A 144,179-nucleotide genomic window follows, 5' to 3' on the forward strand; every position below is an offset into this window, starting at 1 on the left:
ATAAGTCCTTCCAATGAACACCCAGGATCGATCTCCTTTAGAATGGACTAGTTGGATCTCCTTGCAGTCCATGGGACTCTCAAGAGTCTTCTCCAGCACCACAGTTCAAAAGCCTCAATTCTCTGGCGATCAGCTTTCTTCACAGTCCAACTCTCACATCCATACATGATCACTGGAAAAACCATAGCCTTGACTAGATGGACTTTGTTGGCAAAGTAATGTCTCTGCTTTTTAATATGCTATCTATGTTGGTCATAACTTTCCTTACAAGGAAGCTGTTGTTATCTAAACATGTTCTGTCTTTTTAGGTTACTCCTTCCCTGGTCCTTTGCCTAGAGAGAGCAGGCTTTTGTTGAAGCTAATTTTCGTTTCTGACCACTGGGTAATTCTAAGTTGTCATATTATTAATATTAGGCTGTGCTGCACATGTGAGTATCTTAGTTCCCTGACCAGGGATTGAACCCGTGCCCCTGCAGTGGAAATGTGGAGTCTTACCTACTGGACCACCAGGGAAGTCTCAGATTGTTGTATCATTTAATTCCAAGTCTGACATGTATGAAACAGAAAGTAAACCCAGGAATTCACCATTGTCTGTCCTAGGGTCCCTAGCTGGTCTGCCACCTTCTCTCTGACTTTCAGAGTTTTCTTCTTTTTTTAAATATTTGTTTATTTGGCTGCATCAGGTTTTCATTGTGGTGCGTGGGCTTAGGTGCTCTCTAGCATGTGGGATCTTAGTTCTCTGACCAGGAATCGAACCTGTGTCCCCTGCATTGAACAGTAAATTTTTACTCACTGGACTACCAGGGAAGTCCCCGGAGTAGTCTTGTTTTTATTTTATATATAATGTTCAGAGTTTTAGTTGTACTTAGTAGGTAGAATACGAAAATGTACCTCTGCTCTCTCTTTCTAGAAGTTGAAATCACCAGGGGCTATATTTTTTAATTATTCCTTTGGTATCTCTACTGTACCAAATGTGTATACAAGGCACCAAGCACTTCTTTTTTTGTTTGTTTGTTTTTAATTATTTAATTTATTATTGAAGGATAATTGCTTTAAAGAATTTTACTGTTTTCTATCAAACCTCAACCTATGAATCAGCCATAGGTATACATGTATCCCTTCCTTTTTGAAACCCCCTCCCGTCTCCCTCCCCATCCCACCCCTCTAGGTTGATACAGAGACCCTGTTTGAGTTTCCTGAGACGTACAGCAAATTCCCATTGGCTATCTAGTTTACATATGGTAATATAGGTTTCCATGTTACTCTTTTGATACATCTCACCCTTTCCTCCCATCTTCTAATCTCCATAAGTCTATTCTCTATGTCTGTTTCTTCACTGCTGCCCTATAAATAAATTCTTCAGTACCATTTTTCTAGATTCCGTATGTATGTGTTCAGTTCAGTCGCTTGTTGTATCCGACTCTTTGCGACCCCATGAACCACAGCACACCAGGCCTTCCTGTCCATCACCAACTCCCTGAGTTCACTCAAACTCATGTCCATCGAGTCGGTGATGCCATCCAGTCATCTCATTCTCTGTCGTCCCTGTCTCCTCCTACCGCCAATCCTTCCCAGCATCAGACTCTTTTCCAGTGAGTCAACTCGTCACATGAAGTGGCCAAAGTACTGGAGTTTCAGCTTTAGCGTAAGTCCTTCCAATGAACACCCAGTACTGATCTCCTTTAGAATGGACTGGTTGGATTTCCTTGCACTCCAAGGGACTCTCAAGAGTCTTCTCCAGCACCACAGTTCAAAAGCATCAATTCTTCGGCGATCAGCTTTCTTCACAGTCCAACTCTCACATCCATACATGATCACTGGAAAAACCATAGCCTTGACTAGATGGACCTTTGTTGGCAAAGTAATGTCTCTGCTTTTTAATATGCTATCTAGGTTGGTCATAACTTTCCTTCCAAAGAGTAAGCGTCTTTTAATTTCATGGCTGCAATCAGCATCTGCAGTGATTTTGGAGCCCAAAAAAATAAAGTCTGATACTGTTTCCACTGTTTCCCCATCTATTTCCCATGAAGTGATGGGACCAGATGCCGTGATCTTCGTTTTCTGAATGTTGAGCTTCAAGACAACCTTTTCACTCTCCTCTTTCACTTTCATCAAGAGGCTTTTGAGTTCCTCTTCACTTTCTGCCATAAGGGTGGTGTCATCTGCATATCTGAGGTTATTGATATTTCTTCTGGCAATCTTGATTCCAGCTTGTGCTTCTTCCAGCCCAGTGTTTCTCATGATGTACTCTGCATATAAGTTAAATAAGCAGGGTGACAATATACAACCTTGACATACTCCTTCTCCTATTTGGAACCAGTCTGTTGTTCCATGTCCAGTTCTAACTGTTGCTTCCTGACCTGCATACAGGTTTCTCAAGAGGCAGGTCAGGTGGTCTGGTATTCCCATCTCTTGAAGAATGTTCCACAGTTTATTGTGATCCACACAGTCAAAGGCTTTGGCATATTCAGTGAAGCAGAAATAGATGTTTTTCTGGAACTCTCTTGCTTTCTCCATGATCCAGTGGATGTTGGCAATTTGATCTCTGGTGCCTCTGCCTTTTCTAAAACCTTCTTGAACATCTGGAAGTTCATGATACACATATTGCTGAAGCCTGGCTTGGAGAAGTTTGAGCATGACTTTACTAGCGTGTGAGATGAGTGCAATTGTGAGGTAGTTTGAGCATTCTTTGGCATTGCCTTTCATTGGGATTGGAATGAAGACTGACCTTTTCCAGAACATGGTATTTATCTTTCTCTTTCTGACTCATTTCACTCTGTATAATAGGTTCTAGTTTTATCCACATCATTAGAACGGACTCAAATGTGTCCCTTTTTATGGCCGAGTAATATTCCATCATGTATATGTATATCACACTTTCTTTATCCATTCATCTGTCAATGGGCATCTAGGTTGCTTCCATGTTCCAGCTATTGTAAATAGTGCTGCAATGAACAATGGGATACATATGTCTCAATTTTGGTTTCCTCAGGGTATACCTAGGATTGGGATTATGGGGTCATATGGTGGTTTTATTCCTGGTTATTTAAGGAATCTCCATACCTTTTTCCATAGTGGCTGTATCAACTTACATTCCCACCAACAGTGCAAGAGCATTCCCTTTTCTCCACACATTCTCCAACATTTATTGTTTGAAGACGTTTTGATGAGGGCCATTCTGATTGGTGTGAGGTGATATCTTATTATTGTTTTGATTTGTCATGATGACTGTAGATTTGTAATGTAATTTGAAGTCAGGAAGGTTGATTCCTCCAACTCCATTCTTCTTTCTCAAGACTGCTTTGGCTATTTGAGGTCTTTTGTGTTTCCATATGAGTTGTGACATTTTTGTTCTAGTTCTGTGAAAAACGTCATTGGTAATTTGATAGGGATCACATTAAATCTGTAGATTGCATATGGTAGTATAGTCATTTTCACAATATTGATGCTTCCTATTCAAAACATGGACTATCTTCCCATCTGTTTATACCATATTTGATTTCTTTCATTAGTGTCTTATAATTTTCTGTGTACAGTTTTTTTGTCTCCTTAGGTAAGTTTATTCCTAGATAATTAATTTGTTTTGCTGTAATGGTGAATGGGATTGATTCCTTAATTTCCCTTTCTGATTTTTCATTGTTAGTATATAGAAATGCAAGTGATTTCTGTGTATTGATTTTGTATCCTGCAACTCTGCTAAATTCACTGATTAGCTCTAGTAATTTTCTGATAATACCTTTAGGGTTTTTATGTACAGTATCATGTCACCTGCAAACAGTGAGAGCTTTACTTCTTCTTTTCTGACATGGATTCCTTTTATTTCTTTTCCTTCTCTGATTGCTGTAGCTAGGACTTCCAGAACTATGTTGACTAATAGTGGCAAAAGTGGACATCCTTGTCTTGTTCCTGATCTTAGGGGGAATGCTTTCTGCTTTTCACTTTTGAGAATAATGTTTGCTGTAGGCTTATCAATATGGCCTTTACTATGTTGAGGTAGGTTCCTTCCACGCCCATTTTTTTAAGAGTTTTAATCATAAATGTGAGCTGAATTTTGTCAAAGGCTTTTTCTGCATCTACTGAGATGATCATATGGTTTTTATCTTTCAATTTATTAATATGGTGTATCACATTGATTTATTTGCATATATTGAAGAATCCTTGCGTACCTGGAATAAACCCAACTTGATCATGGTGTGTGAGCTTTGTGATGTGTTGCTGAATTCTGTTTGCTAAAATTTTGTTGAGGATTTTTGCATCCATGTTCATCAGTGATACTGACCTGTAGTTTTCTTTTTTTGTGTTGTCTTTGTCTGGTTTTGGTATCAGGGTGATGGTGGCATCATAGAATGAGTTTGGAAGTGTTCCTTCCTCTGCAATTTTTTGAGAGTTTTAGAAGGACAGGCATTAGCTCTTCTCTAAATGTTTGATAGAATTCTCCAGTGAAGCCATCTGGTCCTGGGATTTTGTTTTTTGGGAGACCTTTGCTCACAGCTTCAATTTCAGTGCTTATAATCCGGTTGTTCATAATTTCTATTTCTTCCTGGTTCATTCTTGGAAGATTGAACTTTTCTAAGGATCTGTCCATTTCTTCCAGGTTATCCATTCTATTGCCATATAGTTGTTCATAATAGTCTCCCATAATCCTTTGTATTTCTGCTTTGTCTGCTGTAACCTCTCCTTTTACATTTCTAATTTTATTGATTTGATTCTTCTCTTTTTTTCTTCATGAGTCTGGCTAAAGGTTTGTCGATTTTGTTTATCTTCTCAAAGAACCAGCTTTTAGTTTTAGTAATCTTTACTATTGTTTCTTTCATTTCTTTTTTATTTCTTTCTGCTCGGATCTTTATGATATCCTTCCTTCTACTCATTTTGGTGTTTTATTTTGTTGTTCTTCTTTTCCAGTTGTTTAAGGTGTAAAGTTAGGTTTTGTCTATTTGATGTTTTTCTTGTTTCTTGAGGTAGGATTGTATTGCTATAAACTTCCCTCTTAGAACTGCTTTTGCTGCATCCCATAGGTTTTGAGTTGTTGTGTTTTCATTGTCATCTGATTTCCCTTTTGATTTCTTCAGTAACCTGTTGGTTATTTAGAAACTTGTTGTTTAATCTCCATGTGTTTGTGTTTCTTACAGGATTTTTCTTGTAATTGATATCTAGTCTCATAGCATTGTGGTGGGAGAAGATGCTTGATATGATTTCAATTTTCTTAAATTTACTGAGGTTTGATTTGTGACCCAAGATGCGGTCTATTCTGGAGAATGTTCCATGTGCATATTCTTCTGCATTGGATGGAATGTCCTGAAGATATCAATGAGAGCCATCTCATCTAATGTATCATTGAAGACTTCTGTTTCCTTATTAATTTTCTGTTTTGATGATCTGTCCATTGGTGTGAGTGCGGTGTTAAGAGCTCCCTTTTTTTTTAAGTCAGAAAAAAAGATGCTCAGAGGAATTAGATGATTTCTTAAGGTCACAGCCTTATCTGGTGGCAGAGTCAGAGCTCGGCTCAGAATTCCAGTGCTTTTCACACTGGAGGTTTTTTTTTTCTTACTTGAATTATTCATTGTCAACACTCAGGCTTCATTCTGAATTGTGGTGGGAAAATCACTGGAGCATTTTAGGGAGAAAAGTTCATGATTGCTTTACTTTTATAAAGGCTCATTCTGGCCACCATATGGAGAATTAACACCAGGGAGGGCACAGGTAGACACAGAGAGACCAGTTAGGAAGCCACGGCAGTGTCTTCCACACTTAGCAAAATACCTCTTAAGTTAACAGATGCATGCAGATAAATGCTTCATAAGAGATCAAATATCATTTATTTAAGAAGTGCTTGGTGGATAAGAAGAACAAGATGCAGAGGAGTAGGTGTACATGGAGTACATCTCTCTCCACAGATACATCAGGAATACACATTCAGACACAGAAGTACATGCAGAACACCAGCTGAGAGTGGACAGGAGTACCTGACCAGGGGAAAAGATTATATAGAGCCTTGCATAACTCAGTAAGCCGAAGGAACCAGGGGGAAATACAGGAGTGTTAGTAGGACTGGACGTGCCCCAGTGGGTGGGGGAACTGAGGCAGGGGTCTGATTCCCACAGTGGGCCAATTGTCTGAGTCAGAGGAGGAACATTTAAGGCTGAGAGTGAAATAGCTGATTTGTGGCAGCCTAAATGGAATGAGAATCAGACAGTCCTTGCTGCAGCCGAACATACCCTGGATAGGAACGCTGGTCACATGGAAGGTGCAGCAGATGGGAGATGGAGTTTAGGGATTGTGGAGCAATCAAAGGGTGAGGGCTGCTATTGATTGTGTAGAGACAGGTTGAGGGGATATGAGGGAAGAAATCATGGTGGAAAATGCCAGTGGAGGAAAGCCAGGCAGCCATGGAAGCAAGGCAATACTCCTGAGTCACCCATACAGGGTAGAGCCATCACCATAGCCTCTCTTTCCCCACATGCCAGCATTGGCAGCTAAGCAATAGAGAGGCTGGCCCATCAAACACCTGACGCACTGAACTACAGAGTAGGGCCCCACCCAAGGTGCCCCTTTAAGAGCCTGATGCGCCAATCTACAGACTAGAACCCTATCCTGGGGTGGGGGTGGGGAGGTGCCTCTATGTGGCTGACACACTGCGAACAACAGAGAAGGACCCCAGGCAAGGGAGCCCTCTAAGTGCCTGAATGAACAGAACTACAGAGAAAGACTGGCTGAAGTGGCCTTCTTATCACCAGCTACCAGAGACTTGAAAAAAGACTCAGAGGGCCATAACTCCTGTGGTGGAGGCAGTCCATGTCCCTGCACACTTGGTGCTGCCAGGGTCCCCACAAGCCAAGCAGCTATGCCACCTTTATGCACAACTCTCACTGGGGCAGAGCTGCCACAGGCAAAAAAAAAGCCATCTGTTTATGTGCGCAGGGTCACTTTGGTCATGTCCAACTCTTTGCAAATCTGTAGACTGTGGCCTGCCAGGCTTCTCTGTCAGGGAGGGGGTTCTCCAGGAAAGAATACTGGAGCATATTGGCCAATTCTGGTTGCCATACCCCTCTAGAGCACTATATTTCCTGCTGCCCTAGCTGCCAAACCCCCTGAGTACCTGGTGCTGCCAGAATCCCTGTGACCCAAGCAGCTGCACCACCTCCACACCTGGCCCTCATAGGGGCAGACCTAAATCCTCCAGGGCAGTCTCAGGTGGACGTCCCCAGTGGATGACCCACATGTAAAGGTGGAAATAAAACCACAATTGAAACCCAGGGGCAGTGTGGCTGAGGAAGAAGACCCAAAACCTTTCCACCAGGTGCACAAACAACTAAACAGACTTTGTGTCTATGGAATATACAAAGGGCCATTGAGAGCTCCCACAAAAGAAAACAAATTAGCTCTGATAGCTGTGGCCATTGGAGGCAAGAACACACAGGAGTAGGACCAGATTAGAATCTGAGCTGCCCCCACAGCAGGTCCAGAGATCAAAACAGTGTTGGAGGGCATCCTAGGAAGGTAAGGTGGACTGTGACTCCCAGCAAGGAAAAGGACTCTGACAGCAGTGACTCAAGAGAAACACTTATTATTCTTATTTTCTGACTTGTTCTGTAGATTCTTTTACCCCATTTTACCCCTCTATTGCAGCTGTTGATTTTATTGGCACTAGGAAATCCAGTTATGCTTTTGAGCTTTTTTTCCCCTCAGTCACATTTTATATTCTTGTCATAAACCTCTGCCTCTACATTGGGCTTTGGCAGTTCGGTGGAGTTATCCTCTCTCTTTTTTTCTCTCTCTCTCTTTTTTAAATTTTCTATAATTATATTTTCTGCACTTATTCTTTTGTTTACTTTTCCTACTGTTCTTTTCCCTTTGCAGTTAATCTTTAACGAATATAAATCTTCTTTATCTACCTCTATTTAACTTTGCCTATCTAATCTTTCTTTCTTTACTTTCCTCTTACCATATTTGTCAGTTTTGTTTTCACTGCTTTATTCCCCACTGGGCACCTTGCTTCAGTTTTGCTTTCCAGTTTGTGCTTAAGTTAATTTTGTTCTTAACTGGTAGATATAATTTTTATTTCCTTTGTTTGCTGAGTCAATCTACTATGCTTTATTTTTCTTGGACTGTTTTCACTTTGCTCATTGGTATATGTATATGTGTATATATCATTATTTTAATTTTGTAGCTGTCATTTGTCTGGGGTTCATTTTTGGTTTCTTATTTTTGGATATTTGTTTTAATGTCACTTAGTTCAGTTCAGTTCAGTCGCTCAGTCATGTCCGACTCTTTGCAAACCCCATGGACTGCAGCACCCCAGGCCACCCTGTCTATCACCAACTCATGGAGTTTACTCAAACTCATATCCATTGAGTTGGTATACCATCCAACCATCTCATCCTCTGTCATCCCCTTCTCCTCCTGCCTTCAATCTTTCCCAGCATCAGGGTCTTTTCCAATGACACAGCTCTTCGCATCAGGTGGCCAGAGTATTGGAGTTTCAGCTTCAACATCAGTCCTTCCAATGAACACCCAGGACTGATCTCCTTTAGGATGGACTGGTTGGACATCCTTGCAGTCCAAGGGACTCTCAAGAGTCTTCTCCAACACCACAGTTCAAAAGCACCAGTTCTTCAGCACTCAGCTTTCTTTGTAGTCCAACTCTCACATCCATACATAACTACTGGAAAAACCATAGCTTTGATTAGACGGACCTTTGTTGGCAAAGTAATGTCTCTGCTTTTTAATATGCTTTTGAGCTTGGTCATAACTTTTCTTCCAAGGAGCAAGTGCCTTTTAATTTCATGGCTGCAGTCACCATCTACAGTGATTTTGAGTCTCAAAAAATAATGTCTGTCACTGTTTCCATTGTTTCCCCATCTATTTGCCATGAAGTGATGGGACTACATGCCATGATCTTAGTTTTCTGACTGTTGAGCTTTAAGCCAACTTTTTCACTCTCCTCTTTCAATTTCATCAAGAGGCTCTTTATTCTTCTTCTTCGATTTATTTATTCTTCTTCTCTTTCTGCCATAAGGGTGGTGTCATCTGCATATCTGAGGTTATTGATATTTCTTCTGGCAATCTTGATTCCAGCTTGTGCTTCATCCAGTCTGGCATTTCGCATGAGGTACTCCGAATATAAGTTAAATAAGCAGATGACAATAGATAGCCTTGACATACTCCTTTCTTGATTTGGAACTAGTCTGTTGTTCCATGTCCAGTTCTAACTGTTACTTCCTGACCTACATACAGATTTCTCAGGAGGCAGGTCAGGTGGTCTGGTATTCCCATCTCTTTCAGAATTTTTCACAGTTTGTTGTGATCCACACAATCAAAGGCTTTGGCATAGTCAATAAAGCAGAAGTAGATGTTTTTCTGGAACTCTCTTGCTTTTTCAATGATCCAATGGATGTTGGCAATTTGATCTCTGGTTCCTCTGCCTTTTTTGAAACCAGCTTGAACATCTGGAAGTTCATGGTTCACATACTGTTGAAATCTGGCTTGGAGAATTTTGAGCATTTGCTGACGTGTGAGATGAGTGCAATTGTGTGGCAGTTTGAGCATTCTTTGACATTGCCTTTCTCACTTAATGCCATAACAAACCACTTGTGGCATCTTTGTTCCTGACCAGAAGTCAAGCCCTGAGCCTTTGGAGTGGGAGCACTGGCCCCAAGAACCTAGATGACCTGAGAATTAACCGTAGGGAATATCAAATAGTGAGTACTCACACAAAGGAAACCACTTGAATACAAGACCTGGCATCACCCAACCACCAGTAGCACCCTGTGCAGGACACCTCATTTAAACAACAAACAAAAGAAAAATACAAACCAAATCATCAGCAGCTAGGATCACCACCTCACTCAGCCTTGTCCATCAGAGGAAAAACAAACAAAAACTCAGCACAAACCTCACCCTGTACAAAGCCCACATAAACCACTGGACAAACCTTAAGAGGGCAGAAACCAAAAGAAAGAAATAATTCAACCTTCTTCAAGGAAAGAATTCAACCTTTCTTGAAGCCTAGGAAAAAGAGACCTCAAACACATAAGTTAAAAAAATAATGAAAATGCAGAGAAATACTGTACAAATAAAGGAACAAACTAGAAACACAGAAGCCCCCCCCCAAAAAAAAGAGGAAATAGGCGATCTACCTGAAAAATAATTCAGAATAACGATAGTAAAGATCAAAAACCTTGAAAACAAAATGGAGAACATGCAAGAATCAGTTAACAAAGACTTAGAAGAATTAAAGAATAAACATACAGAGACAAACAACACAATTACTAAAATTAAAAATACTCTAGAAGGAATCAATAGCAAGAGTATCTGAAGCAGAAGAACGAATCAGTTAGCTGGAAGATAAAATTGTGAAAAAAACTTCTGAAGAGCAGAATAAAGTAAAAAGAATGAAAAAAGCTGAGGACAGTCTCAGAGACCTCTGGGACCATATCAAACGCACCAACATTAGAGTTATAGAAGTCCCAGAAAAAGAAAAGAAAAAGAAAGCATAAGAGAAAAATTTTTAAGAGATTATAGGTGAAAATTTCCCCAACGTGGAAATAGTCAAGTCCAAGAGGCACAAAGAGTCCCATACAGGAAAAACCCAAGGAGAAACTCACCAAGACCCACACTAATCAAACTAACAAAGACTAAACACAAAGAAAGAATAGTAAAAGCAGCAAAGGAGAAGCAACAAGTAACATACAAGGGAAACTTCATACACTTAACTGCTGATCTTTCAGCAGAAACTCTGCAGGCCAGTAGGGAATGGCAGGATAGATTGAAAGTAATGGAAGCGAAAAAGTTACAACCAAGATTACTGTACCTGGCAAGGATCTCATTCAAAATTGATGGAGAAATAAAAAAGCTTTTCACACAAGTAAAAGTTAAGAGAATTCAGTACCACCAAACCAGCTTTAAAACAAATGTTAAAAGGACTTATATAATAAAGAAATAACACAGAAGTAAAACGACCTGCAAAATCAGCCCCAAACAATTAAGAAAATGGCAATAGGAACATATATATCAATAATTACTTTAAATGTAAATGGATTAAATGCTCCAACCAAAAGACACAGACTGGCTGAATGGATACAAAAACAAGACTCATATACATGCTGTCTACAAGAAACCCACTTCAGATCTAAAGATACAAATAGACTGAAAGTGAGAGGATGGAAAAATATATTCCATGCAAATGGGATGCAAAAAAGCTGGAGTAGCAATCCTCATATCAGACAAAATAGACCTTAAAAAAAAGAAGATTACAAGAGATAAGGAAGAACACTACATAACAATCAAGGGATAAAACCAAAAAGACAAAACAATTTTAAATATATATGCACCAAACATAATAGCAACACAGTACACAAGCCAAACACTAACAGACATAAAAGGAAAAATTGACAGTAACATAATAACAGTAGAAGAATTTAACACCACACTCACACCAATGGACAGATCATCAAACAGAAAATTAATAAGGAAACAGAAGTCTTCAATGATACATTAGATGAGATAGCTCTCATTGATATCTTCAGGACATTCCATCCAATGCAGAAGAATATGCACATGGAACATTCTCCAGAATAGACCGCATCTTGGGTCACAAATCAAACCTCAGTAAATTTAAGAAAATTGAAATCATATCAAGCATCTTCTCCCACCACAATGCTATGAGACTAGATATCAATTACAAGAAAAATCCTGTAAGAAACACAAACACATGGAGATTAAACAACAAGTTTCTAAATAACCAACAGGTTACTGAAGAAATCAAAAGGGAAATCAGATGACAATGAAAACACTACAACTCAAAACCTATGGGATGCAGCAAAAGCAGTTCTAAGAGGGAAGTTTATAGCAATACAATCCTACCTCAAGAAACAAGAAAAACATCAAATAGACAAAACCTAACTTTACACCTTAAACAACTGGAAAAGAAGAACAACAAAATAAAACACCAAAATGAGTAGAAGGAAGGATATCATAAAGATCCGAGCAGAAAGAAATAAAAAAGAAATGAAAGAAACAATAGTAAAGATTACTAAAACTAAAAGCTGGTTCTTTGAGAAGATAAACAAAATCGACAAACCTTTAGCCAGACTCATGAAGAAAAAAAGAGAAGAATCAAATCAATAAAATTAGAAATGTAAAAGGAGAGGTTACAGCAGACAAAGCAGAAACACAAAGGATTATGAGAGACTATTATGAACAACTATATGGCAATAGAATGGATAACCTGGAAGAAATGGACAGATCCTTAGAAAAGTTCAATCTTCCAAGAATGAACCAGGAAGAAATAGAAATTATGAACAACCGGATTATAAGCACTGAAATTGAAGCTGTGAGCAAAGGTCTCCCAAAAAACAAAATCCCAGGACCAGATGGCTTCACTGGAGAATTCTATCAAACATTTAGAGAAGAGCTAATGCCTGTCCTTCTAAAACTCTCAAAAAATTGCAGAGGAAGGAACACTTCCAAACTCATTCTATGATGCCACCATCACCCTGATACCAAAACCAGACAAAGACAACACAAAAAAAGAAAACTACAGGTCAGTATCACTGATGAACATGGATGCAAAAATCCTCAACAAAATTTTAGCAAACAGAATTCAGCAACACATCACAAAGCTCATACACCATGATCAAGTTGGGTTTATTCCAGGTACGCAAGGATTCTTCAATATATGCAAATCAATCAATGTGATACACCATATTAATAAATTGAAAGATAAAAACCATATGATCATCTCAGTAGATGCAGAAAAAGCCTTTGACAAAATTCAGCACACATTTATGATTAAAACTCTTAAAAAAATGGGCGTGGAAGGAACCTACCTCAACATAGTAAAGGCCATATTGATAAGCCTACAGCAAACATTATTCTCAAAAGTGAAAAGCAGAAAGCATTCCCCCTAAGATCAGGAACAAGACAAGGATGTCCACTTTTGCCACTATTAGTCAACATAGTTCTGGAAGTCCTAGCTACAGCAATCAGAGAAGGAAAAGAAATAAAAGGAATCCATGTCAGAAAAGAAGAAGTAAAGCTCTCACTGTTTGCAGGTGACATGATACTGTACATAAAAACCCTAAAGGTATTATCAGAAAATTACTAGAGCTAATCAGTGAATTTAGCAGAGTTGCAGGATACAAAATCAATACACAGAAATCACTTGCATTTCTATATACTAACAATGAAAAATCAGAAAGGGAAATTAAGGAATCAATCCCATTCACCATTACAGCAAAACAAATTAATTATCTAGGAATAAACTTACCTAAGGAGACAAAAAAACTGTACACAGAAAATTATAAGACACTAATGAAAGAAATCAAATATGGTATAAACAGATGGGAAGATAGTCCATGTTTTGAATAGGAAGCATCAATATTGTGAAAATGACTATACTACCATATGCAATCTACAGATTTAATGTGATCCCTATCAAATTACCAATGACGTTTTTCACAGAACTAGAACAAAAATGTCACAACTCATATGGAAACACAAAAGACCTCGAATAGCCAAAGCAGTCTTGAGAAAGAAGAATGGAGTTGGAGGAATCAACCTTCCTGACTTCAGATTATACTACAAAGCTACAGTCATCAAGACAGTATGGTACTTGCACAAAGACAGAAATATAGACCAATGGAACACGATAGAACACCCATAAATAAACCAATGCACCTATGGGTACCTTATTTTTGACAAAGGAGGAAAGAATATACAATGGGGCAAAGGCAGCCTCTTCAATGAATGGCTTGCAAAATTGGACAGCTACATGTAAAAGAATGAAATTAGAACACCTCCTAACTCCATACACAAAGATAAAGTCAAAATGGATTAAAGATCTAAATGTAAGACCAGAAACTATAAAACTCTTAGAGGAAAACATAGGCAGAGCAGTCAGTGACTTGAATCAAAACAAGATCATCTATAACCCACCTCCTAGAGTAATGGAAATAAAAACAAAAGTAATCAAGTGGGACCTGATTAAACTTAAGAGCTTTTGCACAGCAAAGAAAACTATAAGGTGAAAAGACAACCCTCAGAATGGGAGAAAATAATAGCAAATGAAACAACTGACAAAGGATTAATTTCCAAAATATACAAGCAGCTCATACAACTCTATACAAGAAAAACAAACAACCCAATCAAAAAGTGGGAAAATGACCTAAACTGACGTTTCTCCAAAGAAGACATACAGATGGCCAACAAACGCATGAAAAGATGCTCAACATCGCTCATTTTTAGAGAAATGCAAATCAAAACTACAATGAGTTATAACTTCACACTGGTCAGAATGACCATTATCAAAAAGTATACAAACAATAAATGCTGGAGAGGGTATGGTGAAAACACAACCCTCTCGCACTGTTGATGGAAATGTAAATTGGTACAGCCACTATGGAAGACAGAATGGAGATTCCTTAAAAAACTAGGAATAAAAATCACCATATGACACAGCAATCTCACTCCTAGGCATATACCCTATAGAAACCAAAATTAAAAGAGACACATGTATCCCATTGTTCACTGTAGCACTATTTACAATAGCTGGAACATGGAAGCATCCTACATGTCCGTCGACCGATGAATGGATACAGAAGTTGTGACACATATGCATAATGGAATATTACTCAGCCATAAAAAGGAACCCATTTGAGTCAGTTCTAATGAGGTGGATGAACAAAGAAACTATCATGTAGAGTTAAGTAAGTCAGAAAGAAAGAGATAAATATCATAGTCTAATGCATATATATGGAATATAGAAAAATGGTACTGAAAGTTTATTTGCAGAGCAGCAGTGGAGAAACAGACATAGAGAATAGATTTACGGACATGGGGAGAGGGGAGCAGAGAGTGAGATGTATGGAAAAAGAGTAACATAGAAACTTACATTACCATATATAAAATAGATGGCCAATGGGAATTTGCTGTACGTCTCAGGAAACTCAAACAGGGTCTCTGTATCAACCTAGAGGGGTGTAATGGGGAGGGAGATGGGAGGCTGGTTCAAAAGGGAGGGGATACATATATACCTATGGCTGATTCATGTTGAGGTTTGATAGAAACCAACAAAATTCTGTGATGCAATTATCCTTCATTAAAAAAATTAATAAAAAAACGGGAGCTTGGTGAGCCTCCCAAATTCACTGATGTTGCTAGTATTCTATGAAAATAAGAGACATACAAACTTATGTCGTGTCCATCAGTCAGTTCAGTTGCTCAGTCATGTTCAACTCTTTGTGACCCTGTGGACTGCAGCATGCAAGACTTCCCTGTCCATCACCAACTCCCAGAGCTTGCTGAAACTCATCCCATAGAGTCAGTGACGCCATATAACCATCTCATCGTCGCTCGTTCCCTTCTCCTGCCTTCAATCTTTCCCAGCATCAGGGTCTTTTCAAAGGAGTCAGTTCTTTGCATCAGGAGGTCAAAGTATTGTAGCTTTAGCTAACATCATTCCTTGTAATGAACATTCAGGATTGATATCCTTTAGGATTGACTGGTCTGATCTTGAAGTCCAAGGGACTTTCAAGAATCTTCCCCAACACCACAGTTCAAAAGCCTCCTCAGCACTCATCTTTCTTTATGGTCCAACTCTCACATTGATACATGACTACTGGAAAAACCATAGTTTTGACTAGATGAACCTGTTTTGGCAAAGTAGTGTCTCTGCTTTTTAATATGCTGTCTAGGTTGGTCATAGCTTTTCTTCAGGGAGCAAGTGTCTTTTAATTTCATGGCTGCAGTCACCATCTGCAGTGATTTTGGAGCCCCCCAAAATAATGTCTCTCACTGCTTCTATTGTTTCCCCATCTATTTGCCATGAAGTGATGGGACTGGATGTCATGATCTTAGTTTTTTGAATGTTGAGTTTTAAACCAACTTTTTCACTCTCCTCTTTCACTTTCCTCAAGAGGCTCTTTAGTTCCTCTTCATTTTCTGTCATAAGGGTGGTGTCATCTGCTTATCTTAGGTTATTGATATTTCTCCCGGTAATCTTGATTCCAGCCTGTGCTTCATCTAGCCCAGCATTTCACATGATGTACTCTGCATATAAATTAAATAACTGGGGTGACAATATACGGCCTTGATATACTCCTTTCCCAATTTGGAACCAGTCCGTTGTTCCATGTCCATTTCTAAGTTTGGTACTGCTTATGGGATTTTTCATACTTGTGTGTAAGCATAAATCTTGTCTTTGAATCCAGACAAGTGGAAATCTTGTCTCTGAGTCAGTTTCCTTAGCATATTCAGGAGGTCAGTTTTATGTGTTCACAAGCTGTTCATCTCATTCATTATGTTAAAAAGTCTTGCATGCTAAGTGGCTTCGGTTTCGTTCGGCTCTTTGAGACCCTATGGACTGTAGCCTGTCAGGCTCCTCTGTCCATGGGGCTCTCCAGGCAAGAATAGTCGAGTGGATTACCATGCCCTCCTCCAGGGGATCTTCCTGACTCAGGGATGTGTCTCTTATGTCACCTGCATTGGCAGGTGTTCTTTACCACTAGTGCCACCAGTGAAACCCAACGAAGTCTTACAACAACCTACTGCAGAGTCTGAAATTCCTCCCCACCTTGTGTTGCCATATTCTCTGCTTGTAATGCTTTTCTCCTAGATATTACTGTGGTTGACTTCTCATTAACCTGTTGAAGGTCACCATCACAACAAGTTCTTCTCTGATTTTACCCTGTTTTCAACTGAATTCCTGTCCCCTTCTCTAAACCTGAAAATCATTGTCCTTTCCCCCATTTTATTTTTCTCTTACACACTCACTTACCATCTTTATTTTCTATGTATTTTATTTCACTTAACTATCCCATTCATTACATTTTTCCTTCTTCTAGAATGTAATTTCTATAACTGCAGAGGTTAATTTTTTTAGCATTTCTTAACTGCTATATATCCAAAAATTTTAAGAGTGCCAAGCTGCTCAAAAATATTTGTCAAATGAATCTTAAATTTGTGTCTAGTTGTGAATCTAACTTCACTTTTCATTGACATTAACAAAGAGAGAGGAATGGTTAAAGTCCTTTAGATCCTTCTTTTCATCAGCCTTGAGCTTCATTTGTATATATCAGTCACCCAGCACATTGAACTAGGCTTCTGAAGGTGTTTTTATTGTTTTTAACTTCAGTATCAAATTAACATGAAGAATCAGATTGCAGTAGCACTTGGAACACAGGAGAACAATATTTAGGCTAACAAAATGCACAAATTCACAATATTAGAAATATCTACAGAACTTACCAAGATTTTATATGTTGGAGTATGACGTCATGCAAAATGAAAGCACTGATTCACACACCACCCAGTTTTGTTATCAAGAGCAACTCATCTTCATGACTTTTTCAGTCCTAGACTACTTTGCTAAGTGTTGATGCTGAGCTATGGCTGGAGATGCAGGTGGCTATGCAAAGTTTTTGTCAGCATGTATTTCACACATGCATTTTTATGGAATCAGACACCTTAACTGGTGTCCTATCTGCTTATTTGCATCTTCCCTTAGAAATGAATTGCTGATCTGTGAGCCAGAAATGACTCAGAGGGAGAGCTGGAACTATTATCTTCTTAATTTGCTTCAAAGAGGGATTAGTCCTATTGTTAATAATAATTCTGAAACATGAACTAGAAAGGAACATTTTGTTTGAAGACATAAATGTTCAAAATTTCAGTCTTGCCACCAACTTTGAGTCCAGTGAACATCTGGCTTAAAAGTATAAGAAAAAAGACAACTTTAAAAAATAATTAATCTTCATTTCTTTTATGCCAATTTTTCTCATGAACGCGTCTTACTTAGCAGTGCCAAGTCAAATCCTAGGTCTTACTCTGAGACATAAGTAGAAAAGATAAAGAAGCAGAAACTTGAAAGTGAATCTTTAGTTTATGTTGCCTGTGCCTTTGGCTTCCCTCCAATTAGTTGGGGTTTTTGTAGGTTTCTGCTGAATTTTCTGTAATAAGTGGGGCCTGACATTTCCTTAGCCTATCCAGGAGGTCAGTTTTATTTCTTGCACAGACTATTTATCTCATTTATTACATTAACAAACCATCGGGATGAGAAACAAACTGATCTGGACAGAGGCAGCTTTCCTAATTCATGTTAGCATATGAGGCAAGATTGCAACATCAACCCTCTTTACAAAAAACAAAAAGCAAAACACGGAAGGTCCAAACCAACCACCCAAGCAAACAAAAAGTCCACTTTTATGAATTTTGCAGACTCTCCAGGTTGTCAGAAGGATTTTTGCTCATCATGCCTTATAGACATTCAAGTTTCAGTAGGATTTACCTTGTTCTTTTATTTTATGGAGAACCAGATCTTGTAGAAATGGCTGTACATTATTTGAAAGAAAACAAATTAGAATAGAAGCCACCTCTGAGCCCTGAAACATGAAATCCTGAGCCTGAATGGTGACTTAAAAATTCATCCTCTCTTAGGTAACCTTACTTGATAAAGCTAGGCTGGTGAGGATTTCATGTATTATATGCCATGTTTCTAATATTAAAGGTCTTTTCCTTTACTTTCCTAAACATGTTTTTCAAATTGGTTTCAAGTTGATTCAGCTGCCTCAAGTAGAGTACAGCAAAAACATAACTGCCCTGAATATGACAGATAGCTAGCAGCTGTTGTTGAAAAACTGACACTGCATTGGAACTGTCTCAACAGCAAAGCTGTGCTTTGCAAAGGCAACGTGCTCTGAAATATTTGTGTCTCTGATAAGCTTTTGCATGACATCTCTCCTGATGGTAACCCTGAGAAGGTGCATTTGTCATCTTCAGTTTTTGAATCATGAATCTTTCCAAGAAAGCAAAGTAAACCAAGAGATGTTATGTTAGTTTATCAATTCAGGCTCAACATTTTCTACAGTAATTTCATAAATATTTTTGTTTCCTATACTGTATATCACAACAGACTCTATCTATATATGTTTGAATTCACTTTATGATATTTGGCCTGATGAATGTGTTATTTTCATGTAGGTAGATAATATCGCAATATGTAATGTTAAGTGGGTCTTTGGGAAGAAAATGGAATTTATAAAAATAATCTAATCCATTTAGATATTTTCTAGCTTATCTTGGTGATCTTTTAATCCAAGCTTTTTCTTAAATACTGTATTTGCAATTTAAGCACTGCCACATGCTGCCACTGCTGCTACAAAGATACATTAGATTGATAGAATGATGCTGCATTCTTTATGACTGGAGAAAATAATGACTTCCTCTGTTCTCTCTAATCATGTTTTTATGGTTTGTTTTCCAAAATACTGCATACTTGACCTTAAAAGGGGATAAAGACTGCACATTTCATTTAACTAGTAATAAAAAGTTGGGTTCTCATTTTGCATTTAAACCTATGGGGAATACATTTTACTATAAGATATTTTCATTATGATCCCCAGGTCTCAGACAATTCTGGCTGACTCTGGCTGCTTAAGGACTGTGTATCTCAATAATTGAAAATAGATGCAGTGGACTTTGACCTATTTTACTTTCTGTGTCTCAAAGTTGAAAACTACTTTTTAGTCTTCCATGAGATTTTAAGAAGCCACTATTTCAAGTAAAAGGAAAAAACAAAAGAAAACTCATGCTTCATTTTTTTTTCCAGTTCTTCACTGTTACCTTTTCATGGCCTTACCATTATAAATCCTAGAATGGAAGGTGAAAATGTTACTGTCTGTTGCACCTTGTTTAAAAGGCAGAGCATTTCGAATGTACTCTCTAAGAAAATTATATTATTTGAACAGTTTTTTTGCTTTAAAATTTAGATTTAAGAAAACTGGTTTTCTTCAGATCTTCAAATCTTACATGAGGTAATTTGTATGTCCAACATTATTCATGTAAATGGGAACAGCCTCAAACAGAACACTAACAATAGTTAAAATAAAACTGTTTTGAACATAATAAAAAGCTGAAATACTCCATTCCTTTGGAAATGAAATTACATTGTAGATAAGAGAAAGAATAGCTTGAAACTTTTCCTTTATTTGGTTAGGAACCTGACCTCCCCCTATTTTGGCTACCTTAGATTTTCAGAATTTCCACCTGTCAATTTGGGCCAGAGATTTTTAATAAAAGTGCATTATTATTTGTGTACTGAAATGTCTAAATCACTTCAGTAATGTCCATTTACTCAATAAACTGCAAAATTTATATGGTGGTGGTGGTAGTTTAGTTACTAAGCTGTGTCTGACTCCAGGGACTGTGGCCCCTAGGGCTCCTCTGTCCATGGCATTTCTCAGGCAAGAATACTTGAGTGGGTTGTCATTTCCTTCTCCAGGGATCCTCCCAACCCAGAGATCAAGCCTGGGTCTCCTGCAATGCAAGTGGTTTCTTTACCAACTAAGCCACCAGGGAAACCCAGTTATATACAGCTATGATAACCCATATGGACTTCCCAGATGGTTCAGTGGTAAAGAATCTGCCTGCCACTGCAGGAGGCGGAGGAGACACTGGTTTGGTACCTAGTTCAGGAAGATCCCCTGGAGGAGGAAATGGCAACCCACTCTAGTATTCCTGCCTGGATAATCTCATGGACAGAGGAGCCTGGCAGGCTATAGTCCATAGGGTTGTAAAGAGTTGGACACAACTGAGTGTACTGAGCCACACACACTTGAAAACCCATACAATTTTGGCCTTAGTTATTGAAGATGGTACAATATTCATCTTTAAGAAGTTTTTGGAAATTTCAAGTAATATATTTTAGAAAACGTATCAGGGAATCTGTGTGCTTTATTTTATTCTGACTAGCAACAAATGAGAAGTAATTTGATAAGTATATTTATTTTCTTCCTGGACTGATTGTAGAAAGATGCTGAGAGTTTCTGTTATTCTCATTATGCTTCTCTTAGCTTTAGTAGAGTATTGAATCCATGCTCTGTTGCCTCTTTTCAGAATAAATTATTAGCTTTAATGAAACAAAATATTCATAATTCACCTAATTCATTTAATGATCATTCACAAATTTGATGTTCCTATTGCTTTCTAACACAGTGTAGAAGAAATGCTTCATTTATCATTGATTTGATGAATGTCAACTTATTTTCAAAATATCTAAGTGGATCAGCCTTAAAAATTTAATCAGAAATTAGTGACTAAATTATGACTCAGCCTATACATAATCCTGGAGAAGGAAATGGCAACCCACTTCAGTACTCTTGCCTGGAAAATCCCATGGACAGAGCAGCCTGCTGGGCTACAGTCCATGGGGTCACAGTCGGACAAGACTGAGCGACTTCACTCACTTATACAAAATCCAGGCAATATACTGCCACTTTCTAAGAAAGTTTTCGGATTTGTTTTTTTCAGTCTTCACAATTGACACTCATTACTTCCCAGGTGGTTCAGTAGTTAAATTTCAGCACTTCCACTTGAAGGGGCACAAGTTAGATCCTTGGTTAGGGAACTATGATCCCACATGCAGCACAGGGCGGTACTCCCCAGGAAAGCTCACAGAAGCCTCAGAATCACAGAAGCCTCATGCCATAAAGGAGGGCAAGCCACAAAGTCTGTCTAGATGTTTGTGTGTGTATAGGAGGGGCAGCATTGGTGGTTGGGGAGTTGTTGCACTCCACTATGCGCCGAGCATACTGTGGGTTGCTGTTTCCTTCTCCAGGACATCTTCCCAACCCAGGGATTCAACCCAGGTCTCCCGCATTGCGGGCAGACTCTTTACCATCTGAGCCACCAGGGAAGCTCAAGTAATTGCACAAGTCTCATTTTTGTGATGTGAACTTGTATGTTGGGAAAGTACGTCACACCTTGACTAAGGTAGCTCACGCCTTGTTTCTCAGCTCTGACTGTTGGTTTCCTTATTGTTGCTCGTAGTGAAATGACAGAGTAGGAAAGCCACGGGGACGTTCTTATAGATCAGCAGATTTAGTTATAGGGTCTTAGAGATGATAGGGATTTTAGAGCTCATATAATCCAATTCCCTAATTTCATGGAGAAGGAAACTGGGACTCAGGAAGGTTAAGCAACTTTCTCAAAATACCACAGTCGCCAAGTTATGGGCTTGTCAGTCTTCTGGACCATTTTCATGCATTCCAAGTGTTATTTGGGTGGCATGTGGATAGACTTTCTTAGGCTGAGGCTCTCTGGATTAGATGGAGTCCCTTATTTTATTTTTAGACATCCATCTTTGCTTTCTTTGCCATCTTGTTCCATTTCCTCTGGTGACGTGTAGATCTTAGCAAGTATCCTGCTGTAGCTTTGTTGGGATTGGGGATTCTGAGAAACCAAACCAGAAATTTGACACTATGGGGCTCGAGTGAAAGTAAATCATGACTTACCATGTATCCCAGGGAGCTCAGTCACAAAATTGATGCAAAAATAGCCTAAACCTGCACTTCTTCCCATGTGTTTCAAAATGCATTCTTTTGTGCCTTCATTACCTATTAAACTTTTATCAACATTTTTTTTTGTTCAAGCCAGAGCTTCAAGAATGAAAAGCGTAGGAAAGGATCAAAGCACTTGTTCCTCAATTTCCTTGAGCTGTGGTGTGAATCCCTTGACATTGGTGAATCTATTCATAGAAACATGTAACCTTCTGAGAAAAAGAAATCACCCAGTATCCAATCCAGTCAGTGAAACACTCATTCCTTGTGTGTGTGTGATAAGATATTTCCATAAGCCCACACTTTCTTTGTACTGGCATTGGGATACTATTACTCAACAAGCCGCCTTGAATTCATTGTGAAAATAATCTCCCCTGGACAATTTAACAACTATTTTGTAATTCTTTACTTAATAGCTATAAATATTGAAATATCTTAAGATAGAACCATGCTGCTGCTGCTGCTGCTAAGTCGCTTCAGTCGTGTCCGAATCTGTGCGACCCCATAGACGGCAGCCCACCAGACTCCGCCATCCCTGGGATTTTCCAGGCAAGAACACTGTAGTGGGTTGCCATTCCAACCATATTTATTATAATAAATGAAAACACCTTCCTGACTCCCAACTTTATCTTCATGAAGTTCTTTTCTCAGTGATTGTTTCTGGCATGTCTGTGCCATTATGGGTTAATGTGTTTCCACCTTTATATCACATAAGAAGAGGGCTGCTCTTTAAAGTGTGTATGGGTATACTCAGAGCTGGTTTTGGTTGACACAACTTAATTAGAAGTATAAATTATTATTACATGACTCTTCTTTTCTTCACTGGGAGCTACAGTTAGAATGCTGGCACTGGCTAATTAATAGGTTCGATCCTGCCTTGTCAGTGAGGCCAGTCCATAAAGGATTTGATGCTTTCTTTCCTGAAACAAACAAAAACAGCTTTGGAACTGTCAGGAAATAACAGCAGCTCTTGAAGGCTAATCATTACCAGCTTTTGTCATGTGGTTGTAATTGTTGCATGAATTCTGCTTCAATCAGGAAAAAATATGCTTAAGTGCCAGTAAAAGTTTTTATGTTGCTATGAAATTTTGCAATTTATGGCTTTGTACAGATCAGTTTGGGTTACTAGGCAACACCGAATGTGTCGTTCACTCAAATTATTCCTTAACCCCCTGCATTGCTGCAAACTTAGCAAAAAAAAAAAAAAAAACCAAACAAAACTGTAATAAACTATGATAATATAGGGTTAAATATGATGACAAAAGTGAAATGGAAGTTGTGATACTAAAAAAAAAAAGCAGTATTTAAAAACTACACTGGATGGAAAGCAATATGAACATTTAGAACTGTTTACCTCAGGAAAGAAAAAAGTAGTTCCAAATGAATTTAATGATCATGTAGTTCTCTGATTGGCCATTAAGCAGGCCAGGTTTTTGGCACTTAAGCAATCATATTTGTGATGCTGGTTTTAATTAAGAAGTACACTGTAGGATATTCAATGACCAGGGAAGTGTGGTATTGCTGCCTGCTTGCTGTGCACCCATATGCATTTGAGAGAATATAAAACCCCGAGATATAATGACTGTTTCTCCATCTTTAAATAGATAGTCTGCCTGAGATTGTGCACTGCTTCACAGACTGAGTCCTAGAATCTACATGAAGTCTGAGCATTGTCATTTAATAGGCAAGAAATTGCAACTTATTCCTCAAAGCAGTACCAAACTAAGTGGCAGGGACAGAGCCATAGACACTTCTGGGGTATCTGATGGCTCAGAAGGATATTAGGGAAACCCTAAAGGACAGAAATGGTATGGACCTAACAGAAGCAAAAGATATTAAGAAGAGGTGGCAAGAATATACAGAAGAACTGTACAAAAAAGATATTCATGACCAAGATAATCATGATGGTGTGATCACTCACCTAGAGCCAGACGTCCTGGAATGTGAAGTCAAGTGGGCCTTAGAAAGCATCACTACAAACAAAGCTAGTGGAGGTGATGGAATTCCAGTTGAGCTCTTTCAAATCCTGAAAGATGATGCTGTGAAAGTGTTGCACTCAATATGCCAGCAAATTTGGAAAACTCAGCAGTGCCTACAGGACTGGAAAAGGTCAGTTTTCATTCCAATCCCAAGGAAAGGCAATGCCAAAGAATGCTCAAACTATCACACAATTTCACTCATCTCACATGCTAGTAAAGTCATGCTCAAAATTCTCCAAGCCAGGCTTCAGTAATACGTGAACTGTGAACTTCCACATTCAAGCTGGTTTTAGAAAAGGCAGAGGAACCAGAGATCAAATTGCCAGCAGCCGCTGGATTATCAAAAAAGCAAGAGAGTTCCAGAAAAACATCTATTTCTGCTTCATTGACTATGCCAAAGCCTTTGACTGTGTGGATCACAATAAACTGTGGAAAATTCTTCAAGAGATGGGAATAACAGACCACCTGACCTGCCTCTTGAGAAACCTATGTGCAGGTTCCAAATAGGAAACAGCAGACTGGTTCCAAATAGGAAAAGGAGTACGTCAAGGTTGTATATTGTCACCCTGCTTATTTAACTTATATGCAGAGTACATCATGAGGAACGCTGGGCTGGAAGAAGCACAAGCTAGAATCAAGATTGCCGGGAGAAATATCAATAACCTCAGATATGCAGATGACACCACCCTTATGGCAGAGAGTGAAGAGGAACTAAAAAGCCTTTGATGAAAGTGAAAGAGGAGAGTGAAAAGGTTGGCTTGAAGCTCAACATTCAGAAAACAAAGATCATGGCATCTTGTCCCATCACATGGGAAATAGATGGGAAAACAGTGGAAACAGTGTCAGACTTTTATTTTTTGGGGCTTCAAAATCACTGCAGATGGTGACTGCAGCCATGAAATTAAAAGACGCTTCTGCAGTACTTTGGCCACCTCATGCGATGAGTTGACTCACTGGAAAAGACTCTGATGCTGGGAAAGGTTGGGGGCGGGAGGAGAAGGGGACGACAGAGAATGAGATGGCTGGATGGCATCACCGACTCTGTGGACATGAGTTTGAGTGAACTCCGGGAGTTGGTGATGGACAGGGAGGCCTGGCGTGCTATGATTCATGGGGTCGCGGAGAGTCGGACACGACTGAGCGACTGAACTGAACTGAACTCCTTGGAAGGAAAGTTATGACCACCTAGATAGTATATTAAAAAGCAGAGACATTACTTTACCAACAAAGGTCCGTCTAGTCAAGGCAATGATTTTTCCAGTGGTGATGTATGGATATGAGAGTTGGACTGTAAAGAAAGCTGATCGCCGAAGAATTGATGCTTTTGAACTGTGTGTTGGAGAAGACTCTTGAGAGTCCCTTGGAGTGCAAGGAGATCCAACCAGTCTATTCTAAAGAAGATCGATCCTGGGTGTTCATTGGAAGGATTGATGCTAAAGCTGAAACTCCAATACTTTGGCCACCTCATGCGAAGAGTTGACTCATTGGAAAAGACTCTGATGCTGGGAGGGATTGGGGGCAGGAGGAGAAGTGGACGACAGAGGATGAGATGGCTGGATGGCATCACCGACTCGATGGAGGTGAGTTTGAGTGAACCCCGGGAGTTGGTGATGGACAGGGAGGCCTGGCATGCTGCGATTCATGGGGTCACAAAGAGTTGGACACGACTGAGTGACTGAACTGAACTAAATTGAGAATCAGTGTGGGAGCGGCTGTAGTAACCTTGGTTTGTGGTTTGGAAGTGCTTTTTGTTTGAGTGCTTTTAGTTTTTTAAGTTTCTGTTATGATTATTCTCAAGCAGCCAAAATTATATCTCAGTCATCATGTCAAAAGTAACAAAAAATGAGTTTCGAGCAGAAACTCCCCAAATCTCATTTTATCCCAATGTTTGTATGTAGGAAATTCTTCTGGGGTGACAGCATGTGGGTTACATACATCGGAAGTAGAAGACTGGAATTCTAACTCTGACTGAACTCTGACTTCTGTGCTGGATTGTCACTTTAAAATTTGAGGAGCACTGCTTCAGATTCCTCCCTGCTGGGAGGGGAGCCCTTTGCTTTGCTGGTTCAGTGTCTCAGTTGCTGGGAGTCATGACCCTGGGGGCATGTGGAAGTTGTCGCTATGAAGAACTAACCAGGACAAGCTGCTCCTGAGCTGAGTTTGGCTTATGAGAGCTGCTTCCACATGGAACTCGGTTTCTCTTTCCAGGGTGCATGCTAAGTCACTTCAGTCATATCCAACTCTTTGTGATCCCATGGACTGTAGCCTGCTGGCTCCTCTGTCCACGGGATTCTCCAGGCAAGAACGCTGGAGTGGGTTGCCATGCCGTCCTCCAGGGGATCTTCTCCACCCAGGCATCAACCCAAGTCTCCTATGTCTTCTGCCTTGCAAATGAATTCTTTACTGCTGAGCTACTAGGAAGCCCTTCTTTTTCCTAATTACCTGCAAACCAACCTTCCCTTGTCTCTGTTCCCAGATCCCCTGGGGTTGACATGTCATTTCCTTTAATTACCTTTTTCTATTATCAGAGCTGATCAATGGTACAACTTTACGAGTCCTAGAAACATCTGCTCCAAAGTTCTCTTTCCTCGGATGATATTTAAGAGTTGGCATTCTGCTTCTGAAATTCCATTCCTTGTAAGGCATTGTCCTGTGTAAAAGGAAAAAGCCTCTGGAAGGCTAGGTTCACCTTACAGGGCTCTGGTGTCATTAATGAGGAGGTTACAGAAAATCCCTTCCAATAACTTCTCCTTTCTTATAATTGATAACAAAAGAAACTTTATTACAGACTTTCTGATAGAACTGACTCTTGATAAGGGGCAAAGGAAGAAAAATGTATAAAAAGTAAGGTTTTTTCAGTAAGAGGATAACCAAGAAGGTTATGAAAAGAATGTATAGTTCAAGGGAACAAAAATTAATTTTTAACCTCAGTGAATTAATACACCCCTCTAGTATCTTTAAAAAATGTAAGGTTATATTGACAACATCACTAATTTTTATGTTTGCATGTAGTAAGCAGAGAAAATTATTACTTAGAATGTGTACTTCTAGTTATTAGTTACATAGTAATTTATATTTTAAAATAAAGATGATGTTTAAAAATTTTCAAATAACTGTGGAATATGGGAACTTCTTAAAAACTAATCCCAATGATATATTAAATGGAGATAAGGAGAAAAAGTGTTGAAAAGGCGGTACCACTTAAAAATTCATTGGAAGAACTCCATGAGTGTATCTTCATGAGGGGATGTCCACATAGATCATGGGGACTCTTCCATACAAAAAGAAGTGGATACTCCCTGGCACATAGGAACAGCAGGAAGTGACATATCAGATTGTCAGAAAAGCATGAAGATTGATGGAGCATGAATCCTGAGTAAATCAATTATGGGATCCTGAATTCCATGAGAAATTTTTCTGCTTTCTACCATCAGGACTGACGCTACTACTATTTGAGGACCATTGGACTGTCAGTAACCAGGTAAACAATTCTTTATCTTAGTGGTGTGTGCTGAAATTCCTCTAAGGAAATATTCTGAGCGTCTACTTTGGGGAGAAGATGAGTCTCTGCCCCAGGCATGGCTTATATTCTGCACTGGGGAGCTTGTGATATGAATGACTGGTTGTTTTCTGTCAGAAAATAAGAGAAACTGGATTTGCTTCTTCCAAGGGAATTGGTGATGAAAGAGGAAAGAGTGCAGAGAAGGAAGGGGATGATGTGTGAGATAGGATGAAGATGGGGACTGCATGGGGTCTAGGGTTAAATGTCCATAGTGATGGGGGGCTTTTTTGATTAGTTCTTATAGGTGTGTGTGTGTGTGTGTGTGTGTGTGAGTAATTGAAGCTGTTTCACCTTTGTGTCCCATAGAACAGGGATGTTCTGGTTTGGAATAGCGAGATGTTGTCTAATGTGAACTAGGGGAAGCAGATGGCTATAATTAGACCACGGAAATGAAAATTTCTTAGACTTCTGCAGAAAATTCTAGACATCTTGGACTTTCTCAGGGAATCTGAGTTGATCTCATTTAAGATTTTAATGGACCTACAGGTCCTACTGACATCACAACTATATCATTATGCTATTGTATGACTCACATCATAGTACTGGATACCCTCACGTCACCACTTCTGTTGAATTGTCATGCTCTCCGCTTTTGTAGAACATTACAAGAACAAGGTAAGAATCACACCTAAATGAAAAATGTTGCTTAGAAATGATCTGTGAGGTTGCTCTACATCTCCATCCACCAATTATTTGTGAGAAATTCCTTTAGGAATTCAGCATCAAGAAGACTCTGCTTCATTTCAGCGCCTTGTCTCTTGTTACTTCAATGAAAATTGCTGGAGTTGTTGTGATGTTTGTCCCCAGAAGGTCAGAACTCAATATTTTTCTCAGTCACAGCTACTCTGTTAAGCCTACATTATCAGTGGGTTTTGCTTCTTCCTTTTTACCGTCTTTGTTTCTGATTTCTAGTTTTGTCCTGTTTTAAAGTCTTCATTAGAAGCTGCTCAAATCCTCTAAGGAAATATTTAGACTAAAAATAATTCACCCTGATTTTGTTCAATAAAAATTTTGTTAGAATCACATCAAATGCTAGAAATACTACAGAGTGTCTTGGTGGAGCCACCAACTGCACTGCCATGCCCTGTTGCTTCATTTCTGCTTTTAGTGTCTTCTCTGTGGATTAACTGCTCAGTAGAACCCACACCTTCATTTTGTTTTCCATGGCAGTGAGGATGTAACCATTTGGCTTTACATCATGCTACAAGCTGGCCTTTGGTCCTAATATTCATGAGTGAATTTAAAATATACAGCTTGGGGACTTCCCTGGTGGTACAATGAAGAAGAAACCGTCTGCCAGTGCAGGGGACATGGGTTCAGTTCCTGGCCCAGGAAGATTTCATATGCCTCGGAGTAACTAAGCCTGGGTAGTAACTAAGCCACAGTTACTGAGCCTTCACTCTAAAGCCCGTGAACTGCAACTACTGAAGCCCATGAACCTAGAGCCTGCTGCCCAACAGAAGACACCAAAGCCCATGCACTGCAACGAAGAGTAGCCCCCTGGTCACTGCAACTAGAGAAAACCTGCCTGCAGCAAAAGACTCAGTGCATCCAATAAAATAAATAAATTTAAAAAATAAAATATACAACTTGTTCCACAAGCCTTAATAGATTTGCCTGTTTATCCCCCACCAAACGACACTGCTGTTTTTCATACAATTTTCCATGAAATATATTGTTTGGATGACATTCACATGCAGTGACATTTGATAAGGTGAGTAGGAGCACAGAAAAGGGGTGGGGTTATATTTCATGGATAATAAAAATCCGGAGACCAATACTTTCAGATGGATACCATGCACAGCAGGTAATTAATTCACACTGCTGAAATGGTGCTCTTCCCTTCCTTCTGGACCCCAGGGATTCTCAGCTTTGACCCTAGTGACGTTTTGAGCTAGATAATTGTTTTTGTTTGTTTGTTTTTGCTATATGGGACTATCTTGTGCATTAAAGAATGGTTAGCAGCTTCCTTGGTCTCTAAAGAGTGTATGGCAGTAGCACTTTCCTCCCCTAAGTTGTGACATTCAAAACTGTCCCTGGACGTTGCCATGTTTCTCTGGGGAGTGTATCATTCCCAGTTGAGAGTCACTGATCTACCTCTTGGCTCAACTTTTCTATCATGATATGCTATATTAATACTTTCTTCATTGCTACATTTTTTGGATATTTGCAAATTCTCTTTATTTATTGAAGCATGGTTGATTTAAAATATTAGTTTCAGATGCACAGTGACTCAGTGGTTTTATAGATTATACACTATTAAAAGCTATTTCAACATAATGGCTGTAATTCCCTGTGTGTTACATGCTGTCACTCACTCGTGTCTGATTCTTTGTAACCCCATGGACTGTAGCCCGCCAGGTACCTTTGTCCATGGGATTCTCCAGGCAAGGATACTGGAATAGGTTGCCATTTCCTACTCTAAGGGTTCTTCCTGACCAGGGATTGAACCTGAGTCTCCTGCATTGGCAGGCAGCTTCTTTATCACTGAGCCACCTGGGAAGCCCGTGTGTGTGTATACACACACAATATCTTCTTTATCCATTCCACTGTTGATGGACACTTAGGTTGCTTCCATCGTAAATGTTGCTGCTATGAACGTTGGAGTGCCTGTATCTTTTTGAATTACTGTTTTCACTTTTTTCCAGATACATACCCAGGTGTGGAATTGCTGGGTCACATGGTAGTTCTATTTTCAGGTTTTTGAGGAACTTGCATACTATTTTTGTGTAGCGACTGCATCAATTTACATTCCCACCAATAGTGTACAAAGGTTTCCTTTTCTTTACATCACCAACGTTTGTTTTTTGTAGACTTTTTGATGGTAACCATTCTGACAAATGTGAGGTGATATCTCACTGTGGTTTTGCTGTAAATTTGTCTAATAATTAGTGATATTGAGCATATTTTAATGTTTCTGTTAGCCGACTGTATGTCTTCTTTGGAAAAATGACTAGGTCGTCTGCCCACTTTTGATTGTTTTCTAGGAGTTTATTGGTTTCAGGTCTCACATTTAGGTCATTCATCCATATTGAGCTTATTTTTGTATGTAGTGTGAGGACATGTTCTAATCTCATTATTCTACATGTAGCTGTCCAGTTTTCACAGCACCACTTATTGAGGAGACTGTCGTTTTTCCATCATATATTCTTGCTTCCTTTGTCATAGATTAATGACTATAAGTTAGTGGATTTATTCTTAGACTCTATTCGTTTCACTGATCTAAGTGTCTGTTTTTGTGCCAGTACACTTCTATTTGATTACTGTAGCTTTGTAGTATAGTTTGAAGATAGGGAGTGTGATACTTCCAGCTTTGTTTGTTTTTCTTTTTCTCAAGATTTCTTTGGCAATTAAGTGTCTTTTGAAGGTGCATGGAAATTTTAGGATTAGTTATATTAGTTCTGTGAAAAATGTTGTGGTATTTTGATAAGGATTACATTAAGTCTATAGATTGCCTTGAGTAGTATGGTCATTTTATTTTTATTTTTTTTTACTTTTTATTTTATTTTATTGGAGGCAAATTACCTTACATTAATATATTGGTTGGTTTTGCCATACATTGACATGAATCTGCCCTGGGTGTACATGTGTTCCCCATCTTGAACCCCGCTCCCACCTCCCTCTTCCCCATATCCTCCCTCCAGTTCATCCCTGTGCACCAGCCCCAAGCATCCTGTATCATGCGTCGAACCTGGACTGGTGATTCATTTCACATATGATATTAACTCTTACAATTTGAGAGCCTGGGATATCTTTCCATTTCTTTGAATTGTCTTCAGTTTCCTTTATCAGTGTTTTATAGTTCTCAGATAATAGGTCTTTCACCTTCTTGGTTAGGTTTATTCCTAAGTATTTTAATTTTTTGATGTGATTTTAAATAAGATTGTTTTTACCCTATTTTTATGATGTTTCATTGTTAGTGTAAAGAGAGGCAAAAAATTTCTATATGCTAGTCTTGTATCCTGTTACCTTCCTGAATTCATTTACTAGTTCTAATTGTTTTTGTGTGTAGTATTTAGGGTTTTCTATGTAAAATATCATGTCTGCATATAAAGACAGTTTTGCCTCTTTCCTTTCAATTTGGATATCTTGTATTTATTTTTCTTGTCTGATTGTTGTGTGTAGGACTTTGATACTATTTTGAATAGAAGTCATGAGAGTGAGTATTCTTGTCTTGTTCCTGAATAAAGCGAGAAGCCTTTTAGCTTTTCACTATTCAGTATTATGTTGGTTATGTAGAGTGGGTTACCATTTCCTTCTCCAGGGGATCTTCCCGACCCAGGATACGAACCCAGATCTTCTGCATTAGAGGCAGACGCTTTAACCTCTGAGCCACCAGGGAAGCCCCTTCACTTCACTTCACTTCACTTCTATGGGTTTGTCTACAATGACCTTAATTGTGTTGAAATATGTTCTCTATGCTTTGATAAGAGTTGTTTATCATGAATGGATGTTGAATTTCATCAAGTGTTTCTCCTACAGCAATAAAGATGACCATATGGGTTTTGTCTTTCCTTTTGTTAATATAATATATCACATTGATTGATTTGCATATATTGTACAATCCTGTGACCCTGGAATGAATCCAACTTGATCATGGTCTATGATCTTTTTTGTGTATTGTTCTATTTAGTTTGCTAATGTTTTATTGAGGATTTTTGCATCTTATATTCATCAAAGATATTGGCCCTTGATTTTCTTTTACTTTTTTTTTGGTTTGGTCTGGTTTTGGTATGTGGGTAATGGTGGCCATGTAGAATGAATCTGGGAGTGTTTCAACATCTTCAGTTTTTTTTGAATAGCTGAGAAGGGTAGGTATTAACTCTTCTTTATATGTTTAGTGGAATTTCCCTGTGAAGCCATCCAGTCCTGGACTTCCATTTGCTAGGGTTTTTCTTTTTTTTTTCAAATCGCAAATTCAGTTTCACTACCAATGATCAATCTATTCAGATTGTCTGTTTCCTTTTGATTCAGTCTTGGCAAGTTATATGATTTTAGAAATAAGTATGTTTCTTTTAGGTTGTTATAATATTCTCTTATAATTTTTTGTGTCTCTGTGGGTTATTTCTCCTCTTTCATTACTTATTTAAACATTTTTTAAATTTAAAAAATTAAACTTTTTGCTTTATATTGGGGTGTAGTTGATTAAAAATGTTGTGTTAGTTTCAGGTGTATAACAGAGTGATTCATTAATACATATATATGTATATATTTTTTTCAAATTCTTTTCCCAGTTAAGTTGTTACAGAATATTGAGCAGAGTTCCCTGTGCTGTTCAGTTTCAGTTAGTTTTCAGTGAGAATTATTTCACGTGTAGATTTATATTTGATATGTTCACGGGTGGAGATGAGTTTGATGTTTTACTCTGCCCATCTTGATTCATCTCCTCTGTTACTACTTTCTGATTCACATTGGCCATTGGAATTTTCATCATGTCATGGCCATCCTCTCAGCCTATGGCTGAATCACCTTGTTTTTAAGTGTTTTCTGTGTAAACACTGCTTTATACCTGTTCTGCATCTCGAAGCAAAGGTGAAGGAGTGAGTATCCTTTTGCTCTCTTCCTAGCTTTCACTGTTCTAAGTAGTATCCACTGTGAGGTGATTTTCAGTGGTACTGATAGAACTGTCCTCAAGACTCATGGCTGTGATCTTACTGCCTTCTGGTCTCTGGACACAGTTGAGATAAATTACACTTCTGTTTTCATTATTGCAGGTATATTTGTCATCTAAATTTATTGCCAAATCTAAACAGTATAACTTAAAAGGAAATCTCTTAGAATATAATTTCTCTAGAATGTTTTCTCAAAAGAACATCTTTCCATTAAGTTGTAAGAAGATAAAATTTGACATTAAAAATTAATTTAGGAATTTCCTTCCCCCTTCCATTTAGTAAATGCTGTCTAAATTCTTGGCTGCAACAAGGACCAGAGCATTGAACTAATTACTGTGGCAATTAGCAATCATAGCCTGTTTATTTGCTATACTCAATATAAACTCATCTAAAATCAAATTACAATAAATGTAAAATCTAGTATTATGCTGTATAAGGTCAATTAGTGCTTTCCATTAATGAACCAAAATTTCAAGGACAAACATTACTGAAATTCTAACTTAAGACCTAGTAAGTATGTTTAAAGCAAAGCAAAATAATATGCGTGTTGCTTTTGTATAAACAGACTTGGGCAATATTTTGGAAGGTACCCACATGATTCATATTTTGTGATGCTATTTTCTTGGGAAGGGGCAACATAGTTTAACAAATATGAACACAGATTTTGGAGTCAAAGTGTCTGGGTTCAGATTTCAGCTCTGACATTTGCTAGTCATGTTACCTTGGATCAATTATCAAAAATCTCTTAGCCTGTTTTGTCTCATTGGATGATAATAGAACTGATAAGACTGGTTGTTGTGAGGATTACATAATATAATTCAGATAAGCAGAGAACTATGTCTTATATTAAGAATTTGATAAATGGTGGCTATAATGATTTCGCTGAAGATTGGATTTTAGTGGATTATTTTGACAGGAAGCTCATCCCCAACAAACTTGAGAAAAAAGGGAAGTCTGGAGGCTAGTGCTGGCTTCTGGCACAGAAAGTCAGTTCTTAAATATCGTAAAGGCTTGGTTCCTCTCCAGTTCTTGGTCCCTTCTTTCATTATTTTGGTCTCATACATTGCCTTTGTTCTTATGTTCCCTGTGAAAATATCAGAAAGTTTCTGCCTTGCCTTTTTAGTGACCAGATGCTACACCTGCTTCTCACATCTACCTAATAAATTCTGTATGATGAGAAGTCTCAATAACCTCAGATATGCAGATGACACCACCCTTACGGCAGAAAGTGAAGAAGAACTAAAGTGCCTCTTGATGAAAGTGAAAAAGGAGAGTGAAAAAGTTGGCTTAAAACTCAACATTCAGAAAACTAAGATCATGGCATCTGGTCCCATCACTTCGTGGCAAATAGATGGGGAAACAATGAAAACAATCAATTCAATTCAGTTCAGTCACTCAGTCGTGTCGAGACTCTTTGCGACCCCAAGGAATGAAGCTCATCTGGCCTCCTATCCATCGCCAGCTCCTGGAGTTTACTCAAACTCATGTCCATTGAGTCGGTGATACCATCCAGTCACCTCATCCTCTGTCATCCCCTTCTCCTCCTGCCTTCAACCAATCCCAGCATCAGGGTCTTTTCAAATCAGTCAGTTCTTCGCATAAAGTGGCCAGAGTATTGGAGTTTCACCTTCAGCAGCAGTCCTTCCAATGAATATTCAGGACTGATTTCCTTTAGGATGGACCGGTTGGATCTCCTTGAAGTCCAAGGGACTCTCAAGAGTCTTTTCTAACACCACAGTTCAAAAGCATTGGTGCTTCACTTTGGTGCTCAGCTTTCTTTATAGTACAACTCTCACATCCATACATGATTACTCAAAAAACCATAGTTTTGACTAGATGGACCTTTGTTGGCAAAGCAATGTCTCTGCTTTTTAATATGCTGTCTAGCTTGGTCATAGCTTTTCTTCCAAGGAGCAAGTGTCTCTTAATTTCATGGCTTCAGTCACCATCTGCAGTGATTTTTGAACCCCCCAAAATAAAGTCTGCCACTGTTTGCCCATTTATTTTCCATGAAGTGATGGAACTGGATGCCGTGATCCTAGTTTTCTGAATGCTGAGCTTTAAGCCAACTTTTTCACTCTCCTCTTTCACTTTCATCAAGAGTCTCTTTAGTTCTTCTTCGCTTTCTGCCATAAGTGTGGTGTCATCTGCATATCTGAGGTTATTGATATTTCTCCTGGTAATCTTGATACCAGCTTGTGCTTCATCCAGCCCAGCATTTCTCATGATAAACTCTGCATATAGGTTAAATAAGCAGGGTGACAATATAGAGCCTTAACGTACTCCTTTCCCTATTTGGAACCAGTCTATTGTTCCATGTTCAAAACTGGAACTGGACATTGAAACAATGACAGACTTTATTTTTTGGGGCTCCAAAATCACTGCAGATGGTGACTGAAGCCATGAAATTAAAAGACACTTGCTCCTTGGAAGAAAAGTTACGATCAACTTAGACAGCATATTAAAAAGCAGATACATTAATTTGCCAACAAAGGTCCGTCTAGTCAAGGCTATGGTGTTTCCAGTAGTCATGTATGGATGTGAGAGTTGGACTATAAAGAAAGCTGAGCACTGAAGAATTGATGCTTTTGAACTGTGGTGTTGGAGAAGACTCTTGAGAGTCCCTTGGACTGCAAGGAGATCCAACCGGTCCATCCTAAAGGAAATCAGTCCTGAATATTCATTGGAAGGACTGATGATGAAGCTGAAACTCCAATACTTTGGCTGCCTGATATGAAGTGACTTGTTTGAAAAGACCCTGATGCTGGGAATGGTTGAAGGCAGGACGAGAAGGGGACGATAGAGGATGAGATGGTTGGATGGCATCACCGAGTCAATGGATATGAGTTTGAGCAAGTTCTGGGTGTTGCTGATGGACAGGGAAGCCTGGCATGCTACAGTCCATGGGGTCGCAAACAGTCAGACATGACCGTGATTGAACTGAGCTGAACTGAACTGTGGTGTTCAGCCAGGATTCCTATTTCTTCTATTGTTCAGTTTTTCGAAAAAGCTTTGTAAGACATGAAAAGAATCAAGAAATGGGCCCAGGGGCGTATATGGCTCATCATCATTTTGATATTTGAAGAAAAACAATCATATCAGCAAACTGGCTTTTAATAGTTTCAAAATTAACATAATTTATCTATCAAATTTAACTCTTAGGCACATAGATAAATATTTTCCTATCATGCTGTTTGAAGGGCAAATCTCAGGGTGTTTAAACCCTTAGAGAGTTATTATGCGAAGTTTCTGTATATGAATGACAGAATTAAATATTAATAAACCTAAATTCTCTCATTCTAAGGTTTTTTTTTTTTTTTTTGGTGGTGGGGGAAAGACAGTAATCTAATTCTGCCTCTTTCTCATAGTGAAAATTCAGTTATCTTATTTCTCAAGTAAGGTGGGTGGACTTGTTGAATGAAGGCCTTTTCTGTTTTATTTGGACAGGGTAGGATGCAGTGTTCACAAGGTCTGTGAGATCTTGAGAACATCCAGATCATGGAGAGAAGGCAGGGTCCAGGTAGCACGTACACCATATATTTGAGCAAGAGGTTCAGGGTGCTCATTTCCTCTCTTTACTTCTATCTAATGGTTCGCTTAATACTTATGATTTCTTGAGCAAGAGAAGAGTGTTTTACCAGTGTGACCCCTCGGGGAAGATCTCCGTTTATAATAATTTACACTAGTAGGTACTGTAGTACCCTTCAGTTCAGTTCAGTTCAGTTCAGTCGCTCAGTCGTGTCCGACTCTTTGCAACCCCATGAATCACAGCACCCCAGGCCTCCCTGTCTATCACCAACTCCTGGAGGTCACTCAAACTCAGGTCCATCGTGTTGGTGATGCTATCCAGCCATCTCATTCTCTGTCGTCCCTGTCTCCTCCCACCCCTAATCCCTCCCAGCATCAGACTCTTTTCCATTGAGTCAACTCATCGCATGAAGTGGCCAAAGGATTGGAGTTTCAGCTTTAGCATCAGTCCTTCCAATGAACACCCAGGATTGATCTCCTTTAGAATGGCCTGGTTGGCTCTCCTTGCAGTCCCAGCTAAATTTGGGTCCTCCATCAGCACACCTCTTCCCCTCTAACACACTAGTGGGTGTCCTGGTCCTCACTCTTTCATAAGGACACTTGTGAAAAAAGGACAATCCACATGATCCCTTATTAAAGATGGAGATCAAGATATTTGGGGCCTAGACTGGTATTTATTTTTGGATGGTCAGTGGGTGATGTATTGACCGTAACAGAAAGGAGATTTGTATTGGTAAAGTAGGAAGGAACACATGCAGATCTCAGCTCCAGAATATTATATTCTGTCCTAATTAGAGACATGAATGCTGGTTCGAAGTATAAGGTGGGCAGAAATAGATCTGGGCATATAGCACAGATAGAATCAGGGACTCAGGTATCTCTAGAACTTTTTTGCTCTGTTAACTTCACTTTCAGTAGAGACTAGATTTATCCCGAGTGGCAACATGGTTGCTATTAGATCCCAAGCTTACATCACACAACTTCTCTCTCAGTAACTTTCAACACGAGTTGGACCAACTCTTCATCAGTATCTTTTTAAAAAAGTCCTTAGGGAAAAGGCGGTGAATAGCTCATTTCAAGCCTTATTGATGAACTATGGCCAGGGGATAGAGTTAGGTAGGAAAATGGACATATTCTTGGGTGAGTTGGGAAATTCCCATGGTAAGGGGAGAAGGACATTGTACAGATAGTTCCACAGTGTCCTCTACACAAATCCATCAACAAGAATGGCTGTAGTTATGGATGTCATATTTTAACTGACTTAGTCACATTGTTAAATTTGGAGAGTCTGGCTCTCTGATCATCAGCTCCAATATTTCACCTCTTCCATTTCCCTTTACATTCATTTTCAGTCTCATCAAAACCAACAGTGGATAATTCAGAGGACTTTTACCTTCCCCAAATGCAGCCTGCAATATATAAAATTTGTTGAATTTTGCCCTATACCATTATCTGCTGTTTATCACTTGCTTCCCTTCCTGATATTTAGATTCTTTCTTCCTCTGGTTGGTTTGGATCCAGTGGATTCACCATGGTTCTAGTGACTTAAGCATCTGTATGCAGCTCTCCTGGAGGTGTGCACCCTGACTTTTGAGGCAGTTTGTGGCTGTACCCAGGCCTCCGCTGCTTCTCAATTTTTTCATATCTCATCTGCTCTTGATTTATTTTCTTCACTGCTCTCAGGGAAATCATCCTTTATATCAGTGTTCAAAATCCCCTGGGACTCCATTTCTTCACTCATTTCACTTCACTTTTATGACCTGTCTGAATCTATTTTCCCTTTTTTGGAGCTTTTCTGTGGATTGGCAGTCAAGCTACTTCTCACTTGGCTTCCTTTCATACTCCCCATAACAGCTGGTTGAAATGTTGACTGTGCATTTTAAGTTGTATGTTACGTAACTCAAGTCCCCTAGCATAGAATAGGTAATCATACAAAATTTATTGAATCCATGAGTTAATCAATTATTGGCTGAAAAAATGAATTTATCATGGGGGAAACTAGGATTGAAATGTAAATAAGAATATACAAATGCAAAAATTGCACTTAAGTTCCATTGAGCACCTAGATCCTCAGAGTGAATATCCCTTTCTTATTAATTTATAAAATATTCCAAGAAATAATGAATCCACCTAACCTCTAAATATGTTAATATATAATAAACCACGGCATACTATCTTAAGATTTAGGTAAGTAGTTTCAACTTCAGTATTAAGTTGGTCTCACTGAAAAAGCAAGATTAAACATGAAGTTATCAATATCTATTTCACAAAATGGGGTGGGGAAAATCACTGTATAATTTGATGAAGTAAAAGTGAAAACAAGGCTTTAAACTTATTTATACCAGTTAATCAATACACGAGATAGAGGGTATCTGAATACAATTATTAATATCTACCAGAAATCTTATCAGCTATGACTTATAAAATGTTCTAGCAAGTTTGAAGTACTGGTAATCTTTGGCTTAACTAACTATTGAATACAAAATTAACTGTTACATAGCGGACGTGGAGGGAGCTCAAACAGAGAAGGGGATGACAGAGAATGAGATGGCTGGATGGCATCACCAACTCGATGGACATGAGTTTGAGTGAACTCTGGGAGTTGGTGATGGACAGGGAGGCCTGGCATGCTGTGATTCATGGGGTCGCAAAGAGTCGGACCAACTGAGCAACTGAACTGAACTGATACTATAATTTGGAGAAGACAATGGCAATCCCCTCCAGTGCTCTTGCCTGGAAAATCCCATGGACAGAGGAGCCTGGTAGGCTGCAGTTCATGGAGTCATGAAGAGTCGGACATGACCGAGCGACTTCGCTTTTACTTTTCACTTTCATGCATTGAAGAAGGAAATGGCAACCCACTCCATATTCTTGCTTGGAGAATCCCAGAGACAGGGGAGCCTGGTGGGCTGCTGTCTATGGGGTCGCACAGAGTCGGACACGACTGAAGTGACTTAGCAGCAGAATTTATTTTTTAGAAGTGGTTCTTTGTGAAAATGGTAAAGGATGTTTGGAGGTAGTGGCTGGTATTATATATCCGTGAAATTTAAAAAATCATATAAAAGGAAAACGAGGCACATGTAACCACATTTATTCACTAAATAACTGTATCCTTGGGAATATGAACATAATATGATGCTTCATGAACTCTGCCCAACCCCTAAGGCCTTTCTAAATGCTCCCCACACCACAGCTCCCATCAGCTCCTTTATTTATCACACTAGTCTTTGGCCACTGTTAATGGGGTCAGATGAATACCTCCACCTGCTCTGTGAGGATTCTCCAGAACAATGGCCTCTAGGATGAGGCAGCTGCCAAGGGCAGGAGAAACATTACAGCACTTTCTTCAAGGCAGTTGCATCCCTGCTTTTGCACATGGCACTTGAATCCTTCCAGTAAATTTTCCTTTTCTGCTGAAATCTATTAAACATTCCTTGCTGCTGAGGCTATGGTGAGATATGGTAGCATTGAAAACAGTTACGTTTTCTGGAAAATATTTGGCAAAAGGTATGTTAAGAATATTAAGAATGTTCACATCTGTATAGTCATTTATACCACTTCAAGGAGTGTATCAGAAAGGATTTATCAGATTCATGTACTTGAACATTTATGTACAATACAATTTATGATACTGAAAAATCAGAAACAGTTAAATGCTCAAAAATTTGAGTACTAGCAAACTGATGTGTCTGTACTTTGTAATGTTGCACAGTTACTCATTTATTTTTACATTTGTTTGGCAGTGCCCAGGCTTAGATGTGGCACACAGGATCTTCAGTTGCAGCTTGTGGGATCTAGTTCCCTGACCAGGGGTCAAACCTGGGTCCCCTACATTGGGAGCATGGAGTCTTAGCCACTGGACCACCAGGGAAGTCCCCTACAATAAAGACCCGATAACTATTTTTCTAAAACAAGTATTACGTTGTTTTAGAAAAAAAAAAATTAATGGTGTAGCAAACTACTATGCTATGTCATTAAATGGAAAATTTGCATGCAAAATACATTATGATTTCAGTATCATAATTTAAACATGTATGTGTGTATAATGAATACAAGAAAGGTAGAACAAGGTACCCAAATGTTAAAATGGTAATTTTTGAGCAGGAGAACTAAATACAACTTTTTTTTTTTTACTGATTTTTTATATATTCAACATTTATTACAATTATCATGTATGTGAATAGAAAAACCCTATTAAAATTTTGTGTAAAATAATGTGTTATTTTAGTGTTATAAGGAATGAGTTTTTTTGTTGTTGTTGCATGACAAACTTTGGAAAACTCAAAATGGTATATTTATTCCATGTCGTACAGTGGAAGAAAGTGTGTTCTTTGTATTTTCAATAGCAGGATACTAAATATAAAACCAACAGTATTAAACTAGTTGTATCAAGATTTAAATGGAAATACATTTGTACTTATTCACAGTTGGTCCTGTTTTAAAAATAAATGAACATCTATTTTAAGTAATGAAGATTAAATATATTGCAATAATATTATTTTAATGTGAATATAACTTTGCCAAATTTTAATAAGATAGCAGCAGTTTAGAGAGATACATGCACAGGTTGATACATACATACTTTTTAAAACAGTAAGGCATATTTTATGATATATAATCTTTTCACCACAAAATATATATACTTCTCAGATCTGAAATAAAACTAACATGACTACCTGGGACTGGAATAACACCTTTACAAGTAATTTAATTTTTATACATGACAATAGTAACATCATTATACAAATAAGCCACTCAGCTGGCATATTTTGGCAGTGTGAATCTATCAGACACAGATTGGATTTCACAAAAGCTTCTGAAACCTGACAACTACTGCTTAGTGAGTCTTTGAATGAAATGCAGTAGCAGGTACAAGTGGGCTGCAGTTGCTAATAGCTAAATAGGCACAAAAGCTTTGCTGCCCTTCGTTTGCTTTGTTGAGTTGTAAAGGAAAAGAACTTTTGTTCAGAGCTGTAGACAAGTCAGTTCAGTCCACATAATCTATTTTCTCCTTTAATTCTGAAATGTAGCCCATGCTCATTTGGTAGTGAGGTGTTGTACAAGAATGTTTTTCTTGCTCCTTCTTTAAGGTGACTTCACAGACAGGTTTCAAGTGTGTCACTCAACCTCAATGCATGGGGCAGGCTTCTTGGTAGAGGAGTTTCCATTTTCTGAGGGGCGGTAGGAGAGTGTGCTCATTTTTGTTGACAGGTTTGAGTGGGATTTGGCCTTTGGGGGAATGTATTTCAGAAGCTGTAGAAAATATTTTTTAAATTTTTTCCCTAGAAAGCCATAAAAGAGAGGATTCAGGCAATTGTTAAAATAGGCCAAGCAAATAGTGATGGGCATGGCAGTGTCAACAATATCTTCAATTTTACAGTCACGGATGAGGCCCAACTGAATTAACACATCCATAAAAGTGAATATCTGGTGGGGAACCCAGGAAAAGAAAAAGAAAAGCACGATTGCCAAAATTATCTTGAAAATATCATCTTTTCTTGGTTTGTTCTTTTGAATTTCATAAGCCTTCTTGAGGGTCTTCCAAATAAGAGTGTAGCTTGTAAGAATGATCAGAAAAGGAAATAAGAATCCCAGTATATTCTTGGTGAGGCCCAGCCCTACCGGGAGGGTAGAATTTTGAGATTCATAATGGAAAGCACAAACTGTGATATTGGTATTCTCGATGAAAAATACATTGCGGTGGATTATAGTTGGCAAACTGGCCAAACCTGCCAGCAGCCAAATAATAATGCAGGTGACTTTGGCCACAAGCATTGTGCGCCGGAGGCGGGACTTCATTGGGTGAACAATAGCCAGGTAGCGGTCAATGCTTAGACAAGTGAGTAGAAACACACTGGCGTAGAGGTTGAAACTGACACTGGCTGAAGCGATCTTACATAGGTAATTGCCGAAGGGCCAGCGGTATTCCATAGCAGTGTAGACAGCCCACAGTGGCAAAGTCAGTAAAAAGCATAAGTCAGCCAGAGCTAAATTCAAAAGAAAAACACTGGCCACAGTCTTCAGTTTCATGTAAAAGTAAATGACAATCACCACCAAGCTGTTTCCAAATATCCCCACCACAAAGATAATGCTGTATAAAGTAGGGATCATGATAAATATGTAATTGTGTCTTCCAGCTTTGGGACAATCATCTTGGATTCTTTTAATACCATCTTCGGTGGAAGAGTTGAGGATCATTTTGGTCTCTTGGGTTAGTCAGTCTCAGACACTATGCCAAATGCACCTAGAAAAAATAAAAATGAAAAAGATGGAAAAAAAAGAAATTTCATAGTTTCATTTCTTATTCATAAATACAGTACTTCAACTTTAGTTTTAGGAAAAAAAAATCAGATCATATTTTCTGGAGAAAAGCTGTGAGCAGATAAAAATCTAAGATTGCACATTTAAATTAAGTTTCAGAACAGATTGCTTTTCTAGGGAATGATTAATATCCCCCAGATCAGTGGAAGTGGGTTCCTAGGTGAATATTCACATAGGTCCTTTTTTTCTAAGAGTAAATCCTAGGCTAAAAAACATAATAGAAATCTCAGAAAATGCTACTGAATTAAATTAATTATTCAGAAAGACCTGAGCTTTTCCTTAGGTAAGCAAGGCTAATTGTCTTAAACCTCAAAAATGTGACATATCTGTACCTTATTCTTTGAACTATTTTTTTCATCTCACAATCTTAGGTATAAAATTATTAGCATCCTCTCTTAAGTGGTTGGAATTGCTGTCTCTAGGTTACAGAGGAATTGATTTAAGAGGGGATAAAAGGGAAGGCTGAAGGTTTTGGGGAACAGCATTCTTTGTATGGTTTTCCAGGTCATTACATGCAGTCACCACTTATTCTTTAACTTCCAACTCAGTGCAGCAAAAGGCCTGAATCTCCTGACTTTTGTGCCCACAAGCCATTTCTCGAGTTTAACATCAATTAACCATTTGTTTAATAAAGGATGTAAAATGAATAGATTAGGTCAGGATCACCAGTAAAATGTGTTTTGTCAGGGTTCAAGAAAGCAGCAGCAGTTCTTTAGGATTTTAGGAAGAATCAGATGCTCTGAAATAAGCTCCATAAAGCCCTCTGCAAATATTTGCTCCAATATTTTACATAATCAACAATCAAGCTTTTCATTGACATGATTTAGAGAAGCATTATATTCTGTCCTTGACAAGAGTTTAGCTAAAAACCATTGGAGGGAAGCTGAAGGTGCTGTGAGGGTCACATGGCAGGATGGGGCACAGGCACGCTCTGTGGTGAAAGGCAGCCCTGGGCATCGGCAAGGCTGGCCAGGCAGGGGAGGGGTGTTGGGTAAAGACCCCATTGCTCCACCAGGAGTGGGTCCCTAGATGAGCATGGGTCCCTAGATTTGCTTCCCCTTGTAGCAGAGTGTTCGGGGTAAGAAGAGGAACGGGAATAAGACACGTCTAGACTGCCCGGGAGAGGGCACGTAGTGTCTGGGAGAGCCGGCTGAACACATGCACCTGAGGTGGTAGTGAAGTGGTGCTATGAGAAGGATGAGTCTCAGTTAGCCAGATTATAAAATATAACCCTGGGAAAGGAGGTTCTTAAGTGGTCTCTTTGCCTCCCCCAGGTGGGCAGTTATACTCCCTTCCTGAGGTTTTCGGCTCTACACCCTCTTTGTCTTCTTTTGTAGTCAGAACTGTATGAACTAAATCCCTTTCTTATCCTTTCACTCACGGAGGTCTCAGCATCCACCAACAAGCAAATGGCACATGCTCTGTGGGCCTTCCTAACTTGCCTGGGCAATTGGCTGTTCCACTGTTTTGTACTCTTTTGGCACTTTGGATGTAGGTTTTGACCTATGTATTATAACGGTATGTTGACTTATCTGTCTTCTCCACCAGTTTGTCAGCGATTTGAGGATAAGGCCTATTTGGAATCATTTTGTTCACTAGTGTAAACCCTCACACCTTCCAGAAGGCAAATGATAAATGTCTGATGAATAAGAAAACAAGTGGACACATGAATGGGTGAATATTATATAACTTAAAGGTGTAAGTGGACAGTATTGAGACTAATTTCTAGGGGGCTAATGAAATCAATTTACATTCTGCTCCCAAAGAATCTGATAGAAAATGCTCAGTGTCAACCTGAGCCTCACCTTTGATAATAAGCTAAAACCTAAACCGAACACAATTTAAATTGACAAAATAAACCCTTGGCACTTTTAGAAATCTGTAGTTTACAAAACAAAAGAAGATGAAAAGAAGGAATAATAGAAACGAGGGCTAGGTTATTAGGGAGGTTTGACCTATTTCTTTTTCACCCAGAAGGATTTCTCTACACTTTCCTGATTTTTCAGTTTCTAAAAAATCTATAGTTACTAAAATTATCCCAATTTAGAAGTATATATTCATTTAGGTAAACAAATATTCTCTATTAAAAAGTAAATGCTTCATAAATGGCAAGCAGTCATTTACACCTTAATGTGGATTAATTATTTGTTCTTCTTCTAATATCTAGTTGAGATAAGCTGGATTTTGCCTAGGAAAAATTGAAAATGTCAAGGTTATAGAATCTCAAAGATTAAAAGTGTCCTGGGTTGAACTCCATAACTCTGTAACTGAAAATAGGGAGAGTTAAATATTTGTTTCAATTTGGGCATAAGGGCACTAAAAGGAAGGAATAAATTTGGGTGCCCTGAGTTGGGTACCCAAGAGCAGGGAGGAAATTCTTTATTTTCTCTTCATCTTACTGTCAGTTCCGTTCAGTTCAGTCACTCAGTCGTGTCCGACTCTCCGTGACCCCATGAATCACAGCACGCCAGGCCTCCCTGTCCATCACCAACTCCTGGAGTTCACTTAAACTCATGTCCATCAAGTCGGTGATGCCATCCAGCCATCTCATTCTCTGTCATCCCCTTCTCCTCCCGTCCCCAATCCTTCCCAGCATCAGAGTCTTTTCCAGTGAGGGCATACAACTCTGGTTGTTCCATTAATTTTTGTCTAGACGAGGTAGAATTTTATTGAGTAGGCCTGAACTGTAACCATCATTTATAAAAGAATTCCTGTGGAAAATTTTGTATTTGAAAGGACCAATTTATAAACATGGATTTATAGTCCAATTCTTTCACATTGTGAGGTCAGTCTTTTCATAAGTTTCCATTGATCCATATTGACTAATATAAAAGGTTGCTCTGAACAACTAGAGCAACATCCCTGGAAATTTGAGTGAGGTATCTATTGTTTTAATGAGTATATTACTTGAGCAACTCTGAGCATAGCACTGAATATACTAATTGGAAGAACATTTTATATAAATGTTTATGTAAGTAATGACCAAGACTTCCTACCTAGTAAGGAGAGAGGGAGAGGAACATCAGTGATGAAAACATCAGGAACAAGCACAAGGAAGCAGAAATGCAAGCAGTGCATTCATCAGGCAGTTATCCATTCATCCCATATTCACTCAACACCTATTATGTGTTGGGGTAAGGAAAGCAAAGTGAATAAAATCACAGTCCTTCTGCTCTTCCTGATAATTTGAGTCTAGCTGGGGGATTAGGAGTCTTAAAGCCAGAATTTCTCTAATGTGTTGAATCCTTATACCATACTATAGGCATGTGAAATGTTCTGTATTTATTATTGACCCTGCCTAGTAGTGAGGATTTCTAACAATGATCAGGGACACTTCCCAGAGACGGCACGTAGGCTTTGGAGGATGTATGGAAATCAGAGTGGTTAGCACTTAAAGGCAAGCATCTGGCCAGCCAAGGTAGACTAGAGATTTTGTCATTGCTTGAACTTCTCTTTCTTTGAGAATGCCTGCAGCTTCATCTATGGGAAACTGCTCCTGGAAATTTATAGACACTGCAAAGCCTTCTGGGCATGGATGGTGTATGAATGTGTACTGGATGGCAGGGTGGCACAGGCCATGCGGGTGTGTAAAAATATCGTTCTCTTAGTCTGCACTGTTGCCACTCGTAGGCTTACCTAGAGAAAGCTGGTTCTGAGAAAGAGAGAAAAATGGAACTCCTATGATTGGAGTCGCCTTCGACTGATAATAAATAAATGGAAAAGACTAGGCTGCTTCTCTTTGAAGCTTGAAAGGATGCTATTTTGGTGAACAGCTGGAGGAGGAAGAGATGTAGTCGCCAAACTTTTGAGTCCCAGAAAGCAGCTATTTATTTTTTGTTTCGTTCTGCTGCTTCTCCCAGTAGGGTTACAGGCAGATAGGATACTGAGTGGAAACATAGAAGGGGCCACCTCTATTTCTGGGTCTTGCTGTAGCTTTTACTCAGGCTCTGTGGTTTACATGAACTCCACAACATCATTTCCTTTTGGGGGAAAGAAGATGGAATTCAGAGTCAAAATGCTTGTAAATGAATCTTCCTTTACCACTTACAGATACTTGTAGCTTTGAGTAAGTGATCCCATTTCTCTGAATGTTAAGTCTCAGTTTCCTCATCTATAAGAAATGGGAGCAATGCCTCTTATTGCACTAAATTGTTGTTGTAATTAGATAACTTAAAAGTACTGGGTCTATCTCTCAAGCAGTAAGTATTTAATAAGTGTGTTTTATGTGGATCTTTAATATTATTATTTTGAATGCAAAGCAAGGGCTGGTTTAGCCATGAGTCAAAAAAGCAGGAGATATTAAAAAAAAAAGTTTATCACTGGTAAGCTCTTTTTCTTGCCATTAAAAGGCTAAAAACACCAAGCTGTTGTTCTTTCAAAGTATGAGTAAAAAATAATTTTAAGCAGCTGAATACATTTTCCATGAGTCAGGTGGGAACTCTCAGTCTGCTGCAAACACAAGGTTGGCTCACGGTGGCCACACCACATTTATCTACTGGTTGTTTAGTAGGAATTACCTTGCAGTCCTTGACAGCTTCCCTGGTTCTTAAAAACAAACCTAAGAAAGATTTTCTTTTTATCTTTTTTTAATTCTAAGAATATTTCCCCAAGACTTTCGATTAGAATATTTTTTTGACTTTTTAAGAACAGCTTTGTATTTTTTTCTTAATCTTTATTGGAGTATAGTTCCTTCACAATGTTTTGTTAGTTTCTACTGGATAGCAAAGTGAATCAGCTTTACATATACATGGATTTTCTTCCCATTTAGGTCACCACAGAGCACTGAGCAGAGTTCCCTATATAGTAGGCTCTCATTAGTTATCTATTTTCTACATAGCATCAATAGTGTATATGTGTCAAAGCCAGTCTCCCAATTCTTCCCACCCCACCCTTCCCCTTTGGTGTCCATACATCTGTTCTTTATGTCTGTGTCTCTACTTCTGCTTTGCAAATAAGATCATCATACCATTTTTCTAGATTCCACATACGTGAGTTAATATGTTATATTTCACTTTTCTCTTTTACTTCACTCTGTATGACAGTCTCTAGGTCCACCACATTTCTAAAAATTGATTAGAATATTAATACCTCCTTAAATTGAACTGAACTGAAGCTTTATTCAAGCCCAAACCAATCTAATTAAATTGTCCATTAGAAGCTCCTTTTTTCATGAGTTTGCAATCTGAAGGAAAAAAAAAAAAAACACCCTGAAGTTTCCTATGATAATAAAGAGAGAACTAAAAGATCAAGTAATTATATTCTAGGATAATCTATCAAAGTATCTTTCTTAAATACCAGAAAGAGTAGGTCAGTGTTTGTAAGTTTCTTGTCATCATGGAGAGCTCAATAAACCATCCTGTTCAAAAGGCATTCTCTTTGTTGATCCTATCTTATAATTCAGACAGAAAGCAACTGATTTTGCTCCTGTGTGTTTTCCCCCCAGTAATAAGTGAGGGAACAACTCTTAAGTCAGAATCTGTTTGTGAATTCAGTGAATCATAGAAGCTGGTACTAAAATTTTTAGACTTTCTACTTGCTTCTTTTTCAAATCCATTTGTTCTTATATCTTTAACCTTCTGTTCTTATTTTATGGGATCTATTTGGTCCGTCTAGTCAAGGCTATGGTTTTTCCCGTGGTCATGTATGGATGTGAGAGTTGGACTGTGAAGAAAGCTGATCGCCAAAGAATTGATGCTTTTGAACTGTGGTGTTGGAGAAGACTCTTGAGAGTCCCTTGTACCGCAAGGAGATCCAACCAGTCCATTCTAAGGGAGATCGATCCTGGGTGTTCATTGGAAGGACTGATGCTAAAGCTGAAACTGCAACACTTTGGCCACCTCACGCGACGAGTTGACTCACTGGAAAAGACTCTGATGCTGGGAAAGGTTGGGGGCAGGAGGAGAAGGGGACGACCAAGAATGAGATGGCTGGATGGCATCACCGACTCTGTGGACATGAGTTTGAGTGAACTCAGGGAGTTGGTGATGGATAGGGAGGCCTGGCGTGCTGTGATTCATGGGGTCATGGAGAGTCAGACACGACTGAGCGACTGAACTGATTTCTATCCTTACCTCCTTAAATATTTTGAACATCTGTATGTTAAGATCCCCTATTCAATTGGTTTACTGTTTGTAGTTCTTCAGATGTAAATTCTATTTGTTTCATCTACAGACATTCTTTCTTTGCATTTGCCTTCGTTTTAGGTTTTGTAGTCTTTGTGAATCCCTCTCTAGTGAAAATTAGCTTCTTTAGGAGGTCTGAGTGTCTGGATGGTGGTGGTGGGTGAAATTTCTGCTTGGACATACAACACTCAGTTGATCTGGAAAAGTTCTTAGAGTCAGTTCTCAGTCTAGTTTTCTACCCCTTACTTTACAGATGCTGCATATTAGGCCCTCTGTGCTGTGCTGTGCTTAGTCACTCAGTCCTGTCATGTCTGACTCTTTGCGACCCCATGGTCTGCAGCCCATCAGGATCCTCTGTCCGTGGGGATTCTCCAGGCAAGAATACTGGAGTGGGTTGCCATTTCCTCCTCCAGGAGATCTTCCCAACCCAGGGATCGAATCCAGGTCTCTTCTTTACCATCTGAGTCACCGCAAAATACTGGAGTGTGTAGCCTATCCCTTCTCCAGGGAATCTTTCTGACTCAGGAACCTGGAGTTTCCTGCATTGCATACAGATTCTTTACCAACTCAGCTACCAGGGAGGCCATTAGGCCCCCACCCATTCTCAAATTTTTACTGGTCTACAAAAGTTATTTTAGTCTTAGATCACAATGGGCAGTAGTTTTCCAGTTCCTGGCTTTAACCAGGAAACCTAGAACTTTATCTCAACTGTGTATCTGGTGTTGGTTTGTCCCTGGCCCATGTGGTCTTAATTCTTCTTTGGTGCTCTAACGTGATATTTAATGTAGAGAAAAAAGGTTACTATCCATGATTGCTTAATCCATTGTCCTCATCTTGACTGGAAGTTGCTCTACACATTATTTGGTGATAACAGTTAAGTTGCTTGGATCCAATAAGCTTTAGACTATAGTCTTGTCCTTCTTCTTGCTCCACCCTCTCCATTATGCCCTTTGATGAAGCATCCAGGTCTTTCTGGATGACACTCTTGTTTATGCTGGGAATCCTCAAAGCCATGTAGAAGAAAGCATGGCAGAAAGTCTATATTATAAGGCACGTGACCTACTCTCAAGTCAGATACACAGGAGAATGCCATGCTTTTGGTTGATAATCCCAGCCTAACTCCTTCTGTGTTACTTTCCCTGGAGATGATTTCGTTTGAATCTGCAATTCCCAGATGAATCTTTCTCTTAATACAAAAATATGTAGTAAAATTATTAATGTCATATTAATTAAATACTTAAGATTCAATCTTCTCAAACTTAATGAATACAAGTGTGATATGTCTAAGTGGTCAAGTAGTGGTTTCTGACCCTCTTACTAAATCAATATCATCCACCATGGCCTTCCCTCAGAAGAAATGAAAGCAGTGCAAACTACTTTCTTATTTCTGTTCAAACCAAGTGTAACCAACTCTGGTGACAGTGGTTAAATGTTCTATCATCCTCAACCAGTCCTACCCTTTGCTTTGTCCGAAATAGTGCAAGAAGCTAAAGAAGTCAGCTATGAAAGGAAATTCAGAAGTTCTTTCCAAGCTAGGGTATAAATTTTAAGGCAGGTATAAAGTAAATACTAAATTTTTGTTTCTTGGAGATTATTCAATACTTTAATATCTAATAATGTAACACTAGTCTACAATTATATTTCTCTCCACTTAAGAAGCTCCTGTTTATCTAGAGTTTAAACAAGTTGGTTGTGATGAATAGCCCAAGCTCCCCAAACAACTCTCTTCTTCCTATGGTATTTCGTCCCACTCTTGTCTGTCCTAAACCCTTGGGTATTTCTGCTGTATGATTTTTTTTTTTATTTTAAAAATAAAATATAGGGATGAAAGATATGTGATTAAGTCTAATCAGGTGCTTAATAATCTTTCTTTAACATGTTGGTGTTAATGAAAAATATTCTTATGTTAAATATAGAAGGTCATGGAAGATTTTCTAGTGAGTATAGAAAGAGTAGTACTCCAGAGACTAGGAGAAAAGGAAAATAATATCTAATTTGGAAGAAATCTTGTGCATAAATGAACCCTTATCCTTTAATACTCCCAAATTCCTCAAACTTATGGACTCACAGAATTTCCCCCAGGGAAGCATAATCACATTTCAGAAGATCAGTATCTCAGCCATCAAGGAGGAGGCAACATCATTTTAATGCTATGGCTTTTGGAGACTGTTTACAGGCCTCTTTTCAAACAGATGAAAGAGGCAGTTCCTAGGTGGGCATCTCAGTCAACAACAGCTGCTTTATCCAACTTTGAGAGCAAAATCCTAGATTTCATATGTGAAGTCATTCCACATTTGCATCTTTGAGACTTTAAATCAGGAGCAGAAACTGTTTACTTCATTTCAAATTCCACTTTAAGGGGTATGAGGAAAGTTATTAGGAAGGAAAGGATGCACTAATTAATTTATACCCCTAAGAAATGATGATAATATTATAGAATTTCCATGTATTATGAGTTTTATGCTAGAGATTATTGGCCACATGACAATTCACTGCAGATTAAAGTTTTTAATGTTATACAAATCACACAGCCATAAATTTTAATGAAGCTAGGAGGATTAAATATTTAGTATATTGTACATGTTCCCCAAAAGTGCCCAATTTCCTGATTGCAGCAGGAATATTCTTTGAATGATAGTCTACAAATTGGTCCTGCATAATGTGTAAGGAGGCTCGGGTTCTAATTTTGGCTTTTCAGATCATTGGCTAGGTGACCTTGAATTAGTCACTTAGCTTCTCCAGACGTCTCTATTGTCATGCTTCAAAAAACCTTCTGAAACACTGAAATTTCATAATTTTCTTCTGAATAGGTATTCATCTTTTGAAGACAAAGGCAATAATGACTTGACAAGTAGAAATTACCTGATAAATCATAAAATCAGCCAATTATTTATCTGTTGATATAGGTATTATTAGTGTCACAATGATTTAATAACATTGTGTAACTAAATCTAAGAACTCTTTTTTTTATTAAAAATGAAATGAAAAGAATTTTGCCTTTTATTGAAGATAAATAAACTCTACTTAAGATCACTAAGTAGAGTTAAGCTGACTCACTGGAAAAGACCCTGATGCTGGGAAAGATTGAGGACAGGAGAAGGGGGTGACAGAGGATGAGATGGTTGGATGGCGTCACTGACTCAATGGACATGAGTTTGAGCAAACTCCAGGAGATAGTGAAGGACAAGGAAGCCTGGTGTGTTTCAGTCTTGGGGTTGCAAAGAGTTGGACATGACAGAGTGACTAAATAACATAAGTTCATTATATTATAGTGATAGTGGGTTTTTCTTCCCATTTTTTTTTTTTTAGATTAATTATCTGCCCAAAGAAATGTTTCCTCAGCAGAGCATTTGGATATCTGGTTGTGACTCTAGGTTGATGGAGTCAAGATTATAGGTTTGGACATGATCTAGACAGAGGGTGAGATGGTTGGAAAGCATCACTGATTCAATGGACATAAACTTGGGCAAACACTGGGAGATGGTGAGGAACAGGGAGGCCTGGCATACTCCAGTCCATGGGGTCTCAAAGAGTCAGACATGACTGAGTGACTGAACAACATGATCTAGACTAGCTATTTTTACTTCATTTATGATCAAAGATTGTGAACCTCTCACGCACTCCTGTGTTATTCACTGGCTGTTCCAGTTGCGAGGGTAAAGACAGATTGGTTCATGGTTACAAGACAAAATTAAAAGCATACTTTGCTGTTAGCGAGTCAAGATAACATCAATATGAAAAAAGTGGCACAATGTTTTATTATTAAAATAACTTATTTGAAACGAACCTACTCTCAAATTCTTTGTGAAGAAAATTCAACTTTTTAAAGTTTAGCAAATGATTACAGTAGTTTGGGCCTTCCCTGGTGGCTTGGGCAGTAAAGAATCTGTCTGCAGTGCAGGAGACCTGAGTTTGATCCTTGGGTTGGTCAGATCCCTTGGAGAAGAGAATGGCAACCCACTCCAGTATTCTTGCCTGGAGAATTCCATGGACAGAGGACTCTGGCAGGCTACCATCCATGGAGCTGCAAAGAGTCAGACATGACTAAGTGACTAACACTTTCACTTTCTTACAGTGGTTCAGTTGCCTAGGTAAAACATAGAGGTGAGGTCAGAGTATAAAGGAACCTCACAGTTATATACGATGTAGCATAATACTTCAAAGTATTATATTAGTTAATGATTTGAAGGTTAAATGGAATTTTGTGCTAAGAAAATGAGCCAAAGAATTGATGCTTTTGAACTGTGGTGCTGGAGAAGACTCTTGAGAGTCCCTTGGACTGCAAGGAGATCAAACCAGTCAATCCTAAAGGAAATCAGTCCTGAATATTCATTGGAAGGACTGATGCTGAAGCTCCAAAACTTTGGCCACCTGATGTGAAGCACTGACTCATTAGAAAAGACCCCGATGCTAGGAGAGATTGAAGGCAGGAAGAGAAAGGGATGACAGATGAGATGGTTGGATTGCATCACCGACTCAATGGACATAAGTTTGAGCAAACTCTGGGAGATGATGAAGGACAAGGAAGCCTGACATGCTGCAATCCATGGGGTCACAAAGAGTCAAGACATGGCTGAGTGACTAAACAACAACAAAGGGTAATGTTCATTAGATTTTGATTTTATCACAGTCTTTTTTTTTCAAATACAGTTTAGTTTGCGGGATTTTTTTAGGCAAGAATACTGGAGTATGTAGCCTTTCCTGTCTCTAGCAGATTTCCTTGACCTAGGCATTAAACCCATGGCTCCTGCACTGCAGGCAAATTCTTTACCATGTGAACCACTACATAAGTAATTTAGTTTCTTACTTTATTATCTCTTAAATATTACAAAATATTTTGTATAAGAATACCAACACCAGTTCTCACTTCTGTTTCATAAGTTGTTAAAGTTAAAAAGTTAGGTCTTTGGAAGATATGAAAGTACTTTGAAAACATAACCTTTCTATGATGCAAGGATAAGTGAAATTAATTTAATGAAAGAAAACTGAGAATTTCAAAAGATTAATGGATTTTTTTCATTTAGAAGTTCAACAGAAATATTTTTCGTTATTATCATCTAATGCTTTTACTCCAATGATTATAACATGGTACTTGATTAGTGCTGAGAGAAAGGTAAAATGATATTGCATAGCATGTGTTTATGTTGTAGCAGCAAATGTTTGGGTAAAGAGTGGGGCCCTCAGGCTCAGTCTGACCAACAGATGTATTTTCTTTGGCGCCCCCCCAAAGGGTTTATAACTTTTGGGATTTGAATGTTCTGTGGTTCACTAATCCCCATCATTCTCTAGTTTCCAATTCTTTTGGCCAGTGCTGTTCAAAAGAAAAATGTTAGCTACATATGCAATTAAAACTTTTCTAGTAGCCACATTAAAAATAATAATCTTATTTAACCCAATATATCCAAAATATTGTAATTTCAACATGTAATCAATCTAAAAATTATTGAGATATTTTACTTTATTTTTCACCAAGTTTTCAAATCCAGTATAGTTCCCCCCCCCCAACTCCAGCATATTCTAGTTCAAATGTTGCTAGCCACCCTTCAAGTCTCAGTGACCACTTGGGCCTGGCCACCGAACTGGACAGAACAGCACAGGTGCTTCTCTCACATAAGTCACTTACCTAACCCTTCTAGCAATGGTTCTGAAAATGTGGTCCCTGGAACAGCAGCAGCACCATCACCTGGGAATTTCTTTGGAATGCAAATCTTAGGCCCCATCGCAGATCTACTGAATCAGAAACTCTGTGGGTGATGTCCAATAAGCTATTTTAATGAGCCCTCTAGGCGATTCTGGCACAGTTTTAAAAACCCTTAGAAAACTGGAAATAGAACTGCCATATGACTCAACAATCCCACTGCTGGGCATACACACCAAGGAATCCAGAATTGAAAGAGACACATGTACCCCAATGTTCATCACAGCACTGTTTACAATAGCTAGGACATGGAAGTAACCTAGATGTCCATCGGCAGATGAATGGATAAGAAAGCTGTGGTACATATACACAGTGGAATATGACTCAGCTACTAAAAAGAATGCATTTGAATCAGTTCTAATGAGGTGGATGAAACTGGAGCCTATGATACAGAGTGAAGTAAGCCAGAAAGAAAAACACCAATACAGTATACTAACTCATATATATGGAATTTAGAAAGATGGTAATGATAACCCTATATGCGAGACAGCAAAAAAGGACTCTGTGGGAGAAGGTGAGGGTGGGATCATTTGAGAGAGTAACATTGAAACATGTATATTTCAATGCATGAAATAGGGTGCTCAGGGCTGGTGCACTGGGACAATCCTGAGGGGTGGGATGGGGAGGGATGTGGGAGGGAGTTTCAGGATGTACATCCATGGCTGATTTATGTGAACGTATGGCAAAAACCACTACAATACTGTAAAGTAATTAGCCTCCAATTAAAATAAATAGATTAATTTACAAAAAAAGAAAAAAACAACAACACTGCCGTATTGGCATCTACATTTGCAACCTTTGCTGACAGGCTCTGTGCCTTTCATGATTCACTGCTGTTGTCTGGTCTCAAGAAGTTGTGCCTGACTCTTTGCCACTCTATGAGTCTGTAATCCATAGCACTCCAGGCTCCTTTGTCCATGGAATTTTCCAGGTAAGAATACTCGATTTGGTTTCCATTTCCTTCTCCAGGGGATCTTCTTGACCCAGGGATTGAACCCATGTCTCCTGCATCAGCAGGTGGATTCTTTATCACTGAGCCACCTGGGAAGCCCTTTGTGATTCATAGGCAAAATCAAATCCAACGCACAATGAAAGTACCATCAGCTAAAATATTTTCGTTTGACCCTTTCAAGGTGTTAAAACCTGAAGAAATAGAACAACTTCCTAAATGCAGCTTGAGAATTACTCATTAAGCTGTGCATTTCTTTTAAACATTTAGGACTAGCGTATCGTATCTTAAGTGCAGCCCAACAGGAGGTCATCTAGTCAAACAACTCTTGCGGCTACTCCTAGGAATTTCTTTAACTGGATGGGGTGATACCCATTTCTGTACTCTCATTAGAACCAAGATCTACCTGGGGGAGGAGACACACTGACTCAGGTGAGAGTCAGAGTTAAAGTAGTAGAGGATCTTGGGGCTGGGAGTCAAAAGGTCAGAATCAAGTACACGATTTCCCTCTTATGAGCTATGGAGCTTTTAGTTTTGTACTTAACCTGTGATTCATCTTATTCACCTGGAAAATGATGATAATGAAGTTCATGATGATAATGATAATAATAAATGATGATAATAATAAAATAAATTATAAATAACAATAATGATAATGAAGCAAAAAAATACCTATCCATTCTGGCTCACAATACCATTGTGAGAAGCAAATGAGGTCATGTACGTGGAGATGCTATGAGATCCTGTAGCTTCAAGACTTTCATTAGCGTTATTAAAATCACACTGTGGTGTAAGTGACTAATTTTTCCCCTGCAAGCAAATATGGTAAGAAGGATTAGAAAACTATGTGTGATTCTGAAACCAGAAGAAGCTAAAGGACCTGAAAGAGGTAGAAAGACTCAGAGAGGGGGTCTAAAAAGGCACTGCTGATAAGCTTCTTGAACAGTTGTTCCAGCTCTTATCATTCTCTTGAATACCTATATAATTATTTTAATTTTAATTAAATTTATTTATTTTTAATTGAAGGATAATTGCTTTACAGTATTGTGTTTGTTTCTACCAAACATCAACATGAATCAGCCATAGGTGAATACCTATATAATTTTAAAACATAAATTACAATGATATTACACCACCGATTTTAATAGAAAAGTTTAGACCATTCCATCTCCCATTATTTACTTCTCCATTCATTTCTATGCGGGGCTACTTGTGTTTTCTCATTAATCAGCCTGTGATAAGAGACATGGATGCTGGGCCAATAAAAGGTAAACAATGCTTTGCCAACTGAAAAATATGATGAGATACTGGTGACTGCTGCTTCCTGTGAAAACTTCATTAGCAATAAATGAGTTACCAGATGTCACACATCAGATTTGAAATTAAAATATATTCCCAGTATTTGTGTGCAGTCTGAGCAGGAGGAAAAAATGAACTCTTTCCAAGAGTTGCATAAGATAATGTACTTCTTTGCCTTGGATTGTTTCCCCTATAAGCATAGAATAAATGCATTTGTAAAGGGGAATAATAGCATTTTTGCACACAAAAGCTATGCAGTGAGGTTGCACATAACTCATTCAGCAGCAACTCTTTAAGGATGAGGTGAATGTTATCAAACATTCTATGGCACACTGAGACCACCATCTTGTTTTTAACTTTGCTATAGCAGTTCCTATCTTTTCTTGCCTTCACCTTCAGCAAGCAATTTCTGCTTTTATTACCAACAATAAAACTGTTCAGCTCAGCAACTGTCAACATCAACTCCATTCTTCCTGAACTTGCTGTAACAACAACCGTGTTAGTGCTTCCCTTTTTTTTATAAGATATAAAACCTCTCCTCTTTTTCTTCTAGCTAGCTAAACCGACTGTTCTGTTTCTCGAAGCTACAAGCCTCCAATTGGAAAGCACTCGTGGTTAAGGAGGAAACCCCGCAGTAGGATATGGGGCAGCATGGTTTCACTTGAGCCAGCAGAAATTTCATATGATAAGCCAGTGTGGTAGAAATATCTAACACCCTCTAGTTTTTATAAATAAATATTTTTGGCAGAAGAAGGCCCATGTTCCTTCACAGTTTCAAAATCTCCACAGTTATTTGGTTCCAACTGAAGACCATGACTGTTTGAAGCTGTTTATTTCCTTTCTTTCCTAATTTATTTTTGTTCTTATCTCTTGTAAGACTGGTGAAACCTGTAAATCAAATTAAGAGGGTGAATGTCACTCTCAAGCCTCCTCTTGGAGAAATATTTACATAGAATTTCTTTATACACAGAAATTTCCCAAAGCACTTAAACGTTTATTTCTGGATCATTTACTACTCATCAGATGCTAGAGATGCTGAATCTACTGCCCTTTGACCTTTGCATAAAGGAAGCCAGCACATCTTTGAGATAATTATCTATGTCAGTGGGGAAAATATCTGTTTAAACCTTTCAGCTGTGTAACTTCAGCACAAAGTGACACACAGTGTTCAGATAAAACTTACTCAAAGTATAACCATTTTATACTCTCCTCTGTTTCTGCTGGTATCTGAATCACATAGAGGACTTATAATAATGGTGGCTCAAAAAAGATCTTCACGACCAAGATAGTCACGATAACGTGATCACTCACCTGGAGCCAGACATCTTGGAATGTGAAGTCAAGTGGGCTTTAGAAAGCATCACTGTGAACAAAGCTAGTGGAGGTGATGGAATTCCAATTGAACTATTTCAAATCTTGAAAGATGACACTGTGAAAATGCTGCACTCAATATGCCAGCAAATTTGGAAAACTCAGCAGCGGCCACAGGACTGGAAAAGGTCAGTCTTCATTTCAATCCCAAAGGAAGGCAATGCCAAAGAATGCTCAAACTACCACAGAAGTGCACTCATCTCACATGCTAGTAAAGTCATGCTCAAAATTCTCCAAGCCAGGCTTCAGCCATACGTGAACCGTGAAATTCCAGATGTTCGAGCTGGTTTTAGAAAAGGCAGAGGCACCAGAGATCAAATTGCCAACATCCGCTGGATCATGGAGAAAGCAAGAGAGTTCCAGAAAAACATCTATTTCTGCTTCATTGACTATGTCAAAGCCTTTGACTTTGAGGATCACAATAAACTGTGGAAAATTCTTCAAGAGATGGGAATCCCAGACCACCTGACCTGCCTCTTGAGAAACCTGTATGCAGGTCAGGAAGCAACAGTCAGAACTGTACATGGAACAACAGACTGGTTCCAAATAGGAAAAGGAGTACGTCAAGGCTGTATATTGTCACCTTGCTTATTTAACTTCTATGCAGAATACATCATGAGGAACGCTGGGCTGGAAGAAACACAAGCTGGAATCAAGACTGCTGGGAGAAATATCAATAACCTCAGATATGCAGATGACACTACCCTTATGGCAGAAAGTGAAGAGGAACTCAAAAGCCTCTTGATGAAAGTGAAAGAGGAGAGTGAAAAGGTTGGCTTGAAGCTCAACATTCAGAAAGCAAAGATCATGGCATCTGGTCCCATCACTTCATGGGAAATAGATGGAAAAACAGTGGAAACAGTGTCAGACTTTATTTTTTTGGGCTCCAAAATCACTGCAGGTGCTGATTGCAGCCATGAAATTAAAAGACACTTACTCCTTGGAAGGAAAGTTATGACCAACCTTGATAGTATATTAAAAAGCAGAGACATTACTTTGCCAACCAAGGTCGGTCTAGTCAAGGCTATGGTTTTTCCCGTGGTCATGTATGGATGTGAGAGTTGGACTGTGAAGAAGGCTGATCACCGAAGAATTGATGCTTTTGAACTGTGGTGTTGGAGAAGAGTCTTGAGAGTCCCTTGGACTGCAAGGAAATCCAACCAGTCGATTCTAAAAGAGATCAATCCTGGGTGTTCATTGGAAGGACTGATGCTAAAGCTGAAACTGCAATACTTTGGCCACCTCATGCGACGAGTTGACTCACTGGAAAAGATTCTGATGCTGGGAAAGGTTGGGGGCGGGAGGAGACGGGGACGACAGAGAATGAGATGGCTGGATGGCATCACTGATTCTGTGGACATGAGTTTGAGTGAACTCCGGGAGTTGGTGATGGACAGGGAGGCCTGGTGTGCTGTGATTCATGGGGTCGCGGAGAGTCGGACATGACTGAGCGACTGAACTGAACTGAACTGAACAATAATAATAGTAATATTTGTGATATTGAATGCTTACTGTATTCCAAGTATTGTGCTACTACTTGCTTTCATCTCTGTAAGTGTCCTGTTATGAATGGAATTGTGTCTGTCCCCAACCTGTAACAAATTCAAGGGACTTCCCAGGTGGCTCGGTGGTAAAGAATCTGATTGCCAGTGAAGGAGACACAAGAGACGCAGGGTTTAGTCCCTGGGTTGGGAAGATTTCTTAGACGCAACTGAGCAACTGAGCACATGGTCACACCAAATTCATAGTTTGAAGTCTGAATCTCCAATGAGATTATATTTGGAGATAGGCATTTGAAGAGGTAATTAAGGTTAAAAGAGGTATAAGGTTGGAGCCCTAATCCAGTATGACTGCTGTCCTTGTAAGAGGGAGACACACCAGACAGGAATGTGCTTGCACAGAGGAGAAGCCATGTGAACACAGTGAACAGATGACTGTCTTCAAGCGATGAAGAAAGGTATCACCAGAAACCAGCCCTGCTGGCATCCTGACCTTGACCTTCCAAAACTGTGAGAAATAAACTTCTGTTGTCATTTTGTTGTGGCAGAACTGGCAAACTAATACAAGGCCTATGAGGGAAGGCACCATTATTTCCACTCTTCAGATGAGGAAACTGAGGCTTAGAGAGCAGATCCTTATATTTTTGACATTTTAAAGTCAAGGCTCAGTTCTTTTTGTTTTGGCAAAGTCATTTCTTCATACTCTGGTTTGGCGCTTCTTAATCAGGGGTAATTTTGCCCTCCGGAGACATTTCTCAAAGTCTGGAGACATTCTTGGTTCCCATAACAGGGGGAGCGAGAGAAGGGGGTGTTACTAGCATCTAGAGAGTAGAGACAAAAAATATTGCTAAAGATCTTACAAGGCACAGGACAGATCCCCACAGCAAAGAATTATATGGTCTAAGATGTCAATAGTGCTGTTGTTGAGAAGCTTTTCCAGTTTGGACTTTTTTTTCCCTTTTCAATTCCTGATAACCCGTAGTTTGCATCTTTCATGGAATGAGTTAATTATACAGTACATTTTATTGGTGGTTTTGTTTCATGTATTATATTCATATCTTCCCAGGGAAACTATAGATTCCTCAAAAGATAAAAAAAAAGATAAAATTCTGTCAGGTGGCCTTCAAATGTTCAAGGTCATGTTGAATACTTAGTAGAGGGTCCAAAATTGTGAGCTGACTAAATATCTGTTATGTCAGATCTTTCTAGAAATTATCCTTTTTGAGAATTTTCCAGAATTCTAGGATTCTGTACAAGAACAATGGAAGAGAGAATTTGAACTTAGATTCATCACAAGGTCTTCAAGGGATTTGATGGTTCCTATAGTAACCCCAGTTGCCTCTGGAGGGAAGCAATTCCGGAAGTCAAACCCTGCCCTCTGGTGGCATCACTGCCATAGGCAACTGCTGTGTCAATCTGAGTCATTAGTGTCCCAACTGATTTTACAATATTTGAATGTAATTTCATCTTTGCATTGGACATTAGGCATTTTTTTTTTCTCTGTGGATCAACACACTGAATGTAGCCTGTCATTAAGGCTCACAGAATTAACTCAAGTAAAGTAAGAGAGGATAAACATACCTAGTTACAAATGATAATCTCTCCAAGTCTGTGAACCAAAGTTTCAATTACTTAGTTTGAGTCTTTGTTACATGTTTCCTGTGCCCAACTGCTTTTTATGACCCATAAGGGCAACAAGAAGTTGTTTTTGTAGCTGAAGAACATTTCTGGAAAAAAGAGTTTCTAAAGGAAACTCTATTAACAATATTAATAGAATTCTATGACCAAAATTTTAATTGTTGCATTGGTTCCTATGGTCTTTCCCTACAAATTTCTTATAGACTAGTTCTGCAAGAAAAGCACCATTGTGTTTGAAATACCAGCTAAATCTGAGGAAATTATACTTCTCCTTTTCCCCATTAAGAAGTCTGTTCTCTCACTAGGAAAACACCACTGTACTTCTTATCACAGAATGCAGCCTTTTCTGTATACTGATGCCAAATGGGTAACATTTGAGTGGGGTATTTGAAGTTGTGATATGCAACTCCATGGGAGACAAGCAAGGTCATTCAGAAGGTCTTTTCATTGAGAACATCAGAGCTTTCAAAAGACGCAGGCAGCCTTTCCTGGATAATTGGGGTAAAACTGAAATAAAGCAAAACCCCATAAAGTACAAAAATAGGCAATCAGATGGAAACACTCAGAATTAGGAGGTAAAAGATACAGTAAATGCTGATGCTGAATCTTATAAATATATAAAACCAATAGTATTGAGTAAAAAGTGACATAATTCAAGAAGTTGAAGAACAGAAATCAGTTGATTGCAGGGTTTAGCAGAGGGGAAAAAAGGACTGAGAACTAACACTAGTCTGGAACTGAGAGATGGAGGACTTCGTGGCTTTTTCTTTGCTGTTCTAGAAATTGAGACCTTAGGCAAATCATTAAACCGTCACTGGACTTTGCTCTGATAAATGGGAATGAGATGATAAAACTCCTACCTTCCCTTGTAAGAACGTAGTGAGATTCTATATTTAAAATAGTTTCCTCAAAAGACAGTTTGTTACAACCCATTCACATGAATAGACTATATAACATATAAACAAGTTTAATATATGGCTGAAGTGGAAACCTAATCTTACATCAAGAGGTATATATTCAGCACTGAGAATCTTAGAAGGGAACATTAATGTTAGCAGTGTCTGCTGGCTAGCAGGCATCATGGGAAACAAACCACAGGCTTTGCAGTTACAAAGGTCAGTTAAGATCCTGGCTCAGCCTCTGACTAATCTTGTAACTGGTTAATTTACTCATTCTCTTTGAGCCTTAGTCTCCTTATCTTTTAAAACAGGATAAAAATTTGCTGTTAATGTGAGGGTTAAACGAAACTTGGAGAGGGGGGAGATTGCTATATACTAAACATTCAGTAAATGTTATCTATTTTTATTGTCATTTTATATGTTTTCAATATATATTCATATGTCCCCATCAAATACTAGGTGAATTACCCCATAAAATTCTACTTTATATATATAATTATACGTATGTATATAATTTGTCACATTATTCCACATGGCCAAGAAACAGACTGGAATAATGTTAGAGTTCTGTCAGTACAGTATAGTATTGTGATGCAATTTGTTATTAATCAGTAAAGCAATGGAAAAGATCCAGGAAGGATTCATTTCTAAAATAAGTGAAAGTATGAACGTCTAAAGTTCAGATAATTTTAAGTTTACTTTAAGCTGGGAGGGGGGAAAATATCACACTATAGACCTTTGGTTGGTGAATCATACCTAATTAAATGGCAAAAATTTCCTTCAAAATACAGGATTCAGAGAAAAACTTTCTTTGCCAATAGCTCCCCTAGTATTCATATAAGTCTCTTCCTTGAATTATCTGATTTAACATGTGGTAATTGTTTTTTTTTAATATGACTTCACAAGATTCACTGTCTAATAATTATAAAACATTATATTGTTTCTGGTAATAACATTTCTGATATTACTTTAGTACTGTGTAAAATAATGGAAAAACAAATTAGGCTAAATATTTTTGTACTCAGAATAGAGCAGGCAGATTTGTGAAGTTCATTAGAACTTTGTGAGCATAACATAAAATGATAATAATTTTGGATATGAAGAGGTTCTAATCCAGAGAAAATATGTTTAGAAATCAGTCTATTTCAGTAGGCATTGTAAAATGCATGCCAACCATCAGCATAAAGCCATTTTCTAGATAAATTACATGGTTCATGTTATACCAGCAAATTAAGATGTTCTCTCCGTAAAAAGTCATTCTGTAACTATGGACTTTTGATTTAGGTTTGGAGTGTAGCTTTATCTTAGTGTGGATCAGGAAGTCACAGAAATTTGTGTTATAGAAGTAAATTTAGGGGCCAAATTTATTGCTTTTCTTCTTGACAGAAATATAGGAATATATATCTATGCCCTTAGAAGCACCAGGGAAAGCAAAGACACAATGGTGGCGTAGAAGGACTTGAGCTTGTCTCCTCTCATGAAAACATCAAAATCATAACAAATTGCTAAAGAACCATCAATAAAAATAATACCAAAAAAGATATTCTACATCCAAAGAAGAAGCCACAATGCGAGAGTAGGAAGGGAGCATTCATGATACAATCAAATCCCATACCTGCCAGGTGGGCCACCCACAAACTATATGTATGCCCTGTATCCCTGTAAATATTCACAGTTACTATATTCTAAATGGGGTCTTCGTTGTCAGACTTCCTAAGAAAGTCTATTTTAACCTATAATGTAGTTGAACCTATAACCTATAATGCTCTACCATCTTGTGCTTTCATTGCAACAACTTGAATTAGAGATTTATAACATTTTATTGCTGGAATGGGCCCTGGAAATTACATGCTCTGGGGTTCACGTGTTTAAATACTTCCCGGGGCTGGGAGTAACAGAGCTGGGTGAAGCAGGCATGGTGGTGGACCTTTCCCTTTCTCAGAGGATGTGGGGATGGGGAATCTTGATTGTGTCAGTCATGATTGGGGGAGATACAGGCTGAGATTTTTTTAAGGCAAGCTGGAAATTTCAAACTTTAAATGGACTCTACTATTTTGAAATGTTTTCAACTAAAGTAAATGGAAAAAAAGCAACACTGTGTGGAACTAAACAGAACTCTTTAGCAGATCAAATTTAGTTCTAGGAGTGCCAGTTTACAACTTAGCATCCAAATTTATAAATAAGAAAACAGATTTCAGGTCCCAGCAACATGCTGCAGACCCCCATTTCAGTGTTTTTATAATAAACTAAGTGAAAAGGTTGGCTTGAAGCTCAACATTCAGAAAACTAAGATCATGGCATCTGGTCCCATCACTTCATGGGAAATAGATGGAAAAACAGTGGAGACAGTGTCAGACTTTATTTTTTTGGGCTCCAAAATCAATGCGGATGCTGATTGCAGCCATGAAATTAAAAGACGCTTACTCCTTGGAAGGAAAGTTATGACCAACCTAGATAGTATATTAAAAAGCAGAGACATTACTTTGCCAACCAAGGTCCGTCTAGTCAAGGCTATGGTTTTTCCCATGGTTATGTATGGATGTGAGAGTTGGACTGTGAAGAAAGCTGATCGCCGAAGAATTGGGACTCTTGAGAGTCCCTTGGACTGCAAGGAGATCCAACCAGTCCATTTTAAAGGAGATCAGTCCTGGGTGTACATTGGAGGGACTGATGCTAAAGCTGAAACTGCAATACTTTGGCCACCTCATGTGACGAGTTGACTCACTGGAAAAGACTCTGATGCTGGGAAAGGTTGGGGGCGGGAGGAGAAGGGGACGACAGAGAATGAGATGGCTGGATGGCATCGCCAACTCTATGGACATGAGTTTGAGTGAACTCCGGGAGTTGGTGATGGACAGGGAGGCCTGGCGTGCTGTGATTCATGGGGTCGCAGAGAGTCAGACACGACTGAGCGACTGAACTGAACTGAACTGAAATACTTCAAGTATACTGCCATTAGACAACTCCCTCCCCAAATTCCATTTCCACATGCAACAACAACCCATGACTGAGGATTTTCAGGTAGCAGGAAGACACCCAGATATGATGGGATGAGGTTATTACCCACCCCTGCTTTCATGAGGGGGCTGCCCTGGTGGCTCAACGGTAAAGAATCTGCCTGCCAATGCAGAAGACTAAGTTTTGATCCAAGGGTCAGGAAGATCCCCTAGAGAAGGGGATGGCAACCCACTCCAGATTTCTTGCCTGGAAAACCCTATGGACAAAGAAGCACTAAACAGCAACAACTCTCATGAGACTGCTCTGGTGCAGAGTCTGAGAACTAGTGCAGAATGGCAGCCAGGACTGCATCTCCCTGATTCTTTGATCTTGATAGCAATTTATCTTTCCTTTTTCCTTTTTATATTTTGAAGAATATACTGTTATGTTTTCTAGAACTGTGTTGCATTTCACTAAAGTGATGTCTCCATGTAGGTGAATACAGCACACGATCTGTGAGATTTGGTTACTGCACGTTATTTTAACTTTTATTCAAAAATATCATCTAGTGCCCAAAAGATGGTCAGTAGTGAAAGCACCCAATGTCATTTCATAGAGCCATAAGGACCAAATGGTCCTGTTTATATAACTGGTGATGAGGTTAAATTTTAAAAATATTTTTAGTAAGTACTGAAAGATATTTATTTTTAGAAATTTCCTTGTCAAATGTTTTTAAAGTGAAATGTGATATTCCAAGCATGAAATTATCTACACATTTGTGTTTCAAGGCTGCATTTGTGTTTCTGATACTATTTTCTAAATTAATTCACTGTGGTTTAGGAACACACACACACAAAAGTACTTAGAGAGACTATATGTGCTATTGATTAGGTGAGTACATTGAGGGAGTTACACATGATTAATACTGGAGTAATATGGAGTATTTCTGATGAATAGTAACATTTGGCTAGCATATACATTTCTTGGGATCGTGAAAGTGAAAATGTTAGTCACTCAGTCACCTTCAACTCTTTGTAGCCCCATGGACTGTAGCCCGTCAGGCTCCTCTGTTCATGGGATTCTCCAGGCAAGAATACTGGAATGGATTGCCATTCCCTTCTCCAGGAGATCTTCCCAATCCAGGGATTGAACCCGGGTCTCCTGCATCACAGGCAGATTCTGAGCCACCAGGGAAGTTCTAGACCTAACAAAACTTTTTAGACAAGTAGATTTATTTTTTAGCTTGGTTGGAAAAATAGTTGAATTCTCATGAGCATATTCTGAATTCTGTAAAAAGTCAACACGTACATTTTGGTTAACTGTTTCATGATCTGGAAGAACACAGTTCATGATTTTGTACATAGTGCCTTGGATGAGAAGAGTGGAGAGCTACAAAAGCACTAACTTCCATTTTAATTTCATTTTTGGTAAAGAGAACAAATTTCATGATTTTTCAAGCTGTAGAGTTTTCTAGTGAGATAGAAAATCAAGATAGAAAATAGTGGACTAGTAATGTAAACTCTTATAATTCATAAAATGCCATGTTGAGGACTGCTAGCTGCTACTTTATTGAGGAATCTGTGCTAGAGTGGAGTGTCAGTCCATCTGACAATGGTGCCATTTGCTTCAGGAGCCAAAGACAGGCTGCAGGAAGTCAAAGTGAGATGGGAAAGGGCCAACGTGGAGCCCTTCAGGAAGTCTGTTGTCTTTAGATGGTAAACCCCTCTTAAAGGGAGTATTCACCTGGGAACTTCAGTATTAAGCAAGTATGAAGTATTAGGCTACTCAGATCAAACTCATGATACAGGGAAGAATATGGTGTGGGCAGTGGAAGGAACATGGTCAAACCAAGTTTGAGTTTTCAGCTCCAGAAATTCTATTTCACACTTTTTAATATTGTCTATGTTGCTCCAATATGTTCAAACATTCCTCTGGCTTCTTGAACATATGGAATGTAGTTATATAGTCATCCAATGTCCTTGTAAATGAATTTTATCATCTGTGTTATTACTAGGTCTGTTTCTATTGACTTTTTTTTTCTTTTTATGGATTTTTGTTTTCATGCTTCTTTGCATGCCTAGTAACTTCTGAATGGATACTAAACACTGTGAACTTTGTTTTTACTTTGTTGGATATTGGATGTTCTTGTATTCCTACATAAATTCTCCAATTATGTCTGGGAAGCAGTTAAATTGTAGTTTAATTCTTTCAGATCTGGCTTTTAAGCTTGTTAGATGGGACCAGAGCAACATTTGTGTATGTTAGTTGCTTTCCAGTCATGTCCGACTCTTTGCGACCCCATGGACTGTAGTACGCCAGGCTCCTCAGTACGTGGGATTCTCCTGGCAAGAATACTGGAGTGGATTGCCATGCCCTCCTCTAGGGGATCTTCCCAATCCAGGAATCGAACGTGAGTCTCCTGCATTGCAGGCAGACTCTTTACCATCTGAGCCACAAGGGAAGTCTAGAGCAGCATTTAGTCTAATTTTTTCCTATTCCTGAAGCAAAACCCTTCTAAGTATGCCACCTGAGGCCCCACGAGTTTTAAGTTCTGCCCCTCTGGCTAGTGGGAATTTCTGGTTCTGGATCATCTCTGGGGTTGTTGCCGCTAATCCTTTTGGGAGATTACTCATTCACGTGCACTGCAATACAGGGGGGACCTTTCAGATCTCCATGCTCTTTCTTTGTAAGGCTCTCCAGTGACTGGTACTCTGCTCTGTGAGCTCTAGCTCCTTGCTTCTCTGGACACCAGCTCCATACCCTCAACTCAGGGGGACCTGAGAGCTCCTTCTGGACTATCCTTTCCTGAGTTAAGGCCTGGCACTTTCTCTAGGCAGTGATCTGGGGTTTATTCCACTTGTCTTCCCACCCTCAGAGAATACTGCCCTTTGACGGCTGATGTCCACTGTCTTGAAAATCATTGTTTCATATATATATAAAGTGCATATATATATGACTATAAAATATTTCAGTAGCTGTTTTAGGTGATAAAGTAAACCCCTCTCACTCCATCTTGGCTTGAGTTTGACCTAATTTTTGTGTGTTTTATTTTGGAAGAATTATGTAACCTCCTCTTCTTTGTCTATTTATGAAATAAGGGTAATAATATAATGACTAATCATATAGTAGAACATATAGTGTAGAACATGTTATAGTCTATAAGATTAGGCAAAGGGGCAGCCATACATTGAGGGTAGACTCTAAAAAAGGGCCTATGTGGGGTGACCCTCACAGGATCTCCTGAGCTCTCCTCTCTTGCCTGAACAGGGATATGTGCCTTTTTTGTTGCCCACATATCAACTAATAACCCTGTCCTTCAACTTGTGGACCTGCTGATGAAGGGTCTCCAGACCAAAGGCAACTTGTCTCCTCTCAGAACCAATGGGGCAAAAGCAAATTTATCTGAAACACTTTGCCAAAGCTATACTGCCACACAACTGTAGTACCTCAATAGAGTATAGGGGATTTTTAGTTAAAAAAACTAGTTTTCTTATTTATACCTTCATTTGAAATAGATAACCATATTCACCAAACTCCTGTGAAGTAGAATGCACAGTACTATTAGTTGAAAATATCTGCCCAAAATTATAAGCATATAGAATTCATCCAGCTTATAGTTAGTGGATCAACATTTGAAAAGAAACATTTTTTAAAAGGAAAGGTATCTTCTGAAATATGACATTCCAACTTATTAAAGTATATGAATCAAGGCAAATTGGAAGTGGTCAAAAAGGAGATGACAAGAGTGAACGTAGACATTCTAGGAATCAGTGAACTAAAATGGACTGGAATGGGTGAATTTAACTCAGATGACCATTATATCTACTACTGTGGGCAGGAATCCCTTAGAAAAATGGAGTAGCCATCATGGTCAACAAAAGAGTCCAAAATGCAGTACTTGGATGCAATCTTAAAAATAACAGAATGATTTCTGTTCATTTCCAAGGCAAACCATTCAATATTACAGTAATCCAAGCCTATGCCCCAACCAGTAATGCTGAAGAAGCTGAAGTTGAACGGTTCTATGAAGACCTACAAGACCTTTTAGAATTAACACCCAGAAAAGATGTCCTTTTCATTATAGGGGACTGGAATGCAAAAGTAGGAAGTCAAGAAACACCTGGAGTAACAGGCAAATTTGGCCTTGGAGCATGAAATGAAGCAGGGCAAAGGCTAATAGAGTTTTGTCAAGAGAACGCACTGGTCATAGCAAACACCCTCTTCCAACAACATAAGAGAAGACTCTACACGTGGACATCACCAGATGGTCAACATCGAAATCAGATTGATTATATTCTTTGCAGCCAAAGATGGAGAAGCTCTATACAGTTAGCAAAAACAAGACCAGGAGCTGACTGTGGCACAGATCATGAATGCCTTATTACCAAATTCAGACTGAAATTGAAGAAAGTAGGGAAACCACTAGACCATTCAGCTATGACCTAAATCAAATCCCTTATGATTATACAGTGGAAGTCAGAAATAGATTTAAGGAACTAGATCTGATAGATAGAGTGCCTGATGAAATATGGATGGAGGTTCATGACATTGTACAGGAGACAGAGACCAAGACCATCCCCATGGAAAAGAAATGCAAAAAAGCAAAATGGCTGTCTGAGGAGGCCTTACAAATAGCTGTGAAAAGAAGAGAAGCGAAAAGCAAAGGAGAAAAGGAAAGATATAAGCATCTGAATGCAGAGTTCCAAAGAATAGCAAGGAGAGATAAGAAAGCCTTCCTCAGTGATCAATGCAAAGAAATAGAGGAAAACAACAGAATAGGAAAAACAAGAGATCTCTTCAAGAAATTAGAGATATCAAGGGAACATTTCATGCAAAGATAGGCTCGATAAAGGACAGAAATGGTATGGACCTAACAGAAGCAGAAGATATTAAGAAGAGGTGGCAAGAATACACAGAAGAACTGTACAAAAGAGATCTTCACAACCAAGATAATCACAATGGCATGATCACTCACCTGGAGCCAGACATCTTGGAATATGAAGTCAAGTGGGCCTTAGAGAGCATCATGATGAACAAAGCTAGTGGAGGTGATGGAATTCCAATTGAGTTATTTCAAATCCTGAAAAATGATGCTGTGAAAGTGCTGCACTCAATATGCCAGCAAATTTGGAAAACTCAGCAGTGGCCACAGGACTGGAAAAGGTCAGTTTTCATCCCAATCCCAAAGAAAGGCAATGCCAAAGAATGCTCAAACTACCACACAATTGCGCTCATCTCACACGCTAGTAAAGTCATGCTCAGAATTCTCCAAGTCAGGCTTCAGCAATATGTGAATTGTGAACTTCCAGATGCTCAGGCGGGTTTTAGAAAAGGCAGAGGAACCAGAGATCAAATTGCCAACATCAGCTGGATCATGGAAAAAGCAAGAGTGTTCCAGAAAACATATATTTCTGCTTCGTTGACTATGCCAAAACTTTTGACTGTGTGGATCACAATAAACTGTGGAACATTCTGAAAGAGATGGGAATACCAGACCACCTGACCTACCTCTTGTGAAACCTGTATGCAGGTCAGGAAGCAACAGTTAGAACTGGACATGGAACAATAGACTGGTTCCAAATAGAAAAAGGAGTATGTCAAGGTTGTATATTGTCACCCTGCTTATTTAAGTTATATGCAGAGTACATCATGAGGAACGCTGGACTGGATGAAGCACAAGTTGGAATCAAGATTGCTGGGAGAAATATCAATAACCTCAGATATGCAGATGACACTACCCTTATGGCAGAAAGTGAAGAGGAACTCAAAAGCCTCTTGATGAAAGTGAAAGAGGAGAGTGAAAAGGTTGGCTTGAAGCTCAACATTCAGAAAGCAAAGATCATGGCATCTGGTCCCATCACTTCATGGGAAATAGATGGGGAAACAATGGAAGCAGTGTTAGACTTATTTTTTTGGGCTCCAAGATCACTGCGGATGCTGACTGCAGCCATGAAATTAAAAGACACTTACTCCTTGGAAGGAAAGTTATGACCAACCTAGATAGCATATTAAAAAGCAGAGACATTACTTTGCCAAATGAGGTCCGTCTAATCAAGGCTATGGTTTTTCCCGTGGTCATATATGGATGTGAGAGTTGGACTGTGAAGAAAGCTGATCGCTGAAGAATTGATGCTTTTGAACTGTGGTGCTGGAGAAGACTCTTGAGAGTCCCTTGGACTGCAAGGAGATCCAACCAGTCCATTCTAGAGGAGATCAATCCTGGGTGTTCATTGGAAGGACTGATGCTAAAACTGAAACTCCAATACGACAAGTTGACTCACTGGAAATGACTCTGATGCTGGGAGGGATTGGGTCGGGAGGAGTCGGGGACGACAGAGAATGAGATGGCTGGATGGCATCACCGACTTGATGGACATGAGTTTGAGTGAACTCTGGGAGTTGGTGATGGACAGGGAGGCCTGGCGTGCTGCAGTCCATGGGGTCGCAAAGAGTCGGATACGACTGAGCAACTGAACTGAACTGAACATGACAGAAAGCATAATAAATTCATATGTTTTTTTTTATTGCATGTTTATTTAGGCCAAGCCAGTATGAGGCAGCTATATTAATTGTTTTTATACTGTTAAGTACTGTACATAGTTAATTGTTCCATCTAAGTCATGTCTGAGCCAAACCTGTTCATGCAGGGCAATGATAATTTATGGACTCCCTCCATGTTACAGCTTGTTAATATATTATTTTTGATTTGAAATTAGATGTTAAAAGTTTGCAAGAGGCCTTTCAAGTCTACTCCATGACATAATTTCTAAATTTATGGATATCAAAATTAAGGTTGACAACATGCTATGATAGGAACTTATTTAGACGATGAACTTCATCTGAAAAATATTTTTCCCACATTTTACTCTGACCTGTTGACTCTCATGGTTTCAGCTTGTGCTTTTTATTCTGCCTAATTTTACCATGTGGACGCTGCTTTGGACGCTTAGTAGTTTTAGATCAAAACTTGATCTCACGCACCCTCCAAGTGTGACTAATCAGATTTTTAATGGTAGTTACAAATGCCTAATGACTTTAAGTGCTAGCAAGGTGTTCACAATCACCAGGAACTCACCAAACTAAACATATGACACTGAATCCATTCTTAAAATGTAATTCAACTTTACATTACTTGAATAACAAGTAATATTTGTACACAGTCAAATGAAAGAGAACTTTAAAAATCTTATAACATAAAAAATTAAAATTTGAGATGCCAATAAAGTAAAAAGAAGAAAAAGATGAAAAAATCAGTAAAACACAAAGTTTAATAAAAAAAAATAGAGGTATTATGGCTTATTCTTTCTGCTCCCCATGTGGTCCTGCAATGCCAGCGTTAGCATCACCTAGGAGCTTTCCAGTAAAGCAGTCTTAGGCCCCACTCCATCTACTGAGTCAGAACCTGAATTTTGCAAGATTTTCCAGGTGATTTGTGTACTCATTAATGTTTGAGATGGATTGGTCTAGAGACACATTTAGTAATCACCAAAGCTTGTGTAGGGATCCAATCGTTAGCCCCTCATATAGACAAAACCAACCCCATCACTGAGCCCCAGTCCATTGGAGAGAACTGGGGAAAGGACAGACCAGCAGTGGCTGAGTCAGTCTCTCGCATTTTCAGAGGGAGCCCTTGGAGTTTAGAGGAAGAGTCTCATGGAGGCAAAACTGTGTACCAAGGTAAATAAAATCTATTTTACAGAAAGCTACTATCTGCTAGCTCCATACCTATAACAAGTGAATTGGATATTAATCTTTCAGAAGAAAAACAATATAGATTCAGACTTCTTGCTGGGACTTTGATGGGCGGGTCCTTGCTTGTTTGGGGAGAACTAAGAGCATCTAAAAGGATGGGAAGTGCTCCATCTTTCCTTGCTGTACATTATTACCTTTTTTCCAATATGTATGAAATATATGAGTTTTGCAATGTGAGTAGTTTTAAGTAGGAACTGTCTTTCCTCTTTAAAATGCAACCACTTGATGTACCATTTCCTTTCCTGGCAGAGGTTTTCAAGCTGTTCAACCACTAGAGGTCTGTATTACCTATCAAAAAAAAAAAAATCATACTCAACTAGTTGTCCTTCAGTTCTCAATTTCAACACCTATTTCTGTGTTTTAAGATTTAAAATCTTCTAAAAACATAACACCAGGGAATAAAAATCACAATACTTTAGGAAATGAAGGAGAAAAGCTAATAGGAATCCTTCCATTCAGAAGGGTGCCAGGTCTTTCCCCCTCTGACTAGGAGACAACTGAGTACACCTTCATACTTAGAAACACAGAATCAACAGCCAGTCACAAATCCGGGGAACAAATTTATTTTCTGGAAAACAGTTTTTTACCCAATATATTTTAAGATCTCTGTCTTCATTTTAAATATAAAGCGTTTGTTTTCTTATCCAAAGCAATTCAATTCTCAGTGTAGTTCAAGCTGCGCCCCGCCCCCCAATAGTTCTTAGAACACCAATTTTACTACTTTTATGAGGGTTTTTAAATAAGAATTTTTCTTGGTGACCCAATGTTAGACTAAAATTAATGCTCTTCAATGCTTAATTTATAAGACTTTGCTGCAATTTTATAAACAAATGCATGAGTCTTGGGCTAGCCTGGTTGAAGCTATATTAATGGTATAGCTAGTGGTCTTGACTGCAAGTTGAGTCTCCCAAGTTTTTGCCGGGTTCCACATTTGCTAGGGATTTTTCACTAGCATAGCCCATTTTGGGCCTGCCTTCTGCTGGCAGCAGCACTGACTCTGAGCCTTCCAGAAATCAGAAATGAGGTGTCCTGTTTAAAGGACACCTGATTAATAGTGATGAAACCTTTCCACAGCATTATAGGGTGGGCCTCCTAAAACACTGCACATTCATATATTCACACACTTAAATGGAATGGTTGAAAACACTATAGAGGTAAGGAGCTATATTACTGAGTATGTATTGCACCAAGGGTTTGGGATTTAGAGGCTGGGTTTTCATAGATTCTAATTACTCCTGCATTTGGAGTAAGTGGATACATTTGTTGCCAGGCAAGGTGTAATGCTATAAGCCTTGCCTTCTTAAAAGGCATTATTGCATAATGTTCCTGGCCTGGAAAGCCTCCAGAAGCATAAGCAGGTCTTGTGTGGCTTCTCTCTCAGTCTGTCACTTTATTAAAACACAACAATTTGCAAGTGTTATTTAGCAGATCAGCTGGGTTCATTTCAAAGGCTAATATTTAACAGAGGAGAAAATAACTTATCCTAATCCTTTTAAAAAGTGTCTTCTATGTATTCTCAGGCAATTTGCCTAGTGTTTTCTATAGATCTCAAAGCTAGGATTCAAGGACAGTTTTGTAATGTCTTATACTGTGTATCTATGTAATCCAAATGATCAGTTCTACAGCAGAAGGAAACTAATTCACAGTGCAGTAAGTTATACTACAGACCACATTATTTAAAGTGGTTAAGTTTTTCATTTCCTGTTGCATTTCTGCATATGACTGGTGGCATATGAATTACCAATTTTCTCATTGAAATGTGACAGAAAAATATCTGCTTTACCCAATCCTGGACATTACTTTCAGACCTCCTGACTTTTCTATTATTATTCAAAATTATGCTAGCTTATGCTTGCATCTAATAATGTATAAACATATTAATTAAATATTAGCACAGTGTTTACTTGTGCTAATGCTAATTTGCTTCAATCATGCCTGACTCTTTGTGACCCTATGGACTATAACCCACCAGGCTCCTCTGTCCATGGAATTCTCCAGGCAAGAATACTGGAGTGGTTTGCCGTGCCCTTCTCTAGGGGATCTTCCCCACCCAGGGATCCAACCTGCGTCTCACATGTCTCCTGCATTGGTAGGCAGGTTTTTTTTTTTAAACCACTGAGCCACCTGGGAAGCCCTCACTTGTATACACACACACACACACATATATATAAATGCTGATAGTACAGCAGTTAATTAAAAACAGAGAAAGGAAGATCTCAGGCTTTGGGGAATTTGATGAATTACATCTTGGGGAGAAATGAAAACTAGGATGTTGGAGTTAGACCCAGAATCTAGTTCTTGTCTTGGTACTGGTTAGCGATATGATGGACCCCTTAGACTCACTGTGAAAAACTGAAGCCAATGAGAAAACCTAAATTGTAGCTTTGTTTTTGTGAATTAAGTAAGAAAATGGAGATGAAGTGACTGACCCCGTGCCTGATCAAGTAAGCATCCAATTTAATAGATGTTAAATCACTTCATGGGAAATAGATGGGGAAACAGTGGAAACAGTGTCAGACTTTATTTTTGGGGGCTCCAAAATCACTGCAGATGCTGATTGCAGCCATGAAATTAAAAGACTCTTACTCCTTGGAAGGAAAGTTATGACCAACCTAGATAGCATATTAAAAAGCAGAGACATTACTTTGCCAACCAAGGTCCGTCTAGTCAAGGCTATGGTTTTTCCCGTGGTCATGTATGGATGTGAGAGTTGGACTGTGAAGAAAGCTGATCGCTGAAGAATTAATGCTTTTGAACTGTGGTGCTGGAGAAGACTCTTGAGAGTCCGTTGGACTGCAAGGAGATCCAACCAGTCCATCCTAAAGGAGATCAGTCCTGGGTGTTCATTGGAAGGACTGATGCTAAAGCTGAAACTGCAATACTTTGGCCACCTCATGCGACGAGTTGACTCACTGGAGAAGACTCTGATGCTGGGAGGGACTGGGGGCAGGAGGAGACGGGGACGAAAGAGAATGAGATGGCTGGATGGCATCACCGACTCGATGGGCATGAGTTTGAGTGAACTCCGGGAGTTGGTGATGGACAGGGAGGCCTGGCGTGCTGTGATTCATGGGGTCGCAAAGAGTCAGACACGACTGAGCGACTGAACTGAACAGACAAACTATTTGCAGGGCAGTTGAAAAGATGAAGTTAAGGATAGGTTCTGCCTCAGGGAATTGAAAGAAAAAAATGTGATGCTTAAAATACTATTTTCAACCCTTATATTATCTTACCCTCCATGATTGAGATAAGTTTGTTTTGCCTAAAATACTGTATAGTGTCTCCTTTCAGGAGAAAAATCTGTGGGAGAGAAATTTGAAGGAAGCTGTGACCAACTAGCTTTTTATTAGGGACAGAATGCTTATTAAATTTCAGGCATTATTTTAACTCAACTTGTCTTCCCAATACTATTTGGGTTTAGTGTGAACATTGAGGTATTTTGCAACAACCACTGGTGAAAGCAAAGACCAACTACTGACATAAAACTAAGAGGTTTTACTCAGAGGCGAAGGACTAGACTTTGGCAGTTTGGCCTTTATGCAGCAATTTCCAAGGACACACTTGAGTTTCAAAAGAGATATGTGCTTCCTGAAATCACAGGCCCTCACCTGGACAAGTCCGTGTCAATTCAAACCAACTGTCACGTTTTTGGGTGAGAAAAGGAAAGCTCCTCATTTAAAGTTGCATGTTGTATGTTCCCAGAATGTCCTAGTTCTTTTGCAAGGGCGGATTTTATGAGATATCAACGATATGAGGGGTCCTGGAAAATAAATTCCTATATCATTGTAAATAATTGTTTATACCATCAGCAGCCCTGGGACCTGGAATTATATCGGAAGTTCTTCTGGGGTTATATTTCAGTTTAGAGAGCCAGTCACACTTAAGGACTGAGTCCCTTATCTTTTGTCAACTCATCACAACCTTGTTTCCAGAAACCTCCTTCTATCACCACCACTTTGGAAATCAAATCTGCATTTCCATTTCAAACTGCATGCCCTATAACTCCTCATGCACAGGAGAAATGTACAAAAATATTTTACTATAGCATTGTGAACTATAGTTATTATTGTTTTTCCAGAGTAAAGGAAATCACATTTTCCCCCTCATTCTGTCCACAATCACTTCTCATTTCTCACTTGGGGGAAGTCTCTAATGGAGGCCTGTAAGGCACAGGCCTATTTGGGGGAAGCATGACATCACAGATGATTCGGTCCTTGTCCCTATCAGCTGGAAATAGTAACTAAGTCCTTTGTCTAAGCTGGTAAGAGAGGAGCTGCAGAAAATCAAATTAGCAGGAGAGAAACTATTCGTCTTCATTTTCTTGTTTCCAGCCTGCAAATACAGATTGTTAAATACGTCTGTTCTCTAATCCTCATTAGGAAATCTTGAAGAATAGCAGGACAGGAAAAAAGGCATGGGGGTTATGAGAAAACACCACTACTAAAAAAATAATACAAAGTCAGAATGGTTCCTTCTCATTCAGACTGTCTTAAGTGTTTAGAGGTGGTAGAATTTGAAGTTTTCCATTAAATTCTTTTATTTCAGTTATATGTGGATGGATGCCACGTATACAATCCCAAACATATCATTTTATTTAGAAATTTCTTTTTCTTGGACTTGAAGAGAAAATAATTTAAATGGAATACCTAGTGTATGAAATCATTTTGCATTCAGTGGTAGCCCCAGGACTTAAGTTCACCAGTATATTAGTGTCAGAAGGCAAAAATCTTCACGAACAATAATCTAATGGTGATGCCATGCACCACTAAATCTCTGTTATGGGGGGTTTTATTTTCAGGCCCACAGACATGGGATTACAGGTCAGTGATAGGCAAAGTATTCTTGAGGTATACCAAAGGCACCAAACATATCAGCGGGTGGTCCAGGAGGAACTGACATCAATTGCAGGTTTTTAATGATTAGAGTTCTAGTAGTAGTCACTGATGATGATGGCTACTGAACCAGTCACTGGGGATTGAATCACGTACGTGACTTCTCTTCAAAAATCTCTCCTGTGAAAATATTTCACTACATTTCAAAGCAGCTTCAATCATGAAACCATTTCAGTTAAAAAATTTCATTTGTTCCCCCCTCTTCTAGCATCCATTCTAAATTATGTCTCTATTCTACCTTTCAGTTGATACCCTTCAGTTTTTGCTGTCCGGATACTGGCCTGTTTGCTGTGTCTTAAATATGCCAATGCATTGCTGCCTCAGGGCCTTTGCACTTGCTCTGCTCGCTCCATATATCCATCTTCCTCCACACAGTTCCTTTGTTCTTACTAAGGAGGCTTTCTCTAAACTTCTTTCAGAACTGCACCCTTCTCCCTCACTGCTTCTATACTCTATTTCCATTCTTCATGCCATCCAACATATTCTATACATTTTTTTCCTGTCCAAATGCACTGGAATGTTCTATGAGGGTCAGGATTTTTGTCTGCTTTGTTCACACTTTGTCCTTCATGTTGGGAATAGTAACTGGCATGTAGGTGTCCAAAGAAAATACTTATTGAGTAAATAACAGCAGAATCTGTTGTAAACTGCAGCCCTAAAAGGAATACCTTGTGTTTAATATAATTTTCATTCAGAAGACTTTACTCTCATGACATTTCTTTGATTTTCATATTTTTGGAGTCAGAAGAAAGAAACTTTAGGGTTACCCCACACCTGCTAAGTAATAAACTTCTGGGTCACAATAGTTTCAAATTGAAATGCCATCAGGATTTAGACAGTTAAATACAGGTGTGAAGCATCATTAAGGTGTGATGGGGGCTGTGACAAATAGTTGAGTTCATGCACTATTCTCTCTAAAGGCATTCAGATTTGAAAAAAAAAAAAAAATTAAGCATAGCCCTGTCAGAAGAGAACCCGTCTGCCTGTGGTTTTAAAGGTCAACAGGACCATGAAGATATTTCTAAGTCATACCGTGTTTTCTACCTCTTTCCAACTATTCACTCAGGCTTGGGTATGTGCCTGATTCCACTTTAGGACAGGAATACTCAACTGATCAAATCTAATTACATTTGCTTCCCAACTAAATTGCATGTCACCTTCCCCTCTTGTGACGGAAATGGCCCCTCTTGGGTCCTCAGCATCTGATTATTGCAAACCTAATTGATTTGCGACATTTCATTAATAAAGTTAACTAAAACTAATTATACATATTGAAAAGAAGTTTCCTGTGAAATGAATTATTCTATTTAGCTTAAGGGTTCTTAATTGTTAGAATGAATTGTTGAGGATTGAAGCATTATTTTCTCTTGAGATCTTTATATATATATATAAAATACATATATATGTACATATGATATAAATATGGATTGATGGATGTTTATACCATAGTAATGCAAAAAAAAAGAAAATGGTTAAAAATGAAGGTTAAAGATAACAAAACATCCTCCTCAGAAGATAAAAATCACAAAATAGGTTGTGCATAGATCTCTTCATTTTAAGATGTCAAATTAGGATCTGTTACATTTATCATACAAAGGAAGCTAAAATCAATTTTTAAATTGTTTGACATGTATTATTTTATTCATAGCAAAAATTTCTCTTCACTGAACTGATTCATATTGTATTTCTCACTCTTTAATTCAGATGCTATGTGTCTAATTCACCAATCTAATTAAATCAAAATTCTAGCATAAATCCAGAGGGAACCTATACTATTTAAATTGCCCCAAACCAAGCAGATGCATGTGGGTCAGTACTTTTCACAGGGTCATTTTCAACATTCCCTATTTGTTCAGTTATATGTAGATAAATATGTTCTACATAAAATGAAGATGAGCGTTCATTAATGGTTTAGAGTTGAATAAACCGTGGCTGGGCCATTACTGTTACAGAATAACCTTCTGTATCACATAAGAAGCTGTTCTCAGCAATGACTTGAATTTACATTGCTTTTACACTGCCCAAGTAGGTGCCAAAGAATTTCCTTCTTTGCATTAAGTAAGACACTGAGTTGTGTTGTCCTCTTGCTCTGTATACTGACTGCACTGGACAGGCCATGAGGCAGCAAAATGCCCATCCTGTTCTTGCCCCTTGGCCTGAAGCATCATCACTGAGGAGCCAAGGTTCAGACCCTAGGTCGAAAGATAGCCTTTATCCACTGCCTGGTTTTATCTACAGTGGCTTTGTTAGCTCTTTATGGTGGCCAGTGCTGTGTGCAGAAGTATTTTGGCTTCGCCTGGGTAAAAGGAGAAGGAAGGCTGCTTCCGATGGGACTTTGGACTTGTGATGTGACATTGTTCCTGTTGTCTCACGGATGCCCTGGGAGAGTCCAATATTTTGTTTCAAATCTGGAAAGGTGCCAAAGACCTAATTCTAGATAACGGGTTATCATCTGCCAAGTTTGTACTGTACTATTACATTTCTGAGATATTTTAGATATTCCCTGAATTAAAAAATAATGGCTCATATATCTAAATCATTTTAAGAGTCTTAAAAGGAATGACTAGCTCGTTGAAAGTAGAGGATGACAGAACTTCTAGTACTGGTGAAAAGTGTTTCCTGCCAGCAAAACCAAACCATGAAACTTAGAGGCTAATTCTCTGAGCTCTTTTAATTATTAAAAATATTAATATTAATCCAGTTTAAATTAGAATCTCCTATATAGTTGTATGCTGTGCATATCTACCTATATTATTTAAACCTAGGATGAATGTTACTGTGAATAAACTATATGGATAAAATGTTATTTACAGTAAACCTGTTATTCTATAAAGAAAAGCTGTTTTTTGGTTTATTAAAAAAAAAACAAAAATTCCACAGACAGCTAATCTTTACTCTGCCTTTTTTTCATTGGTAAGATTTGGATTCATATTTAACAATTCAAAACTGGGTCTACACCTCTATTATTTATGCTTTCACTGAAAAATGATACTATTAAATGTGTAAGGAATATTGGCAGGGTAGTTATGTCTTTTTCATAGCTAGTTATATAGCTATTTCAAATCCTTGATGCTTCAATGACTCAAAGATAAATTTGCTTTTAATTTCTTGCCTTATGTAACATATAACCATTAGTCTGGGGACCAAATTTAATTGAACTACTAGATATAAGTGACTGGAAAATAATTGAAACAATGGTGAATAAGATGTTTAAGTATACATTGTAAAAGGGGGTGATTACATTAATTAAAATTATAAATAAGCTATTGTTCTTTGTTATACAATAAGTTGGAAATTCAGAGACTATTAATATATTATACATTTCCATACATGATATAGAAATAAATGATCTAATAGTTATTTTGTTTGGTTCTTCAGCTGCTTAAAAAAATAAAGCTTTAGTAAAGTCAGTATGATTGAGACCCATCTATCATTGTAGGAAAAATAAAATCTTCCAGAATATAAAGAACAAAGAAAAAATACTGGTCTTTAAAAATGACCCTACATCTTTTCTAGTTTTGGTTACTTGGAGACGTCAGTGATTCAGTAAAAAAGCCAATAGACATATATTAAGTCAACATAACTACATGTACAACTTTTCACAATTTTTAAGGAAACAAAAACCTCTAATTTTATAAGAATACATAAAATATTTAAAGAAATATTTAAGTAAAACATTTAATTCCACATATCTTAATATGCAAATAAATAGGAAAGAGGAAAGGGGCTTGTGAGAGCCATACACCAGATAACCTACAGATAAGAAAATTAGCATTTAAAAAATATTTTAAATTTTCCAAAGACATATAAAAGAGCCCAAAACTTTCTTACCAAGTAGCAATGGAAGTCTACTGCATTATTAATAATTTCTATATAATAGCACTGCCTAGTAGAACTTTCCATAATGGTAGAAATGTTCTATATCTGTGCTATTCAGTACAGTAGCCACTACCTACATGTATGTATTGAGAACTTGAAATGTGGCTAGTATCACTGAGGAACTCAGTTTTTAATTGCATTTATAATTAATGTAAACAGCTACATGGGGCAGATGATAACCATAGATTTTAAGCTCCTGAATATTTTTATTCTTTTATATGTATTAACCATGTTTTCCCATTTATCATAAGTAGGTTTCAGCCTAAGAATTTTTGTTTCTAAAATATAAAACAAGCTCTGAAATGCTGTTTACACATTACTGGTTTAAATCAATAAAAGATCAAAGTTCTGTAGTTGTAAGTTGATGAAAGTTTTAAAGTGACAATACAAAGTTCAGAAGGCCCCTGGAAAACACTTTTTGTATTTCAATATAATGACCATGGGTTGGGACGGGGCTTGGATATTCTTCCAAAGGCAAGGTTGCTAGTTAGTGGAAGAATTGTATGATGTTAGTTCTTCAGTGGAAAATAACTTCTTAGAATTAAACATATGTTTGCTCATTCATCTGAAACTTAAAGGTCTGAAAAAATTTAACATTGTATAGGATGTTTTTGTTCAGTGTTTTCTTATTTGTAAGCAAAATGTCGTAGTTATTTGGAAAGTTTTACTACAAATGTGTGAATGTTAATCAGAAACTTAGGGGCTTCCAAAATACAGGAGGAGAGGCTGATCTAAGGACCATTTTCAGGAGGAACACCCCTGTATTATTACCCTGATTCTTCTGCTTTAAGGCTGAGGGGGTGAATATGTAAAGAGCTCCTTCTGTTCACTACTCTTAGGATGTAAAAGAAAGCTTCTGGTTTTGGTATCTTCCTAACTGGGACATATATTTTAATATATTTTCCAGCATATTTTAATATATTTTCCCAGAGCTGGATTTTTGCTGAAAATATGCATAGCCCAGCTTCTGAAATTTCAACTACAGCTCACAAAAAAACCCCTAAAGATTTTCAGTGGCAGAACTCTGCAGGACGTTACTATTTTTGTCTTCCAAGATTAAAGTAGTCCTAAATAGTTTTCTAACACCACTGTGGACTGCCTTCCAGCAAGTGTTTCCTACTTGTCAATCAAAAAGACTAGTTATCTCTAACATATGTATGCCCACCCACCACCTATCTTATCTACCTTCTACTTTGATAAAATCCAGCCATGACACATTCAGAAAGGGACAAGCTACTCTTTTCATTTTGCTTGGAGGAACTAGGGAATGTCTCCCCTGTTAATTTGGGAAGCTGAGGGTTTATTCTTTGAGCTGAGTTTATTTCAGGAGAAAAAAATCCTGCTAGCTGGGTAAATCAAGGAGTCTTTTTATGAAAAGTATCATACAGTCTGTGTGATAGGAGTTGAACCAACAGAGCACCCCCCTAGCTGCTCTGTGAGGTTCTGAGTGGAATGCCCTGCTGTGTGACTCCATGGGGCTTATGTCTACCAGGGGTTAAACTGCTTGGGAATTAAAGGGTACCTCTGTACCCAGTTTCAGAGACTTTTTCCTATACTTTATTGGTGTAAGGGAGACTTTTGTAAGAAGAAAACTCTGAGACATTCGGGTTTTCTGAATGTGAATAGGTGGCTTCAGGGTTTATAGTCTTCAGACATATGCCTCAAGAAGTGAGATCTTGGGATCACAGAGCACCAGTTGCCCATTCAGTGGTTGATGAGAGAGCATGATCATTTCCCTCCTATCCCTCCTAAAGCCCTACATCTCATAGAAAGCACTGCTCAGAACAGTCACCTGGATTTTCCACGAGGAAATCCCTGCCAAGGGGTTGCAAATCTCTCACATGGTTTATCATCAATACATGAATATCTTTGTAATTCTGACACTGTTTATACTTAAAATCATGTTAGGGGGATTTCCCTGGTGGTCCAGTGGTTAAGATTTCGCCTTCCGTTGCAGAGGATATAGGCTCAATCCCTGGTCTGGAAGCAGAGATCCCACATGCCTTGGGGTCAAAAAGCCAAACCATGAAATGGAAGCAATCTTGTAAAAATTCAATAAAGACTTTAAAAATGGTCCACATAAAAAAAATCTTTAAAAAAAATTCATATTATTAATAATATGTATGTTCTTTATATATTGGAAGGAATGGGCTCAGAATGTCATTCTTTTCTACAGCTTCTGTTTCTGTCACCTGACAATAGTGTGTGTGGCTTTTTGTGCTACCTTCATGGCTGACACATTAGAGAAAATTACTGACAGATACAATAGGTGTAAGAAATTTACCTGGATGCAGACCTTCTGGGATGGCTTCAATGACTTAGTCAGATAAAACCTCAGTCATTTTAGATCAGCTTATCATGTATCAAATCTGGAAAGAAAAAAAAAAGATTAAGTGATTCACTGAAAAAGGTCAGATTTTTATTTTCTAATTTATAAAATAAGCATTAACACTACATCTTAAGAATATTTTTGAATGGAATGAAGCCATCTGTCAACATCAAGAACATATTTTTCCTTATACAGACTTAGGCTCTACTGGGTGACCGTCTGTCAAGGGACCTCATCCTCTTCCTGATTATAGTCAACATCTTCCCTCATACACTTGTAGATGAATGCTAGAGAAGGCGAAAAAGAGTTTTGGGGTCAACAATAATGCAATTTCTAAGGCATTTCTGTAGATATAACTACTAAATATAAGAAACATCCTTATAGATTTTTACTTGTGAATTAACAAACTTTGACATATGATTTAGTTCAGTTCAGTCGCTCAGTCGTGTACGACTCTTTGCGACCCCATGAATCACAGCATGCCAGGCCTCCCTGTCCATCACCAACTCCCGGAGTTCACTCAAACTCATGTCCATCGAGTTGGTGATGTCATCCAGCCATCTCATTCTCTGTTGTCGCCATCTCCTTCCACCCCCAATCCCTCCCAGCATCAGACTCTTTTCCAGTGAGTCAACTCGTCGCATGAGGTGGCCAAAGTATTGGAGTTTCAGCTTTAGCATCAGTCCTTCCAGTGAACACCCAGGATTGATCTCCTTTAGAATGGACTGGTTGAATCTCCTTGCAGTCCGAGGGACTCTCAAGAGTCTTCTCCAGCACCATAGTTCAAAAGCATTATTAGAGTATAACTGCTATACAACATCATGCTAGTTTCTGCTATACAATGGAGTGAGTAATTTATATGTATACATATATCCCCCTTACTCTTGGACCGCCTGCTCGCCAACCCTCCTCCATCCGACCCATCCAGGTCACCACAGAGCAATGACTGAGCTCCCTATGCTTTATAGCGTGGTTGTGTGATTCTGTTTTACACATGTTAGTTAGTGTGATATATAATTATTTTCATATAAAGCTTCAGTTCAGTTCAATTCAGTCGCTCAGTTGTGTCTGTCTCTTTGCGGCCCCATGAACCACAGCATGCCAGACCTCCCTGTCCATCACCACCTCCCGGAGTCCACCCAAACCCATGTCCATTGAGTCGATGATGCCATCCAACCATCTCATCCTCTGTCATCCCCTTCTCCTCCTGCCCTCAATCTTTCCAAGCATCAGGGTCTTTTCAAATGAGTCAGTTCTTTGCATCAGGTGGCCAAAGTATTGGAGTTTCAGCTTCAATATCAGTCCTACCAATGAACACCCAGGACTGATCTTTAGGAAGGACTGGTTGGATCTCCTTGCAGTCCAAGGGACTCTCAAGAGTCTTCTCCAACACCACAGTTCAAAAGCATCAATTCTTTGGCACTCAGCTTTCTTTATAGTCCAACTCTCACATCCATACATGACCACTGGAAAAACCACAGTCTTGACTAGATGGACCTTTGTTGACAAAATAGTGTCTCTGCTCTTTACTATGCTGTCTAAGTTAGTCATACCTTTCCTTCCAAGGAGTAATTGTCTTTTTCATGGTTGCAATCACCATCTACAGTGATTTTGGAGCCCAGAAAAATAAAGTCAGCCAGTGTTTCCACTGTTTTCCCATCTATTTGCCATGAAGTGATGGGACCGGACGCCATCATCTTAGTTTTCTGAATGTTGAGCTTCAAGCCAACTTTTTCACTGTCCTCTTTCACTTTCATCAAGAGGCTTTTCAGTTCCTCTTCACTTTCTGCCATAAGGGTGGTGTCATCTGCATATCTGAGGTTATTGATATCTCTCCCAGCAATCTTGATTCCAGCTTGTGCTTCCTCCAGCCCAGCATTTCTCATGATGTACTCTACAACTGTTATTGTGCCATAATTTTGAAAAGAAATCTCCTTAAAAGTTTATTTTGTTTTAATTTTTCATAGAAGTAATATATGTATGTGGTACAAGTGCCTAGTTATGAAAATGTATAAAGTAAAAGTACACATCTCTTAATTCTCTAATTTTCTCTCCAGATATACTTCCCAGAGACACATACTACTAATAGTTTTTTCATGTACCCTTTGGAACTTTAAAAAAAGTGCACCCATGCATATAAATGTGTATATCCATGGTTTCTAATTTGATGCATTATATGTTCTGTACTTTGCTTTCCTTTAAAAAAATACAGTAATATGACTTGTAGAACTTTCTACGTCAGATACACAAATCTATCTCACTCATTTTGATAGCTATATAGTATTCTATTCATTGCACTGAAATACGATAATTGATATAATCAGCCCCTGTAGTGGGCCTTGGGGGCTTTCCAGGTGGCTCAGAGGTAAAGAATTTGCCTGCCAATGCAGAAGACTCAGGAGATGTAGGTTCAGTCTCTGGGTGGAGAAGATCTCTTGGAGGAGGAAATGGCAACCCATTCCAATATTCTTGCTTGGGAAATCCCGCGGATGGAGGAGCCTGATGGGCTGTAGTCCATGGGGTTGCAGAGTTAGACACGACTGAGTGACTCAGCACACATCATGGGCCTTAAGGTTTTTTTTTTTTTTCATTTCCCTTTTTTGGATGTAAAAAAGCCTCAATGATCATATTTATATATATGCAGTTTTGTACTTATATGATTATACTGGTAGAATAAATTCTAAACATAATTGTCGATACAAATTGTTTATACACTCTAAGTTTTTGGAAGATACTTACAAAATATCCTCTATAATGGCTATATGAAGTTCAGTTCAGTTCAGTTCAGTTCAGTCGCTCAGTCGTGTCCGACTCTCCACGACCCCATGAATCACAGCACGCCAGGCCTCCCTATCCATCACCAACTCCCGGAGTTCACTCAAACTCATGTCCACAGAGTCATAAAATTTTACATTTTTTTCTCAGTCTGACAAGTGAAAAATATATATTTGTTTTGGTTTACCTTTTTTGGTTATGAATGAGGTTGAGCATATTTTTGTTTTCTTATTTTTTACAGTTATTTTTCTACTAGTTTGCCTAGTTATGGCCTTCACTAATGTTTTTCCATTGGGTTCATTGTTTCTTGTTTTAAAAAGCTCATGTCGAAAACTGGCATTTTACATGTAATGTGTGGCAAATAGCTTTCCTGAGTTCCTGTTTATATGTTTTGCTTTTCTCTGGTGCTTTTTACTACACAACCATTTTAATTTTTTTTATATAGCCAATTTCATCAATATTTTTCATTATGGGTTGAGGATTTTTTAAAGTTAAGAAATAGTTTAAAGTTAATGAGTTCCTCAAGAAGATTGTGTAGAGGTTTTTTTTTTTTTCCTAGCAACAATGTATACGAGTTTTACTATCACATTGTGGTACAGGAGAATTTTGGCATTAGAAGAATATATTTTTAACTTATTTTTTGGTGGTATTTTTGTCATAGCAAAAATTTTCCCATGAGATATTTTTTTCCTATAAAATGCCACTTTGGTGTAAAATCGGTGAACTCTTACAGGGCTCTAGGGTACCTTAGGGAAAATAATAGAGACAGGGTTGACTTGCCAGGATCATTCTCCAGAGGGTTAACGGTGGTTTTCTATGATCTGAAATGGAGAGTGAGTTAGAAGGAAAGGAAAAGAAATTCCAAGATAAACAAAAAGTACAAACAGAGGCTCATGATAGGAAAGTCTGAAAGCACATGCCAAAAAAGGGGAAAGAAAAGTAACCTTTGATCTTAGCCTTGATCTTAATAATCCTCAAAAGCTTTAAAGATTTGTTATATATTTTGCCTAATGTTTCTTATCTGTTCTGCAAATATGCAGGCATTTAAAAAATCTCTAAGTGATTTTGCTCTCAAATCAGTACTAGTGTAACTAAACTATTTTCATTAGAACACCAATGACCCAAATAAGACATTAACGGCACCTTGACAAGAATCTGTCAAAGACACACAAACACACACGCACACACACACACACTCATTGGATTTATGTTTTATACACTGCTGTATTCACTTGTGATTATCTTTCCTTGTCACTAGATATTTAAAAAATATACATATAAAATACACAATGACTGTATAATATTTCATCATATGGCTTAATGTAATGAGATTTAAAAGAATAGATTTATATTTCTCGCAAAAATCCACTCTGTTAACCCAGTATATCAAACGCTAGAACACAGTCAGGAAATTATTACATAGGAGTCACATCAGATTATTTTCCATTCCTGCTGAAGTGGCAGCAATTGACTGTGTGAACGTTAAGTGCTGGAAGACATCATGGTACAATGTATTTTATGTGACATGACATCATTTGAATGGAAGGAAAATTAGATGATTAAAGCTGGGTTAATGGAACGTTCTTGTTCTAGCAGCATACCACATAATTTACAAGGAAAAGACTCTGATGCTGGGAAAGGTTGGGGGCGGGAGAAGAAGGGGACGACCGAGAATGAGATGGCTGGATGGCATCACCGACTCTGTGGACATGAGTTCGAGTGAACTCTGGGAGTTGGTGATGGACAGGGAGGCCTGGCGTGCTGTGATTCATGGGGTCGCGGAGAGTCGGACACGACTGACCGACTGAACTGAACTGAACTGAAGATGCATCTGAAATGCATAACAAGAAGAGTTTGGGTCCAAAAGTGGAAAAAAGCATATATGATGATGAAATTGTAAATGGATGGAGTTTAGAAGAGATGCTGTGAGGTTTTTTTTTTTTTAGTTTATTTAGGATAAAAAAAAAACTAGTGTTGATTAAATTCAGCCACACTCAAAACTATTTGGGGTTAGTGAGACAAGCAGGACTGTAAAGAGTCACAAGAGAATCACTGGTACTTTATCATTGATCAGCACTAAGAAACTCTGCCTGCTAGTATGCAGGATGTCTCCTGGGCACAAGTTCCCTTTTGAGCCCTTGCCACTTGGCTTTATGGCATCCCTGGGTTGATTTTTGCCCTCATCTATAACTTACAAGTTAGACACTGTACTATTAGTGCTGCCGAAAGTTCTAGATCTAAGCAGCTGGTGACATTCTGTCTCCCAAGGATGTCCCTTTATCATGCACAAAATCGTGGCTGCTCAGTTCTGTTGACATGCCTCTCCTCTCAAACATGATCACAGGGAGCCCAGATTCACCTCGGTCTTTTGACCCACATCAATGAGCCTCTGTCAAAACAACAGACATTTGACCCAATCCAACTGACAGCTCTCAGAGAGTCTATATGCACTGGGAAAAATGTTTCAGAGACTCATCATTTGAGGAGTCACTGGCTTAAAATAAGGTACCCTTGTTTGCAGACTGACTGATTAGTATTATAATCAACTAAAGTTTTAGAAACTATGCTTATAGATAAATGTGTTTATATTAAAACTATGCTTATAGATAAATATGTGTTTATATTAAAAGCTGAGTGATATATAATTTGAGTTGGAAAGATAAACAGTTTATATATGTAGGATATGGCTTGTTCAACTCAAGAACTTTTTAAAAATGTTCATCAGAACACAAATGTAAAAAAGATAAATTTCAGGTAAGTTTTGGGAAAATAGAGATATCAAATCTTAGGTTTTAAATTATGAACTATCATAGTTTTCTTACTTGTTTCCCAACAAATAAGGAATTCCTAGAATTCCTCATTATTGAAGTTAAAGGTAAGATGACAGGAAAATGTTATAGATCTTGCTTTTTTCTATGAGGAAAACAGAACTTGATTTCTAATTATAACTTTTCAATAATTATCCAATAATTAATAAATAATTAACTGGTCCAATAATTAATTGGTATTAAAAAGCAGGCAGCCTAATGTAGAGCAGACAGTGTGGGTGGCAACAAAGAGCACAGAATCAAAATTGTGTTCAAATCTTGACTCTGCCGCTGCTGCTGCTAAGTTGCTTCAGTCATGTCCAACTCTGTGAGACCCCATAGACGGCAGCCCACCAGGCTCCCCTGTCCCTGGGATTCTCCAGGCAAGAACACTGGAGTGGGTTGCCATTTCCTTCTCCAATGAAGGAAAGTGAAAAGTGAAAGTGAAGTCGCTCAGTCATGTCCGACTCTTAGTGACCCCATGGACTGCAGCCTACCAGGCTCCTTCACCCATGGGATTTTCCAGGCGAGAGTACTGGAGTGGGGTGCCATTGCCTTCTCTGAATCTTGACTCTAACTGTTACCAAATTTGGGTAAGCTACTTATCGCATTATTACTCAGTATCCCAATCTATAAAATGGGGATGAGGCAGTGACTATTATATAGGGATGTTGTGAGGATTAAATAAAACACAGTATTGAAAGGCTGAACATTGTCTGGCACATTATATATGCTCAATAAATGTTAGTTTTATTAAAAATGTTATTTTATTAAAAAGCCAAGAAAATAGCCCCTGCCTCTTGAGAAACCTGTATGCAGGTCAGGAAGCAACAGTTAGAACTGTACATGGAACAACAGACTGGTTCCAAATAGGAAAAGGTGTACGTCAAGGCTGTATATTGTCACCTTGCTTATTTAACTTATATGCAGAGTACATCATGAGGAACGCTGGGCTGGAAGAAGCACAAGCTGGAATCAAGATTGCTGGGAGAAATATCAGTAACCTCAGATATGCAGATGACACTACCCTTATGGCAGAAAGTGAAGAGGAACTCAAAAGCCTCTTGATGAAAGTGAAAGAGGAGAGTGAAAAGGTTGGCTTGAAGCTCAACATTCAGAAAACAAAGATCATGGCATCTGGTCCCATCACTTCATGGGAAATAGATGGAAAAACAGTGGAAACAGTGTCAGACTTTATTGTTTTGGGCTCCAAAATCACTGCAGATGCTGATTGTAGCCATGAAATTAAAAGACGCTTGCTCCTTGGAAGGAAAGTTATGACCAACCTTGATAATATATTAAAAAGCAGAGACATTACTTTGCCAACCAAGGTCCGTCTAGTCAAGGCAATGGTTTTTCCCATGGTCATGTATGGATGTGAGAGTTGGACTGTGAAGAAAGCTGATCGCCGAAGAATCGATGCTTTTGAACTGTGGTGTTGGAGAAGACTCTTGAGAGTCCCTTGGACTGCAAGGAGATCCAACCAGTCCATTCTAAAGGAGATCAATCCTGGGTGTTCATTGGAGGGACTGATGCTAAAGCTGAAACTGCAATACTTTGGCCACCTCATGCGACGAGTTGACTCACTGGAAAAGACTCTGATGCTGGGAAAGGTTGGGGGCGGGAGGAGAAGGGGACCACAGAGAATGAGATGGCTGGATGGCATCACCGACATGTGGACATGAGTTTGAGTGTACTCCGGGAGTTGGTGATGGACAGGGAGGCCTGGCATGCTGTGATTCATGGGGTCGCGGAGAGTCGGACATGACTGAGTGACTGAACTGAACTCTCTTTAAAAGTACAGAATCATATCCATATAACTTTTATTACAGGATATTGTTATAATTATTCTATTAAAAAGTACAGAAGCAAATGTGTATTCTTCAGTATTCTTACTCTGAAGTTAACTATGTAGTCAAAGTACTTTAATTCATTGATCTAAATAAGATTTTAACATCATCTGATGAAGAACAAAGCAGCTTTGATTATATGAAGAGAACAAGAAATTCCATAAAATTTGATCCAAACTAAATGGTTATTAATGCTATGATTTTAAATATTAAGGGCATGTAAAATTGGGACTTAGACTATGAAAAATAAAGCATACCTATTTCTTACCCATTTTTCCAATTTGTGTTAGAAAAGTAAATGGGCAACAAAATTTAAAATATTCTTGACTATAGGAAGGAAAATCAAATGATAACGGCAGATTCTAGACACTTACTTCTAGTGTACATATATACATTCTTTGTAAGTAAAATATTTTGAAATAAATTTTGGTTTTCAGAGTCAAGGAAATTTTTTCCCACAGTGATCATTTGCTATAAAGAGAAAGGATCAAAATCAGATAGAAAACTTTTAATGTTAATACAACCACAGCTAAGTTTCACTTGTCATATTCTGATTGTTCTAAACATATATTTTGTTTTCTAATTGTCAAGTTTGTCATTAAAGTAACCACCAAACAAAGCATCTGGCAAATTTATAACTCTTTAGAATTTTTTTTTTTTTTGCTGTAATGTATTTTAGATGTATTTTAGAGCTTTAATAGGATAATAGTAGTAATTTGCCAAATCATTTGCCTATTACCTTAAATCCGTACAGATACTTCTAGATTTAAGATGGCTTTGTATATTAAGCCATTGAAAAGTTGATTTTTTGTAGCTGAAATTCATATTGTGATTAAAAATAAAAAATGTAAAGTGATAGCTAAATTTAGGTGGGAAATGGAACAAAATTTACTGTTGCTGTGAAAGCTTTAGTGTACTGTTTTAATAGACACTAATGAGAAAAGAAACACAAACCGTGTTATACAATGACTTCAGGCAATTTTGAAAGAGAAAATTTATAATCATTTTGAAAAAAATAATAGTACTTTCCAGTAGTGATGGGTTAAGAAGCTGATTTTTCCAATTTGCTAGATAACACAGGTGAAAAGTGTTTGGTTACTTTTTTTATACTTGGATACTTCATTATATTTTGTTGCTCTGGCTCTGTATTTGTTTATTGCCACAGTCTGTCTTCAAAATAGCTTTTTAATTTTTACAACACTTGGATTTACTTCAAACTTCTAAATAAAATTTTTAATTTTTCAGCCTGCTCTGAGAGACTCTGGCATTGCTCAGTCATGACTGAGCAGGAAAAGGACTAAGTAAACTAATGAGCTTGGGGCAAAAGACCGGGAGCCTGCATCAGGCAGCCAAAACATCTAAGTGTGATGGGTCTGGATCTTGGTCCCTGTATCAAATTCGAAAACTTGAAAACAAAACACAGCAACTGTCAGCTGCATAAAAAGGACACTGTGAAAGCACAGATAAAACTATAGGAGACGTGAATCATGCATTTTAACTGTGAGTTTCAAACTCCTTTCCGAATGTGTGAATGTGTAACTCACTCAGTCGTGTCCAACTCTTTGAGACCCCATGGACTGTATGTAGCCTGCCAGGCTCCTCTGTCCATGGAATTCTCTATGCAAGAATACTGGAGTGGCTTGCCATGCCCTTCTCCAGGGGATCTTCCTGACCCAGGGATCAAACCTAGGTCCCCTGCATAGCAGGCAGATTCGTTACTATTTGAGCTACCCGAGAAGCTCTCAAGTATTTCACCTGGGCTTTGGGTAAGCAGCAAAGTTTCTTTCATTATTTTTCATCTAGCACAGGACAAGAATTAGTCATAGTAACAACAACAGCAACAGTAATAAGCAGCAGCAGCAAAATGACCCCAAATTATACACCAGCACATACACCCAACTCTCACTCAAAGTAGGAAAAGAAAAAACAAAGAAAAAACCTGAAAAATTCACAAGGTCACAGTCTGAGCACTAACGCAGGGTAAGAGGGGGATAGCAGAGATTTGAGCTCAGAACTCTTGGGTTGCAGAGCATTGCAAAAGCAAGAGTGACTAGAGGACACTTTATAAAACTTGTCTCCCTTTGGCTTCAGTGGAAGAAAACCAGCTTTCTTTTGGGTTGGATGACGGGACAGCTGATTCAGTTTAAGATCAAAGAAGAACCGAACAAGAAATTGAGGCCTCATGATGGACACAAAAACCAAGGGAATTAGGAAGAAAAAAAGGGGGGGTACAATAGAGTAGATAATGGACTAGACACTACTAATCATGAAAACTTTAGCAAAGTGTTGAGATCCAGCAACTTGGGGCCACTCCCTGAGCCTTAAGCCAGGTTGTAGAAACTGCCAACTGTAATCTAGGGGATGGACACTTGGACCTAATGATTTTCCAGAGCAGATAATTTACCAGGAGAGATATTTAGACAGTTTTGAGGAGCACAAACATGGGCTAAAAGGGTAATTATTTTAGACTTTATTTTTTAAAGCAATAACTAGGAAACAAAAAGAATCAAGGAATTTTATCACTAGAGGGACCTGAGGTACGAGTTGTGAAATAACTCTAACAGCACATGGCCAGTTATGTGGGAGTCTCCATTCCCAGTTCTCTGTGCTTCCTTGCCTCTGTGCTTCTTGCCCCTGCACTGTCTTCCAGATGGGTGTTGGAATCCATGACAGTCTCCAGAGAGATTATCCATGTGGTGGGGCCTTGAGAGCTAGGGAAACACTACCTGGCAACAAGGGAATGGGCAGTTTCCTTTAAAGAGACTTACAAAGGTGTTACAGCTTATGCTAAGGAGAATAAACCTGGGAGACCCAGGGTGGTATAATGACCAAGAGAATCATGTTGGGGATGACAGCAACTTGAAGAGGAGATAGAGGTTGTTCAGAAAAGTCATAAAACAGAGCAGCAGGGTGCCAGATTTCCTCCCTGCCTCATTGTTACTCTCCTCTAGGAATGACACTAGAAGTAGCCAGGTGGAAAATGTGATCCCAAGGGAAAGTGAGCACCCATACTTTCACCAAGAAGAGAGGGCTCCAGAGGGCCTCTCGTGGGTGTTTGATTCTTAATCAAGCCATCAGCAAAGAAAGGTCAGGCAAAGAGGCCCGCAATGGGTTCAATAGCTCAGGGCAGGAGACTCTTCTGGAGACAAAGCATCTGGCATCGTGGATAGATAGGGCTGGACATTTAAGAGAACTGGAGAACGGGGTGCTAGGTAGAGGGGTGTATGAAGGGAAGGCGTCAGTAAGAGGCTCTGCTCGGTCTTGGAAGCAGAAGAATTTCTCCTAAAATCCCCCTCAGTGACAAACATGCTCTGGCCAGGGCCGTGTGGATTGGAGTGTGCGGAGAAGCCCCGTTTTTCTCCCCAGTTATTCGATGAGGACTCAGCATCCCGGGGACAATCAAGTACGCCTTTCAAGTGGCACAACTTTTAAAGGGACTCCCGCCTCGAGGAGTCATATGCTCAGATCACAGTTTAAAGACACGCGTTAGCTAAAAGCCTCGGGAAGAAAGTTTCCTTGGCTGCATCCCATCTCTGCAGATTCTTCACTTGCGCTCGACAGAGTTTGGTCAAATCAGAATGAAACGTCGGGGGCATGCGGCAAACAAGATCAGATTGCTTCTTCCCACATCTGATTTGGGGAAGGTCCTCCACCTCCCAGTGGGCACCGGGGGGACCTTAGCTCGCTCTCGCCACCGTCCCCGAGAGCCTCCCGGCACCGCGCCCGCAGCTGACACCTTGACACGAAACTGACACCCCCGCCCCAGCCCGCAAGCCGGCGGGGCAGTCCGCGCCACTCACCCGCACTCTCTCGGGACGCTGCGCGGGCGTCGGGCCGAGCTGGCGGCGCGCGTCCAGGCTGCGCCCTCACTCCCGGGGTCCGCTTGGGTTCCTCCTCATGGATCGCCGTCTCGGGCAGGCAGAGCTGCTAGTCGCGCGTCTGCTCGGGCTCTCAGTCGCCTCAGGCCCTTGGCTGACTGGCGCTGGAATCGTCCTCTCTGCGGCAGCTCCAAATTTATAGCGAGGGGCGTTGCTGCTTCGAGGGTTCCAGGGGCGAGGCTGTGTTTTGCACTCTCTCCTCCTCCGCCCCGCCCGGGAGACCCTCTCGGCCCAACCCCCTTTCCTCTCCAGATGCTGACGGAAGCGGGATGATGCCACAGTCATCCCCGGTGTCACTCACTAGATCTGCGAGTGCCTGGCACTGAACCCGGCATCGGGGGAGGGAGTGGAGAAAGCCGGGAGAGCCGACGGTGCAGGACCAGTCATTTACACCAAGATCCGGGTCACTCCACTTCTTTCTTTTTAAACTTGGGAAACTTTTAAGGATGGATTAGGGAACTTCTTTCTCTTCCCTGGATGTAGCTCAAACTTTGATAATACCATTGTTGATCAAAGATCGCTGCCATAGATTGTAATCTCAGAGTTGTTACAAAGTGGAAGGGTGGACATTCATTTCCTCCTATTGGGGTACGCTGTTGGAGATACATTTTTAAAAATGTAAAAAGTTAAAAAAACAAAATATGACTAAGTATTTAAGGAATAATTAATATAAATTCTTTATCAGTTCTTCCGAAGAAGATGATCACTTTGCAACTCACACTATGAGGTCAGTATCACCCTTATACCAAAACAAGATGAGACATGAGGAGAAAATCTCCCCGATGAATGCAGATAAAAATCCTCAGCGAAATATTAGCAAATAGATCTAGTAACATATTAAAAGGATTATACACCATGTCCAAGTGAGATTTATCCCAGGAATGCAAGGTTAGTTTATAAAATATCAATTGTTATAATATACCATATCAACAGAATAAAGGAAAAAGCCACAAGATAATCTTAATAAATTAGAAAACATTTGACAAAATCTAACACTTTTTATCATAAAATCATTCAGCAAACTATAATAGAAAGGAATTTCTTCAAACTGTATAATCTATCTGTGAAAACTCACTAACATCATACTTAATGTTGAAAAATAATGTTTTTGCATCTAAGATCAGGAAAAAGGCAAAGTTCTTTGCTTTCCACTTATCTATCAAACACTGTTCTAGAGGTTCTAGCTAGGGCAATTAGGCAAGAAAAAGAAATGAAAGGCATCCAGATTAGAAAGGAAATGAAACAATTTTTATGTTCAGATAGCATGGTCTTGTATTTAGAAAATCCTAAGGAATCAATTAAAAAGCTGTTAGTGTTAATAAGTTCAGAAAGGCTTCATGATACAAGAGCAGTATACAAAATGAGTTGTATTTCTGTATGTCATCAAAAAGCAATCAAAAAATACAATTAAGGAAAAACTGCATTCACCATAGATCAAAAATATTAAACTTTTTAGGAATGCATTTAATAAAAGGATGCAAAAATTATACTCTAAAAATAGAAAATATTGTTGAAAGAAATTAAATTAGACCTAAATAAATGGCCACCTCATGCGACAAGTTGACTCACTGGAAAAGACTCTGATGCTGGGAGGGATTGGGGGCAGGAGGAGAAGGGGACGACAGAGAATGAGATGGCTGGATGGCATCACCGACTCGATGGACATGAGTTTGAATGAACTCCGGGAGTTGGTGATGGACAGGGATGCTATGATTCATGGGGTCGCAAAGAGTTGGTCACGACTGAGAGACTGAACTGAACTGAAATAAATTGAATGACATTCCATGTTCATGGGTTGGAAGACTTAATATTGTTAAAATAGCAATAATCTCCAAGTAATATACCGAGTAAACACAACTATATAAAAATCTGAACAAGTTGTCTTTGAAGAGATTAACAGGGTGATCCTAAAATTTAGGAATGCACAAGGGACTCAGAATAGTCAAAATAATCTTGAGAATAAACAGAGTTGGAGGACTATAACTTGTCTCATAATATCACAGACATTTGGAATCATTTATCCTAAGACTTTTTGTAGAAAAGCCAGAAGTAGGTGACAAATTCCAGAGTCTGTGAGTGATATTAGGAAATGTTCCTGTGATTATTGTTTTAAGAATCAGGGGAGCTTTATGTTTTTCAAATGTATTTAGTGCTATGAATCATTAATCATAGTCACACCTGTACTAAATTCCACCTTGATTTTAGAAATGATCATAGTTTTGAGAACTGGAAGTTTGTTACAGTCAGTTGTTTTGGGTGAAACGTCTCAAAAGGGTGGGGTTGACTCACTGGAATGTTATATCATCAGACACAAGCAGATGAAAAGGAGAAGATTCCAAGAAATTAATGGCATCATTATTATTGTGCTGAATCAGCTGAGAAATAGGATGGTTTAAACACCCAACATTTAAGCTTAACCCAGCTTTGCTGCTTGTTAGCCTCATACACAAATTTACGCTCTGATATGGATTTTTAAAATATATAGAGTAATAATGTTCTCGAAACTCTTGTTAGGATTAAGAGAAAGTGTATATATAAAAGCTTCAATACTGTGCCTGGTACACAGTAAAGTGCTTAATAAACTGGCAGTCATTTTCAGTGAGTAACCCGCTGTTTTCCATGCCCGTCAGGGTCGTATTGACATATTTTTGATGCTGTAAAAAAGAAACCTCTTGATATCCTTCTGATGATTAAATTTGTTTCTGGTATTTAAAATTTGGAATTTTGCATAGATGAAATCTCATACAGTGGACGAAGGAGTAGGCTTTTCCCCCCTCTTTTTTCTCTATATATGCCATGTGAGGCAGAATCAGTGAACCATCAGCATGAGGCTGGAAGTGGAAACACAAAAGGAAAGGGCAGTGGGCTGTTGAAATGCTAGGTGAGCAAAAGCAGAATGCAGAGACTCACTGCTGCTGAGGCCAGAACTGGACTCGTGTCAGATGATAGATCTTTCAAGAAAGACTCAGTTTGGAGTAAAAATGCAACAGGACGTGGATAAAAGTGCCGTGCCCAATAAACATGAAAAAGTGTTTACTCTTCAAAGTAATAAAAATGAAATTTAAATCAAAGCGGTGCAGTTTTTCACCTATAAAAAGCATCAGAGATTAAAGAAAAAAGATGACACCAGAATTCAATTTTTACAAGGCAGTAGGTACGTTGGTACTCTCGGAAGTATAATGTATATTACGTGTATATATATATATATATATATATACGTGTATATATATACACACACACACACATATATACACAATGCTGTAGGATTGTTGCATGGGCTTCCCTAGTGGCTCAGACAGTAAAGAATCTGCCTGCAATTCAGGAGACCTGGGTTCGATCCCTGGGTTTGATTCCTGGGTTGTGTAGAACCTCTGGAGAAGAAAACGGCAACCCACTCCAGTATTGTTGCCTGGAGAATCCCATGGACAGAGGAGCCTGGTGGGCTACAGCCCATGGGTTTGCAGAGTTGGGCATGACTGAAGTTATTTTGCATGCTTGCAAGCATCCAAATTAAGTAAAACACACACCCACACATATACACACATATATACATACACTTGCATATGCATGGGAAAAAAATCAATGTATAGTCACTAAAATATGTACAGTGGTTTATTCTGAATGAAGAATGTGGTAATTATGGATGGTTTAAAATTGTATTTTCTTTTTATGTTTGTCTATATTGCTCAAATTTTACATAATGTTAGTAGAATGAACAAGAAAACAGGGAACTTAGCACAGGGACAGTTTGGAGATCAAGTAACATTGAGGGGCACCTCTCTTGGGGACAGTTTTTGCTGACACTAAACTTGAAGGCACCGTGGCTTCAGCTCTGTGAGTATGCCTATATACCTGTACTGTTTCTGAATATATAAAGCAGCATGACTTTATGGGATGATATGTTAACTTGGAATTCAGAGACCTGGAGCTCACTCTCCATTATCTCTAGAGACCTCAGTGGAGCTAGGCCAAGCCAGTTGACATCTACAGCTCTCCTTAAAATAAAGGTTTTCCAATATCCTATTTACCAGCTGTGTGAACTTGGGCAAGTTATTTAAGTTCCTATCTTTTAACTTATTTACCAGCAAAATGTATTAATAGCACTTAATTCAGTTAGATGAGGATTAAATTAATTAATGTAAAGCAAATAGAACAGTGCCTGCTCTGTTGTTAGTACTCAATACACATTAGCTTAAAAAAAAGTTAGCTCTAATAATTCTACATATGTATGTTGTCCAAATATTCAAATACAGTCACTAGTCTAGGAAATCCTTTTAATAAGACAGGGATTTATCTTACTCAATATACTTTACCAAAATTGATATCCCAGCTTTAGTTTTACAGGCATATAAAAAGACGAATATGACAACCAAACAGCATTGTTAGCATTCTTGACTGGGGGATGTCAATAGCCTCATTAAATATAACTGAATTTTACAATGCCATGTATTTTAATGAGGGTCTGAGTCTCAGGAGGCTTATTTCAGTTGTCCATATAGTATACTGAAGAAACTGATATGTAAAGTGAATAAATTGTAAAGTAACTGCTTTACTCCTCTTATTTTCTGAGTTTTATAAATCTCACTGCTTTAAAAAAATAGTTCTAAACTTCATAGATCATGTCTATGGATTCCATAGATCATAGACAAGTTTTCTGTTTTTTTACCACCCCATTTATAAAGATGGAGAATGAATATTTTCAAGGTTCTGTAACTCACCAGTACTTAAGGATATTATTCAATGAATATTATCCAATAATACCGGAAAATGTGATAACATTTGTAGAGTCTTGGAAGAGTCTAAAATAATAAAATATGTTTAATAAAATTAATTTTGCTCTATGAGTTAAATTTTAAAAATTATTTAAATGCTTGTGAGGAAAGAGGAGAAAGGTAGTAGGCACAAAGCTATTCTTAATGTTAGAAATGAAGTCAGAGGTAGTAAATGAAGATGGATCAGTTTTGTATAGAATTAATTTCTAAAAAAGCAAGGTTGCTATATTCACCAGTTAAATGTTGCTAGATAATAGGAACAGAGAAGGCAATGGCACCCCACTCCAGTACTCTTGCTTGGAAAATCCCATAGACGGAGGGGCCTGGTAGGCTACAGTCCATAGGGTCGCTAGGGGTCGGACACGACTGAGCAACTTCACTTTCACTTTTCACTTTTATGCATTGGAGAAGGAAATGGCAACCCACTTCAGTGTTCTTGCCTGGAGAATCCCAGGAACGGAGAGCCTGGTGGGCTGCTGTCCATGGGGTCGCACAGAGTCGGACATGACTGAAGTGACTTAGCAGCAGCAGATAATAGGAGGGAATGAAACATTTTATTTGCTACACAAATGTAATTCCCAACTGGATAGTTGTAATATATGACTGTTTCTTGTAGATGAACATCATTGTTAATAAACATTGAATAAATCCATCATACTTTGTATAGAGGGACTGACATATTAAGAGTTGAATCGATTTCCTAGAATTTAAGAGAAGGACGTTTTATGTAGCAAATGCTAAAAAATGGAGATGCTTAGAAATGAAGTATCTGGGAAAAGCAAGGTTGGTATTTAGGATGGCAAAGAGAATATATAAATATTTTGACCGCTATAAAAACTCAACAGACTTTCAGATATAAAAATTCTAGAAAAATGTATGACATTTGCAAAACTGTGTTTGAATTTAACTTTCTGAGGAAAGATACAGAGAGGAAGCTGTCCCAATTTAATTTAAATTCCCATTGTCTTCAGAGTACAATCCAAATATTTTCCACTATATTTCTTATTTTGTTCAATTCTGGTGAGTGGTTCCTTCTTTCCTGTCAAATAGTTTGTTCACACAATCATGTTGTCAGTTCTGTGCTCACTACAGAGGTCATGATAACATACTGTCCACTGTGGCTGACGCTTCTCTGGCACACAGCCACCTTGAGAACACCCTGCTGGCTCACAGCACACTTCTGCCCTGCTGTTGAGCTGCATGATTCCTGGTCCAAGCAGGAGGTTCCTCCCTAATCAGTGAAAGGCCCATGTTTGACAGAGGGTGATACTTATAGCTGATCTGAGCTCCATTGATCAGAGAGACCTCCTAATCAATAAAGCTTTTTCTGGCCCAATTAGAATTTTCAGCTTGACCCTGCAGTCCGAATATTTCCTAACACATAGGCAAATTATGTTCAAAAAGTAAAACTCATCTGCAGCTCCTGGATTGCTAGCTGCTGTCATCTTGTTAGGATTCTGTCTCCACTAGTATTCATGCTGGAGTCATTCACAAAGAAGCCCATATTTAGCTGACTTGAAAACCACTTATTAGCAGGGTTTGAGCGAATAGTTTTTTGGGAGATGAAGTATGAATATTGAAGTAATGCCATTGGCACTCATATGCATTACTTGGAGTTTGGTGGTGGAGGCGTGGTTGGGCTGAAGATATCTTCTGAGAGCAAGTTTTTAAAATAAGTACTGTCTTTTCTAGTATAGCAGTCAAATGTTAATTTATACTTATCCTTATGGGTTTATTTTAATTGAAAACAACTTTTCCACCTGTTTGTATAATTTTATATAGACAAATTCAGGTTTTTTTTTGGCTGACTGCTTATATTAACACTTTTTGTTTGCTTTGTATTTCACCATCTTTCTGCATGAACTCATGCTGGTAGTTGCTCATTAAATTGTTCTTGCCTAAGTACTTCCTGATCAATTCTATTATCATTTGTTCTTTTCTTTCCTCGTATTGATGTGAACTGCGGTAATTTCCTGGATCTCCCCTTTGGCACATTTTAAAGATGAGAGTAGTTTTAATTATTTTCTTCAATCTTTCTGCAACCCATCCATCCTTCTCTATTTTCTGCATTGTTTGTGACTTAAAGGTCTAGAGAATATAGATGTATTATTCATATAAAGCAAATGTCTTATTGTAAGAATAATATTCTCAAATATTTCTTAGCAAAGATATTTGTATTTCACTAAAATATGATTTGAAGATACTAAAATAAGGAAAAATGTAGAGATTAAAATAAGCTTTAACAGCTAAATATGTCTTTATTGGCATGTCATTTAGCTTTTCCTGAATGAACAAAGTATTAAAGTAAAATTTTAAAAGTTTATAACTTAAATATGCAAATAACATATTATTTTGTTCATATTATTTATACATGAGCAATATATATTGTCTCTAAATATATTTTACTGTGTAATTGCTTGTAATTACTGATATTGCTTGTTACAGTTAACTGTAAAACCAGTTCAACCAGTTTTTAGCCTTTAGTCACAGAAGAGGCACAGCTAGTTAATCAAAGCACCAATAATGACTGCTGAATTAGGCATGGGGACATCAGAAAGACACAGCCCCTGAACATAGGATGTCCACAATCCAGTGAAGTAAGAGTAGCAGAGGTGTATAATACTGTGTTTAAATGATAGAGATAAGCTCAGAGAATACAAAGAAGGCCAGCGTTAATTCTGATATCCACAGGTTGGAAAAAATTTCCACACCAGAGGAGGTATTTTAGCAATTCCGTGAAAGTTAGGGTATTCTAAGGAGAGATCACAACATGTGCAGATGGCACTGTGACAGTGTGCCTTTTCTAAAATGGGTAGGGGGAGATGCAGTGGTACTTAGTTTAATCTTGATCTCTTCTGCTGGATTGGAATGCCTCAGCAAGCTGAGACCATCCTGGTCTCATTCACTGCTATGCCCATAGTCTGGCATAACATTTGGCACATAGTATATGCTCATTAAATATTTGTTGATGGAATGAATGGGGGATTGTGAGAGTCCAGGTGCAAGCGTTTGGATTCATCCTGTGGGCAGTAAGTGTTGAAGGGGTCATTGAGCAGGCAGTCCCTATAATTCCATTAGTTGTGTAAGAAGATGAAAAGTGATTCTGGTGGAAATGTAGAGGATAAATCCAAATGGGGCCAACCTACAAGCTTACTGATTTTGAAATTCCAGAGAAGAAGTGAAGAGGACTTAGCATGATGACTTTGTGGATGGTGGGACAAGCCTCTGAGATGCAGTGGAAAGGATTCATTGACTAGTTGAAAGTGAAGGGTGAGAGAGAGGTAGAAAGGAAAGGATGAGATTTCTGGGTTGGGAGAATGGCTGGATGGCTGTGCTATTAACAGATCAGGAATATGAAAAGGCAACACGTTTTCAGAGGAAGGATGAGTTCAATTTTGGGTGTACTCAGCTTGCTTTCTTGAAGGGCATCCAAGTAAAGCAAGACCTGGCCCTGGGTTTGTAGTTTTGGAAGTCATGAGAATGGAGAAGATGCCCAGGGCCGTGGCAGGAATGAGGTTTATGAGAAAGGATGTGAAGAGAAAAGAGGCACAGAACGAGGATGACTCTTGAGGAACACACATCTAAGGGATAGACAGAGGGGGGAAGAGTTAGCAGACAAGAGTGTTCACATTGGTTGAAACACAAATTGTGGGACAGATGCTGTATTAGGTACCCTGAGTATGTTTTGTGTGATCTTCACAACAGCTCTGGAGGGCCTTTATTGGAGAAGGAGCTTTACCAGGAAAGGCATCCTGACATATTGTCTGGAGGGAGTTTAAGTAGGTATATGCAAACTTTTTCTCTAAAGGGCCAGATGGTAAATGTTTCAGGCTTTTTGAACTATACTGCCTATGCAATAACTACCCAACTCTGCCTATGAGGCTGAAAGAAGCCACTGCTGTTCTCTTGCTAAGTAGTGTCTGACTTTTTGTGACTTCATGGACTGCAGTACGCCAGTCTTCCCTGTCCTTCACTATCTCCCGAAATTTGCTCAAATTCACGTCCATGGAGTTGGTGATGCCATCCAACCATCTCATCCTCTGTTGCCCCCTTCTCCTCAGGCCCTCAGTCTTTCCCAGCATCAAAGTCTTTTTCCAGTGACTTGGCTCTTCGCATCAGGTGGCCAAAATATTGGAGCTTCAGCTTCAGTCCTTTCAATGAATATTCAAGGTTGATTTCCTTTAGGATTGACTGGTCTCATCTCCTTGCAGTCCAAGGGACTCTCAAGAGTCTTCTTCAGCATCACAATTTAAAAGCATCAATTCTTCAGTATTTAGCCTTCTTTATGGTCCAGCTCTCACATCTATGCATGACTACTGGAAAAACTATAGCTTTGACCGTCTGTACCTTTGTTGGCAAAGTGATGTCTCTGCTTTTTAATATGCTGTCTAGGTTTGTCATAGCTTTCCTTCCAAGGAGCAAGCATCTTTTAATTTCATGGCTGCATTTAAAAAAGTAGCTATAGATAAGCAAATAGAGATGATTATGTGCTAATAACGGAGAAGGCGATGGCACCCCACTCCAGTACTCTCGCCTGGAAAATCCCATGGATGGAGGAGCCTGGTATGCTGCAGTCCACGGGGTCGCTGAGGGTCGGACACGACTGAGAGACTTCACTTTCACTTTTCACTTTCATGCATTGGAGAAGGAAATGGCAACCTACTCCAGTATTGTTGCCTGGAGAATTCCAGGGACGGGGGAGCCTGGTGGGCTGCCTTCTGTGGGGTCACACAGAGTCGGACACGGCTGAAGTGACTTAGCAGCAGCAGCAGCATGTGCTAATAAAACTTTATGGACACCACCATTCAAATTTCATATAATTTTTCTGTGTCAAAAATATTCTTTTTTGACTTTTTAAACTGTTTAAAACTGTGAAAACTAATTCTAAGCTCATGGGCTTTATTAAAAACAAGAGCAGGCTGTGGTTTGCCATCCCTTGTTTTAAAGAAAAAAACAGTGTTAAGTGTCAGATGTGGATATATGAGCCCTAAAAATATCACTGAGTGTTGCAAACAGGAGGTAGTTAATGACCCAGTAGGGATGGTGTTAATAGGGTGAAGGGGAAAAATCCTATTGTAATAGGATGGGGAATAATTAGAAGGTCAGAAGGAAATGGCAACCCACTCCAGTGTTCTTGCCTGGAGAATCCCAGGGACGGGGGAGCCTGGTGGGCTGTGGGCTGAGGTCTATGGGGTCGCACAGAGTCGTGCTGCTGTCACTTCAGTCGTGTCCGACTCTGTGCGACCCCATAGATGGTAGCCCACCAGGCTCCGCCGTCTCTGGGATTCTCCAGGCAAGAACACTGGAGTGGGTTGCCATTTCCTTCTCCAATGCATGAAAGTGAAAAGTTAAAGTGAAGTTGCTCAGTCATATCCAACTCATAGTGATCCTGTGGACTGCAGCCTATCAGGCTCCTCCATCCATGGGATTTTCTAGGCAAGAGTACTGGAGTGGCTTGCCATTGCCTTCTCCGAGAGTAAGTATAGGAACTTTTAAAAAACAAATTTGGCAAGGATGAAAAGATAGAGTTAAGGTGATTCTTTAAGGGAAAGGCAATGCCTAGAGAAGTTTTTTGTTCTGTTTTCTTATTTTAGTATTTAGGCAATTTGATCATTTTTTGAGTGTAAAGGAGCCAGATTAAAATAAAGAAGAGATTATTGATTTAGTAGAGACAAAATTATTGGCAGAACAACATCATGTGTAAGACAGGAATACACAAAGTTCTGTGCACGGGGGAAGATTACCTTTGGTTGAGATTTGGGCTAAGCCATCATACCCTTTTCTGTGATCCCTGTTCTGAATGGTGTTTTTAAAACAGCTTACACCAAAATAAACTCAAAATGGATTAGAGAGCTAAATGTAAGACCAGAAACTATAAAATTCCTAGAGGAGAACGTAGGCAAAACACTCTCTGACATAAATCACAGCAGGATCCTCCAAGACCCACCTCCCAGAATATTGGAAATAAAAGCAAAAATAAACAAATGGGACTGAATTAAAATAAAAAACTTCTGCACAGCAAAGGAAACTATAAGCAAGGTGAAAAGATAGCCTTCAGAATGGGAGAAAATAATAGCAAATGAAGCAACTGATAAAGGATTAATCTCCAAAATATACAAGCAGCTCCTGCAGCTCAATTCCAGAAAAATAAATGACCCAATCAAAAAATGGGCCAAAGAACTAAACAGATATATCTCCAAAGAAGACATACAGATGGCTAACAAACACATGAAAAGATGCTCAACATCCCTCATAATCAGAGAAATGAAAATCAAAACCACAATGAGATACTATTTCACACCAGTCAGAATGGCTGCTATCCAAAAGTCTACATGCAATAAATGCTGGAGAGGGTGTGGAGAGAAGGGAACCCTCTTACATTGTTGGTGGGAATGCAAACTAGTACAGCTACTATGGAGACCAGTGTGGAGATTCCTCAAAAAACTGGAAATAGAACTGCCATATGATCCAGCAATCGCACTCCTGGGCATACACACCGAGGAAACCAGAATTGAAAGAGACACATGTACTCCAATGTTCATCGCAGCACTGTTTATAATAGCCAGGACATGGAAGCAACCTAGATGTCCATCTGCAGACGAATGGATAAGAAAGCTTTGGTACATATACACAATAGAGTATTACTCAGCCATTAAAAAGAATGCATTTGAACCAGTTCTAATGAGGTGGATGAAACTAGAGCCTATTACACAGAGTGAAGTAAGCCAGAAAGAAAAACACGAATACAATATACTAACGCATATACATGGAATTTAGAAAGATGCAAATGATAACCCTGTATACGAGACAGCAAAAGAGACACAGATGTATAAAACAGTCTTTGGGACTCTGTGGGAGAGGGTGAGGGTGGGATGGTTTGGGAGAATGGCATTGAAACATGTATATTATCATATGTGAAACGAATCACCAGTTCAGGGTCGATGCATGTTACAGGATGCGGGGTTGGTGTGTGGGGATGACCCAGAGGGAGGATAAAGGGAGGAGGGAGGTGGGAGGGGGGTTCGGGAGGGGGAACTCATGTACAACCGGGGCAGATTCATGTCAATGTATGGCAAAACCAACCAATATAATATTGTAAAATAATTAGCCTCCAAAAAAAAAAAAATTAAAACAGCTTCTATGATGTCTAACAGGAATTCTATTTGATCCTTAAAATAATCCTCCATGACAGATAAATCTGGTGTTACCCTTCACATTTTACAAGTGAAGAACCAAAGAATCAAGAATTAAATGTATCCAGAGACATCTAGCTAACAGATGGCAGATTAGAACCTAGTCAGGCTAATTCACTTTCACTTTTCACTTTCACACATTGGAAAAGGAAATGGCAACTCACTCCAATATTCTTGCCTGGAGAATCCCATGGACAGAGGAGCCTGGTGGGCTACAGTCCATGGGGTCGCCAAGAGTAGGACACTACTGAAATGACTTAGCATGCATGAAAGAGAGTTTAGTGGTGATATTTTAAGTAAGGGTTGAATGAAACATTTATTTATTTACTGGTATTTAGAGATCTCTTGACTAAGGGCTTATGTTAAAATGGAGTCATATCCCTGTAGTTTTCTATTCTGGAACTCTGAAGTAAATGAATATTGATTTCCTTTATAATTAGAGTTTAATTTTTGAATTCTAGTTGTTCAGATCTTTTAGGAACTGTGATTTATAACTCTGAGCTATATAACTGTGCTTAGGTCATTCCTATATAGACACACAGGGCCCTGATCTATTGATATCCAGAGTACAGTTGACTCAGCATGGCCATCCCTGAGTTCTTTCTAGCCATGAGACAGAGAGCAGGCAAATGGATAATTACTGAGTGTTAAAAAAATTTGCCAAAAACATAGGGATGTTTGTAAACATTTGAAAAATAATGGAGAGAGTTTATTTAATGTATCCTGAAATAATTTTAACATTCACTACATCAAAGGTACAGTTTTCTTTTTACTTTTAAAATAATTGAGGAATGCTGTTGAGACATTATGAGATAATGTCGTGAGACATTATATAAGAATAGTGAGGGAGAAGAAGCAGTGATGTTTAAAAACTAAGTTCTACCTGCAGTTTGAATTTCGGTAGGGCCTCCATAGGTCCAGAGCAGTTTGGAGCCTAGGCTGTCTTTGACTGGTCCCTTCCCCTCCTCCTCACCAATGGGACCACCTTACTTCAATTCTATCAGTCCTTAATGTATGCTAACCAGAAAGGGCAATAAGGCTCCAGGGAAAGTCATTTAAAAGGAAAGATGAACAAGCATAACAACAGTTCATGCGTTTGGAAACATTTTAGGTCATGAGGAGAATATGTTGGGAAAAGGAGTTTGACAGCGAAGGGCGTCTTTGTGTAGCTTCAATACACATTTTCATTTCAAAATAGAAAAAAAAAGTTGAAAAATGGCAGAAAAGGCTAATACTCAAGCCCACTAAGTTATTATTTAAATATTTTATGTAAGTGACATCTCTGACATGCTTGTATATGAAAGAAAAATAATGCCAAGGTATAATAGAAGTTTTCTAAATTTCAAGTTATATTATATTAAGACTGGATTATCCTTTGACTAAATTATTTCCTGGTTCTAATTAGGATTCTGTGTTAAGCTACATTTACTTTCATCAGGCCCTTTCCCTCCTGTCCTAGACTTGCCCTCTTTTCACTTCTCTGGCTGCATCCCTGAGAATATCACTTTCTCATCACTAACCTTGACCCTTACCTTGATAAATCCCTGAGCCAAAAGTCACCCAGAATCCAACTTTATATATATATATATATTTGCACACAAACATTATTTTAATTATTATTTAATGGTGTTTCTATACCCTAATTATTTTCTTCTGAGATTAAATCATGCAGTTATCTTTTCTATGCTCTATTTCCTTCCAAAGGTGGATGCTTGGCACATGTCTTCTGGGACAAATTGTCTTCATCAATAGAGAAACATCTAAGACGTCTTTTCCAAAGAGGTTTAATAGACAAAATGTTTTGGATTTTTCCTTCTAATTTATTATATTTGGTGAGTGTTATAATTAAAGATTAGGAACCAAAGGAAATTATTTCAGAGCTCGGAGTTCCTGGAAAGGAATGATTTAATTACCAAGAAGCTACTCATTGTAAAATTCAAAGTTTTCAGGTTAAAGAAACTCAGGTAATAATTTTGAAAACATTTTTATTGTGAAATATCATGCACATATAGAAAAATACACAGAATAAATGTACACCGTGATAAATAATTCTAAAGCAAACATCCATGTAAGCACCACCTATTATAGAAGGGATTACATCCTCCCAAAATTCATGTGTTGAAAGTCTAAACCCAACTGTATTTGGAGACAGGGCCTGTAAGGAAGTGATAAAGGTTAAGAGAGCTCATGAGAGTGAACCTTGATCTTTGTTGGACTTGCATCCTTATGAGAAAGGAAGAGAGACACAAGAGAACTCTCTCCTACTCCACAAGTGTGCAGAGGGAAGGTCATATGAGGACACATTGAGAAGCCAGTCATCTGAAAGCCAGGAAGCAAGGCCTCAATTACTTCCTAAATGGCTCAATGGTAAAGAATCTGCCTGCCAATGCAGGAGATGCTGGAGATGCAGTTTCGATCCCTGGGTTGGGAAGATCCCCTAAAGTAGAAATGGTAGCCCACTCCAGTATTCTTGCCTAGAGACCCTGATGGACAGAAGAGTCTGGCGAGCTATAGTCCATGGGGTCACAAAGAGTTGGACACGACTGAGCACGTACACACTGCACTTTGCAATGTTAAAGTCTTACTCTTTGTGTGTGTGCAAGGCCTCAGTTAATAATGGCTCCTTGATCTTGTACTTCCAGCCTCTAGAATGTGAGAAAATAAATTCTTATTAAGCCACTGAGGCTGTGGTATTTAGTTATGGCAGCCCTAGCAGACTAATACACCATCCAAAGCAAAAATTAGAACAGGGCCAGAATGTCAGAGGCTCCCATGTGTCTGTTTTTTTATCACATTCCTTTTAGAGGTCACCACTATGCTTACCTTCATGGCAATCATTTCCTTGCTTTTCTTTATACTTTTTCCACATATGGCTGTATTTATAAACAACACAGATTTTAAGCTTCGTATAGATGGACCCTACTGTTAATGTGATATGCCTGAAGCAACTTAGCTTGCATGCACTGTTAATGTATTTGTCTATATCTTGCTACTTTTGCTCAACATTATGTTCGTAAGAAGTTTCTGTGTTGCTATGCTTAGCCCTAGTCTGTCCATTTTCATTATGATAGAGTATTTCATTGTATAAATATACCTACCACATGAATTTTATTGTGGGTAGACATTTGGGTTGATCTTTTGGCTATCATGGGTATTGCTGGAATGAACACCCCTATCCATGGTTCCACTTATATACACATTTCCCTGGAGAAGTGAGCTCGGTTACCAGAGTCTGTTAAGATAATAATTTTCAAGTGTCCATTATTTTAGAAGTGTCACTTCATTCTTCTGTTCTTTACCTCAAAAGACAGGATCATTCCTTATTGCAGAGAAAAGTCTGCATAGTAGAATCATAAGCTTTAACTGACCATCTTGTAATAGCTTCATAGCAACCGCTGTCTTAGGAAATACATTTAAGTATTCTTGTTTAAATTTTTTTATTTTGTACTTTTCTTGCTGTTATTACTTGGTGAACCCAAAGAGCATCCTATTTAACTGACTATCTCTTAAATATAAAGGGCACTTGGCTCTTCTGGTGTGTTGATTAATCTTCATCTGTTCCCCCACATCATCTAAACCCATTCTTTCTCTTTCTCTATCCTGAGTGTATCTGTTCCTTAGTGTATTGACTGCTACTGAGGGCATTGCTTCATCTTTTTGCTGGCTTATGGTTTTGAACTATAGAAGAATGGATTTGGGTTCTGGTTCTGGTGTCTTGTTGGCTTTGTCTAATAGGTAGGAGATCTGAGGGGTGAAAAGTTGGAGTATTTTTCCCTGGCTTCTTCTCAGCTTTGACACTGAGCCTCTAGAAGTATTTCCTCTCCTGCATGTGTCTGGTTCCTTCTGGGAGGTTCATTTTTCTGGCCTGTTTTCACTGAGTTCCAGGACCACCATTTCATTTCCTGGTCTCTTTAGTCCTAGGGGTGGTAATGACTTCTCACTATTGCTTGTCTCTAAGCTCATTATTGTACTGTATTTGTTTTCTTAACCCTACTTAGCCTTCTGTAGAGCTTTTGAAGATCTTTACTAATCCTCTTGGGGTAAATTCTGTTTCTTACTGGGACCCTGCCTGATACTTGGATTTTAATTTTCTGTTAAGTAGAAAGAGTCCCTTGAATTGCAAGGAGATCAGATCAGTCAATCCTAAAGGAAATCAGTCCTGAATATTTATTGGAAGGACTGATGCTGAAGTTGAAGCTCCAATATTTTGGCCACGTTATATGAAGGACTGACTCATTGGAAAAGACCCTGATGCTGGGAAAGATTTAAGGTGGGAGGAGAAGGGGATGACAGAGGATGAGATGGTTAGATGGCATCACCGACTAAATGGACATGAGTTTGAGCAAGTTCCGGGAGTTGGTGGTGGACAGGGAAGCCTGGTGTGCTGCAGCCCATGGGGTCACAAAGAGTCAGACACGACTGAGTGACTGAACTAAACTGAAGTAGAAATTTCAAGTGTTTTTCAAGTACAATGTCCGTCTAAATTTTCCAAATAGTTATTACATTTTATTTTAGTTTTAAGAAGAAAAGTGTTGCTAAAAATGAAAACCCCAATCCAAATATAGAAGGAGGTACTAGTGTAATTATCAAGAGGCTCTTCTTTAAGATCAGCTAAGCTATTCTGCATTTTATTTGACCTCCTTTTGTTCTGGTCTCTGAAGAGAGTACATCATACTCATCAAGTGTGGTAACATGGCTGGATCTTTGATAGAATCAGGAATTTCAGCATTTTTATTGGCTAGAGGTTATACTGGTTTCCTAATGGAACAGTAGGTAAAGAATCTACCTCTAATGCAGGAGACTCGGGAGATGCGAATTTGATACATGGGTTGGGAAGATTCCCTGAAGAAGGAAATGACAAACTACTCCAGTATTCTTGTCTGAAAAATTCTGTGGACAGAGGAGCCTGGCAGGCTACAGTCAAAAGGGTTGCAAAGAGTAGGACACAACTGAACAACTAAGCACATAGAGGTTATACTTCTATTTTCTAACACCTGATCTTGGAAGAAGAAAATAGGTACAAACATTCCAAAATTTCTGTTCTATTGAGCTCAGTATAGTGCATAATCCTAGCTTAGATTTTAGAGGCATTGTTGGTATTTATGTCTCTAAGCTAGGCACAGATTCCTAATCTACACTAACCAAACACCTATGCTTGCTAATCTATTTTTATCTTGGATATTCTGATTTTATCAAATTCCAGTGCTAATGACTAAAGGAGTTATTTAAAAGAAAAGTTGTTGCTTAATTTGACTATAATATGAAAAAAAGTCTTTTTCTAGCACTATTTATATTATTTCTGAATATAAAAGCATGAAATGTTTAAGCACAAACACCCAAACACCCAACTGCTCCACACCTATAGAGAGAAGAAAACTAAAAAATAACAAGCTGCATATTCAGTTCAGTTCCGTTCAGCTTAGTCGTGTCTGACTTTTTGTGACCCCATGAACTGCAGCACACCAGGCTTCCCTGTCTATCACCAACAGCTGGAGCTTGCTCAAACTCATGTCCATAGAATTGGTGATGCCATCCAACCATCTCATCCTCTGTTGTCCCCTTATCCTCCTGTCTTCAATTTTTCCCAGCATCAGGGTCTTTTCTAATGAGTCAGTTCTTCGCACCAGGTGGCCAAAGCTACATATTCAGTTGACACCAAATATACTATATTACTCTTGGGTAGGGTAAGTGGTAAAGATTTTATTTGTTAAAATATTTTAGTTGGATCCTTGTGAATACATGAACCTTGTATGTATCTAAAATAGTATAAGAAATCTTGGTCTTGGTGTATTATTTCTAAGGAAAACAATGGCATAATATTGCTAATGATAATCCCTAGCACTCAGATCAATGGTTTGCACAATGTAGATGCTCAATAAAGATCACATGTTGTTGTCGAGAAAGCCAAATGTCATCCATTCACTGAAGAGATCCATTCTGATTCTTCATATCTGCCAAATATTTACTATCATATGAGCCTCATTTGGTATTCTAACAGTTCTGTTGCTTATAGCTCTAGTGTTTTGCATGCAGTGTGAAACAAATTGTAAAGATGAACTCCTTTGGAAAATGCTGTGTTTGAGGCTAATTCCCAACCACCAAGATGCTATTTGTATTGCTTAATAGCCTCTGAAATCAGTGTGAGACTAATGTACAGTTAATAATTTTACAACTGTCCTCTCCTAACATAAAACATATGGCTTTTAAATAAAGAGAACAAGTTTAAATATAATTTGCATCAACACATTACAGTAACATTTGCACCTAGGGAAAAGAAAAAGAGTGTAATGGGTTTTAATGCATATTGCAGTCCAAGTAGACACTCAGCATTGCTTTGACCTTGCAGTATCTTTATAGTTTTCAAAATTAATTATTTTTCTCTTTCTACTAACTTTTAATTACCTAAGGTTCTTAAATAAGTGAAATTTCTGAAGATGTAGAATGAATCTATTGTTGTTGTTATTTGTGTGCGTACACATGCACTTATGCATATTAATTTTTAAAGTTTTATCATTAATTATTCTTGCTTCTGATCCTTGGGTGTATTTTAATTGAATGGCATTCAAGACTTGGAAAAATACAAGATGAAGCCAATTAATATCATGGAAAAAACCAGTGCTAAAGTAGGATGCCAAAGTGGAAATAGAGTATAAGTAACATTAATAATAGAAGGAGCAGGTTTAGCAAGTACCCAACCACTGATTAAAGTTCTTGAGTGCTTTACATCTGTGTAACAAGAAAGTTTGCATATAAAAACATTGATCACAAATCTGAACCTACTGCTGCTGCTGCTAAGTCACTTCAGTCGTGTCCGACTCTGTGTGACCCCATAGACGGCAGCCAACCGGGCTCCCCCGTCCCTGGGATTCTCCAGGCAAGAACACTGGAGTGGGTTGCCATTTCCTTCTCCTAGAGAGAGCTAAATGCATTATTAGAAATATTCATTTTCACTGTCTTAGGGAAATAATATCCCACCTAGTTGATATGTTGTGATTCACCCATATATTCTTTAAAGCTTTCCTGTTGAATAAAATTTGTATAGATTTTTGTTTTTCCTCACTACAGACTCAGGAAAGCACAAGGGAAGTGTCCTCCTATAAAGACATACTGGTTTATTAAATTTTTGAAGCTGTAGAGATCTGTACAGAACTCGCAGTGTCCTTCCTTGTGTAGGTGAGGACGTTGAAGCCAACAGCAGTGAAGCAACTCATTTAGATTCACTTGTTACTGATAAAACCCGGACCAAAACACAAATCTCCTAACTCCCTATCCAGTGCTCTATTATTTAGCACACATGAAATGATGAATTAAACTGAAAAGAATTGTGATAACGTAGGAAAACCCTCCATTCTTAGGAGTCTTAACTCCTCAATTGATACTTATATGCATTACTACAGGACAAATGTATTTCACACACATACAAAAATGAGCACTAAAAATAACAAATAAATTCTAAATATTTTAAAGGAAACAGTGTGATCTGATGAGAAAACAATAATTTTTACTATTGCCATATATTTCCACAGGTTGATAATTTAGCTGTTTTATAGAGTCCGACTGAGCGACTGAACTGAACTGAACTGAACTGAAAGGAGAGAAGAAAGAATACAGAAGACTGGAGTTCTTTTCCTGGAATTTATCATGTCTCTGCCATTTGACTTTGAAAAGATGAACTTTTCTGAGTCTCACTAATTTCAGCTTGACAATGCATATATTTTTTCTTAGTTTTGGTGAGAAGATCCTGTTCTCAGAGGATTTTTTAAGCTGCAAAGCGTTACATAATGCAAGGTGATATCATTACATGATAGAACTTAGTACTTAAGAATGATGAACTACACTGTTTCTGCCACTTATTTGGAAGTTACCTCTCTAGGCCCCATTTTCCTCATCTGTAGAAGAAATCTAATAACAGTGCTCATCTCAAGGATTTTGTGAAGATTAAATGGGTTAATTTACATGAAAGTACCATAGTACCAGGGGCGTCCCAGGTGGCACTTGTGGTAAAGAACCTGCTTGCCAATTTGGGAGATAAGAGAAATGCAGGTTTAATCCCTGGGTCAGGAAGATCCCTTGAAGGAGGGCATGGCAACCTGCTCCAGTATTCTTGCCTGGAAAATCCCATGGACAGAGGAGCCTGGTGGGCTATAATCCATAGGGTGGCAAAGAATTGGTCAGGAAGCAACAGTTAGAACTGGCCATGGAACAACAGACTGTTTCCAAATAGGAAAAGGAGTATGTCAAGGCTGTATATTGTCACCCTGCTTATTTAACTTCTATGCAGAGTACATCATGAGAAACGCTGGGCTGGATGAAGCACAAACTGGAATCAAGATTGCCGGGAGAAATATCAATAACCTCAGATAAGCAGATGACACCACCCTTATGGCAGAAAGTGAAGAAGAACTAAAGAGCTTGTTGATGAAAGTGAAAAAGGACAGTGAAAAAGCTGACTTAAAGCTCAACATTCAGAAAACTAAGATCATGGCATCTGGTCCCATCACTTCATGGCAAATAGATGGAAAAACAGTAGAAACAGTGTCAGACTTTATTTTTCTGGGCTTCAAAATCACTGCAGATGGTGATTGCAGCCATGAAATTAAAAGACACTTCTTGGAAGGGAAGTTATGACCAACCTAGACAGCATATTAAAAAGCAGAGACATTACTTTGTCAACAAAGGTCCGTCTAGTCAAGGCTATGGCTTTTCCCGTGGTCATGTATGGATGTGAGAGTTGGACTATAAAGAAAACTGTGCACCGAAGAATTGATGCTTTTGAACTGTGGTATTAGAGAACACTTGAGAATCCCTTGAACTGCAAGGAGATCCAACAAGTCCATCCTAAAGGACATCGGTCTAGGTGTTCATTGGAAGGACTGATGTTGAAGCTGAAACTACAATACTTTGGCCACCTGATGTAAAGAGCTGCCACTTTTGAAAAGACCCTGATGTGGGAAAGATTGGGGACAGGTGGAGAAGGGGACGACAGAGGATGAGATGGTTGTATGGTATCACCGACTCAATGAATATGAGTTTGGGTAAACTCTGAGGTTGGTGATGGACAGGAGGCCTGGAGTGCTGTGGTTCATGGGGTCGCCAATAGTTGGACATGACTGAGTGACTCAACTGAACTGAACTGGAGCAACTTAGCACGACACAGCACACCATCAACATGTCTTTTAACACTATTGGTAATGACATCAAAATGGTCTTATGTTATAAAATTGATATTTGTTGCATTGCACAATTCATAGTATGATACAGTAGCAATAATTATTAAGAAAAGAAAATATTATTCAAAAATATTTCAGCATGTGTGGCTCAATCTCTTCACTGTTCATGTGAAACTGTCACAACATTGTTAATTGGTTCAACCTCAATATAAAATAAATAGCTAAAAAAATAGCTCATCCATTAAAATGTATGAAATACTGGTCAAAAACCAACAAAGAGGAAGTTCCTTGAATAAATTCACATGGAGTCATTCAAGGATGAAGATGGCTATTTAAAAATCAGTCTAATAAGTATCCTTAGTTAGAATTCTTCTCATTTCTTGGCTCAACTGACCATTATAACCTTATTTGTCTTTATGATGATTCTTCATTTTATTCCCAGCTGTGCACCGTGTCTCAGAATCATACAGGGAAAAAATGGACAGATTTTGGCCTGAGTCTAGTCTTTAGAGACAGCAATTAAACATGTAACGATTAGTAAAGTAGTTTGTACTTTGCATGTGAACAAGAAGGAAATGAAAATCAATAAGTATCAGGTAAACAGGGTTTTAAATAGATTGTTAAGATTTTTGATCACTGGGCAAATTCCTCTCCAATGCTTAACACTGTAACTTAGTAAAACACTTTCTCTGTATAGAACATATTTTGAAAAGAGAAAAATTCATTTTGCAGAAAGAAACTATCAGGAACTCAGTTTGTAAAATTTTTGAGTTGACAGGGGTATATCTTCTTCAATTTGGAGGAAAGTACATAATTGAGTGAGATCTTTTTTAGTGAACATTAATGAAAATGTGATCTGCCATATAATTTTAGAGAAATTTTAATTGCCTCATTATCATTCATTGATTTTGAAAGAACCCATTGTTGGGCAGACAAGGGGAAGTGACCCTCTGAGGCCCCATCTGGCTCTGATGAGGAGCATTTATTATAGGAAACTGATATCAAGGGGACTCTTGCAGGGGTATTGCCCAGCACTCTGAGGAAGCACACAGAGACCTCATAGTATCATATGCCACTGCTGGCCACCAAGAGAAAACTCTGGGATGGGGATGCATAAACTGAACAATTAGGGAAGACAAGCCCTCACCCTGCCATTATGAGGAGTTGAATGAACATCCCACAAGGATGGTGAGGGGACTTCATATCCTCTTTTCATTCGTTCATGGGATAGTTTTATCATGTTAGCTAGAAGCATGACTTTATTATCGTTATTTTAGTCACTCAGTCATGTCTGATTCTTTTGCAACCTCATGGACTGTAGCCCACCAGGCTCCTCTGTCCATGGGATTTCCCAGCTAGGGTACTGGAGTGGGTTGCCATTTTCTTCTCCAGGGGATCTTCCTGACCCAAGGATTGAACCCATATCTCCTGCTTGGCAGAAAGATTCTTTACCTCTGAACCACCTGACTTCCTGTTACTATTTTTATTCGGATGCTAAATGTGGTTTAAAGGCACGTATAAATGCCTCTTAATTTTCTTCACTATATGCATCCAATTGGGCTAGACCACAAGAGATGCTTTTGCAAAATTTGGAGGATGGAAAATAAGTAGGCCTCCGTATTGTTTTTACACTCAGGTCAATGCAGGTGCTATTACATACAGCTCACTCATGTTGTCAGTTTGCTGGTGTGGGACGGCAACCAGCATGTGCTGCTGCTTTATCTTCCCCTGATTCATCTTTTAGCTTCCTCCACTTCTGGGTGAGATGTGTGTTTAGTTCCATGATGCAGAGAACCAGCTTTTTTGGTAAGACACCCATGTCATCCAAGTCAGAGACAGTGAGAGTCTGACTGGGTTGCCACCTATCTGTGGGCTCCAGTTTGAGCTTGTGGGTGACAGTCCTCTCTGTAACCCATGAGAGGGTAGCTCTCCTCCATTTTATACGCATCTTCTTAATTGCTTGCCCAGTAGACTTCAAGTTCCGACATCAGATGTGAAGACAAAAACTTTACAGAAAGTTTTATGCCAACTCCTAAAAATACGTAAGGGAAAATTCTATAATAATTCATAATATGACCATGCTTCTGCTTTTCTTATTGAACTCTTATTAATACAGCATTTGGTACCTAGAGTATGTTTTTCTTTGAAAGAATTCTGTTCTATAAAAGAGGCAGGGAAATGGTTTAACTGCAGGGAGGATGAGATGTGGCACAAATAATTTATTAAGAATGCTAAAGAGTGAGAAATAAACTTGGGTGAGCATTGGAAAATACTTCTTAGAAAGAGCAATATATAAGCTGTACCTGAACATGTACTTAGACATGTAAAATCAAGGGGGTATAACATTTTAATAGAATGAGTGTCACTAGTAAAGCCACAGACTAGTTGCCACTTTCCAATATTTTTTGTTATATATCTAGTCACCAAAACCAGTGGGCATTGTGTTTGATTCCTTCTTCTCCATCAAAAGTAACAAGATAGTCAAGTTTATAGTAGAAGGGGACTTAAAAAAAACCCAAGTCAAAGAGAATAGGTACAGAAAGGCCAACAACGAGCCATCAGTGCAGTCAATCACCCTCCATATCTAATAAGCCATTAAGCTCAATTGATTAAACCTTTTCAAATTATCTTAAACCTGTTTCCTTGTTCTTCTGTCACTATCTTAGTTTTAGCCTAGCTTCATCTTTTGACTGGGATATTCCAATAGCTCCTATACTGGGATGAATAACGTTTTCCCCCTGCCACATTTATGCTCAGAATGTGAGAATGTAAGCTAATTTGGAAATAGGATCCTTTGTGTTAATTAGCAAGTTAATAAGTAAGTTAATTCATACTTGCTTATAATTCCAGTGGCTGGTGTTCGCATAAGAAGAGGGTAATTTGAACACAGACCCAGAGAGGAGAATGCCAAGTGAATGCAGGGACACACAGAAAGAACATCGGGTGAAGATTAGGCAGAGAATGGAGTGATGCGTTTACAAGCCATGAGACTTACAGGATTGCTGGCAACTTCTAGAAGCTAGGAAGAGACAAGGAAAGGAGGGGCTTCCCTCTTTTAAAATGTTTAAAATATAAAATTTAAAAAACAGTGTTTTTTTTTTTTTGTATCATAATGCATAGGAGTTAGTCAAGCAATGAGTAGCCATTTTCCTCCCACTGGAATTCAGGCCACATGGGAGCAAGGATCTTACTTGTTGGTTCATTGATATTTGCCCAGGACCTAAGACATTACCTGGCACACAGTGTGCACTCAGTTAGTATTTGTGGAATAATATTCATGAGGCTGTTTTGACTATCTTCATGAGATTGTGAACATTGTTAAACGGTCGAAATTTTTAAGAGAGAAATTTGATTGTTTTTTGTAATATTTTAAGGATCTTAAAGATTTAGTCTGCTTCTTTCTGTTTAATAACTTTTCTGGGGTTTTAAGATATTACCTTGTTTGTGACTGTTTTATAGGGACAAACATGAGCATGCCATTTCATAGAGTGTTGATTGAAATGGACTCTCTTTTCCTTGATGAGGTATTTAAAATCATAATAGTGTTGTTTTATGTTCCTTTAGAAAGTGGAGTCATTGTTTTCAATCATTTTCTCTTTCATCCCTCATGTGTGGGTATATATCTGACTATGTACATACACACCTGTGTGTGAATGTTTGTATGTGTGTGTGTGTATGTGTGCATGTATGTGTGTGTGTGTGCCAGGAATGGAGAGGCTATATAAAATCAATAACTATTTTATAGTTAACACAAATTTTTGCTAAGTCATTTTATCATCTTGACTTTGCTGTATTTGATTTCAGGAACTTAATCTTATGTACCTGGTTAGTGCTTAAAATTTAAAAAATAAACAATTATAAAAGCCCTTCACAGAAACAAGTATAAAACATGGAGGGCTTCTTTAATTTAAAAAAGTTACTTAATTGATTTTTTTGTTTTTGGGATATTCTGTGTGAAATTAATTCCTATCATTTTACTCTCCACATTAATATGTATTTATAAATTTGGTAAGTAGTGTTTTCTTAGAAGTAGCATGTCACCATAAGCAAGTTATCAGTAAAACTGAGCCACCTACACTGCTAGTAATTTATTTAATTTATTCAAAAATGCATAAGTTCCTAAAATTTATGTACAAAGTTTCAGATACTTGAATGATGGACAGTTTCTCAGATCATTTCTTGTCCTACAGTAATAAAAACCCGCCTTGGCCAGGCAAAATAAAGGCAGAAAATTCCAGAAATAAAGTCTAATTATTAAAAATTTCTCCCTTATTGTTTTTTTAGAATTCTCTCCTGCATTGTCATCACTCTAGTCATGTAGACCATATGTTACTTCTTAAAGCAGAGTGACTGGAGATATTCAAGGACTATGCTTTGTCTTATCTGTCCATCTGTCCATCCACCCATCCATCAGTCCATCTTGCTTGCTCATTCATTAGCTGCAAATATTTACTGGGTATCTGCCACATGCCATACACTGCTTCTACCTACCTTTATTATAAATGTATCAGTTCAGTTCAGTTCAGTAGTTCAGTCTCTCAGTCATGTCCGACTCTTTGCGACCCCATGAATCGCAGCACACCAGGCCTCCCCACAAAGGCTAATTTTCTCCATGCTGTAAGCATGGGAGGTGCATAGTTCAGAATCTTTGTCTACACTTGCTGTCTGGCTCTGAACTATCTTACTTGCATGTGCCCAGCATGACTTTTGCTCTGCACAGCATTTTCAAGTACACAGTATTTTATACTGGATAGGGATAAGAAAATTTTAATAGTTTATAGATGGAAAAATAATATAAAAATCCTAGGTTAAAAATGTGAGATAAGCGTACCATGTTGTATCACAAGTTAAAAATTGGAATAAAATAATAATAATAAAACTTTTTTTTTACCACGTGGTTGCCACGGAGAAAGACCATTAAAAGAAGTGAAGAATATTGGCAAGTGATAGTTGAAGAACAAAAATATTGAGGCTAACCTTGAGAGGAAAGTGATGAAGCATGAAGGAATTAGTGGCTTAGAATAAAGTGGAGGGGTTGTGGGACTGGAGAAACCAGAAATTTAAGGAACAGGAAAAGGAGGAACTGCAGTAGGCAGCTGGTAGGAATGAAGTCTGTGGTTCAAAAGGAGGATGCTTTCGTTTAGTTTTGGAGGTGCCGATTTCAAGTCCTAGGGTGGCTGTGAGTGAACTGGACGTCTGGGTCCCTGCCAGTGAGGAGACCAAGGAGAAAGGTCAAAGTATTGAGTAGTGTGTATGGATGTTGATGTCACCCAGGATGACATCAGATCTAGGGGTGGAGAAATACAAGAAGAGGTACCATAATGTCTTCCCAGAGTGATGGTGGTGTTGAGGATATTGCCAGGGAGGGAAAGCCTCAAAGAGGCAGATGTTTGCTGCCCAAGTTGGAGAGAGGAGCAGAGGTCTAGAGGTGGCACTGGGAAGTGAGCTGACTCTGTCTCCCCTTGTGAAGCCACAGAGACCGTCTCATCAGAAAAGCCAGTTTCTACACAAGGAGGTGGGAGATGTAATGTTCAGTCAGGAATCTGAGGACAGTTGACACTCTGTTTATAATTCCAGAGATGTTCCACCGTTGTAGCGGGGAGATCTGAGGAGAAGAGTGGATCTGTGGGGGTGAGAGCCCAGTGCAGGATGAGGTTCAGCAGAGGAAAGCTGTGAGACATGAAGGTTTTCACTGCTCCCACCGAGTGTTCCCAGCTGTCTCCTGGTGTCTGATGAGAGGAGAGGAGGACCAGGCCTCTCAGGAGGGATCGGCTGCTTCTGAGATGAGCCACTTGTCTTGGGCACTCTTGGTACAGATCAAGCTGGTCCCAGGATCTTCACTGCTTTTATGTCTAGTAGTTAAAGTGATTTGAGTTTTACACTAATGATTTGCATGTTTTACTTAAGGGGTATTGTCGTGATAAAGCAAAGTGCATGCGAGACAGAGTAACTAATTCCAAACCCCTTGATTCATACGACTGAATTTTCACCTTGTGCTGTATTTCTTAAAAAGGCGAATTTGACTTTTCCGGTTAATCGCAGACTAGACTTAAGTCCTATGAGTGGAAAATGACAGATAAGCACTGAGAGGGCAGTAATTCCCCTGTGTGAGCACTTTCATCCCCAGGGTAAACGAATTAAATGTGAGCAAGTGAACGGTGATGTGAGAGAGAGGTGAGAGGACAGGGTTGGTGTTGAAATTTAGAGGAAGAGCAAGTACCCCTGACTGTGAGGGGGATAAGTGAAAGTCTTTGCCTGGGAGTTTCTTCCTGAGTTGTCTGAGCTGATGATGTCTAGGTAAGGGGCTCTGCAGCCAATCCTCTTGATCAGATGTAGATTAAGTGGGAATAAAGCCTTTTCTGGAGAAGGAAATGGCAACCCACTCCAGTGTTCTTGCCTGGAGAATCCCAGGGATGGGGGAGCCTGGTGGGCTTCCGTCTATGGGGTCACACAGAGTCGGACATGACTGAAGTGACTTAGCAGCAGCAGCAGGACACCAGTATCTTACCAACAAATGCTACTGTATCTCTGAGACCATAAGAGATGAGGGATGCGGGCATTCAGGAACTGTCCCGCTTCACCAGGTCGAGTAAGAGGCTAGGGCATTGCCTCAGAAGTAGAGTGTGTGTAGGATCATTCAGGTGAAATACCACCAGATGCCTGGGAATATTAGGAAGAGCAGAAGTCACACCAGGAATAGAAGTCAAGTAAGACGGTTGGCAGTTAGACTGTGAGTCTAATCCTGGGGTCTTCATGTGCTTTATAAGGAAGATACCAGGTGTTACAACAGTGTTGTAACTTATATACTCATGGAGTTGACAAGACTCTGGATTTCTGAAAATGGAACAGAGCACAGAATACCTTTCCATTATTCTGAAGCAATGATGTAGTAACTTTTGTCTCCAAAAAGCCCAAAGAGCTTCTGATGCTAGTGACTCCTTCTGATGAAATCCCTGGCCATCCCAAATATTTTTAACCCACTTCTGCTATCAAGAGAAACAGCAGTGTTCTTATGGAGAGTTAAGAATCTGTCAAGATCTTTGCTGGGTAATTTAGCAAGTCAATGGGTAAATAAACCACTGCTGTCTCAGGGCAACGAAGAAATTATGGATAATATAAAACTCTTCACCAAGTTGATTTGACATGAAAGATTGTATCAGAAAATAATTTCAACTCTTTCCCAGGAAAAGCATAGAGATGATTTTTTTTTACGTTATAATAAAATCATTAAACTTTGTTTTTTTATTGAATTTAAAAAATAAGAAACAAAAGAATTAATGGAATATATATGTATATGGGTGGCATCGCTGACTCAATGGACATGAGTTTGAGCAAGCTCCGGGAGGTGATGAAGGACAGGGAACCCTGGCGTGCTGCAGTCCTTGGGGTCATAAAGAATCAGATATGACTGAGCAACTGAACAACAACAACAATTTATTAAAAGTATGGAAATGAGAATACTTTTGGAAATTAGGAGTGTGAAAGTTTCCCCTTGAAAATTTGAAGAAAGACTCAATATGTTCAAGTACACTTCTCCAACACTGATTATATATTTCCAGAATAGATGGACTGTGTCTTAATAATTTTTGTAGCATCCAAGAGCAGTGATCATTAATCAATATTTATTAATTAAATCAAATTGAATTAAAGAGAAATATAGTGGCAAGTTCAATTAAATACAGCAGATCATATATTATTGTACCTAATACTATGGAGATATCAAAAACATGTTGTCACATTCAGAAGGAAATCTGTCAGATCCTATGCTGAAACTGTATTTCTCTGTTCTTCTGTGTTGTTGATGTTATAACATACTCTTAGGCCTTGCCAAAAGAGAAGAACTAAACTGAAATGTTTTTGGTAGCTTTGATACCGCTGGTATGATTTTCAAATTATTCCTGGTAAATGGTGGAAGTGGGGAATAAGCAGGGGGAAATGGGGGGCCAAGTAGGGAGAGAGGAAAGTAGAAACTGGTTAGAGTAATAAATTGAGTTCCCTTTACAAATTTTCTATTTAGAATACTAGAAATAGGGTTGGTCCAGACCCATAAAAACCATCTGGGATTTCACTTTTCTTAATGTTTTAGGTTGACCTCTCAGGAAGTACAAGAACACTCATAATAAATGATGAGGAAAGAACAATTTAAGCCCTTACCTGAATGCATTTGCATAGTTTGAGATAGAATTTACTAAAAAGGATCATCTAACTACCTGTCTATTTTTAGATTTCAGATATAGAGAGCAGAGTTAATCATAGCCCTCAATTCATGTTGTAATATCCATATTGGATGGTCCCTGCAAGCCCTTTTTTTATTTATTGTTTATTTATTCATTCCCCTTTAAACCTATTTTCCCACCAAGACAGTGACTCCAATGTGTTTGATATGCTTCCTTTTATTTATGTGTGTTTCTGTAATTCTGCGGACTTGTTGATATACATGTATATTTAATTTATACTAATAGTGTCTTAGATTGGTCTCTTTGGAAGCAGAGCCAGAGACAGTAATTTTCATTTCTGTGATTTACTGGGGGAATATTTTCATAAGGGGAATGAGGGAAATGGGGATGGGTCAGGAGAAGAGCAAAGCAAGAATATAGCTTCAGAGACCAGTTTCAGTCTGATTTCACAAAGAAGCTCTTACGTACCAGTTGCCCTACTTGTGGTTCGTCTTGAAGCTGGGGTGGTGGTGGTTTATTTGCTAAGTCATGTTTGACTCTCTGTGACCCATGGGCCATAGCCTGCCAGGCTTCTCTGTCCATGAGATTTCTCAGGCAAGAATACTGGAGTGGGTTTCCAGTATTCTTTTTTCCAGTATTCCATTTCCTTCTCCAAACCCAAGGATTTAACCCTACCCCCTGGTTGGCAGGTGGATTCTTTACCACTCAGCCACCTGGGAAGCTGGAGAAGGGATGTTTTTTGCATATGTGGTTTTCTACTCCGGGTGGGTTGGAGGTTGTACTGGTTTCCAGGACTAAGAAGCTCCCAGAAGGGGGCAGTTGTGAGCCATTAACAGCTAGCATACACAACAACTCAAAGAGGATTGCCCCAGACATAAAGGGAACTGAGGCCACAAGTCATCAGTAGTCTCCATGACAGGCTTTCTCTTGCCTCCCTCAGAAACATTTACTTTCACCTTAGTTTTACTCTCTCCAGACACAGCTTCTCCAGGATTCTCTTTGATTACAATCTGAAAACTTATAAGAGCATTTTTGGTACAGCAGCCCTGATGCTGTAGTGGATCCCCAGGCTATAACTAATTCTTCTCATTTCCATCCTCTATCACTCATCCTAGAGCCCCTTCCCTTTGGTTGCCCCTTCTCCTGGACCAGAGGTAAGTTTAAGAATATCCTTCTGTGCAACCTCCCCTACTGGGAATCAGGGCCTCTAGTCCTGCAGCCTTGGAAGTTGCGTGAATAGGATGCACAGATTCCCCAAGAGGTTCCCTGGGACTGATGAGAATGATTTGCAGTCCACTCCTACTCTGACCTTTTGGTTTCTGGGCCCATGTATTTACCAGTCAAGGACACAGCATCATATAATGGCTTTGGTTTATGTGCATGTCACATCCTGAAATGTAGTACCTCATCCTTATAGGAAGTCATATTCAAGCTGACCCTCAGCTGTGCCTTCAAGAGCCTATGTTCTTGCTGATCAGTCAGACTGGCAATTCCTGGATTGTGTGGTATGTGATAGGATTATTGAATCACCTTCTCATTTATTTATCACAGCATTTGCTTTGCTTTAAAATGAATCTTTTGGTTGAAAATACTATGTGGGATTCCATGAAGGTAGAGCAGATATTTTACGATGCCTTAGATGGTAGTGCTGGCCAAGGCACTGTGGCCTGGAAGCCACCTGTATCTATAACACATATTATTCTTGGTCAGTGTGAAACCAGGGTACACAGGGCTCAATGTAATTGTTTCCTGTGAGGGATGGCACCTCGATAGGGAGCTTAGGGTTGGTCTCTGTTGCTGGCGGGTCATTTGGGTAGTAACTAGGTCAACTTGGAAGATAGTAAGACTAACCAGCCAGAACCTCCAACTTTTCCATCACGGCTACTCTCTTCTTGAGATAAATGTGCAAACACTAGGATAGCCATGAACAGAGGCTGACAAACTATGGACTGAGCCCTCTTGTTTTGTTTAGCACCTCTTTTATAGTGAATTGTCTTTGGTGGGTATTAATTTCAATAAAAAATATCTTCATGCTTTATGGTCATTCTGATCTATGAAATTAAAAGACGCTTGCTCCTTGGAAGGAAAGTTATGACCAGCCTAGATAGCATATTAAAAAGCAGAGACATTACTTTGCCAACAAAGGTCGGTCTAGTCAAGGCTATGGTTTTTCCCGTGGTCATGTATGGATGTGAGAGTTAGACTGTGAAGAAAGCTGATCGCCGAAGAATTGATGCTTTTGAACTGTGATGCTGGAGAAGACTCTTGAGAGTCCCTTGGACTGCAAGGAAATCCAACCAGTCCATTCTAAAAGAGATCAATCCTGGGTGTTCATTGGAAGGACTTATGCTAAAGCTGAAACTCCAATACTTTGGCCACCTCATGTGACGAGTTGACTCACTGGAAAAGAGTCTGATGCTAGGAGGGATTGGGGGTAGGAGGAGACGGGGACGGCAGAGAATGAGATGGCTGGATGGCATCACCGACTCGATGGACATGAGTTTGAGTGAACTCCGGGAGTTGGTGATGGACAGGGAGGCCTGGCGTGCTGTGGTTCATGGGGTCGCAAAGAGTCGACATGACTGAGCGACTGAACTGAACTGACTGATCTATATTCCCCTTCCTCAGTGTATGGATATCTGAGTATATAGCACCCCGTTCAGGAGAAAATTTGAGGAATCACTGCTATACATATTTGCTTGGTGTTCCATATTTCTTTCTTATAGAATATTGCCTTTCCTTCAGTTGATAGTTTATATGTTTGAGAATTAGTCATATAATTCATGTGTGTATGTGTGAGCACAGTCGTGTCTGAGTCTTTGTGACCCCATGGACTGCAGCTCACCAAACTTCTCTATCCATGGAATTCTTCAGTCAAGAATATTGGAGCCAGTTGCCATTTCCTCCTCCAGGGGATCTTCCCAACCCAGGGATCGAACCCACGTCCGTTGCATCTCCTACATTTGCCACCCCAATGCGCCACCCGGGAAGCCCTGATCTAATTCATGCTAATACTCTAAAAATTTATTTTTTTAATGAAAAAAAAAAAGGAAACTCTTAAATTTCAACAATAAGAAAACAAATCTGACTAGAAAATGGGCTAAAAACTGTAATAGATACCTTACCCCAAAAGAAATGCAGTTAGCGATAGGCATATGAAAAAATGTTCCACATCATATGTCATCATGGGAATGAAAATTAAGGCAACATTGTAATCCCAATACATACCTTTTAGAATAGGCAAAAAATTGAGACACTGACAACACCAAATGCTGGTGAGGATATAGAGCAGTAGAAGCTCATTCATTGCTGGTAGGAATGCAAAATGGTACAGCCACTTTGGTGGTTTCTTACAAAACTAACCATACTCTTACATAAGATCCAGCAATGACGGTACTTGGATTTTCCCAAAGAACTTGAATACTTATGTTCACACAGAAACCTGCATACAGATGTTTATAGCAGCTTTATTCATAGTTGCCCCAAAGCAACCAAGATATCCTTCAGTAGGTGAATGGAGAAATAAACTATCACATCAAGACAATGGAATATTTTTCAGGGCTGAAAAAGAAATGAGCTATTAAACCATAAAAAGACATAGGGGAACTTTAAATGCATATTAGCAAATGAAATAAGTTAGTCTGAAAAGTCTGCATAGTATGTGATTCCAAGGACATAACATTCTGAAAAAGGCAAAACTGTGGAGTTGGTAAAAAGATCAGTGGTGCCAGTGTTTGGAGAGGGGAAGGGAAGAGACAAATAGATGAAGCATTTGCAGGGCAGTGAAAGTACTCTGCATAGTGCCATTATGATGGATGTGTGTTATTATGAATTTGTCCAAACACATAGAATGTACAATGCTAAGAGGGAGCCCTAGTGTAAACTATGGACTTTGGGTGACTATAATGTGGCAAGGTAGGTTCATCAGTTGTATTCAGTGTACTTACTCTGGTGGATGATGTCAATAATGGCAGAGGCTGCACATGTGTGGGAGCAGGGAATATGTGGAAATCTCTGTACCTTCTTCTCAATTCTGCTGTGAACCTGAAACTGCTGTAAAATGATAAAGTCTTAATATAAAAAACTGGTCTATAACCAGCGTTTGTTGACAAGTACAAAACTGGAAAAATGGATTCCAGAGGAAAAGTCCATAGGAATTACCACAGTAATTCCTACTTTCAAGGAATTCACAATCCAATCAAGGAATCAACATCTATACATATGGAAAGGTTACTGAAGTCTGTTGAGCAGATTGCCTATTACATTTCATCATAAAAGAATTTTCTGAATATTTTTGAGCTCACCCAACATTGTTGTGGTCAGAGAAACAAGATTTCAAAATCTGCTTTTGCAAGATTAATGCTGGGCCTAGCACAATATTCTGTGTATAAAATGAGAATCCTTTGCAGACTCAACTCCTCTGACAAAATGTAAATTATTTTCTTCTGCAATTTAGGCAGCTTTAATTAGAAAAGCCACATACAATCACTTACTTCAGTTCAGTTCAGTCACTCAGTCGTGTCCGACTCTTTGCGACCCCATGAATCACAGCACGCCAGGCCTCCCTGTCCATCACCAAATACCGGAGTTCACTCAAACTCATGTCCATCGAGTTGGTGATGCCATCCATCCATCTCATTCTCTGTCGTCCCCGTCTCCTCCCGCCCCCAGTCCCTCCCAGCATCAGAGTCTTTTCCAGTGAGGAATTGAATAAATGCAAAAATCCTGAAATTGAGTGGTTTGAAAAAGAGGAAATATGAAGTGAACCTCTTCTTCTAACAAGTAAATATTATACAATCAGCATGGAAAACCCCATGGAAATGCAAACTAAATTTTCTCTGTCTTAGGGGTATGCTTCCCCAATATTAGTCATATCTCTTTTGGTTCCCAGGAGATGCTATTTCCAGGAAAATATCTAGAGGAATCTATAGGAGTTAATTTCCATTTGGTTTAAATGATGCACCAGGGATTTCTTAAATCTAAGCTTAAATAGATTAAATTTACTTTTATTTACAATCTCTTCAAATAACTTTCTTTAAAATCATCATTCTTTTAAATAAAAATTTTCAGTCACCCCAAGTTCTCCCTTAATCACAAAAAGCTCAGTAAAATGCTTCCAATTAAAAAATGTTTTCTTAGTTTTGATGATTAATTTTTTAAAAGGTAAACCTTGGCTTTTTCAGTGTGCTTTTTTTTCTTTTTACAGCTTTCACAATTGACCAGAGGCCACAGTCACATATGTATATGTACATGTAGTAAATATAAATATTTTAATATCATATATTTTAAAATTATATGTATTATGGGCTTATAACATATAAAACATATAATACATACATAAATATGTATTTCATGGGCTTCCTTAGTGGCTCAGTGATAAAGAATCCTCCTGTGTTGGGAAGATCCTTGGGTTGGGAAGATCCTCTGGAGAAGGGAATGTCAACCTACTCAGTATTCTTGCCTAGGAAATCCCATGGACAGAGGAGCCTGACGGTCTCCAGTTCATGGAGTCGCAATGTGTGTGTGTGTGTGTGTGTGTGTGTGTATTAGACTTTCTTCTATAACAAGGGGTGGAAGAAAGAACTTTTCTTATCTTCATCCTTGAAATTATATGCACTTTAAAAAATTGTAATTTATGCAATTAACTTCCAGTCTAAGAATTAACAATAAAAGAAATACAATTGCTAGAAACAGTGTCCTTAAATGTCATCAAGAAAAGGGAGTTAAAACATGCTTTAGTAATATAGAAATAATCATAATCTCCCTTGCACATGTTGCTCTGTCTTACCTGGTGAACTTGGTCATGTTTTGCTGCTGCTGCTGCTGCTAAGTCGCTTCAGTCGTGTCTGACTCTGTGTGACCCCACAGACGGCAGCCCACCGGGCTCCGCCGTCCCTGGGATTCTCCAGGCAAGAACACTGGAGTGGGTTGCCATTTCCTTCTCCAATGCATGAAAGTGAAAAGTGAAAGTGAAGTTGCTCAGTCGTGTCTGACTCTTAGCGACCCCATGGACTGCAGCCTACCAGGCTCCTCTGTCCGTGGGATTTTCCAGGCAAGAGTACTGGAGTGGGGTGCCATTGCCTTCTCCTTTAGTAATATAGAAATAATCATAATCTCCCTTGCACATGTTGCTCTGTCTCACCTGGTGAACTTGGTCATGTTTTACCCTCTTACATATCTCCTTTTCTGCAGGTCTTCTTTTGCCCACTACTTTCTCATTGTTTAAGCCCAATAATTGCCATCTTATCCAGGAGAGCTTCTCCAATACCCACACTGGGCTGACTTCTACATTTGAGTTCTTGGCATGTGGTTTTCTCCATAAACCATGGACTCCGGACCCTCAGGGACTATATATCTAGTGAGGTGCCCTTCGTTGGATTCTTCCAACAAGATGGAATTTTTTTAGTTAGTTTCATGTGTTTAATGAAATTCATTGTTTTAAATAAATCCTAAGGATTTTTTTCAAAGTTGTGCAAATATTGTTCATGACATGATAGATGTTATTGGGAATGTAAATATGATTTAAAAATACAGTGGTCACCAACCATAAGTGATATAGAAGCTAAAGAAAACACCACTAGCTTCCCCATGATTTGTTTTTCCCATTGAGAATTATGCTTTGTGAAATTTAGTAATCTAAAAAGTCTGTTTGTTTTTCCCTATGTGGTGTTTATGAAATCCTGTGTTTCACACAGATATTTTTCTGAGTTTGATAAATTCCATAAAAATTCATCCATGGAAGCACAAAACGTTTGACCTTCATTTCATTTCACTCTTCTAATCAATTGAATGTACCACTAGGCTCACTCCCATGTATTTCAATGTTCATCCTACCCCTTCTCCCGCCCCTTCCCCTCAAATAACCCTCAGAGGAGGAACAATTATTTGAGAAAATAAAATCAACTAATAAGCTCTATTAAAAGAGAAACCAAGTAGCCAGCCATATTAAAGATATGTGGGGTTTGCGTGTCTCGGTGAAACAACAATAAATATTTATTGTGATGCTTTTTTTATGAGCATTTCAGGGCCCATCTGTGGTATTAATGGCTTATCAGGCAAACCTATGCATTAAGAGAAACTGCTTTCATTTAGATAAATGAAAGCAGAGGCAAAGGAAAATGATGCAAGGTTCACCTTGTAAAAGTCACAAATTAGATACGAAGCACTGCCACAGGCAAATTTGAATTCAATAGAATAAAGCTGGCAGCCATGAACATAAAGTAATAGGCTTATCAAATGAGGTTTTGTATTTTTTTTAATAATGTACCTTTTATGGGGACCAGTGTAAAACTAGTCAGTAACATAAAATATAATTTACAAAGAAAAATTCAATGAGAGATTCTCTTTCTAAACTGAAAAGCAATTTTTCTCAAATTTGCATCAAATGAAAGATGCAGAAAAGTTTGTAAATAGGCTCCCTTTCCTCGTAATGCCTTATGACCATCCACAGCATCTCTTATTCTTCTTCCATGTATCATCCTCCAACCCTGTCTCAAAAAAAGGATGAAGAGGAATAAAGATCAGGTCAGCATTTAGGTTATAAAGCCACATGGATTTAGCTTAAAAAATAGTTATTATTTTAATCACTGATATCATTCTGTAGGTGCATTTGCTGTTTGTTTAGTTGCTAAGTTTTATCTGAATCTTTGCGACCCCATGTACTGTAGCCCACCAGGTTCCTTTGTCCATGGGATTTCCCAGGCAAGAAAACGGGGGTGGGTTGCCATTTTCTCTTCCAGGGGATCTTCCTGACATAAGGATCGAACCTGCATCTCCTGCATTGTCAAGTGGGTTCTTTATTGCTGAGTCACCTGGGAAATCTGTAGGTACATTTGCCCAACATTTACTGAACACTCATTATATTTCAGGTCCTATTCTGGATGCCTTTGCATGTATTACCTCATTTAATCCTTACAAAAATTCTAGCAAAAGTCAGGATTACATCTTTTAAGTTAACAATTTTCATATATTAAGATACAAATATTGCATGCCATAAAGGCTTTATGTTGAACTAGTGTTATTGACCTAGGGAATCAGACCTTGCATGTATATCAGGATCCTATTTCTCTTGTACTTATGCCAAATTTAGAAATCTGTAGAAGTGTGTGTGATTTTTTTTTTCATTTTCTTATTTGCAAGGTTGTGTTGCTGTTATTCACTCAGTGAGTAATTGGCTGCACACATCAGGATTCCTTCCCTTCATGGCTGTGCACATCTTCCAGTGGCTAACAGATTCTGTTTATGATCCTCCATGGATCAGATTAGCTTAAACAAAGTCCCAGTTACATAGGAACCAGCATATAGTCATAAACCTTCTCTTATGTAGCACCACCCTACTAGGAGCTTTAGTGTGTAGAAACATGACAAATGTGTACATTGTAAAGTTGACATATTTATAAACAGAGAATTCTAAAATACTGTGATGTGTAGAAGTGGAATTATGTGCAAGTTAAGGAAGTACATGTCAGGAATGGAGCCCATTGGCAGAATAATCAATCCTTCACTGAACATTAGGGGTTCGATTTCTAAGGACTAATATAACTTGATCAAGGACAAAGGGCCAGGAGAAAGAGTAAGTGGAGAAAATTAGTATTATAAGCAGAAGGTTCAGTGTTGTACACACAGGGAAGCATGGACCTGCCTGGTCTATCTGGAAAACTGCACATATGTTGTTATTGCTGAAACATAAAGTGCAGTTGGCAGGGGATGGTCTTTATTAGTATACTCCTTGCTGCTGTAATAAAGAAATCTTCAAATTTCAGCAGCTTAACTGAATATGTTTATTTCTTATCCATTTGAGGGATCAGTAAATGTATTTCTGATTGAAAGTGTCTTTCTTCTGTGCCCATACAGTGAATCAAGGATCCAGGCTCTTTTCATCTTGTGGTTCTGCCAGCCCATAGGACTTTTTCTTCCCTTGTATACAGATGGCAAAAGATGAAAGAGGGAGGGAGGAAAAGGCACATAAACTTCTTCAAATATTTTAGCTCTGAAGGACACATCTTACTTCTGTTGACAGTCCATTGGCAAGAACTAGTTGCACTGGCTTCACCTAGATGCATGGAGAACCAGAAAATGTAGTCTCTGGTTGGGTAGCCACTTCTTAACAATAGTTTAGATTGTGGAATGAAGGAGCACCCAGTGTGGTGGACAGCCAGTTTTTTACTCTGTGAAGAACAACTTGTTGATTTAACCTGTTGACCTCTCACCAATCAGCTTAATAAAGGCTGCAGTTAGACCTGAAGAAGTATGATAGCTGGTAGAGGGAGCATTGATGGTAGAAGGAAAATTATTCTTTCTACCCTTCCCAAAGTCCCTAATCTTTCCAGAGCAGGTGGGGATCCACTGAAGGACCATATTTGTGCATCTTCTGGATCAGTCTTCCCTTCAATGGATCCACAGCTGCTCTGGAAAAATTTGGGGCTTCAGGAAGTGTGTGAAGGACAACTGTTTTGTTCTTCTAACAAGGTTATAACCTGTGATTAATTTGAGTCCAGTTTAACTGAGATGTCAGAGAGTTAATGTTCGTTTTACCTCATTGATGGAGATTTCAGATTGTTTTATTTAGGAGCAGTGTTTATTGTAAACCCACCTATCACACAATGATTTCCTGAAATTTCAGCTGCAAATCAAACGTTTAAGTTTCGAGTTCATGTGAAAAGCTTGCGTTTATGTGTGCACTGATTCACTCATTTTATTCAACAACTTTTCCTGAACACATTACATACTGGGCATGGTGCTTGATGTGGAATAGAACTGTAAGTATAACTCTGGGTGGGTGGAATTTAGAAGAGTATTTCTCAACTTTTTCTGTATAAGTGGACATGAGGGCTACCACATATTCACAGTCAACAACAGTGGCTCTTTCTGGCATTGATTTTCAACCTGCAAGATATGCAGTTCTCTCTCACTCCTGCCTGCCAGGGGAAGCAATGCCAAATCTCCAGTAATGGATGTCTCTACATGTAGCTTAACAAAGAACTATGAGTGGTTCTGTGACATTCGTTGGCAGGCCATGCACCTATCTTGTGTCCCACTGATAATTACTGATTCTGAGATTCAGCTACTACCTCAGTAAAACTGAACATGTTCCACATGAGTAAGCCCAAGACCTCAATAGTTAAGAAGCAGAGACTCAAAGAAGGAGAAAAAGCAATAAGAAATAGTGTTGTAACAGAGACTGCTGCTGCTAAGTCACTTCAGTTGTATCCGACTCTGTGTGACCCCATAGACGGAAGCCCACCAGGCTCCCCCGTCCCTGGGATTGTCCAGGCAAGAACACTGGAGTGGGTTGCCATTTCCTTCTCCAATGTGTGAAAGTGAAAAGTGAAAGTGAAGTCGCTCAGTCGTGTCCGACCCTTAGCGACCCCACGGACTACAGCCTACCAGGGTCCTCCATCCATGGGATTTTCCAGGCAATAGTACTGGAGTGGCTTGCCATTGCCTTCTCCAGTAACAGACTACTATATCCTAATAAAGAATTGTTTTAAAAATATTACATCCTGACTCTGGCTAAACCATCCAACTGTACAATAGATACCTAATTACCAAAGACGGCTTTGGACAAATATTATCTGTGTGTATTTTTCACCTGAAACTAAAAGGAAAAATATAGTGGTATGCAAATTTAAGACAAAAACAGACAAAGAAAACGTTTGAGAACTTGATGTTCTTATGCAGTTCAATAATGTTGATGTGACAGAGCTACTCTTCAGTGCTAAGTTACTTCAGTCGTGTCCGACTCTGTGCGACCCCATAGATGGCAGCCCACCTGGCTCCCCCATCCCTGGGGTTCTCCAGGCAAGAACACTGGAGTGGGGTGCCATCGCCTTCTCCAATGCATGAAAGTGAAAAGTGAAAGTGAAAGTGAAGTCGCTCAGTTGTGTCTGACTCTTAGCGACCGCATAGATGGCAGCATACCAAGGCTCCTCCATCCATGGGATTTTCCAGGCAAGAGTACTGGAGTGGGGTGCCATTGCCTTCTCCACTACTCTTGAATAAAAAGGTCCAGTTACAATGGATGTTGGGAATATTCAGTGAAATAGGCTCCTGGTGAGTCTCAGGTCCTTTAAAAAGTGTGTTGCTTGCACAAAATCAAGTACCTGGTCGGCATATATTTTGCTACATAAAACTCTCTCACATTTTTTTAGATGAATTAATAACCTCTACAGTTTCTTAGCTTCCTAAGAGGCAGAGTCTCTGTCTTGAATGTTTATAGAAGGAAACAATTTGCTGCTCTTGTGGATAGATATCAATTGCCAACTCGGGTTCCATGAGCCTGGAATAGTTTTTTTACCTTCTGTCACTCTGGGGTCAGTTTCTTATTATGAATGAGAAGCTGCCTTTGCCCTTGAAGAAAATGAGATAAAACTAGAATAACCTTCCTGATTCCACTGCCTGCCGTCCTAGCCTAGTATTTCAACTTCTGAAGAGTTTATTTTTGGGTGTCATTAAATATAGCTAGTGATCCTTTAAATGAAATGGATTAAATGGCAAATGGCTTCCCATTTTCCACCCTTCAGTTAAGTCACCTGAAAAAATTCACAATTTAAAATATGATTTATAAAGTAACCCTAGCTCATCTCTATTTCTATTATTTCTTGGGAAAAAAAAAAACTTTGATTGATGATAACTCTGCAGTCTATGCTGATGTGAGCATCTTTCATCAGTATCTTCTTATGGCAGAAGAGAAACTAGTCTCTTCAGTGTGTCTGTCTTCAGGTTTGGAAGTTGCCATGGCTTTCAAGATTTACTGGGGAAGGAGAAATATGATTACCCCCAAAGATATATTGTATCCATGGAAAGTTTATTCTCTTTAGGAATTTTCATGGATGTGTGATGTTTTGAGCTATATATTTGTTAATTATGATAATCTTTTACAAATAGTTTTATCTGCAAAAGCTAGGAATATACTGTAGTTTTATCTATTATATATAGCTTAAGTGATTATATATACACATGGTTGTGAGTCAGTATATATAAATTATATGTGTGTATATAGCTGTAGATACAGCTGATGAAATTATTTAAATATAATAATTGAAAACTAAAAGTCTTTTTAAGGCTAAAGAACATTATATCACACATATCCTTTCTTTTGTTATTTCAAAACTGAAGTCTTTTACTATGAGATTCAGAATTGATTGAACACATGTAGAATTATGGACCTAATTGTCTTTTGTCATTAAGGGGAAACTTGGGTAAATAATTTGGAAGGTTTTTTGTTTCTTTCTTTTTTTTTTTTAGCAGAACTAATTTGTTTATTTGTGAAATTCATTAGATTTAATGAATATGTATTGAACATCATCTATATGTGAAGAAGCCAAGTACTGAAGAGAGGTATATGTATGAAGTACAGAAGAAATTTCTGGGTTCCCAGTCCATCAAAAAGTGTCAGTTTAGGACCAGGCTTAATTATGGGGCTTTCATGATTTGTAGTCAAAGCTGTGGTTTTTCCCATAGCCATGTACAGATGTGATAGCTGGACCATAAAGAAGGCAGAGCACTGAAGAATTGATTCTTTTGAACTGTGGTGCTGGAGAAGACTCTTCAGAGTCCCTTGGGTGGCAAGGAGATCAAACCAGTAATCCAAAAGGAAATCAATTCAGTTCAGTTGCTCAGTTGTGTCCGACTCTTTGTGACCCCATGGACTGCAGCATGACAGGTTACCCTGTCCATCACCAACTCCCGGAGCTTACTCAATCTCATGTCCATTGAGTCGGTGATGTCATCCAACCATCTCATCCTCTGTCATCTCCTTCTCCTCCTGCCTTCCATTTTTTCCAGCATCAGGGTCTTTTCCAATGAGTCAGCTTTTTGCATCAGGTGGCCAAAGTATTGGAGTTTCAGCTTCAGCATCAGTCCTTCCAATGAATATTCAGGACTGATTTCCTTTAGGATTGACTGGTTGACTGGTTTCCTTTAGGGTTGATATCCTTGAAGTCTAAGAGACTCTCAAGTGTCTTCTCCAACACCACAGTTCAAAAGCATCAATTCTTTGGAGCTCAGCTTTCTTTATAGTTCAACTCTCACATCCTGACTATTGGAAAAACCAAAGCTTTGACTAGATGGGCCTTTTTTGGCAAAGTAGTATCTCTGCTTTTCAATATGCTGTCTAGGTTGGATAGAACTTTTCTTCCAACGAGCAAGCGTCTTTTAATTTCATGGCTGCAGTCACCATCTGCAGTGATTTTGGAGCCCAGAAAAATAAAGTCTGATACTGTTTCCACTGTTTCCCCATCGGTTTCCCATGAAGTGATGGGACCAGATGCCATGATCTTTGTTTTCTGAATGTTGAGCTTCAAGCCAACCTTTTCACTCTCCTCTTTCACTTTCATCAAGAGGCTTTTGAGTTCCTCTTCACTTTCTGCCATAAGGGTGGTGTCATCTGCATATCCGAGGTTATTGATATTTCTCCCAGCAATCTTGATTCCAGCTTGTACTTCATCTAACCCGGCATTTCCTATGATGTACTCTGCATATAAGTTAAATAAGCAGGGTGACAATATGCAACCTTGACGTACTGCTTTTCCAATTTGAAGCCAGTCTGTTGTTCCATGCACAGTTCTAACTGTTGCTTCTTGACCTGTATATGGATTTCTCAGGAGGCAGGTCAGATGGTAAACCGTGAATATTCACGGGAAGGACTGATACTGAAGCTGAAGCTTCAATACTTTGACAAAGAGCTGTATGGGACTTATTGGAAAAGGCCCTGATGCTGGGAGAGATTGAGGGCAGGGGAAGGGAGTGACAGAGGATGAGACGGTTGGATGGCATCACTGACTCAACGGACATGAATCTGAGCAAACTCCGGGAGATGGTGAAGGACAGGGAAGCCTGGAGTGCTGCAGTCCATGGTGTCATAAAGAGTCAGACAAGACTTAGCGACTGAACAACAACAATTTGTATGAAAATAAATCAGAATCTAACATATCACAGTCATTTTCCTCATATTTTTTCTCTCTTATTATCAGAACTGCTTTAATAGCACAGGATGTATAGAAATCAACCTGACCCATGTATTAGAAAGTCAAGGACAATAACATGGAAACTTATTTTTTTTTCACATGAAGTAGACTCACCATATGGTTTCAGCTAAGAGATTATATGTCAAAATATTTTTAGCTTAACCTTCTTCTTTAAGCTTCCTCAGTTACACAAGAAGATGAGCAGAATAGAAGTGCAAGCAGGGAATATGTGGAAAAGTGTGATTTGGTATTATGATTAATAAAAATGAATAGACTTAAAATTCCAATTCTAATTATGCTTTAGAAATAATCATTGACTAGGGGAGAAATAGGTGAATATTTGCAATGCAGGCAATCGGCTCGAGAAATACTGATTTATGCAAGTATGGGATAGCCATCCTCTGTCTCACTCTTGCTGACAATGAGGATTATCATTTTGTTTATCCTTTCCAGATCAGTAAAGATCAATAGAATACTACTGTGGCCCACAGGAACAGAGGAGAGGCTGGTGGTTTGAAACAGATTTTCATGGAATCCGATGGTAGGAGTGTAAAAACAGAAAAACTCTATGGAGACTCATTTGGTGAGAGAAATCAAGACTTAAAAATTCTTTTTAGCTCAGCAATTCCTCTACTAGGACCTTATCCTAATGGGGAAAAAAACAAAACAAAACAAAAGAATGTACAAAGATGATTATTCATCATAAGGCTTTTGTAATAATGAAAAACCACCCCAAACAGGGAATTGCTTACCCAGAGGGAATAAGTCAAGTCAAAGGTAACTGAAACTAGTGAAGGAGGCTGGGTGTAGGACAATAGGGATTAGTGGAGAGTTGGAAATGTGGCAAATCATGCAGGCAGCTCTAGCAGAGGCTGCTCTGTGGGGGTATTGGCTCAGGCTTGCCAGAGTTTTTGACTTGCCAAAATAAATTGGAAATCCATAATTTTGTAAGCTATCTTCCAACTTTTAAAATTATATGCAGGCAAAATCAAAGTAGTTGTAGGCCCTGAGTCATGGGCTACCAGTATACAGCATTTTAGCAAATAACTTATATGAAAATCTGTGGTGGAACAAAATGCCATTAGTAAAAAATGATGCTATAATTGTATCTTTATTGACCTATAATGATGCTCCAGATGTTACAAAGTAGCATAGGTAGTACGGTCACGATTTTTGCACATACACAGAACATATATTTGTTGAGTTTATATGCAGAGGGTAAAGGCTTACATTACATCCACTTAAATCATCAAGTCTCTCTCTGGGTGAGGAATTCAGGGACTTTTGGGTTTTTGTATTTCCTAATTTTTCTTCTTTGAGTATACATTGTATATAATAAAATTTAATTTAAAAGTATAAAATATGTTTGATTCTACAGTGGAGGATACAATACAAAGTACAGCAGAGCAGAATGAGAAAAACCTGAGAATGGCAGTGAATTTAATAGGAAATTAGCAATGTACGAAGACTGTTCAGGGAAAAAAGTTAATGCATTCAAAAATCAGTTTGATAAATTTGTTTTATATTGCTAGCAGGGTTATTTTCTAAAAGGGTACCAGAGTTACAAAGATAAATAAGATGGTGTCTCCTCCCTCTAGGAGTCCACAGTCTAATGAGGATCTCCCAGCGTTAACTTTTAATTGTGTAACTTAGAAATGTAATCACAGAATAAAATAAGGACATAAGAACAAAGCAATTTAGAAAGTGGAAAAACTGCAATTTAAAAAATTTTGTGGCCTGTTTTAGGATGTCAGGATAAAAGTCTAAAAAGCCATATCACTATAGAATTATACTTGATTTTAACCGGGAAAATGTTATAATTTAGAACTATTTTAAAATACAGGGGAGATTTGAATACTAATGATTTTACCAGAAAATTCTGCACAGAAAATTGGCAGCGATGTATGTCATTTGTTTTCTTGGGATTACAAACATAATTAGGTAAATGGTATGTTCCAAATACAATGGTCACTCCCTAAAGTAAGTTTGTCCTGGACAAAAATCTAAAGTTAAGGGGCCAAAAATGCTCTTCATCATTAAAGGTGTTAAAACAGTCACCAAACATAACACTTTCAGGAGACTTTGGTGTATTTTCTTACTGTAATGAAAAATACTGAAGAGATTTAAGAAGTTTCACCTGGTTAAAATTTTAACTCTTGCTTTATAAAAGCATCATGTAGAACCTCACTGGAGAAGGCAATGGCAAGCCACTTCAGTGCTCTTACCTAGAAAATCCCATGGACAGAGGAACCTGGTAGGCTGCAGTCCATGGGGTGGCTACTAGTCGGACAAGACTGAGCGACTTCACTTTCACGCATTGGAGAAGGAAATGGCAACCCACTCCAGTGTTCTTGCCTGGAGAATCCCAGCCATGGGGGAGCCTGGTGGGCTGCCATCTATGGGGTCGCACAGAGTCGGACACGACTGAAGCGACTTAGCAGCAGCAGCAGAGGCAGAACCTCACACGAAGCATTAAAGACAACTAAAATATATAAATGGAGCAATCGCTTGCAAAATGAAACATGAATTGACAATGATGAAATATGCAAATGACATACAATCATGGTGAGGGATGCTAGGCGTAAAGGTCGCCATAGATATGAGGGACCTCGCTGACTAGAAAGAGCCTATGTAAATAAGTGCTATCTGTAATTCAGCAGATAGAAATGTAAGGTAATAATCCTAGACACTAAATTCACAATGAATGTGCTGTCAGTAGCCATATGCTGCAAAACATTTAGGAGACAAAGAATCTCTGGGTATTAGTAGACAAGCACATAAAAGTTTCTGCATAGGTTTTCATAGCAATAACCCCCATGAACAATTCCACGAGGCACAAATAAAAGCACCAGTTTAAGTAGAGAGAATTATAAAAGGATTTTTTAAAATGTCACTGGGATTATGTTGAGAAAGCCACATATGCTTTCTTTTACTTTAGAGGTAGAAAAATGATAAAGCTTAGAAAAACACTGCAATACCAAAATGATAAAAACCTAAGGTTTACTGAGAAAAGGAGATACACAAAAAAGTACCAATCACAATCAAGGCTCAAAGAAAGGGTTTAGGTCACAAATTAGTACTTTTCTAGGGCTATCTCTTTTAAAAATCACATTTTCCAATTTCTGTTATTTTTAGAAATACCCTTTCTTCAATGTTTTATCCGACTGGCTTTTTGAACATTGCACTTTCACCATGCAAAACTAAAATGGCAGAATAAAGAGGCTCTTAAATGTTTATCCTTAAAGACTCTACCTGGTTGTGCTGAACTTTCATTTTATCATCCTGCTGCGGGATATTGCATGTTTCCCATTAATTTCATCAGGCTGTGTTCCCCAGGCATGCTGGACTCTGTGGAATGAGATCCTGGCCTTTGCTTCAGCTCACTGGGCAGAGGTCTGGGTAAAAACACTTGCTGAATCCAGCCAGTCAGGCTTCAGGGCCCAAAAGTTTTTCTTCCCTCTGACCCTTGCTATCACTTCCTCTTCCTTCAAAACCAACTGCTTATCTCATGTGAAGACCAAGGTGTAACCCCTGTGTCACAGATCATACCATGCAGGGTAAGAACAGAATAAGAACAGAGTACTTATTCTGTGAGAAACTGCCTATATTTTATACAAATTTGAATTATGGTAGTTTGAAATATGAAAAAATATTAATGAAATCTTAACTGTTATATCAAAGTAGAGAATTGACTGACATCACTGTGGTAACTTTTCTCACACCTTTCTCACAGCCCCAACATTCAGGAGGAACCCAAGGTCCTACTTGCATGTTCTGAATTTATGCTGAAAATCTCCATCCTATGCTCCAAATCAAAAACAAAAACAGAACCAACAAAATCGAGACTTGTATAATTTCAATGCTGACAGGCCCAGTAAATGGCAAAGTAGGCCATTTCTTCTGCAGCTGGTAAACAAATGACAACTTACCATATCACAGTTTTCCAGAGACTGGGATTTCTTAGAGGGAAGGCTTTGTTTACTATTTTACTCTTCTTTTAAACTTTGTGGTGATTATATTTGACATCTTAAGAAATATTGTCTAACAGTATCATTAGCACTCACCAAGTGGTGGAGAGGGGACTTGTGCTGAACAAGTCACCTGAGTACCAGTAATTCTAGAACCAAAGTTAGAGGAAGGGAAACTACTGCCACACTCGTTTAGGAAGGAGGACTCTGCGAAATATCCGTGATAATGTTGAGAAAATTTAAAAAGCAGCAATAAGCAAAAATTCATTCTCAAGATTGTACATTTACCCCCGCATTCTTGTTATTCAGTCTCTTAAGTCATGTCTGACTCTCTGCGATTCGATGGACTGCAGCATGCCAGCCTCCTCTGTCCTCTACCATCTCCTGGAGTTCGCTCAAACTGATGTCCGTTGAGTCTGTGATGCCATCCAACCATGTTATCCTCTGCCACCCCCTTCTCCTTTTGCCTCTAATCTTTCCCAGAATCAGAGTCTTTTCCAATGAGTTGACTCTTTACATCAGGTGGCCAAAGTTTTGGAACTTTCCCAACAGTCTTTCCAGTGACTATTCAGGATTGATTTCCTTTGAAATTGACTGATTTGATTTCCTTGCAATCCAAGAGACTCTCAAGAGTCTTCTCCAACACCACAACTCTTCAGCACTCAGCCTTCTTTATGGTCCAACTCTCTCATCCATACATGACTACTGGGAAAGCTGTAGCTTTGACTATATGGACCTTTGTCAGCTAAGTGACATCTCTCCTTTTTAATACTCTGTCTAGGTTTGTCACAGCTTTCCTTCTGAGGAGTAAGCATCTTTTAATTTGATGGCTATAGTCACCATTTGCAGTGATTTTTGAAGCCCAAGAGAATAAAATATGTTATTGCTTCCACTTTTTCCCCTTCTATTTGCCATGAAGTGATGGGACCTGATAGTCACGACCAAGATAGTCACAATAACGTGATCACTGACCTAGAGCCAGACATCTTGGAATGTGAAGTCAAGTGGGCCTTAGAAAGCATCAG

At 38.8% G+C, this 144,179-nt stretch overlaps 1 protein-coding gene across 1 annotated transcript; it reads right to left on the reverse strand.

Annotated features, from left to right (window-relative positions):
* Positions 1 to 39,869: 39,869 nt before the first annotated feature.
* On the reverse strand, positions 39,870 to 96,089 carry AGTR1 (angiotensin II receptor type 1). The gene is made up of 3 exons (XM_055412107.2): positions 95,830 to 96,089; positions 84,553 to 84,637; positions 39,870 to 43,256 (listed from the first exon to the last, which is right to left on the reverse strand). Exon 3 carries the CDS (start codon positions 43,208 to 43,210, stop codon positions 42,131 to 42,133), a length of 1,080 nt encoding a protein of 359 aa, XP_055268082.1. The 5' UTR covers positions 43,211 to 43,256; positions 84,553 to 84,637; positions 95,830 to 96,089; the 3' UTR covers positions 39,870 to 42,130.
* Positions 96,090 to 144,179: the final 48,090 nt, after the last annotated feature.

Source organism: Moschus berezovskii, chromosome 1, assembly GCF_049115385.1.
Source record: "Moschus berezovskii isolate FMDL1 chromosome 1, NW_MosBer_1.0, whole genome shotgun sequence".
Taxonomy (NCBI): Eukaryota; Metazoa; Chordata; class Mammalia; order Artiodactyla; family Moschidae; genus Moschus; species Moschus berezovskii.

Coding starts and splice junctions, on each gene's coding strand:
- AGTR1 (XM_055412107.2), bottom strand. CDS start 43,210: ATGATCCTCAACTCTTCCACCGAAGATGGTATTAAAAGAATCCAAGAT.